The sequence below is a fragment of the Canis lupus genome, chromosome 25 (genome assembly GCF_011100685.1).
Source record: "Canis lupus familiaris isolate Mischka breed German Shepherd chromosome 25, alternate assembly UU_Cfam_GSD_1.0, whole genome shotgun sequence".
In the NCBI taxonomy this organism is placed as follows: Eukaryota; Metazoa; Chordata; class Mammalia; order Carnivora; family Canidae; genus Canis; species Canis lupus.
This window is the reverse complement of record NC_049246.1, coordinates 15,534,604-15,678,782: the sequence shown is the minus strand read 5'-3', so window position 1 is coordinate 15,678,782 and position 144,179 is coordinate 15,534,604. Positions and strand designations below refer to the sequence as shown.

Genomic DNA, 144,179 nt, shown 5'->3' with positions numbered 1-144,179 from the left:
TCTTAGCTTTTTGTCATAAATCAATTGACCATATATGTATGGGTTTATTTCTGGACACTATATTTTGTTTCATTATTTTATGTGTCTGTTTTTATGTCATTACTATATAACTTTGGAGTGTAGTTTGAATTCAAGAACTGTGATATTTCCAGTTTTGTTTTGTTTTGTTTTTTTTATTTCAAGATTGTGCTGGCTACCTGGGGTCTTATCATTTCATACAAATTTTATGATTGTTTTATTTCTATGAAAAATGCCACTGGAATTTTAATAGATATTACATTGAATCTGTATACTCCTTTATGTAATATGGACATTTTACAATATTAATTACTCCAATTCATAAGGATGGAATATCTTTCCATTTCGTTGTGTCTTGTTCAATCTCTTTCACCATTGTCTTATAGTTTTCTGAGTATAGATCTTTCATCTTTTGGTTAACTTTACTCCTAGGTATTTTTTTCCACATAATTATAAATGGGATTGTTTTCTTAATTTTTCTTTCTAATGGTTTATTGTCAGTGTTTGGAAATGCAACTGATTTTTATATATTAATTTTGTATCCTGCAACTTTACAGAATCTTTCTTTCTTTCTTTCTTTCTTTCTTTCTTTCTTTCTTTCTTTCTTTCTTTCTTTTTTTTTTTTTGTCTTTAGGGTTTTCTTTTTTTTTTTAAGATTTTATTTATTTATTCATGAGAGATACAGAGAGAGGGGCAGGCAGAGACATAGGCAAAGGGAGAAGCAGGCTCCATGCAGGGAGTCCGATGCGGGACTCCATCCCTGGACCGTGGGATCACGCCCTGAGCCAAAGGCAGATGTTCAACCGCTGAGCCACCCAGGCGTCCCTCTTTAGGATTTTCTATATCATATCACCAGTAAGTAGAGACAGTTTTATATCTTCCTTTCTTATTTGAATGACTTTAATTTCTTTCTCTTGCCTAATTTCTCTGGTTAGGACTTTCAGCGCTGTTAAACAAAAGTAGTGAGAGTAGCATCATTGTCTGGTTCCTGATCTTACAAGAATGCTTTCAGCTTTTCAGCATTGAGTATGATATAATCTGTTGACTCATCATATAGGGCATTTATTGTTTTGATGTCTATTTTCTCTATACCCAGATACCACTACATACCTATTTTGGCTAAAGTCTGGAACACTGACAATGCCAAATTCTTGGGAGGGTGTAGGGCAAGAACGCTCCTACATTGCTAGCAGGTATGCAAAATGGTGCAGTCACTTAGCTTGCAGTGTCTTGAGACAGTGTTCTTATCATATAATCAGATAATATAATATCATATAATATAGAAGTCATTGCTTGGAATTTGCCCAAAGGAATTGAAAACTATGTCCACACAATAAATCTGCATACACAATATTTGTAGAAGATTTATTCATGATTGCCAAAACCTGGAAGCAGCCAAGATATCCTTCAATAGATGAATGGATAAGTAAATGGCACATCTAGATAATGGAATATTATTTAACTCTAAAGAGAAATGACCTATCAAACCATAAACAACATGTAGGGAATATAAATGTATATTGCTAAGTGAAAGAAGCCAATATTAAAAAGATGGCATACTATATAATTCCACTTATAAGACATTCCAAAAAAGGTGAAACTATGGAGACAGTAAAAAGATCAATGGTTCTCAGGGGTTGAGAAAGAGGGGGAATGAATAGATGGAGCACAGTGGATTTTGGAGGGCAGTGAAAATATCCTGTATGATGCCCTAACAGTGGATACACATGATTATACATTTGTCCAAACCCATGGAAAATACACCACCAAGAGGGAGCCCTAAACAAACTCTGGACTTTTGGTGATGATAATATATCATTCTAGGTTCATCAATTGTAACAAACTAAACCATTTTTGTGGGGGATGTTGATAGAGAAGAGGTATGCATATGTCTAGGTAGGGAACATATGGAAAATCTCATACCTTCCTCTCAGTTTTGCTATGAACCTAGAATTTCTCTAAAAAATAGTCTTTATAAGAATTGAATGTTACCATACAGATGATCTGCTTGAGTTTTCAGTGCATTTCAATAAAATGTACACAAAATGATCTCTCACATTCCATCATTGTGATAAAATTCCTCACATGTATGATAAATGGATTTTTAAATATAATGTCCCCCAACAAAATATAAATTAAGGACATAAAGGGAAGAACAAAATAATAAAAAGTTGAGTATTGGAGGCATCTGGAATATTAGCTAAGCATCAAAAGATTCCTTAAATCCTTAGGTTTCTAGGGTGTGAATGTTCCCTATGGATATTTATTTTCTGCTTTCTCTTTTTCAGCAAGGCCACCAATGAGACATTTACCAAAGGCAAGACTGATTTTGAAGACAATTTGCACATAACTTTCTTTAAGTAGTAAAATAATCAAATTGTACGTCGAGGATCATAAAGAGATTCTATTATTCTATGAGTCACACTTGTAGTAACAAACCAAAAACACCCTGACCAGGGCTGGTCTCTCTTTTTAAAAGTTTTTTTTTTTTTTAATTTATTTTTGTTCTAAGTTTTTATTTAAATTCTAGCCAGTTAACATACAGTACAAATTAGTTTCAGTTGTAGAATTTAGTAATTTGTCACTTATACACAATACCTGGTACTCATCACAAGTGCCCTCCTTAATCTCCATCACCTGTTTAATCCATCTGCCCTCACCCCCCTGCCACCCACTGCCTGTCCAGTAACCATAGGTTTGTTTTCTGTAGTTAAGAATCTATGTCTTGGTTTGCCTATCTTTTTTTCCCCCACCATGTTCATTTGTTTTATTTCTTAAATTCCACATATGAGTGAAACCATATGGTATTTGTCTTTCTCTGACTGATGTATTTTGGTTAGGATGATACTCTTTAGCTCTATCCATGTCCTTGCAAATAGCAATATTTCATTCTTTTTTATGACTGAGTAATATATATATATATATATTTTATGACTGAGTTTTATATATATATATGTTCATCATATATATATATTCATCATATATATATATATATCCATGTTCATCAGGGATATTGGACTGTAGTCCTCTTTTTTAGTGGAATCTTTGTCTGGTTTTGATATCAGGATAATGACCTCAAAAATACAAATATATATATATATATATATATATATATATATATATATATATATATCCATTCATTGGTCAATGGACATTTGGGCTCTTTCCATGATTTGACTATTGTGAATAATGTTGCTACCAACATCAGGGTGCATATGCCCCTTTGAATGAGTATTTTTGTATCCTTTGAGTAAATACCTAGTAGTGTAGTTGCTGGATGGTAGGGAAGTTCCACTTTTAAGTTTCTGAGAGATCTTTATACTGTTTTCCAAAGTGGCTACATCAGTCGGCATTCCCACCAACAGTGTAAGAGGGTTCTCCTTTCTCCACAACCTAGCCAATACCTGTTGTTTCCTGTGTTGTTGATTTTAGCCATACCGATTGATTTAAAGTGATATATCATTGTAGCTTTCATATGTATTTCCCTAATGGGGGGAGTGATGTTGAGCATCTTTTCATGTGGTTATTAGCCATCTGTATGTTTTCTTTGGAAAAGTGTCTATTCACGTCTCCGGTCCATTTTTTAATGAGATTATTTGTTTTTGAGTATTGAGTTTTATAAGTTCCTTATAGATTTTGGATACTAATCCTTTACCAGATATGTAATTTGCAAATATCTTCTCCCATTCTGCATGTTGCCTTATAGTTTTATGGATTGTTTCCTTTGCTGTGCAGAAGCTTTTCATTTTGATATAGTCTCAACAGTTTATTTTTGCTTTTGTTTCCTTTGCCTCAGGAGTCGTACCTAGAAAGGAGTTGCTGCAGCCAGTGTCGAGATGTTATTGCCTATTCTTCTCTAGGACTTTCATGGTTTCAAGCCTTACATTTTAGACTTTAATCCATTTGAGTTTATATTTATATATGGTGTAAGAAAGTGATTCCGTTTCATTTTTTTTGCATGTTTCTGTCCAGTTTTCTGAACAGCATTTGTTAAAAAGACTCTTTTTTCCACTAGATATTCTTTCCTGCTTTGTTGAAGATTAGTTGAGAATAGAGAAAACTCTATTCAACCCAGATTCATTTCTGGGTTTTCTTTTCTTTTTTTTTTTTTTTTTTTCATTTCTGGGTTTTCTATTCTCCATTGATCTTTGTATCTGTTTCTGTGTCAGTACCATACTATCCTGATGACTACAGCTTTGTAATATAACTTGAAGTCTGGAATTGTGATACCTCAGGTTTTGCTGTTCTTTTTCAAGGTTGTTTTGGTTATTCAGGGTCTTTTATGGTCCCATACAAATTTTTGGATTGTTTGTTCTAGCTCTGTGAAAAATGCTGGTAGTATTTTGATAAGTATTGCATTAAATGTTTATATTGCTGTGGGTAGTATAAAATTTTAACAATACTTGTTCTTCCAATCCATGAGTGTGGAATATTTTCCCATTTCTTTGTGTCCTCTTCAATTTCTTTCATTAGTATTCTATAGTTTTCAGAATACAGATCTTTTATCTCTTTGGTTAGGTTTATTCCTAGGTATCTTTTTTTTTTTTTTTTTTTTTTTTTTTTTATTCCTAGGTATCTTATGGGTTTTGGTGCAATTATAAATGGGATTGATTCCTTGATTTCTCTTTCTGCTGCTTCATTATTTGTGTATAGAAATACAATACATTTCTGTATGTTGATTTTTGTGTTCTGGATTTTGCTGAATTCATGTATGGGTTCTAGCAATTTTTTGGTGGAGCCTTTTGGGTTTTCTATGTGGAGTATCCTGTCATCTGCAAATAGTGAAAGTCTGATTTCTTCCCCGAGACTTGGATTTCTTTTATTTCTCTTTGCTGTCTGATTGCTGAGGCTAGGACTTCCAGTACTATGGTAAATAACAGGGGTGAGAGTGGACATCCCTGTCTTGTTTCTAACTGTAGAAGAAAAGGTCTCAATTTTTCCCCATTGAGGGTATTATCTATGGGTTTTTCTTTATTATGTTGAGATATGCTCCCTCTATCCTTACTTTGTTGAGGGTTTTTATCATGAGTTGGTGTTATACTTTGTCAAATGCTTTTTTTGCATCTACTGGAAGGATCATATGGTTCTTATCCTTTCTTTTATTAATGTGGTATATCACTTAGATTGATTCATAAATATTGAACCATTCCTGCAGCCCAGGAATAAATCCAACTTGATCAGTTAAATGATTCTTTTAATATACTGTTGGATTCAATGTGCTAGTATTTTATTGAGAATTTTTGCATCCATGTTCATCAGGGATATTGGACTGTAGTCCTCTTTTTTAGTGGAATCTTTGTCTGGCTTTGATATCAGGATAATGCTTACCTCAAAAATACAACTGGAAAAAAAAATACAACTGGAAATTTTGTACCTATTCATTGTTGTTTTCCTCTCCTGCTGGCTTTAGGTTTCATTTGTTGTTATTTTTCTAGCTCCTTTGGGATTAAGATTAGATTGCTTATTTGAGATTTTTTTTCTTGCTTGTTGAGATAAGTCTGTATTGCTTACTATTGTCCTCTTAGGACCACTTTTGCCAGATCACAAAGGTTTTAGACCAAGGTGTTTTCATTTTCATTTGTTTCTATGTATTTTTTTAATGTCTTCTTTGATTTCCTGGTTATCCATTCATTCTTTAGCAGTATGTTACTTAATCTCCATGTATTTGTGGTCTTTCCAAATTTTTTCTTGTGGTTGACTTCAAGTTTCAACCACAAGTTGTGATCAGAAAATATGCCTCGTATGATATCAATCTTTTTGTACTTGTTGAGGACTAATTTGCGACCTAGTATGTGATCTATTATTCTAAAGAATGTCCCATGTGCACTCGAAAAAAATGTGTATTCTTCTGCATTAGGATGAAATGTTCTGAATACATCTGTTAAGTCCATCTGGTCCAATGTGTCATTCAAAGCCATTGTTTCCTCATTGATTTTCTGCTTAGATGATCTGTTCATTGCTTCAAATGGGGTATTAAAGTCCCTTAGTATTATTATCAGTGAGTTCCTTTATGTTTGTTATTAATTGTTTTATATATTTGGGTACTCTCATGTTGGGGCCATAAGTATTTATAATTGTTACATCTTGTTGGTTGATCCCCTTTATTGTGATATAGTGGCCTTCTTCATCTCTTGTTAGTTTTTTGTTTACAATCTAGTTTATCTGGTATTGCTACCCTGGCTTTCTTTTGATGTCCATTTGCATGATAAATATTTCTCCATCTTACCACTTTCAATCTGTAGGTGTTTTTAGGTCTAAAATGTAGGTGTCTTTAGGTCTAAAATCTCTTATAGACAGCATATAGACGAGTCTTGCTTCTTTTTTCTTTTTAAAGATTTATTTACCTGAGAGAGACAGTAAGAGAGAATATGCCTGGGAGGAGGGACAAATGGAGGGGAACTTCAAGCAGACTTGACACTGAGTGCAGAGCCCAATGCTGGGCTTGACCTCACAACCCATGAGATCATGACCTGATCCAAAACCAAGAGTTGGAGGCTTAACCGACTGAGCCACTTAGGCGCCCAGGGTCTTGTTTTTGTTTTTTTGTTTTTTGTTTTTGTTTTGTTTTGTTTTGTTTTAATCCATCTGACACCCTATGTCTTTTTATTGGAGCATTCAATCCATTTATATTCAGAGTAATTATTGATAGATATGTATTTATTGCCATTGTATTACTTATTTTGTCATTGTTTCTGGTGATGTTCTGTTCCTTTCTAGTCTTTATTGTTTTTGGCCTTTCCTCCCCCCAACCCCCACCCCCCACCCCCGCCCCACTCAAAGAGTCTCCTTCAATATTTCTTGCAGGGCCAGTTTAGTGGTCACAAGATACTTTAGTTTTTGTTTGTCTGGAAAACTTTTTATCTCTTTTTCTACTCTGAATGAATAGCTTTGCTGGATAGAGTATTCTTGGCTGCATATTTTCCCCATTCAGTTCTTTAAATATATCATGATACTCCCTTTTGGCTTGTCAATTTGAGACATCTGCAGCTAGCCTTATAGTCCCTTGTAAGTTAGAGACTTATTTTGTCTTGGTGCTTTTAGGATTATTTCTTTATTGCTATAAATTACAATTTTAATTACAATGTATCTTGGTGTTGGCCTGCTTTTATTGGTTTTGATGGGAGCTCTCTATGCCTCCTGGATTTGGATGTCTTTCCTTCCTCAGAATCAGGGAAGTTTTCTGCTATTATTTCCTCAAATAAATTTTCTGCCCCTTTTTCTCCCTCTTGTTTTTCTGGAACTCCTATGATATGAATGTTAGTATGCTTGATGGAATCACTGAGTCTGTTCTTGTGTTCCATAATTTGTCTGTTCTTGTGTTCCATAATTTGTCTTTCTCTCTTTTGTTCAGCTCCATTATTTTTCATAATTTTATCTTCTATATCACTTATTCATTCCTCTGCTTCTTCCCTCCTTGTGGTCATTACGTCCAGATTGTTTGGAATCTCAGTTATTGTATGTTTCATTTCTGACTATTGGTTTTTAACTCTTTTATCTCTATGGTAAGGGCCTCCCTGAAGTTTCCCATTCTTTTCTCAAGCCTGGTGAGTATCCTTATGGCCGTTGCTCTAAATTCTGGATCAGACATATTATTTCTATGTGTTTTGATTAGATCTCTGGTCATGGCCTTATCTTGTTCTTTTTTGGGGGGGGAGGGGGGGATGAATTCCTCTGTCTTGGCATTTTGTCTAGGTCTCTGTCTCCTGTGTGTTAGAAAAGCCTGGTACATTTCCTTCTCCTGAGAGTAATGGCTTTATTAAAAAGAGGTCATCCAGGGTCCAGGGCCTGGCACTTTAATGAATGTCTCTGAAGTGTGCTACATGTGCTGTGGCTGCTCTATCCTTCAGGACAGTTATCTGCAGAGCCTCTCCTTGCCTGCAGTGGAAAATGTTTGAACCCTGGCTAGAGTGTGGCCACAGGTGTGGTGTGGTCTGCCTGTTAAATGAAACCTGATGCTACTTCCACTAGAACTGAAGCCTTGCAAAACTCTATTCAGTAGAGGATATATGTGCAGGGGCTTGTGCTGGTCTTCAGGGAGAGGGACCCAATGAGCTGGTCCTTAGCATATTTGCTCTATAAAGAAGCAGCTGCAGAGCTCAAGGGGGTGGGACTTGGTTAAGCAACCTGTGTTGGCATTGTGTTGTTTACTGAAGTGATTTAGGCTGAGGGACAGGCAAGGGAAATTGTGCCAGCCACCTCCTTTGACCCTAGAGAGGGAAGTCCGTTCTTGCTGCACTCAGGGGAGCACTTTCAGAAGAGTGAAAAATTTCCCCTGGTGGGTCACAGGTGTTTTTCAGATAGCTGATTTCACACTGTCTGTGTCTGGGTCACTTGCCTGGAGTATTGCAGTGTACTTGGGGCTCTATCTTAGCCAAGCCTGCTGACTGTTCAATTCCAAACTTCAAGGACCTCGTGTGGCAGGAACCTGTGCTGGCCCTCTGGTGGAGGGTCTCACCATGCTGGCATTGATGCAGGTTTGACTGAGAGGGGCAGTTACTCCAGAGTGCAGGGGTATGGATTTGGAATAAGCAGGCTAAAGAGTGGTGTCCAGGTTAGCTGCCCTCAGCCAGTATCTCTGCACCTATGCCAAGGGGTGGGGGAGTATAATGGCACCTGCCAGTTCTTTTGCCCCCTGAGAGGCAATGCCACCTCTTACAGATGCACTCCAAAAATAACAGTCTCTCCCTGTGTACCATAAGCAATCCCCAGATGATGCTATCTGCCCCAGTGGTTGTTTGCCTGCCTTCTCTTCAGGAGTAGGGCAGTGTCCTCAGGTCTCTACCCCAGCCAAGCCTGCCAACCTTTAAACCTCCAGGCTTTGAGCTCCATTGGTTGCAAAAGCTCATGAAAAATGTCCCTTCTCATTTTCCCAGTCAATGGCTTTGGGGAAGTGTTCTTGTACAATCGCCTGCGTGTTTCTCTTTCTTTCACTCTCTCTCTCCTCTCTCTGTGACCAGGGATCCTTCCCCTCCACAGCATTTGTAAAACTTTTCTCCCCCAAACCACATCTGGGCACCTCCTCCCTTCCTCTGTGCAGCCTCTTTCCCCTCCCTGTAGCTGTGCAGTTTGTTCTGTAAGTTCTCAGGTAGGTTGCAGTGGTACGCACAATGATCTGAGAGTTACCTTGCTGTGCTCTAGGGATGAGATGAGCATAGGGTCCTCCTATTATGCTGCCAACTTTATCCAGCAGCTGCTTTCTGACTTTCAGAGACTTCAGCCTTTCAAGACATTCAGGCATTGTTTTGTTTGTTTGTTTTTATGACCCACTCCAAAGGGCAAAAGGAAAGAAATTTCTTCTTCTAAGACAGATAAGGCAAAATTCACAGATAAGAAATTTTGACAGTGTTGCCTGTGGCACAGGCAGCTCAACCCAGGCAAAGACCCCTCTATGTGGGTTTTATGAGAAGATCACACTGCTAAGCAACAGAAAGTCTCAGATTGAATGAGCAATGGCACATAGGTTGTGGATTAAAAGTGGGCACAAAATCACCAAGTGTGCTGAGTTTGACTTCTGTACCATGCCTTGTACACAGACGTTAATGTTGCTCACCACTAGCTAATACATCCTCCAAAGTTGGATGTCTCAGTTAAGCCAAATTTCCTCATAGAAAAGAAACCATGCGAAGTCAAGGAGGAGAAAACAAAATACCCCACTCTTCTTGTATCATGAGGCTAATAAATTGATAGTATCTGTATTTTTTTTAAATTTTTATTTATTTATGATAGTCATACAGAGAGAGAGAGAGAGGCAGAGACATAGGCAGAGGGAGAAGCAGGCTCCATGCACTGGGAGCCCGACGTGGGATTCGATCCCAGGTCTCCAGGATCGCGCCCTGGGCCAAAGGCAGGCGCCAAACCACTGCGCCACCCAGAGATCCCGATAGTATCTGTATTTAATTTAAAAAAAAGTTTAAAATTGAGTGTCAGAAAGCTCTTAACTGACCTTGTGCTCTGAGAGGATCTTCAGGCCCCTTGAACACCAGGTAATTATAATCCATTAGTCTAAGAGCAATAGATTAAAAGGCATAAACAAGGAAAGTATTAACCATAGAGATATGAATATCTGTTTATCTCCAGGTATATCCTTAGCAAACATTTCATAGACACAATCTGTAAGTCTTCACACACAGAAAAAAAAAAAAAAAGTACTCTCCCATACAATAAGCTAAAGACACATCCACTCACTTTTACCTTTCCAGTAGATAATCTGTTGGGGGAATCCCTGGGTGCCTCAGTGGTTTAGCACCTGCCTTCGGCCCAGGGTGTGATCCTGGAGTCCTGGGATAGAGTCCCACATAGGGCTCCCTGCATGGAGCCTGCTTCTCCCTCTGCCTTTGTCTCTGCCTCTCTGCCTGCCTGTCTGTCTGTCTGTCTCTCTCTCTGTCTCTCATGAATAAATAAATAAAATCTTTTAAAAAATAATCTTTGTTGAAATTAATGTATAATAATAGTGTCGGATTCTTATGCCTACATTTATGTTCCACGGGAAAGTCATGGTTAGCTGAAGTTTTTGAAACGGATTCAGAGGACACCAAGTGTGAAGTATCTGTGGAGGTTTTGTATAAAAGGAATAACAAAATAAAAAAAAGAGAATTCACTTTCATGAATAGTTTCATAGGTTCCTAAAAATAATTTTATAAAGTGAGCAAAAATAAAGCTGCCAGATACTTGTTATCACTCTCAGAAAAATGCCATTTGTAAAAGAGAACTGATAATATTCAGTCTTGAAAAAGGAAAATATCAAACAGGGTTTCATGCATGAAAGATAACCCTGCATCAGTGAATCAATTTCAAGCCAAAAAACTGGATTTTAGACAGAACTGCTACTCATGTATAATGTTTGAGAAAATTTCTGGGTGTCAAACTATGATCATTGTTAATCATTAACCAGAGAAAATAATTAAATCATCTCTGGGGATACATTTTCTGAGGTGCAGCTACATTTTTCTTCATGATTTTATGTAAGATATATTACTCCTTGTAAGTTCCATTTACCCAAGTATGAAGGGAGTACCTACTGGAAGCTGCTAAAAGGAATGAGGAAAAACGCAGAGAGTTCTTAACAAGGTCCATGGTAGATGGCAAATAATCACTAACCTTAGATATTGTTTCTTCAAGTCAATCACTAGATAGAAATTTCTCTAAGGCAAGCGTGGGCCAGCATTTTTCATTTTCAATAAGGATAGCACCTTGACAAATGTGTTACCAACAGAAAGAGATGTAAGGATTTAATCCTTGCAAATAAAAATTGTGTCAGATTCTTATTATAATTTTGCAGATTTCCAAACATATTGACTAGAATTTCAGTTTAAATTTGTGTGTGCTTAGTTCAACAAAACCTGGGTTGGACAAATAGATACAATTCAGAGGAATGATTGACTTCTTATTTATTGATGATGTTTCTGAAATGCTCAACTATGTAATCAGGTAGGGATTTAACTAGAACACCCATTCAAGGAGCATACTACACACACAGGACAAAAAAAAAAAAAAAAACAGAATTTTTTTGCCTTCTGTGTTTTTATTACTATCTTTATAGACAATCTTTGAAGAGGAGCAATTGAGTATTGTGGTATAGGAGCACCTGGGTGACTCAGTCGGTTAAGCATCTGCCTTTGGCTCAGGTCATCATTCCAAGGTTGTGCAGTTGAGCCCCAGGTCGGGTTTCTGCTCAGCAGGAATCTGCTTCTCCCTTTGCCCTGCTTGTGCTCTCTCTGTCTTTCTCTTAGATAAACAAATAAAATATTTAAAAAATAAAAATAAATTAAAAAAATAAAGATTGCAGTTTATCTCAGAACTATAAAATTATTGATTTTCAGCTCTGCTTCCTATCTTTTTCCACTTCAGGCATGCATAAGTTTGGTTGAGCTACAAAAGCAATTTTTTTTCCTCTTGTTAAAAGGTGAAAACTCTACAACCCGAGACCCCTTAATTATTAGAAGGTATAAAATGGCTTCATTTTATTTATAACAAAAACACAGTCCAGGCTTTATGCTCTGAACAAAATATAAGAGTCAGAAGGGTTTGAGTACCAGTTGATACAGTCTATCCCAGAGCATGCAGCTTGGCTAGAATAAGGGTTCAGCTAAGATACTATCCAAGCCACTGACTTCCAGCAATTTTGCTAGTCCATTTGATAACTCTCCTTGCTATCACTGGCTCTCCAAGTACCTAGGAATTTCAACTCTAAGAACTGTGGCCTTTACCTGCCTGACTATAGAAAAATACCAGGATCAAATGAGAAACCTTGGAAAAGCAGCTGAAGGAATGTAACTGGCCATTAGAAAGGAACAGAAAAGAGAACTCCTGAGCCTAGACCAGCTGAACTATGGTCATTTGCTAGTAACAGTGTAAGGGAGTGAAGCAGGTGGGCAGGGAGGAAAAGGAGATTTGGGGGCAAATTCTAAGAGTCTAGAAAATCCAGTACAATTGAATGAGAAATGTAATCAATCCCATTTAATGTGTGGGAGTTAATGCTCATGGGAGTGTATATACACCCCAAGGTTACTAAATGTTTAAGGAAAGTTAGTTGAAGCCCTAAGCCATCTGCTTTCTTGTTCCCTTTGACACTTGACATGCCAGAGCCCTTTCTGCCAACTGTACCCAGAACCAGAGATTGGAATTTGGACACATCCTGATATTCATTCTCCTCGAAAAAATTTATATTAAACACTTTGGACGGGATGGAGTACACAACTCTTGATCTTAGGGTCATGAATTCAAGCCCTACAATGGGTGTAACGATTCTTTAAATAAATAAATATTTTTAAAAAACACTTTTGGACAGAGATTTAATATATTATTTTTAAAAGATCTATTCTTTCCCCAGCAGTATACATGACATGGAAAAACCACTTAAGCTTTTTTTTTTTTTTTTCTTTTTCAGAGGTGTGATTGATGTGGTAAATGTCAGGTGGAGTTGAAATGATGGGGTTCAAATATACACTTTAGGTCCAGCATTCAAGTGACAGCAATCAGGAACCAAACCAGGCCTGCACTACGATAAATTTGAAGAAAGGAAATATAGAAATATCTTGTAAATGCTTTCATTTTCATTTATCTCTTTTAAATTCTAAAGAAGAGATTTAATGAGACAATGTACACTTTCAACAGCCACTCTTATGTATTGTCCTAGTAAACAATGTAATCACATTACATCCATTAGAGTCTTGCAGCAATGATGAATATTTACACATTTAAAGCAATTTGAAACAATAGAGTGGAATGTCACATCTTGTTTACACTGTAATGTGTTTCCTTGATGCTCTGTTGATGAGATGAAGATGTTATTTTTGAAAATAATTTTGGACTTGTTTTTGCTCGCATGAAGATACCAGAGTGTTTCATATCTTACATGCTTCTTTCATTTCACTAACCTGGTTCTCACATCAGTCACAAACCTGGATTATTGCAACCCTTCTGCAGATGGCTTCCAGGAAAGCGATAAAGCCATCCATCTCGCATATTGCTATTTGGGGGATGTCACTATTGTTTGGATTTTGGCTGCCTGAAGGGATCCAGAATACACCACTGGGGCATAAGGATCATTTTTGAGAGGAAGACATTTGAGAATCAACAGACACAGAAGAGTTGTGTGTGTGTGTTTCTGAACCTCACTTACCTGCCTAAAGGCAGAATCTTCCAAAAGAACTCAACTGTCATAAATGCCCTCTCCGGGGGGTTTCCCAACGAGGGAAGATGGACTCCTTATCATCAGAGAAGTCAGCACTGGAATTTAATAAATCACTTAAACAGACATTGTCATAAAACTATCATATCTTCCAACCATTCTCCTTAGAGCCCATTTCTCTCACCTGAAAGTCATTTTCTTTCCCTTAAGTGTCCTTTCTCCCTCCTCCCTTCCCCTAAGGTCTAGAAGGCCCCAACTCTAGCTGCCTCTTAGAGTCACATTTTCTGTGAGAGCCCACATATTTATGTGAACGAAGTTTGTCTTTTCTCTCGCTAATCTGTCTTTTATCATTTCAACTTGAGGTTCACCAATTCTGAATCTGAGAAGGTAAAGGAAAAGTCTTTTCCTCCCCAACAACCAGCTCCACAGAGACTTTGGTTATCAAACCCAAATTTCTCCATGATATTAAAGACCGTTTATGATCTGCACCTGCCCTACTCAACCAACCAAATTCATCACTTCGTCCCACGCATAGACTCTTGATTGAATGGAGCCACTCATATTTTTGTATATCAACCTACAGAATTGTAATTTCTGAACATTTGTTAGTGGTAATAGAGTTTACATTCTTCCCTTTCTACTCATCCATTAAAATTATGTGGGACAAGGCACTTTGGTGCCTTAAATAACCCAAGTTTGAACCAGGAAATAGCACTGAACTGTGAATTTCAGCTGCCACTTCATTACTGCAATACCTCAATGGCTGCGTTAGCTCCGATTCCATCAGCGTGACTTACTTGATACTTCTTTTAGGGGAGCTAGTTGATTAAGTGCCACAGAACTCACATATGATAATTTATTAATTATTTGAGAAGTGCTAACTCTGTCTTCCTACATAAACCATATGTGGACGTGAAAAAACTTGCAAAGAAAGGCAAACATTTATTTGGGATTAAAGAATTGCAATTCGGCCAGCATAGATTCGGGTAGATATTCAAATTCTGTTCTCACCTGTAGGGTGAAAGCAATGGGTTTTTAAGGGTAAAAGAAAAGGGGCAGATTATAAGAGTTGAAGAAAAGGGAAAAAAAATAAAAGTGTTTCTGTGAGTGTTAACGAGCTAAGCCACTCTGAGTTAGGTGTTGATTGTCTGCTGACTTTATCTTCAGAAAGTCCACAACTGTGAGTCTTGTGATCAGGTTGTCTGTTCTCCTGCTAACTTCTCAAATAGCTGCTTAAAACAGTTGCTGTTTTATCCAGTCCAAAGGGTACGGCCCAGTTCAAATAAAGCCTGGTAGGGCAGTTTCTCTGCAGTTGGTTGCTCCAACTCTGTTTTAAAAAGGCTCCAGCCATGTCACTATTTCACAGTGGAATACAAAGTAATAATATCTACACTTTTATGAGTCTGTCATGGCACACATCATGAGGTTGAACAAAGACTAGGTGCTTATTACATACTTTTCACTTATGAAATAATCATAAGTGATTATTGGTTGATTGTCGGTTGATGTTAGTAAAATAATCAGAAGAAGCTAGATGACCAGGGTCCAGAGATAAAGATGTCTTCAGCTGCTAATCAGTGATATCCTGCTTATCTATCCTTTCTCTTTGGGAGAATTAGATCATGGCTTTTTAAACTTTCAACTGCAATCTTGAAAAGATTGTTGAACAGCTCTGGTTCATTCATGTGCAGATTTCTATAATACAGTATTCAATGTATTTACTTTTCCTCATGATTTTCTTAATAACATTTTCTTTTCTAGCTTACTTTATTGTAAGAATACAGTATATAGTACATGTAAGATACAAAATATATGTTGATCAACTATTTATGTTATAGGTGAAGCTTCTGGGCAACAGTAGGCTATTTGTAAATAAGTTTAGAGAGAGCCAAAAGTTATACACAGATTTTTGACTGTGTAGGTGTTGTTACCTCAAACTACCACAGTGCTCAAGCATCAACTGTATTTTTTCCACCTACATGTTTTTTTTTTTTAATTATAGACTCCATAAAAATGACCCAAATTCCTTTAACATGTCCTTAGTTCTCTTTCTTTCCTTTTCAAAGGAGGTATTGTTTCTAGAGAAGATGTACTTCCAAAAAAAGATTGCTATCTTTACCTATTCATGGACACATTGCAAATCCAGTGTCCGGATTTGACCTCAAAGGCATTGTATTCCATTGAAAATCATTGATTTTTATCAATCAGATTTAATGTAAATGTTTCTCAGAATGAAATAATATAGTAGATAATTTAAATGCAATATACTTAAACAGGATGTAATGCTCACCTCCAAACAAAGATTACATAGTAATAATATGGTCAATAAATTATAATTACTAACTAAAGCTTTACAGTCAAAGTACCGGAAAACAAATGAGACTATAATTGTCTAAGACTGACAGAATAAGCTTTAATTTTTTAATGTCTTCAGAAGATTTAAATCTAAAAATCAATTATACAGTCTATTTTAAAACAAGCAAATAAGTAGACAGATGGTAATGTCAAATTTACTCTAAGAAATTCAGTCAAGTACATTTGGGAGGCTCTTAGGTAATTGCTCTGAGTTTCTAGAACATAACAGATTCTCTCCATACTTCCCGGGGTGTTTTTGTGCTTTGTTTTTGTTTTCGTTTTTATTTAAATCACTGACAAACAGGACACTGGAGTCATTGTAACCCTTCCTACATTGTTCTAGTAGTTTTTATCTGTTTTGATAAGATCCTTGAGCTCACTGCTTTCTGGGCACAAGTGTTTGAATTAAAAAAAAAAAAGTGTGAGAAGAAATACTTCAGGCTAACATAGGTGCAGAGAATACATAGATTTTTACTTTTTTTTTTTTTAATAGATTTTTTAAACTTCTGCTTAATCTCTAAATTGGTTGCATGACTAGGATGAAGAACAGTTCTTCCCAAGACAAACATGAGAACGTGCTTGAAAATGCTTATGCCAAAAGTCAACTGAGTAGACATTGCTAAGGGATTCCCAAGCTGGAAGCAACACTGACGATGTTAGTCCACCTTACCACCTTACCTGATAGAGGAGGAAAGAGCTGTGGGCTACTGGGGCTCACTGATACCCAAACTGGGATTAACATCCAAATTTCTGGTCCCAGGAGAGTGCTAGTCCCTCTCCCTCTCCATGTAGAGTTAGAGAGGCATTTCTCTTAAAGTATATTATGGAACCCTTTTGTGGGAGTGCTGAATTGGTCATAGAAATTGCTCATTTATTTTCTGAACCACTTCTAAATGGGTGTGAAAAGAATATACAGAAAGAAAAAAACTTAGAAAGCTAGAACTAAAAGGATACTCTTAGTATAATTGCATGTTTAAACAAGTAATACATTTGAATGATTTAAAAGCTCAAAACAAATAAATATAGATTATTAAATCTCTATCTTTTATAGCTTCTGGACTTCATTTTCTTTTAAAGATGTATTTATTTATTTTAGAGAGAGAGTACATGTGCAAGCATGCAGTAGGGGGAGGGCAGAGAGAGAGAACCTCCCCACTGAGTGCAGAGCCTCATGCTGGGCTCTATCTCAGACCCTGAGATCATGCCCTGAGCCAGAACCAAGAGTCAGATGCTTTTTTTTTTTTTTAAGACTTATTTATTTATTCATAAGAGACAGACAAAGAGAGAGAGAGAGAGAGAGAGGCAGAGACACAGGTAGAGGGAAGCAGGCTCCATGCAAGGAGCCTGACATGGGACTCGATCCTGGGACCCCAGCATCACATCCTGGGCTGAAGGCAGGCGCTAAACTTCTGAGCCACCCAGGGATCCCCCAAGAGTCAGATGCTTAACCAAATGAGTCACCCAGGTGCCCCTATAGCTTCTGGACTTTAAATCATAGTAGAAAGGCCTTTCCAGTCCAAGGCATAAATGATTTACTCATGTTTTTTTCTAGTGTTTGAATAATTTCATGTTTTGACATACCCAGCTTGGGATGCCGCTGTCACCACTTTTGAAGTTTCTGGTGTCACAGTTCTGTTTCTGGTCTTTCTCTAGTGCTCCAATGATATCTGTTTATACTTATGGTAGAGCCATTTGGCTTTAATCTTTGAGGCTCAGTATATGTAAATATGTGAGAGATATGGTCCCTCGCAGTTGCTCCCCATTTAGATTTTCTCTAATTTTTGTCACTTTATTTTGTACATGAAACTGAGATATTGATTGTCTAGTTCCAAATAAAAACTTGATATTTTTATTGAAATAATAAATTTCTATACATTTATAAACAACTGACCTTCAGCTTTGGAGAGCTGCTTTCCATGAACATGATGTGTGTTTCCATTTGTTCAAATCTAGTTGGGGTTTATCAAAAAAGATTTCAAGTTTATCTTTTAGTTATCACACATTTCTCATTCATCTCTGTTGCTCTTCAAAATGTAGTTTTCTCTTTAACTATATGGTCTAGTTTGCTATTATTTGTGTATTTGAAGGCTATTGATTTTTATATAGATAATTTATGTACTGCTACCTTAATTGCTACTTAATTTATTGTTTGTAATAATTTTTTAGTTGATGGATTTGGAATTTAGATAATCATATGATCTACAAATAGAGGTAGTTTTACCTCTTCATTCTAATTGTTATATCTCCATAATTCTGTACTTCTAATTTCATTGATGAATACCACCAATATAATGTTAAAATTATATTGGAATTTTATATAATTCCATTTTATATAAAGTTATATTGGAATATACTGGAATAAAATCTACTTGGTTTTTATATATTATTTCTTATGCTATGGAATTATTTTTTGCACTGCTATTCTTTTTTTTAATTTTTATTTATTTATTATAGTCACAGAGAGAGAGAGAGAGAGAGAGAGTCAGAGACACAGGCAGAGGGAGAAGCAGGCTCCATGCACCGGGAGCCTGATGTGGGATTCGATCCCAGGTCTCCAGGATCGCACCCTGGGCCAAAGGCAGGCGCTAAACCACTGCGCCACCCAGGGATCCCTGCACTGCTATTCTTAAATAATACCAATATATAAATTTCCTTATTATATGATCATTATTAGAATTTGGTATCTATATTATGCCCACTTTAAAAAAAATAGCAAGTTTTCCTTTTGTAAAGCTTTAGGACAGTTTTAGAAATTGTGGAATTATCTGCCTTTCAAAGATTTGGTAAAATTACCCTGTGAAAATCTCTTGGCCTTCTTGTAATTTCAAAGTCCAAGGAGTAGTTCCTTGAAAATTTTAATTTAACCTTCTTTGGAAATAAATATATTTCAGTTTTTCATCCTTTATGGAGGCAGGTTTATTATATTATATTTTCCTAGGAAAAGGTTGTATGCAGAGTTTCATTTGTTTTCTTTGAGTTATGAAAACAGTTTCCTGATTTTTAAAAAATTTCCTGTCTCTATGATTATTTATCCTGTGAATTTAATTTTTTGTGAGTTTGAGCTTTCCCCCTTTGTAATGATTTGGTTTGTGAATGGTGTATCAATCTTTATTATTTTTGTGCATCAAAACTCCCAGATTTTCTGCTTATTCATATTTTACTCATTTTTTTGTTCTATTGATTACTTTGTTTTATTTTTCAACAATTCCTTTCTTCTGCTTTTATTTACTTAATTATACTTTTAATGATATATTTATCCAAGTTCTTAGTTTATTTTCCTTTGTTTTCTTAAATTTATATGAATGTTAAAGGCTATGGATTTTCTGTTAGTATTACTTGAATTTTTTCATAGCTTTGGTTACATGCTGCTTTCACTATTGTCCTTTTCTAAAATTTCATTGCTTCTTTTGTATTTTCAATCTTATCCAAGTTCAAGTTATTAGAATATTTTCAAATTTTAGGTGAAAGGCCATTTTTGTTTTGAATTGTGAAATAAAATTATGGTTTTTTTACATTGACATGAAAGAATGCTGTCTGCACTAATTCCACTTTTTAGAATGTATTAGTATATTTTTCTGTCCTAATGTAAGTTCAGTTTTCATGAGTATTAAATATATACTTGAAAATAAATTTTCTTATCAATTATGGTAGAAAGTAAAATATATTTAACTGCCGATCTAATTGCTTGCTTATCTCTTCTATGTCATTACTTTTTCTTAGCTGTTTGATCTTGGATTAAGAATAAGAGTTTATAATTGTTTTGAAAATTAATTATTATTTCATAAACTTCATTATTTTATTTGATGCACTGATATTCAAAACTGTCACATCTTCATTACATGACTTACACATTTCAGCATAATACCTCTTTGTTTCAATTAATACTTTTTACTTGACTTATAAAATAACAACATATACTCACATTTATCGGCTCTCATTTATCTGGGATGCCTATGTACATTCTTTTATGTTTAACCTTTCTGAAGATGTGGTTTTATTTTATTTTTTTAAAAGATGTATTTATTTATTCATGAAAGACACAGAGAGAGAGAGAGAGACAGAGACACAGGCAGAGAGAGAAGCAGGCTCCTCGCCGGGAGCCTGATGCGGGACTCGATCCCAGGACTCCAGGATCAGGGCCTGGGCCGAAGGCAGACACTCAATAACTGAGCCACCCAGGCATCCTGAAGATGTGGTTTTAGATGTGCCTTTTGAAACAGAAAAGAGTTGAGTCTTGCTTTATGATTCAGTCTGAATATCTCTTTATTTTTATAGTTTAGTTAAACCCACTTAAACGTATTGATATGACTGATATGTTTAATCTTGACTCTGTCATATTATTTTATGTTGCATATATTGGTCATTAGTATGCATGCTTTTAGGGGTTTTCATTATGTAAGCTGTTTTCTATGTTTTAGTTCTTTTTAGTCCTAATTCAATACAGTTTGTATTTTTTTCGTTCTTATAGTAACTTTTGTAGTTATAGTTTATAGTCTTAATTCCCCCTTTCATTGGATAGAATGTATTTATTCTCTATAAAGAGCAACTAGAAAATTAGCTGATCATCTTTTTTCCTTCTGCCCAATTAAATAGCATTATGTTTCTCAGAATTTACCTTTGTCCTCTTAAACATGCTGAAATTCTACTACCTGACTGGGTAATTATAGAGGACAGTCTTTGGCTCCCAGCTGTTATGTGTGAGGCACTGTGGGCTTATTCTACTTTCCATCATCTGTCCCTTTCCTCCGTGCTTTATTAGTTGTACTATTTCTGCAACAGGCAGAATACAGAGCATCTCTACTCTAGTTTGTAAAGTTCTGTCACAGTGGGAAATTAACCTGAGTATGCGATCAATCGCTTCCGATACACACCAAGCAGCCTAACACATGGCTGCAAACAGAAAGGATTACAGCTAAAATTAAGTCACTTGAATCCCATGTTTATTTAATCAATGTAACACATGCAAAGAGAAGCAAAGGGAAAGGACCAGTGAGTTCACACACTTGGGAGAGGGTACAAGAAGAAGACCTCACTCCCTAAATCCTGTGTTGTGCCATGTTGCTGACTGTCACTTTGGCTCTTCCTGGTGATGGTGCCATAAGAGCAGGAGTTGAAGACCACCCAACAGGGGCAATTATATCTGGCCAATAGCTAGCCCCTAAGCCGCTGAGCAATGGTTCATTTCTTTCTGCCTGTCTCCGCAGAGGCTCTGCTGGCGTGCAGTGGGTCTGACCAACAGGTGCCAACCCTAAGGCATGAATATTCGATGCCTCATGAATGCTGAGCCAACACTGGATCCTTTCACGCCTTCTTATCTATGTTCAAGGCACATATGCTCTATTTCCTTTACTGATGTTTAACAGAGGCTCAGAAACTTCTTGCATATGTATTATATATACTTTGTCTTGTTTGTTAATGCTCCTGTCACACATTACGTTCTCATCCCACATTTATTTTAGGATTACTACTATCTCTTCATTGGCAATGCCACTGGTCCTCTACTAGATTCCTCAGAAAGTACTGGTGGGCCACAGTGAGATCTCTTTCCAGTCTTTTCCCTTCCTCCAGGGCCCACCTGTTTTTGCTTGTTATTTGGTACAAGGTTCATGGTGGGGTCGGAGACTTCTCAAAATCTTCTGGTGCAGCCTTAATCTTAGGTGCAGGTGTCATGGCCCCCCTTCCGGAGAAAAGACTTGGCATGGCAGTGAACCTTCATCCTGTATTGTGGGTAGACCTTCGAGCCCACCCTACCCTCTAATAACTGGTCAGCATCTCAGTTGCTTGTTCTTAACCCCCCAGAGCCCAGGCAGTCTACCATTGGCTCCCCTGAAGGGAGAGAATGAACATGCTCTGGAGTTCTCATCACTTGCTTACTTGGTGGCCTGGAGACCACTGTGCTCTGATGAGCTTAACAGGACAAAGTTATGATTTTGCAGTTCACCCAGCTTTGTTCATTGTTAAAATGGTAGCTATATTTTTACTGGCTTTCTACACTCAAAGTCTAAGAGCTACCTTTAACCATGGAAGTTTTATCTGTTTGCTAAAAAATACAAACATTTCCTTATGGTTTCTATTCTTTATTTTCTATCCTCTTCCCAATCTTTCCCCAGCCCCTTCCCTCAAATGCACAGTATCAGGAACGAGGCATTCTCATGAGGCATTTTGTCTTGAAACATCTTAGGAAAGTCAGATAACCTGTCATAGATTTCAGCATTCGTACAGAACTATGTGGTGGCAAATGGATATGGTAATAGAAAGTTTTTGACAAAGTAACAGAAATAGAATTGATAATGGCACTGTATCTTAAGGTCTGAACTTTGAGAAATTTCAGATGGACACTAATATTTTTTGCACTTTCCCTGATAGCTTCTATGCAAGGAAATCACTGAACGGTCAGAGTTTGAAAAGTACACTAAAGAGAATTACATAAACAGGTGATTAAACTATACCACTGAATTCTTCATGTGTGTTTCTAAAGTGCAGAGAAATGCTCAAAAATATTCACCATTAATAGCTTTGTTCTGTTGCTTCACAATGTATAATTAATATTTATATAGGTTACCTACATTAATAAGATTTGGAAATGGGTAATTTCTTTATGTTAGGGGAGAAGACTTCCAGAGCATTCATATTTTATGTAAATTTAAATGCTATATAGTTGAGGTTTGATATATAAAAATTATCTTATTCTATGCATAACTTTTGAAATACTAAAAATATTCTAATAGATTATTTCAAAGCCATGGGATTCAGCAAATTATAAACTGTGTTTTGTTTACTACCAGAGAACAGCAGTGTATTCATTGGTAAAAAGATCTTCAGTATTTCTATTGGGAATTCAACTTGAATTAGGATATTTTGAGGATTTTTTTTCATCTATATTCGTAAGTTGTATCAGGCAAAGGTTTTCTTGTGATGTCTTTGTCTGGTTTTGATATCAAGAAAATACTGGCCACAGAATAAATTGAGAAGTCCTCCTTCTATTTTCTTATTGACCTTCTACATAGTAGTTTTATCCATTATTTAAAGTATTAAAGTCTACAACTATTATTGATCAATTTGTTATTTCTGTCTACAATTCTGACAGCTTTTCTTAATGGAGGGGGCTTTTTAAAAAAAGTTTATATATTAGTAATTCTTATGAATGTATTCCTAATTTCCCTGGTATCATTATAAAATGTCTTTCTTTGCTTCTAGTAACAATCTTAGTCTTTTTTTTTTTTTTCAATCTTAGTCTTAAAGTCTATTTTGTCACTCCAGCTCTTTTGGGGTTACTGGCTTATCTTTCCATCAAGCAAAACTTAGTGACAGGTTGATGTATTTTGCTGTAGATTTCCATGCATTTATCCATTTATAGTTTGTTCAGCATCTTGGTTGTGTTAATGTCTTTCACCAAATTTGGAAATTCTGTGATTATGACTATTTCAAATATTCTTTCTTCCCCTTTGTCTCTCTTTTCTCGAATCCTCATTGTGGATATGTCAGAATACTTCCTGGTGTCTCACAGGTCTCTGAAAGTCTGTTCATTTTACTGCAGTCTTGTCTTAAAGTTCCTCACACTGTATAACTCAGTTGACCTAGCATCATGTTCATGTATTCTTTCTTCTGCCAGTTCAAATCTTCTACTGGGCCTCTCTGGTGCATTTTGTTGTCGTTACTATCCTTTTCAACTGTAGAATTTCTATTTGGTTTGTTTCTTAATCATTTCTATCTCTTTATATATATATATATATCTTATGGTGAGCCATAATTCTTATATTTTCCTTTACTTCTTTAGGTATGGTTGTGATTATATTTGAACATATTTACCATAGAAGATATTTTTCTAGTAAGCACAACATCTTGTCTTTCTATAGACAATTTCTTCTACTAACCGTTTTCTTCTTTGTGTCATATTTTCCCATTTCTTTGCATGTTTTATAATTTTTTAAGACTGGATATTTCAAATATTATAAAGTGGAAATTTCAGAAATCATATTCTCTCTAGCATTTAAAATTTTTATTTTCTTGCTGCTTGTATTGTTGTCATTGTTGTTGTTGATGTTACTGTTTTTGTGGGTTTCTTGGTGATTTTCCTGGACTAATTCTGTATAATCTGCATTCTTTGCTATGTGCAGCAACTGATGTCTCTGCTTGATTGTGTAGAAGCCAGCAAAGGACTGACAGATCCCCTGAAATGCGTTAGACCAAAAACCCTTCTATCTTTGCCAAAAGGTTCAGGATGAGTTTGGGCACACACCTTCAATGCTCCAGCATATAGTTTGCAAATTCTCCATTAGCCTTCACTTCCTGTTTGTACACAACCTGTAAGTTATTCAGGGGTGGTTGATTAGGGTACCCTCATGTGTTTCTTGGTCATGCAGAGTCTTGTACCTGCACATGGCTTTCTAGATTCTCAGGAATGTGCTAGAGCTTTTTAAGACCCCTTATAATCATCTCATTCTCCAATTATTCATTTTAAGCTTTTTCAGTGAACATATTAGCCTCAACTCTGATGGTCACCTCAAGTAGCTGTGAAGTTCCATGACTGTCACATCTTTAGGGTAACATGGTAAACACAATCTGAGTCAGGTCAAATAAAGATAAGCCCTGAGAACTGAGCTTTTCAAGGAGTGGCCATATTGATCCGACAGTGACCATTCTCTGAGGTGAGGCTTTCTAAAGAGCTCCAAACACTTCCTTCCCTTCTAGTGCCTGTTAGGTTGCTCATTTTCATAGCTACCTTAGTTGCAAGGTTGTTTTCAGGGATACTACAGGGCAGGGGGCAAAAGGCAGCAATAAAGCAAGAAGTGAAAAATACCACAAAGCTCACAGTTCTTACAGAGCTTCTATCATTTTTCTTGTTTAAATGCTCTTTGGGTTTTTGCCAGTCTTTCATTAATTTCCAGCAATCTGAAAAAGTTGATTTTGGCAATTGTTGCCATTGGTCACATTTCTTCTATGGGGAAGAATTGATTTGGGTAGGTCCTCACCCTGCTATCTTGAAAGTATTTCTCAGTATAAGACAGTTTTACAAAGCAAATTGCATCCTCAGTCATTTTTGTTGTTGTTGTTGTTGTTAAATATTTACAGAAATCTGACATGTGCTAGACATTTGGTAGTGATCAAATAGACTATCTCATGGATCTTATAGTCTAGGGTGGGAGAAAAAAAATTTAACAAATAAACATAAAATACAATGCCATGAATAGTTTATGTTTGCCCATATATCTTGTTTATAAAACTAGTAGCAAAAGTATGATGGAGCATAGAATTTAGGGTCACATAAACCTACACCAGTGGACATTGATTCAAAACAAAAGCACAAGCTGTTCTGAAATCCTAAAGATGAATTACTAGAACCCTAGCCAAGATGGATAGCACATCAAGGATTATCTTGGTAGAAATTTTCCAAAATGAATAACAAGGAATCACTAATTTGAAGAACAGGTTTCTGTGACTAAATAAGGAAATATGTGATAAAAGAGAACAGACAGTACTTTGTACCCTACCTCTCATGTACCATATTCTTAAAAAATTGAGCATTCTTCCTTGTGGTAATTCATGAATACAATTCTCTCTGCTTTGACTATGTATAATCTTAATTCAACTAAATCATAACACTTCCTCTTTAGGAAACTCCTTGAGAATAAGTTTCTTTAAAAAGCCTCCCTGGATTAATACTAATTGAACTTGGTCATCATTCCATTTGGGCCTACCAATTTCAAGATATTTTATATGTCATCATTTCTATCTATGATCAATTATATTATTATATTTAAAAGTTTATTTTTAAAGCATATCCTTCAAAATGTTTGTCACTCTGAACAAAAAAAAAATGAACTTAATGGTTTCACTCTCACATTAAGAAAAATTAACATGTTTTTCAGATATTCTGAGTTTCTTGCTTAGGTCAAAAACTGAACTTATGTTTCCACATTAATAATCTCACATAATATTCAGCAAACTTGCAGATTAGATATTATTTCCTAATTTTATAAATGAGGATTTTGAGATTCAAAGGGACTCAGAGAATTTGCACAACTTCCCATAGCTTCAAAGCTTTAAACTCTTAAAGTTTAAGGGCCAGCTCTCTACCATGAAAACACAATGGGCTGGTCAAACCCTCTATTTTATAGGTCACTCCTAACTCATCATTTGTCTGGCCTGTCCCTTATTATCTTCCAGAAGTCTTGACTGCAGTGCCAAGACCAGTGTGGTTCCACCATCTAATGCTCCCATCACAATAATTTACTTATACATTTCTAATAGTACTTATGGTCGTGGTCTTCTCCTATAATACTTGTCTCTGACCTTATTCCTAGTCAAATCCAGAAACTGTTTGGTCATTCATAATGTCATTTATTTTTAAATCCTCTATAATATCCAATATTTCAGAAAAATTATATAAATTAAATTTATTATTTCACTACATTATTCAATCTCTAATTCAGAAATAATCTAATATTACTCTCTAAAAATAATTTTATTAGAATAAGCAATGACTAAAATTTTTCTATGATATAAATAGGGACAAATATTTATTTTCTACCTAGGTTTATATTTTTTAATCCAAGTGTGAATAAAAATTAGACATATGAGTGCTTTAAGTGAACTGCCAATTACTTCTTTTTTTTTTTTTCCAATTCTTTACCTCTATCATGGGACTCACTAAATGAATGAGGTCTTCTATGGAAATAAAGGCAAATCACAAATATAAACTTAAGGTAACATCATCAGTTAAAGAAGTTGCATTTGTTGTTTTCAGATCTATAGATGTTTCTTGAATCATAGTCAAAATTGTTTTAATTATAAATACCAGCTTTCTTATAATGCTTAAAAGCTTTAATCCATTACACAAATTATAAGACAATGTCCTTATTAAAAGTAAAATAAAGTCTTCTACTTTTAAAAGCCTCAAGGCAAACTAAGGTAACTAAACAAACAAAAAGATGAAAAAAAAAATGTTCTACAATCCTCAAAAAGTTGAAGTAGCCATCATTTGTTCATGTGAAAAGAAAAAGCTTTGCTATTACTAATTGCTATTAGTAATACTAATTGCTATTCATAACAATTAATTTGTATTTATTATTGCTATTGAATACTAATTAAATATATTTATTTGAATTCAGCATCATTATTAAACACCTACTTTGTTCTTGCCACTGATTAGAGCTATAATATACACTGAGATATATGAAGTAAACTTGATAACTCTCTGCTGTAAAACAACTCATTTTCAGTTTGTATTTGTTATTCCATTAGGAATTCATTAACCTTTTCCAACATCTGTTTCCTGGTTAATAAATGATGTTCAGGGATCCCTGGGTGGCGCAGCGGTTTGGCGCCTGCCTTTGGCCCAGGGCGCGATCCTGGAGACCCAGGATCGAATCCCACGTCGGGCTCCCGGTACATGGAGCCTGCTTCTCCCTCTGCCTGTGTCTCTGCCTCATTCTCTCTCTCTCTCTGTGACTATCACAAATAAATAAAAATTAAAAAAAATAGAATAAAATAAAATAAATGATGTTCACATCATGTAGGATTTGTTTATTCACTGACAATAATTCAAACACTAAAGAAAAATGGAACTCTAAGTTGAATGTTAAAAATAAATCTCATTCATTTTCTGAAGGTATGCTCTATTGTGATTATTTCCACTTCAATAAAATTATTGGTTAATTAACAACTTACAGGGTCAAGTATAATCCTGGATATATAGAAAAAAACAAAAAAATTTTTGATCTGTTGAGTTTTATGATTTCAGTACCTAAATTCATAAAGAATTAATTTAGTGGTACACTGAATTTTCCAGGTCAATTGGTATGTTATTCTGCACCAAGACTCTTCTGCTTAATTTAGGTCACTGAAGTCATATATCACTATGCTAATTGAACTACATCTCAATTAGATACCAATGGTTGGGTATACATCAGCCTTCCAGAAGATTGGAAATCTGCAATTATTGGAAAATGAAAAATTCAGGGACTGAGGTAAGGTGTCAGGAAAAGAGGGAGATGGCACTGGTTGAGAGGGGATGGGTAAAATGTTGCCTTTTATCCACTAACCAAGTCCCAGGAATGAAAGGTTAAAGTTCAGTGAGATATTAGTATAAAATCTACAGTATTCCTTTTGAGAAGAAATAGATTCATAGAGGCATAAAGGATGGCAACATGAGTGGCCCAATGAACATGTATATTTCTTTGCTTTCTTTTAAATGCACCAAGAATCATCCTATCTCATATTGGAGCAGAGCTGAAAAATCAGCCCTTAGTTGTGCTGGAAACTCAGTATATATTTTGTGAAATCAATGCTTTAGAAACTGTCAATTTGGGGTGTTTATTTCATATATGAGGAAAAAATATCAAAAAGAAGTTTATTTCCTGTGGTTGAAAATACCATAGATTTTTAAAAGTTTTTGTAGTAATTATCTTTAGATAATTTAGACTATCTCAACATGTGTGTGTTTGTGTGTGTGTGTGTGTGTGTGTGTGTGTGTGTGTGTAGATCTGTATTTACAAATGTAATTTGGGGCAGCCCGGGTGGCTCAGCAGTTTAACGCCTGCCATAGGCCCAGGGCATGATCCTGGAGACCCAGGATCGAGTCCCACGTCGGGCTCCCTGTATAGAGCCTGCTTCTCCTGCTGCCTGTGTCTCTGACCCTCTCTCTCTCTCTGTGTGTGTCTCTCATGAATAAATAAATAAAAATCTTAAAAAACAAAAAAAAAACAAATGTAATTTGTGTCTATCCACATGGTTCTTTATCTTTTGTGTTTTCTATGTAAATGGCTATTAAGTGCTAGGTACTGAAAATACAGAGATGAATAAAATATCATCCTTTTCCTTTTGGAATCTTACTCTCAAACTTCCATGGAAAAGAGTAATCTGGATGAGGAAAAACATTTTTTTCCAAAATTGTTTATTTTGTTCCTTGTTATTAAAGTACCAGTGAAGTTGTTATTGATACACTAATAATTTTATGCCGAGCTAGGATAAATCCCTGATACCTGATAGTAAACATAGAGGTGTTTTTTGCACTATTTTCCATTGTCTATATTTTTCTCTGTAACATGTAATGTAGCATATTACATATGTATTTTATACAGTGTAATGACAAATAACATTTAATGTCTGTTTAATGGTTTGTAGATTATAATCTTTGTGAGGACAAGAAGTGTGCCCCTAATTTGTTTTTATTCTGATAACATTTATATAACATAAAATTTACCATTTTAACTTATGATTTTTAAGTATTCTGTGGCATTAAGTACATTCACAATATCGTGTAGCCAACACCACCAACCACTTCCACTCTTTGTTCCTCCCCAAAAGAAACTCAATAACTATCAAAAAATAACCTTTATTTTATCCCTTACCCCAGCCAATAGTAACCTCTATGCTACTGTCTCTGTTAATGTGTTCATTCTAGACACCTCCTATAAATGAAATGATGCAATATTTGCCCATTTGCAACTATGTTTACTTCACTTAAGCATGTTTTGAAGGTTCATTCTTGTTATAGCAGGTATCAAAATTTCATTCGTTTTAAAGACTGATTGGTATTCTATTGTATATGCAAACCGCATTTTGTTTAAACCATTCATCTGTTGATGGACATGTGAATTGTTTCTACCTTTTACTATTATGAATAGTGCTGTTATGGACATGGGTATACAAGTATTTGTTCAAGTTTCTGCTTCCAGTTCTTTTGCACATAGACCTAGAAATGGAATGGCTGGATCATATGGTAGTTTCTATGCTAAAATTTTGAGGAACCATCAAATTGTTTTCCATGGTAGCTATACTATTTTACATTCCTAACATCAATGCAAAAGAATTCCAATTTCTCCACATCCTTGCCATCTTTTGTCATTTTCCTTTTTTTTTTTTTTTTTGTTTAATAGCAGCATCCTGGTGTATGTGAAGTGGTATCTCAATGTGGTTTTGATTTGTTGTCCCTAATTTAATTTGATGCTCCAGACTTTTTAATGTGCTATTGGACATTTGTATATCTTATTTGGAGAAATAGCTATTTAAGCTCTTTGGCCACTTTAGATTAGATTGTTGGAGGTTTTTTTGTTGAATTGTAGTTCTTTACATTTTCTGGATAATAATCTTTTATTAGATATATGGTTTGAAAATATCTTCTTCCATTCTTCAGTTGTCTTTTCATTCTCTTAATAGTGTCCTTGGATTTATAATAGTTTTCAATTTTCATGATGTCCAATTCATCTATTTGTTCTTTTGTTATCTGTGCTTTTATTGTCATATACAACAATGGAAAGCTACATGCACAAGAATGAAACTGGACCACTTTCTTATACCATACAAAAAATAAACTCAAAATGGATTAAAGACATAAATGTAAGACTTGAAACTATAAAAATCCTAGAAGAGAGCATAGGCAGTAATTCTTCTGACAATGGTCATAGCAATATTTTTCTATATATATTCCCTGAGGCAAGGGAAACAAAAACAAAAATAAACTACTGGGACTATATCAAAATAAAAAACTTTTGCACAACAAAAGAAATAATCAACAAAACTAAAAAACAACCTACTGAATAGAAGATATTTGCAAATGACATATCTGATGAAGGATTAGTATCTAAAATATAGAAAGAACTTATCAAATGCAACACCCAAAAATCAAACAATCTAATTAAAAAATAGGCAAAGACATGAACAGACATTTCTCCAAAGAAGATATACAGATGGTCAACAGATATATATATATTAAGATGCTTAACATCACTCATAATCAGGAAAATGCAAATCAAAACTGCAATGAGATATCACCTCTCATCTGTCAGAATGACTAAAATTAAAACACAAGAAATAACAAGTGTTGGTGATGATATGGAGAAAAAGGAACCCTCATGTTCTGTTGGTGGGAATGCAACCACTATGGAAAACAGTATGGAGGTTCCTCAAAAAATTAAAAATAGAATTACCATATGATCCAATTGCACTACTGAGTATTTAATCAAAGATATGAAAACACCAATTCAAAGGGGTATGCACTCCTATGCCCATTGAAACATTATTTGCAATAGCCAAATTATGGAAGAAACCCAAGTGTCTATCAATAGATGAATGGATAAGGAAGATCATATATATATACATATATATATACATATATATATATATGTATATATATAATGGAATATTATTCAGCCATAAAAAAGAAAGAAATCTTGTCATTTACAACAACATGGATGGAGATGGAGCTACAGATTATAATGCTGAGTGAAACAAGCCAGTTAAAGAAAGACAAATACCATATGATTTCACTCATATGTGGAGTTTAAGAAACAAAACAAAGAAAGAAAGAAAAAAAAGGGAAACCAGAAAAATAGACTTTTAACTATAGAGAGCAAAATGATGGTTACCAGAGGGGAGGTGGATGAGGGGATGGGTGAAATAGGTGCAGGGGATTAAGAGTATACCTTTCATGATGAACACTGAGTAATGTACAGAATTGTTGAATCACTATATTGTACACTTGAAACTAATATAACACTGTATGCTAGTTACACTGGAATTAATTTTTTTTAAAAAAAGAAGTCAGTCTTACATTATAAAACAGAAAGTATCAAAATGCCTTCATAAAGTGGAACAATGTATAAACAATTGGATTTAACAACTGAAAGTGAATCTATTTCTTACAAATGAAAAAGAAAGAAAGAAAAAGAAAGAAAGAAAGAGAAAGAAAGGAAAGAAAGAAAGAAAGAAAGAAAGAAAGAAAGAAAGAAAGAAAGAGAAAGAAAAGAAAGAGAAAAGAAAGAAAGAAAGACGAAAGAAGAAAAAATAAAGAATAAAGAAAACATAAAAGAAGAAAAGCCCCCCCCCTAAGCCCGCCCTCCCTCCCTCCCCCTCAATCCCTGCTCCCTCAGGCTTCCATTCCGCCTTCCTCCTTCCTCCTCTCCTTCCTCCTTCCTCCTTCCGCCCTCCCTCCCTCCCCCTCCTCCCCACGCCCTACCTCCCTCCCTACCAGAAAAAAGACAGACTGACTTTCTTCACTGAATGATCTTGGCAACCTTATTGAAAATCATTGACCAAATAAGTGAGGTTTTATTTCTGGGCTTTCTATTTATTCTATTGGTCTATATTTCAGTTCTTGTGACAGTACCTTACTTTTGATTCCTATAGCTTTTTGGCAAGCTTGAAATCAGAAAGTGTGAGTCCTCCAATTTTGTTCTTTTCAAGATTGTTTTGCCTATTCTGGATCACTTGAGTCTTATGATTGGTTTTTCTATTTCTGTAAAATAAAAAATCACTATTATTTTGCTAGGGATTGCTTTCAACCTAGAGATCACTTTGCACATTATCAGCTTAACAATCTTAAATCTTCCAAACATGACTTCATGATATATTCCCATTTATTTATGCCTTTTTAAATAGAAATCTTTGAATGCAAATCTTTTGCCTCTTCATTTAAATCTTTTACTAAGCATGTTATTATTCTGGATGCTATTGTAAATGGAAAATTTTTACATTTCTTTTTCAGATTGTTCATTGTTAGTGTTTAGAAATGTGGCTGATTTTTGTATGTTGATTTTATAGCCTCTAATTTTAATCATTATATTCCAAGAGTATAGAACGATAAGCAGGTATTGTATAGCTATTGAATAAAGTCGTTAAGAACCTAGAACATTTTCTTATTCGTTAAGTAATTTATAAGGATCAGTCTGAGCGGATGCTAAAATATATTACTACACAGCACTATCATATCAATTAAACTTTTTAATAATACATGTAAAAACAGTGAAATGCCATACTTTACACATATTTTCCAGCTTATGGTGCACAGAAATGCTATTGAACTTTACTTAGTTATCTTGCATATCTTTAGCAAGATTGTTTTAGCTTGTTTGGTTCGATTATTCTGTATATATATATATATATATATATATATAAGTAATAGATATGAAATTATGAAATGTGTTCTCTTATTTTCCTATGTTTATTCTTTTCTATCTTTTCACATTACAATATGTTAACAAAAAAAATGAAAGCATGTAAAATAATAATGGTAATAGTACCAATATTATTTTGTTTCAATTTTGAAAAAAAGAGTTTGTCTTTGGATAAAATTGGCTTTTGGAAACCTATTTTGGAATTAGTGAATGTCAGGGCATGACTTTGCTACAGGGAAGAGAGGTGGTATTCTGTTCTTCCATCAGGAGGTACACAGTATCTTTTAGTGCCCTTTTTTGTGATGGTGGCATATACCAATGATGAGTGACAATGTTTTATAGCAAATAATACTGCAAAATTGTTTTGACTTTATAAAAATTTGAAATGTATATTTAAATTGTTTTATAAGCAAACAAAAATTCAAAGTAGTAATAAAAATGATTCAAAGTAAATGACAGAAAATTTTTTCTATATGAATGACATCTAGAAAATTAAGATAAAGAGCCCCATAGAAATATGAACAAAGAACAAATGAGTCACAGAATTGAAGAATAAAAGAAAAATTAATACATGAAAGGTATTTATTGTCAATAGAAATCAAAGTAATTAAATTAAAATGTAATGCTTCACATATCAAATTGCCAAAGACATTTCCAGCTCATCTTTTGCTGATAGAGTACATAAAGATACATATTTTTTTATCAGCTCTTTGGCTATATGTATCAAAAGTTTCAAAAAGCATTATGTCCCTTGATCTCTATTTCTCATTTGAAGAACTTTCCTAGAATAAAAATATAGAGATACCAAATATAAAGACATAAAAGTAAATAACATTCATACCAGCTTTACTAAAGTGGAGAAAATTAAGAACAATTTGAATTTTCACACTAGAAGATTCTGTTTAAATCCACTACAGTACATTATATGATGAAATATGATTAAAATCATGTTTGAAAGAATATCCAACAAAGTAGGATAAGTATAGGATACAAAGTTAAGCTGTACAAGTCCCAAGTGGGCAACAAATAGTAAATAATTATTCCAATTGTTAATTTAAGTACATGGCCTCTGTAAATTTTCCATGCGTAAGCATGTATACTTATTTCCACCAACAAACATCTGTGATGGTACCTACTAAAGAAGTGACAGTGATAGTGTCTGTGTAGACAGCTTACAGAAGATTTTTTTCCCATTTTACACCATTTTTGTATTTTTAAATTTTCTAAAATGAACACATATTTCTTTCATAATGACACACACACACAAATGTGATTTTTAAAGAGTAGATGTTTGCAAGGCAGAAAAAAAAAAAAAAAAACTAAGACCATACTAAACAGAAATCAAAGTGCAGGCCCAAATATAGAAGCAACAAAGGTCATGATGCTTTCTTCAGACTGTTCTCAGAATGGCAAATTTGAAGCTTTCTACTACTCTTAATGAATTTGGAGACTTTTACTGGGTCTATGATCTATAATGACCCAAACCCTCTAAATAACAGAGAAGATACTAAGCAGTGAGTACTGAGTGTGTTTTGTAGGAGTTCAGAATTGGACTATGTCATAATTTGGTTCTAGCCCATTGTTTTTCTCTTCCCTAAGGAAAATGGCTCTTGAGCAATCAATATCTTTCAAAGTTTTCTCCTATCGCAGAATTTTCAGTTTCCCATTAGAAATGTCCAAAGCATTTCCTTTATAAAAATGTATCTATCACAAGGGAAATTTTAATAGCCTCTGAAGACTTACAAAGGGCCCAATGCCATTTGTTAAGGCCAAAGCAAGAATAGTTTCCGTTAATTTTAGATTGGCAAAAGATAAAAAATATTGTAATTGCTGCTTGTAGGCTCAGTGCACCAGTACACAATGTGCCGCATATGTAACCAGTTAGGAACTATTTGAAATGCAGAAATTGTACAATAATTACAACACTTTGATTTGCAAGATTTCATTGTCCTTGTAGTAGTACAGAAATTACAGTGCCATAAATTGTAGTGATTCCACAGATTGATTTGCCATCACGGAAGTCATAAAAATGTAACCTTTGATTGCTCTGACATACCACTATTCACTGTTCATTAATAAAGAAAGACCTTAAAAATAAATAGCCTTCTTGGCATGAGCATTGGGAGGAGGAAGTAATAAAAAGCATTATACTGTGTCCATAATTTTGTAACTCAGAATATTGCAAATAAACAAATTCTCCCTTGTAAAGGTAAAACTTAGTTAAAATTGAAAGCTCTCTACATCTATATATGGTGTTTCAAACAGTAGCTGGCGCATAGTAACTGTTTGCCAACCAGAGAATGAATCTACTTGTATGTCCTACAGCAACTCCTATTTCTGGTTTTCTATCTTCCTGCAGGACCAAGGTGAAATTTTAATTAAATCACCAGATATGGTAATTATGTCACAAAAATAAGCATCTAAAAGTGTTACATAGGGATCTATTGATCTTGACATTGTATCATTTTCCCCAAGTATTAGCTAATTTGGGCAAAAAGCAAAAAAAGAAAATAATGCTAATTTTCCAATGTACTTAAAGTATTATAATGGTTTTATACCTGATTTTTATGAAATTCAATATTAGAAATCATACAGGGATTGGGTGAGGGGTGAGGAAAAATAGGCAGGAATAGCCTCAGAGTGAGCCTTTTTAGGTCAAGAATTAATTATTTGAACCCCAGATTGGAGTCAACTCTAGATCTGAGTTATAAGTGGTCAATAACCCTTACCCCTTGAGGATCAAGTCAACTTACACATCTTCTCTCCTTAGTCTGGAGCCAGATTTCCCTCTTCTGTGTTCTTCATTTCCATGTAACTTTGCTGAAAATGTGAGTTGCCTGTCTTCAGGTCACCATAATGAGAGCTTGGATTTAACACCTTAATAATGAAAATTCTCTTAGGTAACACTAAATGTGTCACAATTCTACTGATACTTAAAAATTACTTACATATCTCCATTGAAAGTAAGTTAATTTAATTAATTAATTTAATTATTAATTTCAAAATAACGTCAACCATGAACAAATGCAAAAAGAATCAAATACCAAGTGAAAGATTACTTCCTACTAATTTCTAAGTATTTTCAGCCCTTGCTGAATTTCATCATAGGCTCTGTCTCTCTGGCATGAGGAGAAAAAAGATTGCTATAATACTTTTCTATGAGTCAAAATCGTTCTTAAAAGCATTCATTGCTAGAGTTTAATTCTCCAGAAATGGTTATTGCTGAAAGTTCTTTAAATTGGCTTTGATCCACTAACTGAAGAATAACAAAAGGTCATATTTGACTCCAATTCCATGCAACCTTCTTACCAAGTTGGGGGGAGGAAAGAAAGAAAAGGAAAAGACAACTTGTATTGACTACCTTCTATATATTGTAGACATTTTCTTAGATACTTTATTTGTAGAACAAGCTTATTGAATGTACTAGAGCTGATAAAGTACAAACTAGAAATCGCTTTCCTATTTTTTTCCCATTATTCCTTAATATACTTTATCTTTTTCACCATCACTTTTGGATAGGTCTTATCACCCATCAGTTGTTTCTTACCCACTAGAACAGTGTCATTTTCAGAAATGTTAATAGTCCAATTCAGCCTAAAACTTGACCTTAATCTCATACCAAATTCAACTATCTTCCCTGACCAGAGCTCAGGACCCCAACTGTGGTTAAAGAAATAGATATCTACTTTCACCTTGCTCCTTTTTTCCCTCCCCCTTCCATTTTCTGATCCTTTCAGAGTCAGGGCAGAGAAATGGAGATTAGAAAAAGGATGGTGAGGGAGGGATAAAGATCTTACCTCCTAGCTGGTGCTCCTTGTAGTTCTGACTCCGCAGAGAGTTCTGGCCACTGTCTCTCCTATGGCAGTTGTCCAAGGACTGAATCTCTTAGGGAACGTATCTGTGGGTTCTTTGGAATCTCTGAGGGCAGAGATCTCTGTACAGTGCTATTTTCTGACATGGATAGTATGCTCTTTGGCTAATGTCTTGCAACCAACTCTCAGAATCTCTTACTCTTAGAGCAGGTGGCCCTAATAGGTAGGGCCCTTTCAAGATGCCTACCTTCTCATATGGCATCTAATTGACCCATTGAAAATGTAGGTGTCTTTGACAAAACAGAGGAAGTACAACTGACCCCAATGCTGACTCCTCTTCCTTGTTCTGCAATTTGGAACTGTCCTACCCAGAGTGCAGACTTCAAAATGTCCCACATGAAAAGTAACACATCAGAATCTATATATACCTATATTCCCAAATTTGAGAGACAAATAGGTTCTCACAAGAATTTTTTGCCTTGTTCTGCCCACATGGCTGTGTCCAAATAGACCTATAGCTTAGCACACATGTAATTAAATATCTTAGCTTCTTTCAAATACTTTCAATCTCTAGTAGAAGGGTTTTCTTGGAACCCTCTTTCTTGGCTGCCACTCTTCTCCCCTAAAGGAATGGGAGGAGAAAAACCTTAGAACACTGCAATTTCTCCGTTCCTACAAATTCCCCTAAACATTGCCTTTACAATGTCAAATCTTCTCTCTTGGAAGCTGCAGTCAGTTGATGATTGTTGGATCATTTCTGCTGCATTTTAGAAATTCCTCTTGGACATATTAACAACTCTTGTGGCCATTTGAGACAACAGGAAAGGTCCTATCTGACACTTTATCACCAATTCAATATCTCACTTAATCTCTACAATAGTCTTTATTACTATTTTCATTTTATGGAGGAGAATTCCAATATCCTTCGAATGTAAATAATTTCTCCAGGGTCACAGTAAGTGCTCCCAGATTTTGGAATTTTGACATACTTACCTATACATTCCATCATTATCTGTGATACTAGAACTTCAGTGTATATCAGAACAACCTGAAGCACTTTTTAAAAGTATATTGCTTGACATCCCAGTGGGTGTAAGCGAAAAGCTGGAAATTTGAATTTCTGTCAGGTTTTCAAGGTATGCTGATGCTGCTGAACTGAGGATAGCACTTTGAGAAGCTCTGTTGCACCACTCATGAAAAGATGAAAGAGAAATTATGCAAGACTGTTCCTCACCCACAAAGCCATTCTTCTATACTCCATTTTTCCAGTACTTAGTATTTTTTTGGAATTTAACAAAATTTATTTCTCTAATAAAATTTTCCAAAAAAAAAAAAAAACTTTTCCAGTTTTTAATTTTCCAACTGTCGGCCTCCATTATAGATTGACTAACATAACTGCTTTTCTTTTTTATTTTTTTAAATTTTTAAAAGATTTTACTTATTTATTCATGAGAGACACACAGAGAGAGAGGCAGAGACGTTGGCAGAGGGAGAAGCAGGCTCCCTGTGGGAAGCCCAAGGTGGGACTTGATCCTAGGACCCCCGGGGATCACACCCTGAGCTGAAGGCAGACATTCAACCAGTGAGCCATTCAGGTGCCCCATTTTTTTTTTTTTTTTTTTTTTTTTTTTTTTTTTGCCAAACAATAGTGCTTTATTGATAAAAGGTTAGTTTCAGTGAATACAAAATCGTCGTGTAAAGTAAGTTTTCAAAATACATTTCTATAAGTAAAGATGATCTCTTAGTAAAAGCAATTATCAGTAAAAGTATTTATTTAGATTTGGGCAGCAAAACAAAGGGGGATTTAGAAGTGAGACAGTGTGGGTCCACCCACCCCTGCACTACACTTACCAGGTGGCAGCTGGCCCTAGTAGTTTTACTCAAACACACACAGGGCCTTTTACTAGTGTACTTAAAGGCAAAATAACCCAACAACTGGCTTTGTACGGAGGTGCCCTAACGTCAGCGAACACTTCCTCCTGTTAGAACTTTGTACACCTGTGCCTAAGCCTAAGGCTGGTGCAACAGTGAGAAGACGAAGTTCCTGGGACACCTGATTGCTGTCTGTAGCCCACCTCCGTGACAAACGTTTCGACCATGTCACTTTATTTTGTCTGACTCAAACAAAAACCCTTCCCATCCTCGGGGGGAGACAGGGTGTTTTCTGCATCTCTATTCCTCCTGTTAGAGCAAACTGAAAACACCGCCAGCACCTGCTCCCTTCAGCTCTCCTTTCACCCATCACTTTCTGGGGACCAGTTTCCCATTGTCAGTATAAATGCTGAAAATAACAAGCCCTGGGGCCTCAGTGCCCCTTGGACGGAAGGGGAGGGCCAAGGGCACAGAGCACAGAAGACAGGTCTGATGGGTGGCGTCTAAGCAGTTGGACCATGGGGCAGATTTGAAAGGTCTCTTAGTTTCACCTGGCAGATGGGCAGGTTTGTAGGACATATAGGGAAGGACACGACAATGGCTAAAAACGGACAACAGTTTCCATATAAAATGATCGCTATTTGCCTCCTTTCAGAAAACTATTAAAAATTTTAAAGAACCAGTTAAAGGAAAGCCAAATCAGGAAAACCTGGTTGGCATTCAGGCATCATGGGGCCATGAGCCTCAGGCCAGGTCTGGGTTCAGAGGGCTTTCCACCAAGGACCCCGACGCTCACGGCTCAGGAAGATCTCGTACACCTGTAGTTACAGAAAGCACATCAGAGTGCTGTAAAAAAGCATAAAAAAGCTGGTTTCTAAATTTTCCTTAAAAAAGTAATTTTTCATGTTAGTTGAGTAAAAATCATCTATTGGCGCTCTCTGTATGGGTAAGAACGTTGTAACATGAAAACTGGAGTTCACAGACTCTTGCTGTCCACGGCGGAGTATAACCAGCATCAGTGGGGAACGCGACAAAACGTGGTTTGTGGCAGGTTCTCTGCAGAGCAGTTTAAAAAATGACCTAGCATCAGAATCCAGAGACCTCTTAAATTTTGAAGCAAACCGCCTGTTTTTAAAAGAGCTATTTTAGTATACACATATTAGATAATTCTGTTGTTTTACTTGGTAAAAAAAGTAAGTGTGCAGGAGTTAACAGTATTGGATTATAGCAGCAAAACTGGTTTCAGATGTTGTGCTCAAAGCAAAGCAAAGCAAGAGAGAATCTCCATGTTGGTGACCTGGTAAGTAAATGCCCTGCAGATGCCAGCTCACCTCTCTCTATCACTGGGGCCACATCACTAGCACCCAGGCACATGCTGGCTAAATCTGAATGTTCTAGAAATGAAATCAAGAGTGCTCCTCGACAATTATTCAGTTAGGCCAGCCAAATCAAAGAAATTCAATGTTAATTATACATACGGACTGATCCTGGAAATCAGTTCCAACATCAGTGGTTAGTTAAGGTGGAAGAAAAATGAAAATGGAAGGTTCACCTCACAAAATATAAAGTATAACAAAGCAATGAAATAGAAATGTTAAAAGTACTTCATACAAAACACATAGAAAGTTTAAAAAAAACTAAATTCTCAGGCACAGGTACTGTAAAATGTGGATGGGCACCCCCCCTCCAATGATCGCTCAGAAACACGCAGTCGTGATACTCATGCGGAATGTTCTCTGTATCTTCTGTATCTTGCAAAGCGTCTTCGTTATCTTACACGTGGTGCCCGTGGACCCCACCGTCAGCATCCCCACCCTGCATCTGCAGCTGCATCTGAGCCTGCATCCTTGCGATCATCTCTTGCATGCGGCGGAGCTCTGCTTCCTTCTCCAGCAGGATCTGATCTTTATTCATGTCCTCATTTTCTACTTTTCTGCCGCCTCTCTTGAGCCTCTCAGAACGGAAGTTTTCGTAGTGAAGGTCCTGGGTCACCTCCTGGAGATCCTGCATGTGGGTGATGAGCATTGTCCGCAGCTTCAGGAAGTCGTTGTGCTCCGGGTTCTCCACCTCCACAACACCCCACGGGTACAGGCGGCCTCTGACCTTCTTGCCCTTGGCTTCAATCAGCTGATTGGATCCAACCACAGAGAACGGTATACTGGCCTTGAGAAGTCTGGTTTGCTCTTTAAAGTCCTCATCTTCATCTGATTCTGCATCAGGTAAGTGGTAGATTTTGATGTTATGTTCTTCAATTTCATCCAGAATTCTTTTCTTCAAGCGCTCCCGCTCCTTCAGGGTGAGGGTGTCAGCTTTGGCAATGACGGGCACGATGTTCACCTTATTGTGTATTGCTTTCATGAATGCGACGTCTAAGGGCTTAAGTCCATGTCCGAAGGGTGAGATGAAGTAAAAGCAGCAGTGCACCCTGTTATCGATGATGTGCCGCCGGTTCAAACCACTCTCGTCATGCAGGTACCGTTCAAACTGCTCGTCGATGTAGGAGATGATTGTCTTGAAACAGTCCCTGCAGTTGATGGCATCCCCGTAGCCGGGCGTGTCCACCACTGTCAAGCGCAGCTTGACCCCTCGCTCCTCGATCTCCACAGTCGAAGCCTCAATCTGGACAGTTCTTTCAATTTTCTCTGCGGCTCCAGGTATGATTCTTTCTGGGTAGAGATCAGTCAGGAATAGGCTGTTTATGAGAGTTGATTTTCCTAGACCCGATTCACCGACCACCATTAGTGTGAACTCAAAACCTTTTTTCACTGATTTTCGGTGAACTTGATTGGGAAGATTCGCAAATCCGACATAGCCAGGAGTTTCTGGATTTATAAACTGAGTTGGTTGTTGCTTAGACATCTTCAGTGAAGATTTCTCAATCGCCGACCAGACGAGCGGAGACCCCATCTTTTTTATATGTATTTTTTATTTGTTCCTGCTTCCAAAACTTGTGTATATAAACACAGAAGTGAAATTGCTAGATTAAATGGTAATGCTATGTTTAATTTAGTGAGGAAGCATCATACTGTTTTCCAAAGCAGCTACACCATTTTACTTTCCCACAAAGTAATGTGCAAGTGTCCCAATGTCTCCATATCCACTCCAACACTTGCTGCTTTCTGTTTTCTCAAGAAACTACTTTCCTGTAAACCCTCTAAGCTCCTTTCTCTATCCTTCTTCTCCAGGAAACATTTGAAAACAAAGCAAAGTAAGCATTTCTGCACAAAGATAGGCAGTGGTTTTACTTTCCTCTCATTGGTCATTCCCACTTTGGTGAGTATTGGTTTCAAGATCTTTTCTGAATCAAGTTTGAACACATGAACAAGGTAACAGGGAGAGTAGGAAATCCAATAAATAGAATTGGAACAGCCTCTCCATTTTTTTGGTAGAATCTGGCCAACTGCCTCCATGGCCAGAATTCTCTTTCATGAAAATGAGACATAGGAGTGCTATAACCATGTTTCCAGTGTTGCGGTGAAGATTGGATTTATCATCAATAGTGATGGTGAGTATTAGATTCTAGAACATAGGATAAATCTCTAAACTCACTACTGTTTTTATTTTTCCTTTTACTGTTATATTATTACAACATCAAATGACATTAGATTCCTTTCTTCTCTTGGAAGAAAAAAAGACTAATTAATATATCTAAAGAACTACAAAATATATCTAAAAAACTTCATAATGAGTAGCAAACCTTTGTGTATCTTTTCAGTGAGGAAAAAAGAGAAAATTGTGCCATATTTTATATTATTCTTTTCAAATGCTGAATATGGCCTAGTGTACTTTCCCAATTATATATGATTTATGACTATTTCTGCTTAAGCCATCAGGAGGATACTTGTTCAGAAAGACAACATTCAGAGTCTCTTAATTGGCAGATACTTCATAAGGCTGTGTCTTACTGCAAAAGGCATAATTATATTGTTTAGAAATGAAATTTAGAAATTTCATGGTTTACAGACTCTGTTAGGTACAATTTATAAATGTAGATAGGGTAATGGAGTTGTGCCTGAACTTCTAGATATAGACACATGAAGATGAGCAATGAAAATTCCAAATGCCTTGGACAATGATTATTCTCTTCGAGATGCTGCTGACTGGGATGATATGGGCATTTCACAGCTTCCCTTCTTGCCTGGGTAACAAAATCAAAGCTTTGGTTGTTCAGTGTCATTAATCAGGTAGAAATTGCATTGTAGATGCTCTTTGACTTCATACTTCTCAGTTATTTTCTTCATGAAGTAAATATTTTTGTTTTAGGAAATACAACTATTTCCAATTACAAGTTCCCAGAGAAATCTTCCTTCAGGAAGAAGGTTGGGTTGTGCAACTTAATCATTATAGCCTCTGGACTTCCCATTTTATTCTTCTCAGGCACTTTATTTCTCGCTGGGTCTCACACTTTGTGCTCTCTTGTGTTACAGGTTAATCCCTGTTCTCAGAGGGCTTGCTCAACACAATATAAAACTGGCATCTTAGCCACAGCCTAATGCAAGTTTTATCTGACTGTTAGCATTTCCCATAACAGAAAATCAGAAGTGAAATTACAGGGCAGTGCAAGTCACCAAGTAAGAGTCAAAAGAGAGAAACCAACATGTTAATGGTAGGAAAAGCAATTGTGCTGTATCTGAGTGCAAGTATGAGAAATTCTTCACCACATTCCAGTATTAACCCTAGAATTCCCTCTCAAATGTATTTGCACTGTTCTGAAACTTTTTACTGTCTTCCAAAATGTTAACTTCCAGTTGATAACAAATCTTTGACTGAAAATAACAACACTAAATATTGGGAAATGCCACAACATTCTTGGAACAAAAAAAAATGGCTTTTTAAATTTTAAGCAAATAGTGTTGAGTATTAGTAAATGTATTTTAGCAGATCTAGGAGGTCTTAGATTTTCAAGAGATTTCAATACACCAGCTTGGAAAATAATTTCATACTTGGGATAACGTGTATCTAAAAGGTTGTGACATTCACGGGAATAAAAGGCAGTGGAGGAAAAATCAAAACAGTTTTAGCCTCCTAGACATACATCTTTTGCACAGAAAGATCTTTATTATCAATTTGTGGGACTTTGCTTAATTACTTTTTTCAGAAAAACTTCTATAGAGGCCTTGATTAAGACATATTTCCAGCTTCAGAGTCTGTTTTAATCCTCCTGAGGTTTAAACTTTTCTACTTGGTTTGATAAGATTTCTCCTTTCCTCCTTGTTAATTATATTCCTCATAATTGTTTACAATAATAGGGAATTAATGCACTTGTTTTTTTCTTCTTTTGGATAAGAGTTACCAATTAAAGACAAAGCACACATAAAGTGTAACAAAATAATTATGTTTAAATGACTGCCTGTGGTTTTTCTTTTCTTTTTTAAAGATTTTATTTATTTATTTGAGAGAGACAGAGAGAGAAGCAGGGAGGAGCAGCAGATTGTGAGGGAGAAGCAGACTCCCTAGTGAGCAGGGAGCCTGATGTAGAACTCGATCCCAAGAACCCTGGTATCAGGACCTGAGCCAAAAGCAGATGTTTAACCTACTGGGGACCTAGGTGCCCCTACAGCATGTGTTTTTTTGCATTTAAAATATAAATTGGCATTTACTGATTAATTAACTAGAGCATTCCATAGTTAGTGATGACCCTAACTGAAAATAATGTCACATTACCACTCGTCTTGTTTGACTAGGTCTTATACTCTTAAAGGTCGTCAGCTTGGGGCAGCCCAGGTGGCTCAGCAGTTTAGCACCACCTTCGGCCCAGGGCATGATTCTGGAGTCCTGGGATCAGGTCCCATGTCGGGCTCCCTGTGTGGGGCCTGCTTCTCCCTCTGCCTGTGCCTCTGCCTCTCTCTCTGTCTCTTGTGAATAAATAAATAAAATCCAAAAAAAAAAAGAAAAAAGGGTCATGAGGTCCAACCAACCAACTTGTTTAACTTACCAAGCACCTTCAACCAAGGATACCGATCTATCTGCCTAACATCACTCTATAAAATCACTTCTACACATTCTTCATCATGGAAGATTTAGGATCTAGTTGGTAAGTGGTAAGCCTGTGTTTGAAATATAACAGGAATACAGGAGCTGGATCTTAACCTGTCAAGGAAAATGTAAGACACAGAGGACCAGAGGAGAAACCATACAAAATATTGACCATTGTCTTGAAAGGACAGATAACAGATACTTGATAAATTCTTTCAGGTGCTACAATTATGGAAAGATACTGAAAACAATGAGATGATAAATAATGTTCCAGAAATTTCTTTAAAAGTTAGGGAAAATGATCAAATTTTAAAAGGTGGAGGTTAAGAGAAATAAATGCATGTGTTTGGTTTCAAGAAAGTATTGCATAAATACAGGATGGTAAAGTCATGAATTGGAATTGGCAACAGTGCTGGCTGGCACAGACATCCAATGGCCTTCAGGAATTGTCACAAAAAGAAGTGATATTGTGATATCAGAGAGACAAGTGAGTACCAAGCCAATTAGGGCTTCAGGAGACAGAGGAAAGAAAGCTAGCAGCTATAACAAGGCACTGAATAAAATTTGTTTGCAAACACATGTCGATACCTTCTGGAGAAACATGGAAACACTTGAATAAAGGAAATCTTTAGACAATAGGCTGCTCTCATGGCAGATAGGGAAACAACATATCACAGAAGGCAAAAACCTGATGATGTTTATCCAAGAGATGAGAAGGCATGAAATAGAAGAAAGGGTGGCCCTGGGGGAAATTAGTAAGACTAGATCCCTGATGGAAGTGAAATGGAGGTAGATTCCAAGGTTCACTGAGATTCTCTTTAGGCAAGACATTTCTGCAGTGCCTGGATGGCTGAGTGGTTGAGCGTCTGCCTTTGGCTCAGAATGTAATCCCGGGGTCCTCGGATCGAGTCCCCATCAGGCTCCCCGCATGGAGCCTGCTTCTCCCTCTGCCTGTGTCTCTGCCTCTGTGTGTGTGTGTCTCAGGAATAAATAAATAAAATCTTAAAAAAAAAAAAGAGTCTGCCTTTGACTCAGGTCATGATCTCCCCTTGGGGTCCTGAGATTCAGCCCCGCCTCAGGTTCTCTGCTCAATAGGGAGTCGGCTTCCACCTCTTCCTCTCTGCTCTCTCTACCTCTCTCTCAAATAGATAAATACAATCTAAAAAAAAAAAAAAAAGAAAGAAAGAAAGAAAAAGAAATTTTTGAGCCTTACCTGAGATACTTAAAAAAAGATTTCTGAAGAGTCTGACCTATACCTCCGAATATAATATCACATTTCTTAGGTGACCTCTAGAGTGGCACAAACCTTTATTCTGGAATTTTATTGAGGGAAACGCTCTGAGTCAAAGTATTGACACAATTTCCGGATCATTAGCTACGCTTTGTTGAGTACTTACTATGTTCCAGGCACTTTGGTAGTTACTATTTATTTTATCTCTACTCTTCATAAAAGTCCTAAAAATGAAGGCATTATCATCCTTGTTGAGAGAGGAAGAAAGTGAGGAGAGGAGTAAGCTCGAGACCAAAAGCACACAGGTGTTTCTCAAATCAATGCCATTCTTCTTTATTTTACTTTCTAAAGTATTTAACCAGATTACATGGTTGCTGAAAATAATATATGCCATAACTTTGTGAAAGGAGACAGTGGCAAAGCAATTTCAGTAATTAACCTTAAATCCTCAACTATTGTCATGTGGAGGTTTTACACAATCTATGTGATTCAAAACCATTAACTTCCCTGGATATTCTGTTTAGTTTTTCTGCTGGTGATGTTTTACTTTGTGCTTTTAGTTTATTACTCTATTTTATTGTCCTTCGTTTCAACATTTACTTATTTCTTTTCATATGGTATTGAGCTGCAAATTTATTCTTCAGAAAAAAAAAGAACCCAAAATTCGTGCTTCTATAACAAGATTAAAGAGATCTGCTAAAGAAAGATGGGAGACTAAAATGGTAGTAATGGAGGGCCAGGACATGTTCAGGACTTTTGACATTTTCAGGACTTTTGAATTAAACTACTCTGAAGTTTGGTATGCTATCTAGAGAAGATATTTTAGAAGTAGAAGCCTTCAATTTTTGTTTTCCCTCAAAAATGTTTGAGAACCATAAGACTTCATTCAAAATTCCTCTCCCTTAGCCACTGAATCTGGAGGAATGCATCCCTGTGGGGATGATAAATAACTACTGACTTGGTGGGCAATTTGCAGGCAGCTCTTATCGTATTTCTTATTTATTTCACCTCACTAAAGAAGTAGAGATATTACTCTTATCCACTTTTAGCAAATGAGGTAATTGAAGCTTAGGGATTTGAGGAACTTGCCCAAGGTCAATACTCTCAGATGGTGGAGCCGTCATTCTGATACAGCTGACTGCAAAACCCATACTCTTAACTCCTACAGTTATGATGCAATGGACATTAAATATCACAAACATATATAGTGATTATAGATGAGTTGTGGAACACAGATCAGTGATCAAGGATACAAGACATCCATCAACTTAAGACAGAAGTCGGTAAACTTGTGTATATGTAAGCACACACACAAAGAGATTTGTTGTTGATAGTGGTTTTATACAAATGTAGCCAAATACTATACATTTTTCCAAAATTTTTACCCATGCATCAAAGTCCTTTCAACACCAGCACATGTAAATCACATCATTTTTTGGATTGCTACAATTTTCCAGTGTTTCCTCAGTTAATGAAACTTCAAATTATCTGATTAGTTGTTCAATACTGCATTTAATTCATTTCCAATTGATTTTACAAAGCATGTGTATTTATCTACCTTTTCAATCCTGCAAGTACTTCTATAGGATAAATTCTTACAAAAGGTGTTCTTGAAGTATAGGTTTACACATTTAAAATATCAGTAGAAAAAATCATAATAAAATAAAATATCAGTAGATACTGACAAAATTCTGTCTATCCAGAGGTGGATATAAGTTCTCATTTTCACATATGCTTGCCAATCATAAGTTTTTTTTTCCAATATCCTATTCCAATTTATTCCAAGGATTATATTTAATTTTAATTTGCATTTTTTTTTTTTTTTACTAGTGTGGCTAAGTACATTCCATCTGTGAATTTCCTTTACATATTCTTTTTCTCATTTTCTCTTTGGGTTAATTGGTTTGGCTTTTTTATCTGTAGAGCCCTTTATATATAATTTATATAACTGTGTTATATATGTTGTAAATATTTTTTCAGTCTGTCTTTCATCTTTTTAGCATAGAGCATCTTCTGTTCATCAGAAAATCTTACATTAGTTCATCATTATATTTACTATTTTTATATTGATTTCATACCATGTTCAGAAAAGCCTGCTATCTCAAGATCATAGAATATATTTTCCTAAAGTTTTTAATGTTATTGTTAGCTCTTTAATCTACTTGAAATTTATTCTTGTATATGGTGAGAAGTGTGGATATAATGTATTATCCCTCAAATGTATATTCAGCAGTCCCAATATATGTTATGAAAAGTTCTCATAATCTTAGGTCAGATTTCTCAGAAGTAGATTCTTATGCAAGTGACTTATTAAGAAAGTGCTCCTACAAAGAAGCTTTGTGGTTGGTAGGGAGTGGGAAAAGCAGGAAAGGAAGGAATAAGAAGCCCAGGGAAGCCTCAGAAAATAAGTTTCCCATCTAGAGGCACAGGAGCTGGGCTCTCATCCTCATATACCAGTGTCATTAACAGATTGCCTGGAGGGGAAATTAACTGCCAGGCACTTCTGGCTCTTGGGGCATCAAATGAAGCAGATTCAATAACCTAACAATAACCCTCTAAAGAAGCTTGTAGGTATGAACTTTTAATAGTGAAGTACACAGAACCTGGAGAACAGGCACACAGAATCTCTGGAGGGACCCAAGGAATCTGAGTGGAATATGACAGATACTGACCCTTTCTCCTACTGCTCCCTCCTTTCATGCTTCGACCCATTTGCTACTTACATTGAGTACATGCCATCATGTCACAGCTTCTCCAAAATTCTGATTCTTAATAATAATTAGGGGGAAGAAACTTGGTGGGACAATGGATAGGCCATGATTCATATTATGTCTCTTCTCTACCTCCCACTCTAGATGCCCTGTACTCTCATCTAGCATCTCTGCCAGACCAGATGTCTTGAACCGGTAGGTGCCTCAGACTTTCATCCATAAGGGATTTGAGCCTCTGTTAACATGCTCTTACCAGAATGTGGTTGATATAATGATCTCTTCACAGTGGAAATTAGACATGGAACACCAAGTGACTTCCCGATGGATTACATGAGTGATCTTCTCAAAGACTGATTCCTCCTTACTCATATTATGTAGCTGTGACTCTACTTCATAATGAGGACAAAGGTAAACTACCTCTATTAGTAAAGTAACTCCATTATTTGCCTGTTTGCCCAATGTTATAAGGAGTCAAAGATGAGCTGGTGGCAAGTAGCTGTATATCTAATTCAACTCTTTCTGGTTTCTGAGATTAAGGTATCCTTCTTCTAGGAACCCAGACCTCTGGACCCATACAGCCTAAAGTTCTTAGGAAGAAAGCACAAATACTCCCGTGAGTCAATGAGAATAATGAGTTAGCAGAGTCATCCCAACTTCCATTCCTTGGTTTTGAGATCCAGGTATTCTACTATTGATTATATTATTATATAATGGAAGTTATTTTTAATTCTATAACACACTTAAAGGTCAGCATCCCGACATTCTCTTTCTGATGCATCAAAACTCCATTTGCAGTAATAGGTAGATTAACCCAGGTGAAAGGAAGTCCATGCTGTGAATCCACAGCTTTCATCTCTTCCACCATTCCAGCTGTGGGCTCATTGTATAAGCAAGAGAAAGCTGAGGAGAGACCTGCTGACAATCACTACGTAAGTAAGTCATCTTGTCCAACTGGTTATTCTTATCTCCCCTGAAACATGATCTCTGATGGATAAGAATGTGAAATAGAAATCATCTCACTTTGATCTACTCCACACATCAAGCTGTGTGTCTCTACAAATGTCCAGTGTATTTTAGGACTCTTGCCTGAATTGCTTTATTTTTTTTTAAACTGAATTTTTTTACTTACTTACATACATTTAAAGTTATTCTGCCTTTTCATGGCTTGATTGCTCATTTATTTTGATCAGTGAATAATATTCCATTATTGGGTGTGTGTAGTAACATTCCATGGTATTAATGTATCTGTTTTTCCATTCACCCATTGAAGGCCATCTTCATTGCTTCCAGCTTTGGGTTACTATGAATAAAGCTTTATAGATATTTACACATAGTTTTTTTCTGTGTGCATAACTTTTCAAATCAGTTGGGTAAACACTAGGGTGAAATTTCTGGATCATATGATTAGACTCTGCTTAGATTTTTAAGAGCTGCTTTCAAAGGGGTTGTACCATTTTGGGTTCCTACCTGCAATAGATTAGTTGCTATTGTTCTGTACCCTAGCTGATATTTGGTATTGCCAGTTTTCTGGATTTCAGTCATTCTACTTCTTGTTTAGTGATATCTTGTTTAATGTGCAATTCCCCATTAAATAACGATGCTGAGCTCTTTTATTTGTGCCTACTTGCCATTTCTATAACTTCTATGGTGAGATATCTGTTCAGATCCCTTTCTCAACTTTTTAATTGATCTATTTTCTTATACTTGAGTTTTAAGAGCTATTTGTATATTTAGATGCAAGTCCTTTATTAGTCCTTTATTAGTTAGTTATTAGTTGTTTTCCACAGAGCAGGAATTTTTAATTTTAATACAATCCAATTTATCAGGTTTTTTATTTTTTTTTCTTCATGGATAGTGGTTTTGGTTGTTATATTTAATAGCTCATCATAAACCCTTCTAAAAGTTTTATACTTCTGCATTTTACACTTAGGTCTATATGACCCATTTTGAGTTAATTTTTTAAAAGATTTTATTTATTTATTTATTTATTTATTTATTTATTTATTTATTTATTCATGAGAGACACACACAGAGAGAGAGAGAGAGAGAGTCAGAGACATAGGTAGAGGGAAAAGCAGACTCCATGCAGGAAGCCTGATGTGGGACTCCATCCTGGGACTCCGGGATCACGCCCTGAGGCAAACGCAGATGCTCAACTGCTGAGCCACCCAGACATTCCTTGAGTTAATTTTTATAAAAGATGTAATGTCTCTGCCTAGATTCTTTTTCTCTCTTTCATTCTTTTTTTCTTCTCTTTCTTTTTCCTTTTATATATGGAGATTCAATTGTCACAGCAATATTTGTTGAAAAGACTATCCTTCCTCAATTAAATTCCCTTTGTCTATTTATCTAAGATCATTTCCTTTGGTTATAAACCTAGAAGTAGGTAATTCTATTTTTAATTTCTTTTTTGATTGTATGTTTTTATTTTTACCTTCTTGAACCCTCCATACTATTTTCCATAGTGGCCCTACCAGTTTACATTATGACCAACAATGCACAAGAGTTCCCTTCTTTCCACATCTTCATCAGCCTTTTAAAATCTTTTATCTTTATGATAATTGACATCCCAAGAAGTATGAAGGGGTATCTTGTTATGATTTTGATTTGCGTTTCCCTGATGATGAGTAATATTGGGGATCTTTTCATGTATTTGTTGGCCTTCTGTATGTCTTCTTTGGGAAAAGGTCTATTCAGGTTTATATCCATTTTTTAATTATATTCTTGCGGTTTTTATTGCTATTGACTTAAAGGAGTACCTTATATTTTTTTGATATAAACCTTTTATAGAATATATGACTTGCAAATAATTTCACCCATTCGGTAAGTTTCCTTCTCATTTTGTTGATGGTTTTTTTTTTTAAGATTTTATTTATTTATTTATAGAGGTAGAAACAGGCTCCCCACTGAGCAGCGAGCCTGATTGTGGGGCTTGATTCCAGGACCCTGAGATCATGACCTAAGCCAAAGGCAGAAGCTTAACCAGCTGAACCACCCAGGAGCCCCTGATGGCTCTCTTTGCTGTGCAGAGGCTTTTTTAGTTTATCTAGTTCTATTTGTTTATTTTAGCTTTTTTAACCTGTGTTTTTGGTGTTAAATCTAAAAAAAAAAAAAAAAAAATCATTTCCAAGACCAATGTCAAGGCCCATACTCCCTATGTTTTCTATGTTTCTGGTTTCAGGTTTTAGATTCACATTTTTAATCCATTTTGAGTTTGTTTTTTGGGTGTGATGTAAAATAAGATCCAATTTCATTCTTTTGCATGTAGACATCAAGTTGCCCCATCACCATTTATTGAAGAAACTATCCTTGGGTGCCTGGGTGACTCAGTGGTTAAGCGTCTGCTTTCTTCTCAGGTTGCAATCCCAGGGTCCTGGGATTGAATCCCACATCAGGCTCCCTGTGAGGAGCCTGTTTCTACCTCTATGTCTCTGCCTCTTTCTGTCTGTGCCTCTCTTGAATAAATAAATAATCTTAAAAAAAAAAAGAAACCATCCTTTCCCCATTTTATATTCTTGGCTCCTTTGCCAAAAATTAATTGACCATATATGCATGGATTTGTTTCTGGGATGTCAATTTTGTTCTATTGGTCTATGTTTTTATGGCAACATCATATTGTTTTGATTTCTATGCTTTGTACTATAGTTGAAATCAAGCAACATCTGGTAAAGTATGCAATTAAACCCCTTCCAGGAAGAAACTGAAAAATGAGTGTTTTTACCTGCTTTTCTGCACTGAGCTCTGTAGGGACAGCCAAGTGAGTATTATGTGTGTCAACTGCTTCTTTGCGTGCTGTAGTCCTATTGAACCAATACACACAAGCCCTGTTGACTTTCAGAGCTAGGAGATTTGGGGGCCCCATCCCTCAGGTGGTAGCCTTAAAATTTGGCTATGTGGTACAAACCCTTCATTCTCTGAGAGAATCTAAGAGTTGGGAGTTCTGTCCTAATTGTATGCCACCATGCAAGGGGTTGAGTTTAGAGTGAGAGTCTGTTCTAGTTTTTCCTATTCATTTCCATATGGGAATTTTCTCAGTGGTTATGTAGGAGTCACTCACCTGGTGTCTGACTTTCTCTGAGGAGGAACTGTTCTATGTGTAACTGTCCGTCTGATATGTGGATGAGAGGAAACTCCTATATCACCATCTCTGTACAGAGTCTCAATTTCCTTGCCTCACATATTTTGATGTGATGTGCCTCACATATTTTGATGCTTTGCTGTAAGATACATACACATTAAGGATTATTATGTCTTCTTGCTTGAAGAATCGCCTCCTTTATTATTATGTAATGTTCCTCTTTATCACTAGTAATTTTCTTTGTTCTAAAGTTGGTTTTGTCTGAAGTTAACATAATTACTCCAACTTTCTTTTGATTAGGGTTAGCATGGTATATTTTTTCCACCCTCTTACTTTTATTTGTGTCTTTATATTTACAGTGAGTTTGTTACAGTTGGGTCACTCCTTTTTCTCCACTCTGACAATCTCTATTTTTTAATTAGGACAATTATTGATACAGATGGGTTGGCATCTACCATATAGGCAACTGGTTTTCCATTCCCTGCACTTGTTCTTCATTTCTTTTTTCTCCCTTCCCTTCTTTTTATACCATTTCTGATATAAACTGAGCATTTTACATTATTCCATTTTCTCACTTCACTTAGTCTATCACTTATACTTCTTTTAATTTTTTTTCCTTTTTTAAAAAATGCAAAATATACTGTGAATCTAAGTCACTTTTCATATAAAACTATGAAGCTTTCGGGGATAGTGCATATATCTTATAACCAAGCATTCTTAAGTTCTCTTTACCCCTTATAACATTGATATCATTCAATTTACTTATTTTTTCATATGCCATATGTGCCCTATAAATTGCTACATTATTAATTTGAAAATAGAAGCTACCTAATCAGTTAATCAAGAAGAAGTTATTTTATTTACCTTCATTTATTCCTTCTCCACCTTTGTTCCTCTCTTTCTGTAGGTCGAAGTTTCTGCATTGATCTACTCTTCACAAATTCCCTCGATTTTTGTCTGATAGAAACTTTGCTTTTTCTTTACTTCTGAAAAATGATTTCACTGGATAAAGAATTTTAGGTTGGTATTTTCTACGTTAGCACTTTAAGTATTTCAGTACACTTCCTACTTGCATGGTTTTTAATTTGAAGTCTAATGTCATTCTTATCCTTGTTGCCTTATGTTATTTTCCTCTGAATTCTCTCAAGATATTCTTTGTCTCTGCTTTTATGCAGTTTGAATGTGATATGCCTGAGTGTTGACTTTTGGTTTTTATTTTGGTATTCTCTAAGTCTTTTGGATCTGTGGTTTGGTGTCAGCCTTTAATTTTGGAAATTCTTAGCCATTATTGCTTTAAAATTTTCTTCTATTCTTTTCTTTTTTTCTTCCCTAATATTCTAATAACACTTATCTTGCTTCTTTTGTAATTGTCCCATAGTTCTTGGGTATCTTATTAATTTATTACTTTTTTAAAGATCTTATTTATTTATTTATTTGAGAGAAAGAGAAATTGCAAGAAAGAGAGCCCAAGCAGTGGGGAGAGAGAGAAGCAGACTTCCCATTGAGCAGGGAGCCAGATACAGGCTCAATCCCAGGATCCTGGGATCATGAACAGAGCCAAAGGCAGTTGCTTAACCACCTAAGCCACCCATGTACCCCTTATTTTTAATTTTTGTCTTTGCATTTTGGTTTGGTAATTTTCTATTAAAATATCTTCAAATTCACTAATTATTTCCTTGGCTGTATTCAATCACAGGTATTCTTTTCTTTTTCAATGTTTATGATTTCTAGTATTTCCTTTGAATTCTTTCTAGTAATGTTTGTCTCTCTGCTTACATTGCCCATCTGTTCTTGTGTGTTGCCCACTTTTTCCATTAGAACAATTAGGATATTATTCAGAGTTAACTGAAGTTCTGTCTCTGATTATTTCAAAAGCTGTGTCACACCTGAGTCTCATTCTGATCCTTGCTTGCTTTGTCTTTTCAGAGTGTGTTTCTTATCTTTTGGGGTTCTTTCTTTTTTATTTTTGTCTTTTAGCATATCTTGCAATTTTGTTGTTGAAAGACAAACATGATGTATCAGAAAAGTAGGAAACAAGGCAAACAGGATTTTAGCGTGAGATTTTATGTTAATTTGGCTACGATCTGGGGTGTGTTTAATGTTTGCTTTAGCTGCAGGTGCTAGAGGCTTCAGTGTCCTCTAGTATTCTTGTTTCCTTCTCCTCTCTTATGTCTTGGGGTTTTCCTAAGAACTCCTACTTAAGTAGAGTTTGTGTCTTGCAGTTCTTTAAACCATAATCCACTGTAATATACTGGAGCCCTGTTAATCCAGGGTAAGATGTGGCAGAAATGAAGCATTCTCTATCTTTTAATTAAATCTCAGTGTTTTAATGGCCCTGAGTCCCTGGGTTGTGACCTTCAGAAGTGTTTCTCAGCTTTTAAGGTAAAACAGGAAGGCTAGAGGAGGCTAGAGCTGGCTAATCGCCTTCCTCCTGGTCAGATAAGGCTCTCCTAAAGTCTTTTCCCTTGGAGAGTAAGCCTTTATTATGGAGAATGCTCCAGGTCTATTTCAATATGATCACTTTTCATTCTGATCCTGTTGGAACAGGAGGGAATTTTTCTTCCATTTTCATGATGAGAATATGGTTGAGTTCCTGCAAGAAAAACCTATGAATATATAGAGCATCCCTAAACCTATACCACAGGAGCTGCTCATTTTCAAGCTTCAGAGCTAAAGAAAACCAAACAGCAGATTCATAATCATTCAACAAACTTTCTGGTTTTGCTGCTTTGGTTTAAGGCACTGTGGAAACGATAAGAGGTATCAAACATGATACCTATTTTAAGTATTTTAATTGGAGATGAAGGGCTTATATTCAGCAACTACAATACAGATGTTTTCAAGTGTCACCCTCAATTTGAACCTTGAGTTAATCAACTAGATAGGATGAGTACTATACAGTAGATATTTTTTCCTACTTGACTTTTGAAATTGATTTATAAATTGCCCTCCTTTAGGAAGATTCACAACAGAAAGACAGGTGAATAATCAGCCACCTAATCTCCACTATTACTATGAATAGCAGTTTTGCAAGGTATTGGGAATATACCTGATACCCCAAACTCCTTACATGGGTTTCATGCCACTCTGCCCACCCCATCTGTGTATGACAGCTAATCCAAAGCAGGACTCTCTGGGACGAGTCCACCCGGACTGCAGAGGCCCCTCTAACTATGCACCCTTCCCACTAGACAGAGGAATAACCAGTGATCCAGGCCTCTGGAAAATGCTTTGTCTAGTATTAAGAACTTTTTCTCCATCTGTTTTAGAGATGATGCAACCTTGCCATGTGCCCATTGGAAGTTTAAAGTCAAACAGACTTAGTTTTGAGTTGATTCCACTTTTTGACTTTCATGTTAATTTCCCCAAATCTCTACTTTCTCATCTATAGAATGGAGATCCATGCCTATCTCATTGCCTAGTATATGATTAGTGTTCAGTTAAGGCCAATAAATTACCTACGGGAAATATATTTCTCATTTCAGTGCTATTATAAACAGCATCATGTTAAGTAAGAAGAACAAAGAAAAAAAAAGTAAGAACAAAGGCCAAAGGTGGTTGTAGAGCTCTGTAAATGCCAAGGACCAGAGTAGATGATGTGCAGTCCCTGGTCATCATCTATCATCTAGTGGCAAAGTTACAAATAGCACTGTGCACATCTATCCACCCTACATAAGTCATCCTCATACCCTCATACCCTCATATCCTCATATAGGATAACACGAAGACCACTTTCACCACAGAGCATTAAGTTGTTAGGTCAACACATGATTCTTTCTCTCAAATGAAGTGAGGTTAACAGAAAGTCCTATTCTTTCTTAGCTTTGTATTAAAAATAGTGTAATAAATAAATAAATAAATAAATAAATAAATAAAGTGGAATTATACTGCATTAAACATTAGAAAAGCGATCAATATTTATTTTTGAAGTGATAGAAATATTCCAGTGTAGAAATTGTAAAGACAAATTCTCAATGTAGAATTAAGTTTCATTGTATCTTGATGATCTTGCTCCTAGGTCAGAAATAGAAAAGTCACCTAATCCACCACCCCCAGGATATCGTAAGCAGCTCCTCTTCACGATGCTCCCCACAAATTTGACGACTGTGGCCTATTTTCAGGCTGCAGCGTCTGTGCTCACAGCTTCCACAAGCTGTTCTGTTCTGAGCCATGCATAACAAACAGCAGCAACTGTTTGGGGCTTCCCATTGAACATCTGCTGCAAACAGAGAGAGACCATTACAATGCACTGTCCCATTTCCTTCTTCCTCAATTACTCAGGACTATTTTCAGTAGTTTTTCTACCACTGACATGGTTCAGGTAAATTACGCAGAGATGTGGAATTGCAACAGTTCTTTTATGTCCATCCTATTTTCTTTGTTTAAGCTGTAACTAAAAATTAAAAAGTGATAGCAGTAATTATCTCATCATTGACCCAAGCTCCCCCATGCCTTCATTCTATCCCATCCATGTTCCTCCTTCCTCTCTTTTTTCATGATCTCAGTGCTCTTTTAGAGATTTTATTTTTTGACCTATAAAAGTCACCTCATACATTATTACTTTTCCCTGTGTCCTCTAAATCACGGTGCCACATATTTTCATTTCTAGCACATTGACACAGGGCTTCTTTTATACAAATTGTATGTGTTATTGATTGATTTTCTATCTCCTTTCTTTTAATTGATGGACAAAATATAAACTTCTCCTCTGGGGCAGACTGTGCACTAGAGTCTATAAGCACTGGAGATGCTTATACTTACCTGTCTGTACTTTTGCAGCCTCCACTTCTTCCCAAAGCTCCCTCTTTGTGCACATGTGTGTGCATGCATGTGAACAAATGTACACACACACATTCTGTCTTTTGTCTGAAAGGCAGCCTGAAATCAGCTGAAGTTGCTTTCTAAGTCACTCAGCTGTCTTATATATTCTGTTCTTATTTCAATATGATCTCCTTTGTGAAATAATCCCTTCTCTCAGCTTCTGGAACATCATTCCTCTCAGATTTTCTCTTCACCATTCTGGACACCCTTTCTCTCTGGACTTTGCAACTTCTATTTTCCTCTCTCCATCCCCTAAATTCCTTGAGACTTCTTTTGTCTCTCTATGCAGTTACATTCAACCAAGGATGAATTTGAGAATCACAGGTTTCACCACAGTCCAATTAGATCAGAATGCACAAGGGGTGTGTCCTTGACATGGTCTTTGGAAGAAAGCCAGTGTGATTCTGAAAGTGCCCCTGATTGTCAACACCCTTCCTGGGAAGAGTCCTCCATAGAGAGTTCATCCATTCCCAAGGCTGTTGCTGTGAACCAATATGCTCAGGAGCCAAAAATATGTCTTCTCCCTGAACTCTAAACCTACTTTACTTACGCAGTCACAGGTTTTCCACAGGCACCTCCCATTCTGCATCTTCAAATATTAACTAATTTCCTTCCTTACAAAATGATTCTTCCCTCTTTTTCTGACTAGTATCTTCCTTTATATTTCCTTATCTCCTTCTTCATTCTTATCCCCTACATCCAACCTGCCAAGCTTATATGTCCCAGCCCTAAGAGTGACAATTGTCCCCATCTCCTAACAGTGACCATCTCACCTCTCATCTGGTAACAACTCCTCAGACCTGCCCAATGACCTAATTGGTCTCCTGTATCTCCTCTTACTCCCTGACAATCCACAATGCAATAGGAATTGTCTTTCAAAATGGTCCCCATTAAAAAAAATGGTCCCCATTATCAGAAGGTAAAATCCAGGGCAGCCCTGGTGGCTCAGCGGTTTAGCACCTGCCTTTGGCCCGGGGTGTCATCCTGGAGACCCTGGATTGAGTCCCATGTCAGGCTCCCTGCATGGAGCCTGCTTCTTCCTCTGCCTGTGTCTCTGCCTCTCTCTCTCTCTCTATGTCTCTCATGAATAAATAAATAAAATTTTAAAAAATAAAATAAAAAAGAAGGTAAAATCCAAACTCATGAATATAACTACCACTCAAATATATCTGAAACGAACCTGACTGTATTACTTCCAAAGCAAGGGGGAAAAATGAAGAATCTATTCCATTTGAAGGAAATGGGGTGTTCTTGCTCTACTAGGTGTTAAGAAAAGAAATTTAGAGATCAGCTGACTTCCAGCATGAAATTTAGAGATTTATGCACATATGGTTTTCATCAAGGAACATTTTCCTTCTGCCCGAAGAACAGGCTTGAGTTCTCCTAGTACAGATGTGCTGATCATTACTGCTATCAATTTTAAATTTTTCTCTTTATTTGAAATTAACTTTGAAGTACTTTTTCACTAAGCAAAGACTTCTAGGCTGGCAGTTATTTTCTTTAAATATATTATTCTATTGACTTCTGACTTCATTAGTTTTGTTAAGATGACAGCATTTCACAACCCACTTCACACCTTCTAGGATGGAGATAAAAACAAACAGACAGATATAAACAAACAGAAAATGACAAGTATTGGCCACTCATGGAGATATGGAGAAATCAGAACTCCTTATTTCCAATTACATTGCTGGTGAGAAGGTAAATGGTGCAAATGCTTTGGAAAATAGTCTAGTAATTCTTCAAAGCATTAAACATACAGTTACCATTGACCCAACAATTCCACTCTGAGGGATCTACCCAAGATAAACATATGTCCACTCAAAACTTTGCAAACAATTTCATACTCACATTTGCAGTTTCAGAGCAGCATTGTTCATAATAGCTAAAACATAGAAGCAATCCAAATGTCCATTTGCTGATGAATGGATAAACAAAATGTGGCACAGGCATACCTCAAGTTACTTTACTTCATTTTATTGCACTTTGCCAAGTATTGTGTTTCTTACAAATTGAAGATTTGTGGCAACCCTATGTCAAGCAAGTCTATTGACACCATTTTTCCAATAACATGTGCTCACTTCATGTCTCTGCCACATTTTGGTACTGCTTGCAATATTTCCAACTTTTTCATTATTATCATATTTGTCATGGTGTCCTGTGCTCAGTGATATTTGATGTTATTATTGGAATTGTTTTAGAGTGCCACAAACTGTGCCCAAATAAGATGGTAAATTTCATCAATAAATGTGAGTGTTTTGACTGCTCCACCAACTGGCTATTCTTTCATCTCTCTCCCTTTCCTTATCCTCCTATTCCCTGAGAAACAATAGCATTGGCTTTAGGCCAATGAATAACCAACCCTACAATGGCCACTAATTGTAAGGAAAAGTCACATGTCTCTCACTTTAAACAAAAGCTAGAAATGATTAAGCTTAGTGATGAAGGCAGGTCAAAGGCCAAGACAGGCCAAAAGTGAGGTTTCTTGCACCAAACGTTAGCCATGTTGTGAATACAAAGGAAAAGTTCTTGAAGGAAATTAAAAGTACTACTCCAGTGAACACATGAATGATAAGAAAGCAAAACAGCCTTCTTGCTGATATGGAGAGAGTTTGAGTGGTCTGGACAGAAGATCAAACCAGGCACAATGTTCCCTTAAGCCAAAGTCCAATCCAGAGCAAGGCCCTAACTCTCTGTAATTCTGCAAAGGTGGTGATAGGTGAGAAAGCTGAAGAAGCAAAGTATGAAGCTGGCAGAGGTTGAATCCTGAGGCATAAGGAAAGAAGCCAGGTCTATAACATAAATGTGCAAGGTGAAGCAGCAAATTCTGGCATAGAAGCTGAAGCAAGTTATCCAGAAGGTCCAGCTAAGATAATTCATGAGGGTGGCTACACTAACAGATTTTCATCATAGACAAAACAGCCTTCTATTAGAAGAAGATGCCATCAAGGACTTTCAGAGCTAGAGAGAAGTCAATGTCTGGCTTCAAAACATTAAAAGATAAGCTGACTGTCTTGTTAGGGGCTGATGCATTTGGAAAAGTGACGTCAGTGCTCAACCTTTGGGCCCTTAAGAATGATGCTCAATCTGCTCTGCCTGTGTTCTATAAATGGAATAACAAAGCCTGGATGACAGCACATCTGTTTACAACATGGTTTACTGAATATTTAAAACCCACTGTTGAGACCTAATGCTGAGAAACAAAGGATTCCTTTCAAAATGCAGCTGCTCATTGGCAATGCAACTGGTCACCCAAGAGCTCTAATGGAGATGAACAATGAGATGAATGTTGTTTTCATGCCTACTGATACAACATCCATCCTTCAGCCCATGAATCAAGGAGTCATTTCAATTTTCAAGTCTTATTATTGAAGAAATACATTTTGAAAAGCTCTAGCTGCCATTTGAAGGGATTCCTCTGATGGAGCTGAGCAAAGTCAATAGAAAACCTTCTGGAAAGGATTCACCATTCTAGATGCCATTAATAACATTTGTGATTCATGGGAAGAGGTCAACATATCCACATTCACAGGAGTTTGGAAGAAGTTAGTTCCTACCCTTAGGGAGGACTTGGAAGGATTCAGGACATCAGTGGAGGCAGTCACTGCAGAGATGGTAGAAACAGGAAGAGAACTAGAATTAAAAGTGGCGCCTGAAGATGGGACTGCATTGCTGCCATCTCATGATCAAACTCGAATGGATGAAGAGTTACTTGTGAATGAGCAAAGAAATCACTTTCTAAACTAGTGGCAGGGTTTAAGAGAATGGACTTTAAATTTAAAAGAAGTTCTACTGTAGGTGAAATGCTATCAAACAGCACTGCATGGTACATAAAAATCATTCATAAAAGTAAGAGTCACTCAATGCAACAAACTTCACTGTTGACATGTTTTAAGAAACTGCCACAGCCACCCCACCCTGGTCAGTCAACATCAAGGCAAGATCCTTCACCAGCAAAAAAAGATTATAAGTCGCTGAAAGCTCAGATGATGGTTAGCATTTTTAGCAAGGAAGTATTTTTTTAAGGTGTGCACATTGGTTTTTTTTAGATATAATGCTATTGCAATTTAATAGACTGCATTGTGATATAAACATAACTTTTATATGCACTGGGAAATTCAAAAAATATTTGACTCACTTTACTGTGATATTTGCTTTATTGCAGTGGCCTACAACCAAACCCAAGGTATCCCTGCATATACATACAATTGAATATTATTGGGCCACAAAAATAAGTTGAATAATGATACATGCTACACCTGGATGAAGCCTGGAAACATTTTACTAAGTGAAAGAAGCCAGTAGGAGAAGAACACATGTTACCTGATGCCATTTCTATGAAATTTCCGGAATAGGAAAATTGAGACAGAAAGTGGTTGCCTAGGGTTAGAATGGGGAAAGAGAATTGGACTGAAGCTGAAGGCTATAAAGTTTGTTTTTTGGAGTGATGAAAACGTTGTTTGGTTGATAGTTGAAAACCCTGTGTATATAAATTTTCAAAGTATTGAATTACACACTTTAAATGATAAATTATATGGTATGTGAATATATTTTAATAAAGCTGTTACAAAAAAATCAAGTGTATGTTAAAAATCTTGTTACATTGAAAATGTATGTCTTCTTCCATTTGACATTTTATTTTTGTCTTTGTTTTCCTGGAGTTTTATTACGATGTACCAAGATGTCATTCATACTCATTTTGTATTTATCATAGTTAAACTGTTTGTAGTTTTTTAGTCCATGATTGGTTGTCCTTCCGTGTTCCAAAATTCTCAGACACAGTAACTTCAAATATTGCTTCTATTCAATTCTTTCTTTCACTTCTTGAACATATTTTGAACTTCTTCATTGTATTCTACTGTCATTTACTCTGTCTTGGGTATTTCTGTATCATCTATCTATCTATCTATCTATCTATCTATCTATCATCTATCTACTTATCTATCATCTATATCAATTATCAACCTATCTATATTTCTCATCTATTGAAACAGTTCTTAACTGTAAACTGAGTTTTTAATTTATTTTTCAAATGTAAATGTAGAATTGGATTCTACTTTTAAGAGTTTACCATTCTCAGACACAATTTACATGTGCCTCTCCCAGGGACCGGAGTTCTAGCAATGTAGGCTCCCTTATCAGACGTAGTGACCATAAAGGGTGCAGCCCCTTTGAGGACTGCTTTACCCTGTTATTCTTATTTGTAAGAGCAAATGAGAATCTCTATTCAAAAGCCTGGAGGTTTCACCAGTCTCCTGTCATTACATTGGTGGACTCAGGCTTCCAATTTCAGCCTCCCACCTCAGATGGGAGACTGTCTAAAGCACTGTCAGTTTTTCATCTGTACACTTCCATAATTGGCAATCAGCAAATAACCCCCAAGAAACAGTCCCTTTTCTGAATTTCTGTCCTCTCTCAAATTTTGGTAGGTAGTTTTTCAATATATTCTTAGTTCTCTTGTATCTTCAAACAGGACCTCCTACCCCCAAATTGTCTACTTTTCTCAACAAGCTAAGGTATTTTGAATTTTGTAGGGTACCATTATGGAAAGCAGAAATCCCTCCCAACTTCACATCTGCTAAAGGACAAATTGTGCCCACAACCTCTAAATAAATCTTTGATATCTTTCTGGCGTTTCTTTAATGTAGTTCTACCAGTATAATAGGGTTTTCTCTTTTCTATTGCCTAATAGAATAATAAAAGGTAAATTTCTTTCTAAGCAATTTGAAAGCATCTGAGTAGATTTTAGCTAGAAATAGGGAATGAATGTATACTCATCATTGTATCCTGCAATCAGTCTTCTTCCTATGGTCATCCACACTTAGTTTCCATTGTGCATCTCAGAATAGATGATTTTGCTATTTGCCTTATTTGACACTTGGATGTACTGCATTCCTAGGAGTTGTCCTGTACTGATTCAGAGTAAAAAGGAGTATTAAGAAAGCAGAGAGGGAAAATTATCTACTTCCAATATATCACTCACGGCAGGATTTGAATATAAGTCCTATGTCACGGCTAGGGGGATAGAGAGTGAGAAAATACCCATCTGCTTCCTACCCATCTCCTGCTGTTCTTCTTGATACCTTTGTGGCCTAAGACAAGTCACCAAACTGATTTTTTCTGTTTAGTTTGAATGGGTCTAAATGAGTCATAATTCTTTTAAAAGATTAGAGAAGCACCAATTGATGTTCTCAGTGCTATTGAACATCTGCATCTCTTACCTGGTTCCATAGGTGTTTCCATGAGTAAAGTAAATCCATCAGAGCCACCAAGCTAAAAGTACAATCTATAAACCTGATTTTCATTAATTATAAATTTGTTCTTTAACTGAAATAAATGTAGAAAAGTAAAGTTTGTTGTAATATAGAGTATATAATTACACACGAGGGCAGCTAAAAAAAGTTTTTAGCAATCTCTGTTATTGTGCAAGCATGCCTTGCACCTAAATTTCATTCAGTAATCAAATACAAATATCTATAGTCATGTAAACTCTTTCAATCCAAACTCAGTAACTTAATAGATTTGGTAGTGAGAGATATAGATGTGCTTAATCAACCTGGCTATTGTCTTTTTATTTTTAGGTATCCTGTATGTAGCAAATACCAGATACTTTGATAGTTGTTCAATGAATGCTTGATGAATGAATAAGAGAACAGTTAAATTATTTAATTAATTAATCGTTCAATCTATTTATGGCATTTTCTGATTCTTCTTTTTCAGAAACTAATTCTAATTAGGCCATGTGATTACCACTTATATAAACAGATATGAAACACAGATGAAGGCATATACAGGAAGATATTTCAAAATTTTTAGAAGTTCTAGTTACACATTATGAGAGAATTTATCTCATTTCAAAGATCAAAAAGAACAATGTAATGAAATAAATACTATAGACCTCAATGAAATTGAATAAACCACACTGTTTATTAATTTTTGTTAGGTTTTCCGATACAAGGCAAAACAGTGACATGCTACCTCCAGATTCTTTCATTTTCTTTACCTTTTGATGTGATCAACAGCTGGAATTACCAGGCAGTAGAACAGACTTTGACAAATACCTGTGAAGTCTGCATTTGCAAAACTGCAAAGGCTTTCATTCACATATTCAATACTACAAATAGGTCAAAATAATAAAATTAAACTCTATTACTTCTCAGCTTTTTTCTTGCAAAATATTCTATTATAACTTCTGACCAAAAATTCAATGTAGATGAGACTAAATGCATGAAGGATTATTCCTCAATATACAAGTTCCAGGATAATAAAACAGCAAAGAATCATTTGTTTTTAGTTTAGCTTGCTTTGGGGGATAATTGTTCTATTTTAAGAACAAGTTTTTTAATACAGCCAGGAGAAAAGGAAGTGAGGCAAGTGCCTTGTTCTTTTGCAGCCAGAGTTAACTGTAGGACTGTGTTTAATTAAGTTTTATTTCCTTTCAGTTACATGGACAGAAATAATTTGCATTAAATCCTGTCTTAGAGATTATCTATGTTGACCAATTACACATCATCTATACAACTGACCCCCTCCCGTCAGCTCCCCCCACACCCTCAAGTTGTCTAAGACTTAAAATTAGGCTCAAATTTGAGAAGGTGCTAAAACTTATTTGCTCTTAAGAAAAGTCCAGGGAAAATAAAAGATCAGTAAGAGTAACAGAAATCAGAGTTTGGAAACCAGATTAAGTGATACCAAGAAGAACATCTTAAAACATGAGTAAAGAGGGTACACTTCTCAGACCAATCTAATCAGATGGCAGCACTGGGCTTTCATCCTCACCTAGTCAACCATACAAAATCTTTAGCCTTGGAACGACTTAAAAGCACTGAGCAGTTTCTTACATGGATAGGCTTCAAGTCTCCAAGGAAAAATTGAGAGTAGGTCAGTGCTAAAAGGAGAAATCCAAATAAAGTAAGGAGATACTTGCCCCATAAGATATCAAGACTCATAAACTATGGTGAAAACCAAGAAAGATGTCCCACAGACTGGAAAAAGATATGTGCAAAACCCAGGACCAACACAAAATTGTTATACAGAATATATATATATGTGTGTAATATATATATATATATATATATATATATATATATATATATATATATATTTAAACCTCATACAACTGAGGGCAAGAAAAGATAACCCAAATCACACATATTTTCAAAGGACACACCAAGTAATCCACAGAACATGAAACTAAGTTGTCAATAAATAGATGAAAAGATGTTCAGTCCCTGGGATAATTAAAGACTAAAGAGACTACTTTATAATCATCTGATTGATAAGGCCAATTTGAGAGTACCAAATGTTGACAAGAATGTGCAGAAATGGGAATTGTCATATAATTCTGGTGAGTGTTAAAGATGTGACCATCCAATAAAGTTAAAGATGTGACCATCCAATAATTTTTTTTTTTTTTTTTTTTTTTTTTTTTTTTTTTTCCTTTTTTTTTTTTTTTTTTTTTTTTTTTTTTCTTTTTTTTTTTTTTATTGGTGTTCAATTTACTAACATACAGAATAATACCCAGTGCCCGTCACCCATTCACTCCCACCCCCCGCCCTCCTCCCCTTCTACCACCCCTAGTTCGTTTCCCAGAGTTAGCAGTCTTTACGTTCTGTCTCCCTTTCTGATATTTCCCACACATTTCTTCTCCCTTCCCTTATTTTCCCTTTCACTATTATTTATATTCCCCAAATGAATGAGAACATATAATGTTTGTCCTTCTCCGACTGACTTACTTCACTCAGCATAATACCCTCCAGTTCCATCCACGTTGAAGCAAATGGTGGGTATTTGTCATTTCTAATAGCTGAGTAATATTCCATTGTATACATAAACCACATCTTCTTTATCCATTCATCTTTCGTTGGACACCGAGGCTCCTTCCACAGTTTGGCTATAGTGGCCATTGCTGCTAGAAACATCGGGGTGCAGGTGTCCCGGCGTTTCATTGCATTTGTATCTTTGGGGTAAATCCCCAACAGTGCAATTGCTGGGTCGTAGGGCAGGTATATTTTTAACTGTTTGAGGAACCTCCACACAGTTTTCCAGAGTGGCTGCACCAGTTCACATTCCCACCAACAGTGTAAGAGGGTTCCCTTTTCTCCGCATCCTCTCCAACATTTGTTGTTTCCTGCCTTGTTAATTTTCCCCATTCTCACTGGTGTGAGGTGGTATCTCATTGTAGTTTTGATTTGTATTTCCCTGATGGCAAGTGATGCAGAGCATTTTCTCATATGCATGTTGGCCATGTCTATGTCTTCCTCTGTGAGATTTCTGTTCATGTCTTTTGCCCATTTCATGATTGGATTGTTTGTTTCTTTGGTGTTGAGTTTAATAAGTTCTTTATAGATCTTGGAAACTAGCCCTTTATCTGATATGTCATTTGCAAATATCTTCTCCCATTCTGTAGGTTGTCTTTGAGTTTTGTTGACTGTATCCTTTGCTGTACAAAAGCTTCTTATCTTGATGAAGTCCCAATAGTTCATTTTTGCTTTTGTTTCTTTTGCCTTTGTGGATGTATCTTGCAAGAAGTTACTATGGCCGAGTTCAAAAAGGGTGTTGCCTGTGTTCTTCTCTAGGATTTTGATGGAATCTTGTCTCACATTTAGATCTTTCATCCATTTTGAGTTTATCTTTGTGTATGGTGAAAGAGAGTGGTCTAGTTTCATTCTTCTGCATGTGGATGTCCAATTTTCCCAGCACCATTTATTGAAGAGACTGTCTTTCTTCCAATGGATAGTCTTTCCTCCTTTATCGAATATTAGTTGCCCATAAAGTTCAGGGTCCACTTCTGGATTCTCTATTCTGTTCCACTGATCTATGTGTCTGTTTTTGTGCCAGTACCACACTGTCTTGATGACCACAGCTTTGTAGTACAACCTGAAATCTGGCATTGTGATGCCCCCAGATATGGTTTTCTTTTTTAAAATTCCCCTGGCTATTCGGGGTCTTTTCTGATTCCACACAAATCTTAAAATAATTTGTTCTAACTCTCTGAAGAAAGTCCATGGTATTTTGATAGGGATTGCATTAAACGTGTATATTGCCCTGGGTAACATTGACATTTTCACAATATTAATTCTGCCAATCCATGAGCATGGAATATTTTTCCATCTCTTTGTGTCTTCCTCAATTTCTTTCAGAAGTGTTCTATAGTTTTGAGGGTATAGATCCTTTACATCTTTGGTAAGGTTTATTCCTAGGTATCTTATGCTTTTGGGTGCAATTGTAAATGGGATTGACTCCTTAATTTCTCTTTCTTCAGTCTCATTGTTAGTGTATAGAAATGCCACTGACTTCTGGGCATTGATTTTGTATCCTGCCACGCTACCGAATTGCTGTATGAGTTCTAGCAATCTTGGGGTGGAGACTTTTGGGTTTTCTATGTAGAGTATCATGTCATCGGCGAAGAGAGAGAGTTTGACTTCTTCTTTGCCAATTTGAATGCCTTTAATGTCTTTTTGTTGTCTGATTGCTGAGGCTAGGACTTCCAGTACTATGTTGAATAGCAGTGGTGAGAGTGGACATCCCTGTCTTGTTCCTGATCTTAGGGGAAAGGCTCCCAGTGCTTCCCCATTGAGAATGATATTTGCTGTGGGCTTTTCATAGATGGCTTTTAAGATGTCGAGGAATGTTCCCTCTATCCCTACACTCTGAAGAGTTTTAATCAGGAATGGATGCTGTATTTTGTCAAATGCTTTCTCTGCATCCAATGAGAGGATCATATGGTTCTTGGTTTTTCTCTTGCTGATATGATGAATCACATTGATTGTTTTACGGGTGTTGAACCAGCCTTGTGTCCCAGGGATAAATCCTACTTGGTCATGGTGAATAATTTTCTTAATGTACTGTTGGATCCTATTGGCCAGTATCTTGTTGAGAATTTTTGCATCCATGTTCATCAGGGATATTGGTCTGTAATTCTCCTTTTTGGCGGGGTCTTTGTCTGGCTTTGGAATTAAGGTGATGCTGGCTTCATAGAACGAATTTGGAAGTACTCCATCTCTTTCTATCTTTCCAAACAGCTTTAGGAGAATAGGTATGATTTCTTCTTTAAACGTTTGATAAAATTCTCCTGGGAAGCCATCTGGCCCTGGACTCTTGTGTCTTGGGAGGTTTTTGATGACTGCTTCAATTTCCTCCCTGGTTATTGGCCTGTTCAGGTTTTCTATTTCTTCCTGTTCCAGTTTTGGTAGTTTGTGGCTTTCCAGGAATGCGTCCATTTCTTCTAGATTGCCTAATTTATTGGCGTATAGCTGTTCATAATATGTTTTTAAAATCGTTTGTATTTCCTTGGTGTTGGTAGTGATCTCTCCTTTCTCATTCATGATTTTATTAATTTGAGTCTTCTCTCTCTTCTTTTTAATAAGGCTGGCTAATGGTTTATCTATCTTATTAATTCTTTCAAAGAACCAACTCCTGGTTCTGTTGATCTGTTCCACAGTTCTTCTGGTCTCGATTTCGTTGAGTTCTGCTCGAATCTTTATTAACTCCCTTCTTCTCTTGGGTGTAGGATCTATTTGCTGTTTTTTCTCTAGCTCCTTTATGTGTAAGGTTAGCTTTTGTATTTGAGTTCTTTCCAGTTTTTGAATGGATGCTTGTATTGCGATGTATTTCCCCCTTAGGACTGCTTTTGCTGCATCCCAAAGATTTTGAACGGTTGTATCTTCATTCTCATTAGTTTCCATGAATCTTTTTAATTCTTCCTTAATTTCCTGGTTGACCCTTTTATCTTTTAGCAGGATGGTCCTTAACCTCCATGTGTTTGAGGTCCTTCCAAACTTCTTGTTGTGATTTAGTTCTAATTTCAAGGCATTATGGTCCGAGAATATGCAGGGGACAATCCCAATCTTTTGGTATCGGTTCAGACCCGATTTGTGACCCAATATGTGGTCTATTCTGGAGAAAGTTCCGTGTGCGCTTGAGAAGAATGTGTATTCAGTTGAGTTTGGATGTAAAGTTCTGTAGATATCTGTGAAATCCATCTGGTCCAGTGTATCATTTAAAGCTCTCGTTTCTTTGGAGATGTTTTGCTTAGAAGACCTATCGAGTATAGAAAGAGCTAGATTGAAGTCACCAAGTATAAGTGTATTATTATCTAAGTATTTCTTCACTTTGGTTAATAATTGATTTATATATTTGGCAGCTCCCACATTCGGAGCATATATATTGAGGATTGTTAAGTCCTCTTGTTGAATAGATCCTTTAAGTATGATATAGTGTCCCTCTTCATCTCTCACTACAGTCTTTGGGGTAAATTTTAGTTTATCTGATATAAGGATGGCTACCCCTGCTTTCTTTTGAGGACCATTCGAATGGTAAATGGTTCTCCAACCTTTTATTTTCAGGCTGTAGGTGTCCTTCTGTCTAAAATGAGTCTCTTGTAGACAGCAAATAGATGGGTCCTGCTTTTTTATCCAGTCTGAAACCCTGCGCCTTTTGATGGGGTCATTAAGCCCGTTCACATTCAGAGTTACTATTGAGAGATATGAGTTTAGTGTCATCATGATATCTATTCAGTCTTTGTTTTTGTGGACTGTTCCACTGAACTTCTTCTTAAAGGGGAATTTTAAGAGGCCCCCTTAAAATTTCTTGCAGAGCTGGTTTGGAGGTCACATATTCTTTTAGTTGCTGCCTGTCTTGGAAGCTCTTTATCTCTCCTTCCATTTTGAATGAGAGCCTTGCTGGATAAAGTATTCTTGGTTGCATGTTCTTCTCATTTAGGACCCTGAATATATCCTGCCAGCCCTTTCTGGCCTGCCAGGTCTCTGTGGAGAGGTCTGCTGTTACCCTAATACTCCTCCCCATAAAAGTCAGGGATTTCTTGTCTCTTGCTGCTTTAAGGATCTTCTCCTTATCTTTGGAATTTGCAAGCTTCACAATTAAATGTCGAGGTGTTGAACGGTTTTTATTGATTTTAGGGGGGGATCTCTCTATTTCCTGGATCTGAATGCCTGTTTCCCTTCCCAGATTAGGAAAGTTTTCAGCTAGAATTTGTTCAAATACATATTCTGGCCCTCTGTCCCTTTCGGCGCCCTCGGGAACCCCAATTAAACGTAGGTTTTTCTTCCTCAGGCTGTCGTTTATTTCCCTTAATCTATCTTCATGGTCTTTTAATTGTTTGTCTCTTTTTTCCTCAGTTTCCCTCTTTGCTATCAACTTGTCTTCTAGGTCACTCACTCGTTCTTCCACCTCGTTAACCCTCGTCGTTAGGACTTCTAGTTTGGATTGCATCTCATTCAATTGATTTTTAATTTCTGCCTGATTAGCTCTAAATTCTGCAGTCATGAAGTCTCTTGAGTCCTTTATACTTTTTTCTAGAGCCACCAGTAGCTGTATAATAGTGCTTCTGAATTGGCTTTCTGACATTGAATTGTAATCCAGATTTTGTAACTCTGTGGGAGAGAGGACTGTTTCTGATTCTTTCTTTTGAGGTGAAGTTTTCCTTCTAGTCATTTTGCTCAGTGCAGAGTGGCCAAAAGCAAGTTGTATTGGGAAAAAGAGAAAAAGAGAGGAGAGAAAGAAGGAAAGAAAAGAGAAAGAGAAAAAAAAAGGGGAAGAAAAAGAAAAAAAAAAACGAAAAAAAAAAAAAGAAGAAAAAGAGAAAGAAAAAGAAAGGAGAAAAAAAGGGGGTGGGGGAAGGAAACAAATCAAAAAGCAAAACAAAACAAAAACAAAAACAAACAAACAAAAAAAGAACCACCGGGGAGTATCTTCTGATTCTGTGGACTTTAAGTCCCTTGGCTTCTCCTGGAAGTTGTCCGTCTAGCTGGTGTTCTGGGGGAGGGGCCTGTTGTGCTGATTTTCAGGTGTTAGCAGTTGGGGGAGTTGCTGTGCCCCTGCCTGGTGCAGGGCTCGGTGGGGGTTGTTTACCCCGTGAGGCCGCAGGAGGAACAGCCCCAGTGGCGGGGCAGCTCTGGAAACCTGGATTCAGCTCCGGCAGGAACTCCGTCTGCAGGGCCTGGAGGCTCCGGGGCGGGGCCGCTGATCTGCTCAGCTGGGGCAGGAGCGTCCTCGCTGTCCTGGGCCCTCCCGGCCTCTGCCTGTCCCGGGGGAGGCCGGATCCTGGGCTGTGTCCCGGCGCCCTGTGCTCCGGAGCCTGCGCTGTTGGATTCGCGCTCCCGGGCCGCGCAGCCCCCTCCGTGGAGCCGCCGCCCGAGCCCCTCCGAGCTGCTCCTGGAACCGCGCAGGCCCCTCCGCACGGAGCCTCTTCCTCTGCCCGAGCCCCTCCGAGCTGCTCCCGGGGCCGCGCAGCCCCCTCCGCGGAGCCGCCGCCCGAGCCCCTTCAGCTGCTCCGGGTCCCGCCGGGTCCCGCCGTGCGCGCTGCAGCCCTTAGGGAGCTCGGCGCACTCTCCTGGGCGCGCAGTTGCTGTTACTGTCCCCGGGAGCCCGAGGGCATCCCCGCCCTCCTGGGTCCTGCTCCAACTCCCCGCGAGCCCCTTTCCCCCGGGAAGGTCGGTGCAGCTCCTGCTCCTCCGGGACGGGGCTCTCCTGTCCTGGGGACACTCGCCCCGGCCTCAGCCCGGCTCCTCGCGGGGCCCCTCCCCCTTGGAGGCCTTTGTTCCTTTATGTCTTTTTCCCCGTCTTCCTACCTTGATAGAAGCGCGAACTCTTCTCACTGTAGCATTCCAGCTGGTCTCTCTTTAAATCTCAGGCCGAATTCATAGATTTTCAGGATAATTTGAAGGTTTTCTAGGTAGTTTGGTGGAGACAGGTGATTTGGAGACCCTACTCTCCCGCCATCTTGCTCCTCCCCCGACCATCCAATAATTTAACAATTGGAGTCCTAGAAACAACCACACTTATTGAAGTGGAGAAGGTATTAGTATGTTCACCATAGAGTTGGTTGTAGGAGCAGGATGAAAAGCAACAATCCAAATGTCCCTCAGGAGGGAACTGACAAGTCAGTGTGGCTTTTCTGCAGGGGAGACTAATGAAACCATTGAAATAAAAGGTCCAGATTAACTTGCAATAAAAAAAAAAAAGTTGAAAGCATACATTTAAATATACATTTAAAAAGCAATTACTGTTTTAAAATTATACATGTAGACTATACAAATTTTATATGCCTTGTAATCTATAGTTAATATCACCCCTAGAGTACTGTGATTTGGTACACAGCATCCTCTTCATTTTATTGGTTACTAAGAAATGGAAAGAAAGGGATCTGATGGGAATGTGGTGTTAAATTGCATATATACATCTTTATTCTCTTAACTTGAAATGAAAGAATTAAAGCATAGGTAGACAAATTTTAAACCAGATTTGTCAAGTCCAGTTGTTACATAAGTCTCTGATGTTGTTTTTATTTGAAATGTTATATAATTTATCTCAATTTTAATTATTTAACAATAGAGAATAATTGCTATAGAGTTTTAATTCCTCAAAGTATTTGTGGCAGAAGATTTAGCTCATATAACTAAAGGAGGCTTTAGTATAAGGAAGGGCTTCTAAACAGTGCCATTTCCAAAAAGTCATTTACATAGGGCATGGGTTGGTCAAAGATTATGGCTGTCTATTAATTACTTAGCATTCTAATAAATATTTTAATACAGAATAATATAATTCTAAATGTTAATAGAAAAAATAATATCTATTAAGTACCTAGCAAGGTCACACATGATTTCAGAATATATTTATATTTAAGAACACTTTCACGAGTTATATCTTGCTTCCCTTTATAATTTACAGATAGAGAAATAGTTACAGCTGCCTTTGTTCAGATACAAGAAGGAGTTTGAATCCAGGTCTCTAGTAATGAAAGGTCTTATACTTTCCACAGCAAAGTAGTCCCCCATGTTATGGCACAGATAGAAATAGAATAAGAAATTAGATAAGTGGAGTGGATTCAGTAGTTGTCTCCCCATAAAATGCACATGCACCCACAACCTCAGAATATGACCTTAATTTGGAAGCAGAATCTTTGCAGATGCAATTAGTTAACATAAAGTTATACTGGATTATATCGGACCCTAAATCCATGATGGTGTCTTATTAAGAAGAGAAGACAGAGATACAAACACATAGGGAAGAATGCCAGAGTAGGATGATGCAGCTACCAGCCAAGGAATGTCAAGGATTGCCAGGAGCCATCAGAGGCTGGGTAGAGGCAAGGAAAGACCGATCCTTAGAGCTGTGAGAGGGAACACAGCCCTGCCAGTGCCTTGTTTAGTCTCCAGAATTGAGAGAAAATAAAATTGCTGTGGTTTAAGCACCTCAGTTTGTAATACTTGGTGACAGCAGCCCTAGAAAACTGATATCAGGTAAATCTAAGACACTGAATATGTTGAAATCATATTTTATTTTCCTACTATTCCTTTCTGTGACTTCCATCTTTCTTTCAACAGAGAGATGAACATAGTTACCTACTTTTGTTCATGTACAAGGAGAAAATTTGAATTAGGGCTCTAGGAATCAAAAGTTCCTGGGCTTTCTATTGCAAAATAGTTGCCTGTGTTAATGACATAGGTGGAAACACAGTAGAATAAAGAATTGGATAACAATTCCTAATGGGTAATAAAGATGACAGCTATTAGTGAAATTTATAAAAGAAATGTTTTATTTAAGCAGTTTGTCTATGTTCTTTAAGTATTTTGTTTTGCAAAACTCAAGTGACAAGGATTTATTAAATTCATATTTAGTGCCACCATTGTAAAACAGAATCAATCTCATGTGATTGAGTTTTTGACATATATAAATAAGGTTCTCTTTCTAAGATGTTCCTGTTTTTATTTGTGGAAACTTTTGTGGATCATTCAAAATGGAGTGAATGTTTTGCTTTCAGAAACATGAAGATTATAGACTGGTATTTGGCAAATAACTTGTTTTCTCTTAAAACATAGGCAACCGCTATGTTTTAAGTCTTTGCTCAGATTTCATTGACTTCTTCTTGTGGAGAGCCAGTGATGTCCTGCTATTAGCAAGAACTATACATGGTTCATTATGAATTTGGCAAAGCCTGAATTTCTCTGTTACACATTTAGATTGAATTGGCACTAATTGGTCAATAGTCCTTGACAATAATGAGTTGAAACTAGCTTTCCTAGGGAATTATACAGATGCACTATCATTGACTGTGAAAATCCATTAGAGGTGTGATCAGATTATAGTGCTTTTCACTGATAATGTCTCAATGGCACTTCATTAAGGGGCAGAGAAAAGCCAAGGCTTGCTTTTACTAAAGAACCCTGAATTGTCATCAAAAAGTAGATAAAATAGCATATTTGTTAAGAACTTTGGAATAAGCTATACCTGGTACAAATACCAATGCATTCCCTTACAGGCTGTAAGACCTGAAGGGCAATACATTGTGTAAGCCTCAGTTTCCCCATTTTGTTAACTGGGTTAGTGAAAGTACCTACCAATGACTTGTCAACAACAGGGAAGGGGAAATGGTCAAACCCAGGAGGGGTATTTTATTTTTGTCACTGAGATTGTTTAGAAATGCTAGTGTATGTGATAATAAAAAGCAGAATGACTTTTGTCATTCTTTTCAAGATTTCTATGACCATGCACCTTCCTCTTATACTGCCCCCACCACTCATCCCTAGGCAGATAACTACGACTCACTTCAAACTGTTACTATGAGAATGAAATAGGTAATCCAGATCACATTTCCCAGAGTTCCTGTCTGTTGTAAAGGTAGAATTTAAAACATTTTATTGGGCAGCCCCCGTGGCGCAGCAGTTTAGCACTGCCTGCAGCCCACATCAAGCAGAAGATGCCTGCTTCTCCCTCTGCCTGTGTCTCTGCCTCTCTCTCTCTGTCTCTATGAATAAATAAATAAAACGTTTTATTCATCAAGATTCCAGGGTTCCTGAGAAAGACAAGACCAGATAGGCATGATTGTTTTCTGAGGAGAAGCAGGTAACTGAACAAAGCTTCCCAGGGTCTGCATGTGGCCATGAGGGTCATGTACAGAGAGTATTGACTATGGAAGTCAATGCAACGAGTGGGGTCAGCAAACAGGTGGAGGGCTGGTATTACATTCCATGGCACCTGCAAATCTCAATTAAATGCTCCACAAAATGTTTGGTTCTTGCGGCATTTTTTTCATAGAAACCAATAAGGGGATGTAATACTATGACTATGTCATATAATAGGAGCAAGATCAATAGGCAGTCAAGGAAAACCATGAGAGCAAAACCATGAGAAACAAAGGGTAGATAATTGGCTTAAATATTGCGAATACCAAGATACCTCCTGATAAAGATCATATAATATAAAAAGTAATAATTTAATAATAGCACAAACTTAAAATCTAGGTAATAGCAAAGGAAATTAAAAATGTAGGGGGAGGAGAATGGATGTTGTCATGTTACTTTCATTTTTTTATATGGGGAATTGCAAACCATAGATTGATAATTTATGTATATACGTAGATATATGTATGTAGATAATGTGTATGAAAGTATATATCTGAAAGTCACAAAGAAACTGCTAGAATAAAAACCAGGGTGGTTAACTTTTATGTCAGTGGGGAAAAGTGAGAAAATAAGTGTATAATATGGATAAGTAGCAGGAAGCATGAGAAATGAAGTATAAACCAAGAGAAGATAAACTGTTTGGTTGTGACGATAAAGTAATTTGTAAGACAATACACAATTTGAGAGTCATGTTCCTGCAGGGAGGAAGCATGTAAAAATTGTCTACCACTCCATTTCTAGCTCATGAAACAGAGATTACCTAAACTGGTGCTCAGTGATTCCTGAATTGGATGTAAATAAAAAGCCAAATCCTAACAATATTCCATAGAAATTTTTTATTGCATGAATTTCAAGATGTGATTTTCTGATATTTTATGAAGTTTAGGGCACCTATTGAGAGCTAAGCTTGGCCTGGAATTTCCCTTCTTTGTATTATTATTTTCAGCATTTGGTATTAAGGCTATACCAGTCACATAAAATGATAGAGTTGTCTCCTTTTCTATTCTTTGGAAAAGTTTGGATAAGAATGCAATTATTGGGGCATCTGGGTGGCTCAGTTAAGCATCTGCCTTTGGCTCAGGTCATGATCCCAGGGTTCTGGGGTTGGGATCCGCATCAGGCTCCCTGCTCAGTGGAGAGCCTGCTTCTCTCTCTCCCTCTGTCCCTCCCCCTGATCATGCTTTCTCTCTCTGTCAAATAAAAAACAAAATCTTAAAAAAATAAAGAATGCAATTATTAACAGACCTATAAGTACAGAGAACAAATTGATGGTTGCCAGAGGGAAAGGAGGTAGTAGGATGGGCAAAATGGGTGAAGGGGAGTGGGAGGTTCAGGCTTCCAGTAATGGGATGAATAAGTCATGGGCTGAAAGGCACAACACAGGGAACATAGTCAATGGCATTGTAATAACCCTGTATGGGACCAGTCGAGGTACCTACACTTACTTGTTGTAGGTGTATAGACTTGTTGAAGCACATGTTGTACACCTGAAACTAATGTGACATTCAGTGGCAACTATATTTCAATTTTTAAAAAACGCAATTATTTCTTCTGTGAAAGTTTAGTAAAATTCTGTAGTAAGACAATGGGGCTTCATGTTATCTGTGAAGGTAGGTTTTTAACTACTCAATTTATTTAATGGATATAGGTCTTTCTGTACAGGTTTTCTAAAGTTTTTTAAATAAGTTTTTTGTTACGTTTTTCTAGGAAATTGCCAATTTTATCTAACTTAGCCATTAAGTTATTCCTAGTTGTCTTTTACAGTTTTAATCTCCATTACAACTGTAATTATGCCTCCTTTTTCATTTTCAGTATTATTTATTTGTGCTTTTTGAGCAATCACACCAAAGTTTGTGCTTTTTTCCCCCAAAAGAACCAACTTCTGGCTTTACTGTTTCTTTGTAATTAATTATTTGAGTTCTATTGCACTAATTTCTGCTTTTCCTTTTATTATTTATTTTTTCTACTTTATTTTCCTCCAGTTTCTTAAATTGTGTGCTTACCTCATTAATTGTTATTTCCTCTTTTCTGATACAAGCATATAAAACTATAAATTTCCCTTCAAATACTCTTCAGAGATCTCCAAGATGTGCTCTGTAAGGTATTGTGTGAGGTGTGTGAAAGATATTTTAACATAATAGATTTTCCAACTTCAAATTTTTTAAAGATTCCAAGATTCTGTTCTGTTTTCTGATTTAATTGCACTGTGGTCAGAGAACATGGTTAAAATGACACCAGTCCTAAGAAATGTATAGACTGGATTTTTGGACAAAGTGGAGTTCAGCGGTCAATTTTCATAAATGTTTAATGCACATCTGAAAGAGAATGCCCATTTCCTATTAGGTGAAGATTTCTATATAGTTTCATGAGATCAGGCATTTAGGTTTGGCTTTCCAAAGGTTTTGTCTATTGATAAGTTAATTATTTAAAAAGACAAATTAATTAAGGAGATGCGTTAAAATCTCCCACTGTGACTATGTATTTATAGATTTCTCCTTTCTACTCTGTAATTTTTGCTTTGTGCATTTGAAACAATATTATCAGGTTACAAGCTTGGAATTATTATAACTTCTCCTGAATTATACATTTTAAGATCATTATTTAATGACCTTAATACCTAATATTACTTTTTGCTTTGCAGTCTACTTCAAACACTGTTCTTTAAATTTTTTAATTAATTTTTATAAAATATTTATAAAATTAAATGACTTTTACTGTTTTAAAGTGTATTTTTGTAAAAATATATTTTTTTAAGTTAGAAAAAACTTTTGAGAAAAAAATGAAATAGAAATTATATCCTAATATCTGGTATTGTAGTCAGCTCCAGCTGCTATAACAAAATACCATAGAGTGTATGGCTTATCAACAACAGAAATTTATTTTTTTATAGTGTTAGGGTCTAGAAGTCCAATATCAATGTGCCAGCATGGTTGGGGTCAGGTGAGGGCTCTCAAGTGTTGCAGATGGATGATTTTTGTGTCTTCACATGGTAGAAAGAGATGAGAGAGTTCCTTGAAGTCCCTTTTGTAAGAACACTAACCCTATTTGTGAGGGCTCTACCCTCATGATCTAACTACCTCGTAAAGGCCCCACCTCTTAATGTATCACCTTGGGGGTTAAGACTTCAGCATATGAATTCAGGAGAGACACAAGCATTCAGTCCACTGCACCCAGAAATTAAAGTTTAACATATATCCTTCCAAATATTTTTCTATTTGTATAGATTGATATTAAACATGTTTATATATACACTATATTCATTTATAAAATATATATATGTTACATATAATTTTCATAGATTTTATATATAATTTCCTATGTATGTATCATATGGTACTTTACACACAGGTATATAATTTTTAACCACAATGAGATCATACTACACAAAAAAGTTTGCAACTGCCTTTTTTTCACCTGAAAATCTCCATCTTTTCATGTTTGCTTCCATGATTTTCTGGTTCCAAATCAGAAACTAATCCAGGCTCACATACTGTATATCATATTCATCTTAGAAGAGTGACTGAATAAAGTAATTAATATGGTAAATTCTCATGCATCTGTCACACTACATCAAAAAATATATATTTGAAGAAGATTTTAAAATAAGTTTCTAGAGTAAGAGGAAAAACAAATCACAAAACAGTATTTGGGTTCCCAAATTTATTATGAAATTTTTTAAATTCAGAAAACTTCATAGAACTGATTATTATTATGAGCTGAATAAGCTTCCCATACTGTCTAGTCACATCTAAGTTTGTAGCCATAGGGCCGATTGGTTCTACAAACTCCTATTACTGACCTGGGTTTATTTGTCATTGCTCTGTGACATTTCTGAAATCCCCTACCAGCCCAAAATGCATTGTCCAATGTCACTTCACACTCATGTTCTTGTACAATACATCGTATTTGAGATGAAACACTCTTTGTCTTTACATTCTCCAATACTTGGATGTTGAAAAAAATTATTATTCAGAATTGTAATTCACTTTTTGAGATGTTATGAGGCCAGAAGTTGTTTCTACACTATTGAGATGTGCCAAAGACACTGGCCCTCAAAGCCCCTGTTTTGAAGAGATAAGAAGTAAACAGAATCTCAGAAGGAATGGACTGAAGGAAAACCTCTTCTTATCAAAATTCCTCTCTGAAAACCACTTAACTAGCTCAAGAAAATGATACTTTAATCTACCCTTGAATCCCAGCACTTTGCTTTCCAGCTTATGCCCACCACTCTGATTTCATCCCATCTGCTGTTACCCTTTTCTGAAGCACTGCCAGCACCTTCTTCAGAGTCCCCATTCGGCAGAATCAGTCTCTCCTCATCCTCTTTCCTTGCTTTACTGAAACCTGTTTTTAGAAAGACCAGAAAAAGCCACTCTTTCCTTCACTCAGCCTGAATCTGGAACAAACAGGCAAGGTTACAAATGTATTCTTCATGGATACATTCAAGTAGCTATCTCACTGGCTTCCTGCAGGTATTCCTCTGAGAGCAATTCAAGAAATCTTAATAAATAGAGAAGTAGAACATGCTCATTTATTGAGAATCTCAAGTTTGTTAAGAGGACAGTCCTTCCCAAATCGACCTATGGTTCCAGTGTAATAGCTATCAAAATCCCAGCAAGTTCTTTGTAGAGATTGACAAGCTGGTCCTAAAATTTATATGGCAATGCAGAAGACCAAAAATATCCAAAACTCTTTTAAAAAGTAACAATATTGGAGATTTGTTTTCCAAGTTTATGATTTCCAAACTTAATACAAAACTGTGATAACCAAGAGAGATGTGGTATGTATATGCAATGGGATATTATCCATAAAAAATGAAATCTTGCCAGTTGCAATAACATGGATGGAGCTAGAGAAATTATGTTAAGAGAAATAAGTCAAAGAAAGACAAATACCATATGATTTCTCTCATATGTGGAATTTAAGAAGCAAAACAAACAAGCATAGGGAAAAAAAAAGAGAAAGAGAGACAAACCAAAAAACAAGTTCTTAACTGTAGAGAACTGATGGTTACCAGAAGGGAGGTGGTTGGCTGGATGGGTAAAATAGGTGATGGGGATTAAGGAATGCACTTGTGATAAGCACCAGAAGTTGTATGTAAATGTTCAATCATTATATTGTGCACTTGAAATACTATATGGTAACTATCCTGGAATTAAAATTAAAAAGATAATTTTTTTAAAAAAGTGCTGGGGGAAAAAGGGTGTGGAATTAGCATAAGGGTAAACTTGTACATTAAATGAGAAGAGAACTGCTATCCCATAAATAGACCCCCACATAGTTAGAAAAGGAAGAAAGATAGAATCTAATTCCACGATTAGATTCTGCAGAACCAGGGATCCCTGGGTGGCTCAGCGGTTTGGCGCCTGCCTTTGGCCTGGGGCGTGATCCTGGGGTCCTAGGATAGGGTCCCGCGTTGGGCTCCTGCATGGAGCCTGCTTCTCCCTGTGCCTGTGTCTCTGCCTCTCTCTCTGTGTGTGTCTCTCATGAATGAATGAATGGAATCTTTGGAAAAAAAACTAAACAAAACAAAACACTTAAGTGAATACAGCAAAACTATATATTAAAAAAAAAGATTCTGCAGAATCAGTCGTAGTTGGACTCAGTCTTGGACTTCCCAGCTGTGTGAACCAATTAATTCCCTTTTCACAGAAACAATTTCAATTCTAGTTTCTGTCACTAGCAAACAAAAGAGACATGTATACCTGGACATTAAAAACTATGCTGGGACTCCAAATCTAGATCATTTTCTAGACTTTACTACTGATAAATTCACTGTGTCAGCAGGCTCTATTCCTTGCTACCTGTGTGGCTTTCACAGACATGCTGGCCCCCCACCTAGATTTTTCTTTCCTGGAGTATTACTTCCACATCACTCCCAAATGCTACCACTTTTTGAACATCATATGAGATTCCATCTGCATCATTGAACCTTGACTGCATGGAATCATGGATTTCTGTAACTGGATGTTTTCATTTATTTATTTTATTTTATGTTTTGTCTGTTATGAAGGGATTACAGGCACTAGAAAGAAAATTCAGGAAACTAACATAAAAAGAAAAAAGAGAAAATTTGGGGAGATTCTCCACATTCCTTTCAGAATGATGTTTTGAATGAAAAGAGGTATTGAAACCTCTTCTGAAGCTATTCAAGCCTGCTTACTATTGTAATGAGGGAGATAAAGATCCCCACTAGAAGAAAGTAGAGCTAGGATTCAAATTCATTCATAACTGACAACAAATCCCATTTTTTCTTCTCAATGGCACTGTCTTCTCTTGAAGTATTATTTTACATTTTTCCTTATTATTATTATTTTAGAGGGCAATTATTTAACCCCATAGGTTGTTACTTTACATTTTTCCTTATTATTATTATTTTAGAGGTCAATTATTTAACCCCATAGGTTGTAACCATCCTCCTAGCTCTACGAAGTATCCTTCAAATGCCAGAACCTGACCATTCCTCTCCTCTTAAGTGTTAAGATACAGAAGCAAGGAACAGCAGCTGGTGCTCTGTGGACTTTGGGATATCACTGTCAACAATACCACAAGTCAATCCCAGCTTAATCTCAGCCATCACTCACATGTATTTGGAGGACTGACAGAATCTAGCTTAATTTTCCATTCCTACATACCCCAACCCCACATGTTCTTTAATTCTGATATTCTCATTCTAATGTTCTAGAATAAGCTTTCTCAAAGGGCACCATCCTCCCATAAGTGGAGAGGTGATTATTATGAGGTTAATGGGATTGCTGTTGAACCCATCATTCTTCCAAGAAAGACCTTGTGAAGGCAGGTGACAATTGTTGCAGCAGATTTAGATGTTCCTCTGGCAAAGCCTCTGTTTATCTTGATCTGGGTCATGAGAGTGTGTGAGCATTTGATGGTAACTTTAATTAAATTTATTCACCTCCAAGTTCAGTTCCATCAAATAAAATACAGCCAAGACTTCCTAGTTACTACCAGAATTGTGTGCTGAAGAGGAGGCACAGAATGAAGATAAAGGATTGAAGAAGAAACCAAAACTGGGGAGGCTTAGGAGATGAAGCAGCTCATGACCCCAGGTCTGCTAACACATTTCATTTTTCTCAGATTTTTCTCAAAACCCACATATCCTATTCATTGTTGTAATTGGGAGCCTATGAAGTATGACTTCAAGAGGGCCTGCTTATCAGCAACTGAAAAGTTGACAAGATGCTTCATGTTCCCCTTCTATGTTCAACAATGTACTAAAACCCATGAGCCAGATAGACATTGTCTATTCATGTTCACACAAATCTGCCATGAGATGGCTTTGTAGAAGGAAGGAGAGTTCCAGCACAGAAATGCTGAGGACCTATACAGGAGGGAAGGGCTATAATGGAGCAAGAGTTCAGATAGACTTGGCCTACTAGGGTTAGTTAGCCAAGGAAGAGCCTTGCCAGGACCTGAACATTCCTCTCCTCTACTTCCAACAGCTAGCTGCTTGTCTATCCTCACTCTGCCTTTGTTCTTCCTCTCATTGTATACATTCATTTCTTAGTTGCATATGTATCATTTGACAATATGTGGCTATATCATTGAGCATGTACACATGAGATATATTTATATCTAGATCTATGTAGTACTAGACACACTAGGAATATTTTTATTAAGAAAGAAGAGAAGCAAGTGGGAATGAATCAGACCATAGGGTTTATTTCTGCTCCCACAAACTACCCATGAATCCCCACAATTCCAAGAATATGGGATGTTATTTGACCATTTGGTAGTGTGCCTGTGGCCTTCTTCATGGAAGAGGGCAGCATGCATCTGGAGATGTGTCCCAATAAGAAAACTTACTTCTCTACTCAAAAAGGTCACAGAAGTGCTAATACCATTGATTTAAAATTGTTGCTTCCTTTGGACATATATTCCATTCCTTGCTCATTCTCTTATTCTTACAGTTTCCTGTGGTTACAGTTAAAAACAATGATAATTCATTCCCTACTATCCTGAGTTCAATAATCTCATGAAATTTAGAAGGAATATTTTAGACAGCTCTGGGCTATTGATTAACTGATTCCTGGTCTGCACATAAGAACTATGTGTAATCCAAGATTATTCAAATATTAGGCCCATTTAATCTTATTTGGCTCTGTGTATAAAAGAACTCTGATTTTTCCATCAATAAAACGATTTTTAAATTTATGCCATTGACATGGAAGCATTGTGGTTCTTCATTTCTCTTTCTTTTTCTTTTCTTTTCTTTTTTTTTTTTTCTTTTCTTTTCTTTTCTTTTCTTTTCTTTTCTTTTCTTTTCTTTTCTTTTCTTTTCTTTTCTTTTCTTTTCTATTTTTTAATAACCTATTCTTCCCTGAATGGATCAACTTTGAAAGCCTTGCTTTGTCAGGATTACATAATCTATTCTTCTGCCATTATGATATATTGAATTTATCTGTTAACATTGTCAAAACTCAGGGCCACCCTATCATTCTTCTTATAATTATTAAAAAACATCTAAGATATTTATTTTTTAAGGTTTTATTTATTCATTCATGAGAGACACACAGAGAGGGAGAGAGGCAGAGACACAGGCAGAGGGAGAAGCAGGCTCCATGCAAGGAGCCTGATGCGGGACCCAATCCCGGGTCTCCAGGATCACACCCTGGGCCAAAGGCAGGCGCCAAACCACTGAGCCATCCAGGGATCCCAATCTAAGATATTTTATTTCCTAGGTAATGAGAACAATTCTACATAATTAGCTATCCTCTTTAAGATATTCGGCTCATCTCATTATTTTGGAATGTATTATTGAAATCTCTATTAGGTTATTTTGTGTGGCTATTAATGTTGTTTATTGTGGAGCTGTTTCACTCTCATTATACATATGATCACTAGTACTATTTTGAGTATGTTTTCTAGAATTACATTACTTTGAGTAATTCTAGCAGTTCACACACAATGTAATGTGTTTAGGGAACTCTCTAAGCACTACCCCCAGATCACATCAACAGCCTCAGTGCCACTTAAGATATCATTTAAGATGCAGTTCTAGGCCCCACCCCACACCTGAGGAATCAGAAATTCTGGGGTAGAGTTCAGCAGCCTGCCTTTTAGCAAGCCCCCTAACTCTCAAATTTGAAAACCTCTATTTTAAAATATTTGTCTTTTATCACTCTTGGTGCTCACAATACTTGTTGACTCCATGAACAAATAAATAAATCATGAAACATTAGTGCAGAATATGATAAAGCATGCAAAGCACTTATCTATTTTTATAGAAAAAACTCCAGCGGCATCAACCAATTAGGAATTCATAAAGCATTAATTTTAGAGAAAAGCACCCTGCTATGCACTGTGGAAAAAATAAAACACGTCTCCTACCATGAAGGAACCTGAATGTAGTTAAGCAGTGGACACATTTTAGAAGATGAGTGACCAAATGAGGGAGTTTATGATGATACTAAAATTAGTGGTAAAAATGATAGATGTTTTGTCTTTGCCCTGTCAACCTGTTTTAAAATTTAAGTTTAGGAAAACTATCTATTCCATAGGTTACAATAGGAAAACTTTAGGGTGCAGAAAGCAAATATTGCTACCTAGAAGGAAGGGTCCAAACACATAAGGAATGATTACATGTAACAAAACAATCTAAATGAAGGGAGCACCATGTATGAAGTTGCAACAAAAAGCAAACCTGGCTAAGACTATGAAACCATAAACATACCAGTCCAGTTAGATTGGAAGGTTTGCAGAATGGAAAAAATTATAAAATGCCACATTAAATGGGGGTGACATTAGAAAGACCCCTGAATTAATGGCTAAAGAGCTCATACACGATCCTTCAGGTACAAAGAAAAGCATCAACGATTTGGAAAATGAAGATAGCCCCCCTCCCCATATATCCTCATGTGGCATAAAGAGGGTTAGAGAGCTCTCTGGACTTCCTTTCATAAGGCACCAATTTCACCCCCACGCATGACTTAATCATCTCCCAGAGGTCCCAGGTCCCAGCAATGTCACATTGCGGGGTTAGGATTTCAGTTTATGAATTTAGGGGGCAGGGGCACATTCAGTCCACAACATTCTGAAATGGTGAAGGAAGCTGAAACTGTTTTGTAAATATCCATAAGGATTTGTGAAAGTAACTGCTGACACTGGCAGTGAAAACAATAATAACTGCATGGCTACAGATCTGCACCCCCGTGGTCATCAATGCCAGTTCATACTCTGGAAGTGTCACTTAGAAATGATTTTAAGAGCTAGTATGTATATATCATATACATGAGATATATTATTTATAATTATATTAATATAGTATAAATTATTTCATAAAATACATCTATTATATAATTATATATATTATATTATTATATAATACATGTTAGGCACTTACCCTATGCCAGGCTCTACATTAAAAAAATTGCAAATATGTCCTCTTTTTGTCCTTGCCAGAACCTTATGAGCTATAGTCTGCGATCACTCAAAGAGGAAGCTAAAGTATGCAAGAGTAGGTGGCACCAAGGTGATACAGCAAATGACAGAGCTAGGACTTGGCCCAGTTCTGTTAGTCACTCAAGTGTATGTCTTTAACCTCTCTCCTGGCATAGAACAAACAACTTCCTGAAAAATTATATCCATTCACTTATTTGAATTCTTCTATTTTACCTCAAAAAACAGTTGTAGCATACCACTACAGATAGTCTTTAGATTTCAAACAATTTGTTCATAATATTAACTAAAGAAAATCATTGTACAAGAAATTCTTTTCTAATTCTAACACTTGCATGTTGTCCCAGAACAGGCAGTGAAGATGAAGCTTTTGGAGAGCACTGTCTTCATTCAAGCCAAACACGAGCCATAGTTCTGGTCAACATCCAAATTGATGACACTCCAATCTAGAAATATCTGTTCCAACTGCTAACTAAGCTACTTACTAGTGATACATAAATTAAAAGTGAAATTTATAAAAAAAATTGAAACTGACAAAATTAGTAGGGTATTAAATTTTTTACTTACTTGAAAAGATTATGATAAATATCCCCATCAAAAGAGTAGCAAACCAAAATTCAAGTTTATTTTCTTGTCAAGTTATCTTTATGTTTAATTTATTTCAAATGTCTTTACTTCATACATTCTTATCCCTGCATTAGATACATGTCTAAAATCTAGGAGCATGTTTTAACCTTTTTAAAACTTACCTATAATTTAATTTTCTACTTTCTCTGAATCAAAAGCTAATTATTTTATTTCTTTGACTCAGAGACGTTGAGAAATTGTCTTTTGCTTGAGGGTAGATGTCTACTAATAAAAGCCATGTAATGACCCTAAAATAAATTTGTTAAATGTTATCATGATTAATAGTAATTTTCAACTGAGTATAAATAAAAGTATTGTGCAAAGTGACAAAAGCTCCTCAGAAACAAAGGAAATTGTGGGGGAGGGTCTGTCTTCATGGGATATTTTCACCTGGGAAATTCATATTTTGAGAGGAAAAATTAAAATTGTGGAAACATTTATTCCAAAATTTTTATTCTAAAAATTACTTTTTGCATCGTCAAATAAAAGTACAAAGCTTAAACTTTTTGCTTTTTCTTATTATTGAGTGGAGAATTCAAATTTCTGAAGTGTCCTATGTCAGATTTAATTATACCCTTTTGAGAAAACTGTCAGAGAAACTCAGCATATAATTTAGGTTAAAAAATATTTAATTGCTTTTAATGTTGAATGTTTCAATTCTCTTGCTGAATAGGCCTATATATATTATTTTTGAAAATTGTTCATACAGGTAGTCAGATTTAATGCTTTCTACCTCATATAAACTAGTCATTTAATTTTTTTAAGTATTTTTAAGGAAGAATTAATATATTTGATATAAAATAATAGAAATAAAACTTACTTTTTCAAATGCTATTGAGTACTTGCTCTTGGGCAGATACTATGTAAGAATTTATGTACAACCTTAAAACTATCTATTATTAGAAAAATCACTGGATTTATTTATTTATATTTACATTTATTTTTTAAAAGATTTTATTTATTTATTCATGAGAGACACAGAGAGAGAGAGACGCAGAGACACAGGCAGAGGGGGAAGCAGGCTCCATGCAGGGAGCTGGATGTGGGACTCGATCCCAGGATCCTAGCACCACGTCCTGGACCGAAGGCAGGCGCTAAACCACTGAGCCACCCAGGGATCCCCTCGATTTATTTTTATTAGTTTTTTTTCTTTTTTTTTCAGATTAAAAAAGTAATTCATGTTACTCTTGGGTAATTTGAAAAATACGGATAAAATATGGAAATGATGTTCAATATCATTAGCCATTAGGGAAATGAAAATTAAATCCCCAATAAGATACAAGATACATGGAGCAAAATCTGGCAAACTGATGAGAGAAATGGACAATTCAGCAATAATAACGGGAGACTTCAATATCACACTTGCAATAATGAATAGAGCAACTAGACTGAATACCAAATAGGAAGTAGAACACTTCAACAACACTACAAGCCAACTCATTTGAACATGGAACAGTCCCCCAGACCAAACAGTAGAACACATGTTCTTCTCAAGGGCACATGGAACATTCTCCAGGACCCACCATATGCTGTGAAGATGCCTCAGGCCCTCCCGCCAACCTAGTAGTCTTTAAGCATTAGCAAGCACTCTTAGCCCATGTGAGTGAAGAACTAAACCTTTCTTTGTATAACTATAGATCATGCATGCTTTCCTAGAGAGAATAGAGAACTTCTGCACATCACCATGCTTTCTTGTACAACCTCCCCCAGGTACCAAGAAACTAGAACTTTTTATGTGATGACTTATGAGCTCTAAGATAACTGCAGCTGGCGTCATGGAGTCTGCATATAATCAAGACAGGCCACAAACCACTGCATTCTCTTAACTGATTAAACCCCTTTAAAAGGCTCAGGCCAGACAGAAACTGTAGTGGAGCTGGCCTTTGGATAAGAGTCAGCCTTCCTGGGATCCCTGGGTGGCGCAGCGGTTTGGCGCCTGCCTTTGGCCCAGGGCGCGATCCTGGGGACCCGGGATCGAATCCCATGTCAGGCTCCCGGTGCATGGAGCCTGCTTCTCCCTCTGCCTATGTCTCTGCCTCTCTCTCTCACTGTGTGCCTATCATAAATAAAAAAAAAAAAAAAAAAAAAAAAAAAAAAAAAAAAAAAAAAAAAAAAAAAAAAACTTTAAAAAAAAAAAAAAAAAAAAAGAGTCAGCCTTCCTGAATAAAGCTCATTCTCCTTTCAAATCCAAATTTGCCTCTTGAGAATTGGCCTTTGGAGTGACAGGCAGCTGAACTTGGGTTTTGGTAACAAACTTAGCAAGCCGGCCAAATAAGCTAGCGCTTCCATGCTTGGACAAAGTGGTCAGCTGTCATTCTGATGGTCGTGGAAGACAAGCTGCTCCATGCTAGTTGACCTTGGAAGGGAGCCTGGGGATACGACCCATCCTGCAGTTTTTCTGAGACCTGTTTTGTCTCAGGGAACTCCCTGTTGATTCCAGACTGACACCAACTGCCAGTTTTACTTTTTGGTTTGAGCAGTAAGGAAAGGAGCATTTGGGGAAAATGATGAGCTTCTGGACCTAGTAAGTCCATTGGAGTGAATGCCAATGCAAATATCTCATTTATGAAGCACTGGATGCTTTTATTTTGTTGTTCTAGCTTTTTCCCATGAGAAAGGCCTGGCTCTAGGGAGAATCTAAAAGGGACTTAAGTAATGGGCACTGTACTTGGAATCTGGAACAGATCTGTCTTGGTGTGGGGGGGGATTGTGTTGTGTTAAATTTGTGTACAATGGGAGGTTCTATCTCTGTCTCACCAAACAGCCAAAGGGCTATATTTTGAATAAATGGAAAGGATACAGCCAGAAGCCCATGTCTAAGAAAAGGATGCTTTTTTTAAATTATTTTTATTGTAAAACCACTTGGCCTACATATATCAGTGAAGCCCCTTAACTTTTTCGGAATAACAAATGCTAACAGCTTCTTCTTGTCATAATTTTGTTTCTTCTGTGTTCTTTCTGAATATTTGGCAGGAGGATGGAGAATACTCCTTCTGTTCCCAAAGAAAGCCCATTAGGACCTATTTTAAATAAATGGTGAAAAGAGCTAAAAAGCCATCAGAGAAAAAGCCTGTTTTGCATCAGGGAGAGGCAGGAGACACAGATAAAAGAATGGTAGTCCAAACTTTAAATCTACCTCCAGCCTTGCTGGGAGCACCCCTGCCACCTCTCCCACCCCTCCCCTTCCTTCTGTTTCTCCAACAACACGGGCTCTCATAACCAGCTCCTATACTATCCTCAGTGGGTGCTTTAGGTACCACAAGCTCCTGCTCCTCGTCTGGTCACTATGAAGGAGCTTTAGCACCTCAAGCTGTTAGGCCACCTCTTTATGAGGTTCAAACTGAAGCACCTTCCAAATCAGCCTGAAGGGCCCAGCAGCTCCCCTTCAGATTCCCCCATGGGAGCCCCAGGGAAAAATGACCAAGAGAACAAATTGATTGACTTTTAGTGGACGCAAATGCAACATATTCAGTACTAGAGCTAATTTCAGTATGTTGGTTTTATTAAAATACATATGTTTTTAGAATTACTCACATAAAGTATAAAACTTTTATACTAAGGTTTATTAAAGGTCAAATAAGCCCGTATTATTTCTGTTGTAATTTGTCAGCACAAAGATGGCTTAAAATGCTTGTTAATCTTGTCTGTCTCATAAAGTTCTCATGGGTAATTGCTAAGACCTCTTTCAAAATCTTTGGTGATCTGAAACTTTAAAAAGTTGTGCTAAGTTAAATGATAAATTGGGTTGAATTCATCAAATACCTATGTCTTCTTTTTATTTTTTGGATTTTATTTTTAAGTAATCTCTATACCCAGATTGGCCTCAAACCTAAAACTTCAAGGTTAAGTGTTTCATGTGAGCTCTACACACTGAGCCCGTAGGTCTTTTTCAAATGAGATAGAATACTCAAATATTGATAACTGAACATAGCCTTTTCTGCATTGGCTTCTCACTGCAAAAATACTGAGGATACCTAGGTCTGTTGGTAAACATGCTTTATGATTTATTAAAAGGCTATACTATGGAAAAGCACGTTTCTAAAAATTATGAAATGTATTCATAAATTTGCCAATCCAAAGAATTCTGGTATAGCAGACAGTTCACAATGGTTACTACTTAATTTTCACTGGAGACTATGGTTTCTAGAAGTTAAAATTCCATTAAATGAAATTAAGCTTGATAGAGATGATAAGGAAAGCAACTCTGTATATAGGAAAGTAGGAGATGCATAAGAAAGATATAAGAAAGGATACATTTTTGTTGAGGTAAAAGAAAGCAAATTTGTCCTAAAGTGAGATTGGTTATTTAGAGAGAGAAAGTTTAAGACCAAATCCAAATGAAAAAGAAAGTTGTAGAAGATGCGTGAAGGGAAAGCTTGGGAATAAAATTGTGTGTGTGGTCAGGACTGACCAAGATTAAAACAAATGGATGTTAAAAATATACTGTCATTGAGACACCTGAGTGGCTTAGCAGTTGAGTGGCTGCCTTTGGCCCAGGGCATGACCCTGGAGTCCCAGGATCGAGTCCCACATCGGGCTCCCTGCATGGAGCCTGCTTCTCCCTCTGCCTGTGTCTCTGCCTCTGTGTGTGTGTGTGTGTGTGTGTGTGTGTGTGTGTCTCATGAATAAATAAAATAAAATCTTTTAAAAAATTAAAAATTAAAAAAAATACACTGGCATAATATTAACATTCTGTTTTATTCTCTGTCAAAAGACATTTTTCTTGGATTATTGGTCTGCTCTTGATAAGAAATTATAAACAAAGGGGTTTTTTTGTTTTTTTTTTTAAACAAAGTTTTTGTATAAAATATCCCCTTGTGAAAAAGTTGAAACATTTGGCTTTCTCTCCACCAAGCCCTCCAAAGTTCTGAAACTCTCAGTGACTAAAATTGGACTTACTTTTTACAAAGGAACTAGTCTCAATTTGGTGATCTTTGGAAATGAGGGTAATTTTAGAGAAAAACATTATGTACCGATAACACACCTTTGTGGATGTTAAATTCTAGTTCTGATTAGTTGTCTTTGAATGTTCATTGTTTGCCTAAGCTAGATAAGTTGAGGTAAACTTCAGAGAAACTGACACGACAGCTCATATTATAGACAATCTATGTGCCTGTTACTCTGTGGAGGAAATAACAGGACTCTATGAGCATATGATTATTTGGATAGCTGAACAATATGATGGAATCCCTGAAAATTGTGTACTCAACTATGATCTTGACCCTTTCTATGAGGATGACAAAATAACTCCTTAAAAGCCAGAACATACCTCACTCCATGGGGTTAGCTATGGGCTTGTGGAAAAAGTAGATGGCTCCACTTTCCTTATGATTGGATAGAGGACCCACTTGAATGCCCACATCCCCAGACAGGTCTTCTCCCACTTGCCAGTCATTCCTCAGAATCAGGATATTGTTAGGGCTAGATATCAGGCACAGAAGCCTTCTTGCTGGATTTATCCCTTCACCATATTCGTGAACCATCTCTCTTGATGTAAAGTTGCAAGAGGCTTTAGCCCAGCATACAGCAGCCACCTGTAACCAAACCCAACACACAATCACCCAAAAATTTGAAAAGTGGCCCTCCAAAACCAAATGGCCCTCGATGTCCTGAGTGCAGCTCAAGAAGGTACCTGTATTCTTATTAGAACAGTGTTGTGGGATCCCTGGGTGGCGCAGCGGTTTGGCGCCTGCCTTTGGACCAGGGTGCGATCCTGGAGACCCGGGATCGAATCCCACGTCGGGCTCCCGGTGCATGGAGCCTGCTTCTCCTTCTGCCTATGTCTCTGCCTCTCTCTCTCTCTCTCTCTCTCTCTCTGTGACTATCATAAATAAATAAAAATTAAAAAAAAAAAAAAGAACAGTGTTGTATCTATACCCCAAATTACTGGGAAAATGTAACTGAATTTATGAAAGATTTAGGTAAATACACCACAGCTATAGATGTCCTAGCTATAAATCCTTTTAGCAATTGGTTAAATTCTATACCATCCACATATAAATATACCTTATTAAGCATTGCTATATTTCTTGTTCTTCTTGGTTGTTTGTCTTTTTGCATCTGTCAAGCCGGAGCTAGCTTTATTTTATTTTTAAAAAAAATTTTTTTCAGAGCTAACTTTATTCATACTAGCTTGGAGACACCTCTACTGTCTCCTTCATCGGAAATGCCAGAAACAAGATTATCTCACTGCATGAGGGTCTTCCATTCCAAAATCCCTTTATGGTCCCTGATCAGCAGGAAGGAGTTACGTAGGATGATGCATGTTCACTCTTAATCTCATAGATATGGAATGAGACTGATTGTGGGAAATTGAACCTCTGCCTTGGCCCTTCTGCCAACCTAGTACTCTTTAAGCTTTAGCAAACACTCTAAGCCCAATGTGATTGGTGAACTAAACCTTTCTTTGTTTATCCAAAGGTCATGCATTCTTTCCTAAAGAGAGAAAAACACTTCTGTAAGTCACCAGGCTCTCTCGCCCAACCTCCCCTGGGTACCAAGGAACCAGATCTTCTTGCACGACCTCTCATGAGTACCAAGGAACCACACCTTCTTGCACAACTCCTCCCCCACCCCAGGCACCAAAGAACTAGCACTTCTTGCATAACCTGGAGCAGAGTTAACTCTGTAGCTGGCATCATCAAGTTTGTACATAATCAAGAAATGTCACAAACCACTGCACTCCCTTAATTGATTAAACCCCTTAAAAACTCTGGGCCAGGCAAAAATGGCTTTTGGACATTAGTCTGCCTTCTTCCCAAGTGGGTGGGCTCATGAACGAAGCTTATATTCCTTTCTTTTTTCTTTCTTTTTTTTTTTTTTATATTCCTTTCCAATCAAAACTTCTCTCTTGACTCTTGGTCTTTCACGCAACAGGCAGCCTAACTTGTGTTCAGTAATAGATGGACCATAAAACAAGCCCCAGTACATGTACAAGGATTAAAATTATGGAAATAAACCACAATGGTATATTTACATATCTACGAAATATCCAGAATGGGAAAATCCAGGAAGATAGAAAGTAAATTAATGGTATCCAGGAGCTGGAACCAGAGGGGAGTAGGAATGGCATTTCTTTTGTGGGTACTGAAAATATCTGGATTAGATAGTGGTTATGGTCGCACAACTAAAACCACTAAGGCCAGATTGACCATCACCTGAATACTCCAAGTGACCCCAAATCATCCCATGTAGATGAGAATAGTCACCAAAGCCCTCTCTGAATTTATGACTCTCAAAATCATTAAATGTAGTGGTATGATTAATACCCTATTAATCCATTAAATTTTGGGGTAGTCCATTACACAATAGTAGATTCTGGGATATAATTTAGTATCTGTAAACAGAGTGTCACCATAAAACATCAAGACTGTATGGTAATATCTTGGGGCCAGGCAGTAGACAAAAGCCCAAAGGATCATAAGGGGATGGTGGAGGAAAATTTGAAGGGAAGAGTTATGGAAAGCTTTAAAAAAGGGACCCAAATTATATACTGGCAGAACAAGAATATGCTTCATATTATCAATTTGGCTTTTCAAGATGTCTTCTAAGAATCTTAAATTTATTGTTCCAAATTAATACCATATGCAGCTGAATATAAATAAGGTCCTTTCTCATAAGGAAATTTGGCTACGTGTTTTGTCAGATGGAGTATATTATACAATGCACAGGAAGCCCTCAAAATCTTTAAAAAAAATACAGAGACATTAGTAAGCTATTTATAATAGCCAAGAGGCGTAAAGAACTCAAATGTCCATGAATAGAAAAATGGACAGATTGTCATATATACTTACAAAGAAATATTATTCAGACACAAAAAGGAATGAAGTACTGATATATGTAATAATGTGGATGAATCCCAAAACCACTACGTTAAATAGGAAGAAACCAGATACTAAAAGTAAAATATTATATAATTCCTTTATTTAAAATGTCCAGAATAGATAAATCCAAAAAGACACAAAGCAAAAGGGTGGAGGTTCTGGTTCAAGATGGTGACATGGGAAGATCCTAAACTCCCCTCCTCCCATGGACAGGGAGCTGGGTCTACAGTTACATATGGGATAATTTACCATAAAAGAAAACTAAAGGCCAACTGAGCAATGACTATACTTTGGAGAAACTGGAAGTAAACCGCATCAAAATGAGTAGGAGAGGCTGGGACACAATCTCTCCACATAGACCCCACCCTTGACATGGCAACCCACATTGGGAGGGAATTCAAAATCTGGACTTTCCCCTAAGAAGTGAAGGGTTCAAACCCCACACTGGGCAACTTTTAAGACTTGCACCCAGAGGTGAACCCCCAAAAACTTTTAGCTTTGAAAATCAGCAGGGTCATGTCCTCCCACATCTACAACACTGTAGCCATCTGAGCAGTGGCTCTTTATTTTTTTCTTAAAGATTTTATTATTTATTCATGAGAGATACAGAGAGACAAAGACAGAGACAGAGGGAGAAGCAGGGTCCCTGTGGGGAGCCCTATGCAGGACTCAATCCAAGGACCCTTGGATCACTACCTGAGCCAAAGGCAGATAGATGTTCACCCACTGAACCACCCAGGTGCCCACCCCTGAGCAATGTTTCTTAAAAAGCTCTGCATGCTCATACTCTCCTGCTTTAGTCCCAACTCAGAGGCAACTGATTTGACTCAGACTTTAAGGGGAAGAGGTTCATTTGAGTATAATAAAGAATTGGGGGCAGCCCGGGTGGCTTCAGCAGTTTAGCGCCAACTTCAGCCCAGGGCATGATCCTGGAGATCCCGAGTCCCACGTCAGGCTCCCTGCGTGGAGCCTGCTTCTCCCTCTGCCTGTGTCTCTGCCCCCCCACCTCTCAGTTTAACACACACATCTAAGAGCCTGCTGGAACATTCTTTTGGGACAGAGACTGGTGGGTGCCATCTTTGCCCTTTGATTCTGCCTTGCAGAAGGGGCCATCTTTTTGTTCTTTTCTTTTTTCCCCATAGACATCATCTTTAGGTTCCCCCTCTGCCTTGCTACGGCTAGCGGGCACCCTCTTCACACTTTCCCCTTGCTGTGCTCCAGAGTACAGTGCCTCCTGGAAGGGGGCTTTTACATCTTTGATGTCCTAATTTTTGCAGCTACTGCTGATGGGATGACCCTTTTTTCCCTGACTCAGATGCCAGAGTTGCTGTGTTCCTGGGTCCCATGGGACTGTAACACACTGAGAGACAAGTCCAGGCAAGCTACCACTCCCAAGACGTTGCACTGCACAGCCAGCAGACTGAAATACACCCAAGTCTTTCTGTGGAAGACGCCTTGTCATTTGTGCAGGGCTTTGGCCTGAGGGCCTGGCTTCTGGTTTGACAGGCATCTAGTAGTCTAAGGAAGTGCTTTCAAGTAACAGAGACCAGTGGACAAAATTTTTGTGCTCTTCCTCTAACTCACTCCCACTTACTGGTCAGGGAGCTGGTATTGAAAGCAGGTGGAACGGGGACCTGAGTATGTACTGCAAGAATGATGTGCTGAACGATCACTCACCACACAATGTAGAAAAAGGAAAGGGTACCAGTGAACCCATGAATCTGGGCTTCCAAAATCCCACTGCAATCAATTAAATATAAAGTAAGATGAAATGTGGGGAAGGGCTGGGAGGCAGATCAATCTCCCACATAATATAGACGTGGAAATTGCCCCATCTGTGAGTCCCTGCCTCTTCACACCCACTGCTGCAGCCATGCAAAGAAGGAAGACAAATGTTCTCTAACAAGCCCAGGACAACTCTGAAATTTGAAAATCAGTAATTGGATCCACTGGAGGCAAACACCAAGAGCTATAGCAGGAGAACCTGGTTGTGCCATGTGTCTCCAAGTTTCACTTCATAGCACCAGGTTATTCTTTGAAATGTTACACTATTTTTAAAAATACTATTTTGATACTATATTTTTAAAAATAGTATCAAAAGAAAATATAAGAGTATTTTAGTATAGAAAAAAAGGGGGGGATCCCTGGGTGGCGTAGCAGTTTAGCACCTGCCTTTGGCCCAGGGTGCGATCCTGGAGACCCGGGATCAAATCCCACGTTGGGCTCCCGGTGCGTGGAGCCTGCTTCTCCCTCAGCCTGTGTCTCTGCCTCTCTCTCTCTCTCTCTCTCTCTCTCTCTGTGTGACTATCATAAATAAATAAAAATTAAAAAAAAAAGAAAAAAAGGGGGAACATAGAGGCATAATCATCGTTGATTAAGAAGAATCTTTCTGACACCAAGGCCAGATTCCACAAAGGAAATGATTGATAAAACTAACCTTTATAAAAACTTGGATGTCTATTTGGCAAACAATCTCATGGGGAAGCTAAGACAAATGGAACTCTGAAGAAAGGCTTGCGATACATATAACAAAGGGATAATACATTTGAATTGTAAATTCTTCTTACAAATCAATAAGAAAAGTATGAACACCCTAAAGAAAAATAGGAAAATAGACATCTATTGTCAATCGTCATTAGACAAAGATATTCAAGTTAAAATAATAAGGGGATGTGGGATCCCTGGGTGGCGCAGCGGTTTGGCGCCTGCCTTTGGCCCAGGGCGCGATCCTAGAGACCCGGGATCGAATCCCACGTCGGCTCCCGGGCTCCCGGTGCACGGAGCCTGCTTCTCCCTCTGCCTCTGCCTGTATCTCTGCCTCTCTCTCTCTCTCTCTCTCTCTCTCTCTCTCTCTCTGTCATGAATAGATAAATAAATAAAAATAAAAATAAAATAATAATAAGGGGATGTAATTTATACATCTAAGAGCACCGAATATTTAGAGATCAAGAATACCTTTAGTGGATGTGCTTGGGGAACTGTGGGCTGAATTCATATATATTTATGGAAATGTAAATGGCTATAATCTCTCTTAGGAGGAAAGAGGCAATCTAAATGTCACATGCATATCCTTTGCCCAGATTGGGGATTTTTCCTTAAGCAATAGTTGGATAATGCATAAAAATATACATTAAAGTATAGATGATAAAAAAAATGTTTATAATAGCATCAAATCGAAAAGCCTCCATGGCTCTCTAAGTATATCTGTGTGTGAGACAGAGATACTAAAATGGTACTGATCTTGTGACTTTGGAAATATGGAACAGGGTAAAGGGGAGAGAGAGACTGGTGGTGGGGGAGGGAAGCGTAGTTAATACAAGGGTTAAAATTGCCTGTCATTTTCTATTCTCTACTTCAGCGTTCTTTGGACTATTTACAACAAGATTCTTTACTTCCTATCGTGAAAATAAAGGCATTCCTTAAAAGAATGATAAATTGGGAACAAAGCTCTTCTTAGGCTGATTCTTTCTTTATGTAGAATATCAATAATGCCTGGCTTTATACCACTTTTAAGTCCTAAGGAGCTGGTAAAAGCACAAGTCCAGATTGTAAAAACCAATGTTTGCAATAAACACTTAAAGAAATTTACATCTCATCTTGATAGTATAACAAATGAAACTATCAAAATAATTGGCTCCAAAGAAAAACACATATTTTATGTAATTTTAAATAGTGCTTATGAGCTAGTTTTGCATATCTTTTTTTTAATATTTTATTTATTTATTCATGAGAGACACAGAGAGAGAGGCAGAGACACAGGCAGAGGGAGAAGCAGGCTCCCTGCAGGGAACCTGATGCAGGACTCCATCCTGGGACTCCAGGATCACACCCTGGGCCAAGGGCAGGCACTAACTAAACCGCTGAGCCACCCAGGGATCCCCTAGTTTTGCATATCTTATAGACAGTTTAAAATATTTAAGCTATATTTTACTTATTTTATTATGGTAATTATATATATATATATATATAAAACAACTGGTTATATATATGTATTTGAAATTCTATAGCCAGTAAAAAAAGAAATTCTCCATTACCCCTTCCCACAGGCCCCTGACAGCTACCATTCTACCTTCTGTTTCCATGAATTTGACTATTTCAGATATCTTCCATAACCAGAATCATGCAGTATTTGTATTTTTGTTGTTGGCTTATTTCACTTCCATAATGTACTCAAAGTTCATCCCTGTTGTAGAATGTGTGAGAATTCCCTTCCTTTGTTACCCTTCCACATAAGGGTAAATGATATTTTACTGTGTGGATGTACTACTTACTAGATAATAAAAGGAATGAAATATATGAATATGCAAAAGCTTTAATCAAAGACAGTATGTTGTAGAAATAAAAATATTCCACAGACATTGAGAGACAGGGGCTTTAACTAAATAGATGAATTTAGTTTTTGGTTTTCAATATTTAGCCTACCAGTTACAATATATAATGACATCTTTCCATACTTCCCAAGTTTTTCTTAGAAAAGTTTAATCTTCCCCTAGTTTTAAGAAAAGCTAATATTCATAAAGATTGTTTAAGAATACCAGTATGTAGAAATTACTAGTGTAACTCAGACTTTAAATATAAAATGCTGCAGGGGTACCTGAGTGGCTCAGTTTTCTGACTCTGGATTTCACCTCAGGTCATGATCTCAAGGTCAGGAGCTCAAACCCCTCATCTGGCTCTGCCTTAGACATGGAACCCGCTCAAGATTCTCTCTCTCCCTCTCCCTCCATATGACTCACCCCCACTCCTCCCAATTGTGCTCTTGCTCTCTTTCTCTCTAAAACACCAAAATAGAATAAAATGAAGTAAAACAAAATAAAAAAAATAAATGTAAGATGTAACATTTCAAGTAAATATTCCAAGGATAGACCATAAAATAAAAGGCTAAGCCAGCAAGAATATAAACATGAATATAAAAAGAAATGAAATTTCTTCTTTCCAGATAGTTTTCCAACAGTAATTCATATAGCAGATAAAATACTTACATGTTTCTTGGGTAAATGTTATCAGATATTTACATATGGTTTCTATATTTTTCTTGTAAACAAGTATATTTTACATTTCGCCAGTATTTTCATTATACTTTTACATCTCTTCTCTCACTTTGTCTACTTCAGCCCCAAAGACTCTAGGATACTTATTATCATTACCATTTTGCCCAAGAAAATATTTATGTACATATTGGTTAGGTTATACTCAGTAATTCATGTGTTCATAAATTCATCCAAAAATATTTAATTTAGCATCCATTATTGGCCCATTATTATTTTGGTGGGCACTGAGAATACAAATTTGAATGGGAGAGTCTTATTTACAGCACATTATTCATGCTGAGGTTCACTTTAGTTGGTATACTTAACCCTTACACTCATGCTGAGGTTCACTTTAGTTGGTATACTTAACCCTTACACTCAACCATATATTCAACACTAATTAACACTAATGTTGGGCTTATCAGATTAAACCATTCATGATATATTTATATAGCCAGGTGCTGTAACAGGCATGCCAAAATCAGTGATCAGGAGACAGACATTGACCCTACCCAAAGTGAATTTTCAGTATAATAAAGAACACAATTATTAAACAAGTCTAATAGTTGTAATATATATTATACTATTATATACGTTATATTTTTATGTATCATATATTGAAGGGGAAGTTATATAAATTATGTATCATATATGTTTACATGCATTATATATCATGAAAGGGGAGTACAAGTATTATCTGAAACTTTCAAAACAATTATAGATTTCAAGAAGGCCCCAGGAGTAAATAATGTGTTAGCTAAGACTAGTCAGTAGTTAGCTGAGTGAAGAGTAAGAAGGATTGAAAGGTGGAGAGTATTCTAGGGAGAGGGAGGAAAGAGTGTGAAATAACTAGAAAATACAACATGGCCAGAGGGTATGAAGAGGAAGGGGTGCCTTCAGGAAGCAGAAGAGGAAAGCAGACATAGTTTACAAAAAGGGTCCAGGATTTCAAGGGAAATGGGAAGACTTTCAGGGATAACAGTGAAATAATATAATCATATTTTCATTCTTAGCAAGGTCACTCTGACTGATGAATGGAAGAGAATTTAGACAACCAATATTTAAGCATGAGTACTTTTAGAATGGTATGACTTTGGGTCCCAAATGCTCAATTATGATTTTGACCAAGTTATTTGCTCTCCTTCAATCCCAGTTTTTTCATCTGGAAACTCCAGATAGTGCTTACCTTACATGGTGTTTCTGAGATCTCATGAATTAATACGTGGAAAGGCCTTCTAGCGCAGAACATGACAATAGTGAGCACTCAATGTTACCTCTTATTTCTAAATTACTGGGCACCAAAAATAAATGATTATTCTCTCAAATCCCCAAATCCTCTAGTGTAGTCACTGGTTACCTTAGAAATCTGGCCTATGAGTTCTTTTCTTTTTTCTTAATTCTTTGTTTAAATTCAATTTAGTTAATATACACTATATTATCGTTTCTGGGGTAGAATTTAGTGATTCACCAGTTGCGCATAACACCCAGTGCTCATTAATACCCTCCTTAATACCCATCACCCTTTTTGAACTTGGTCACAGTAACTTCTTCCAAGATACATCCATGAAGGCAAGAGAAACAAAAGCAAAAATGAATTATTGGGACTTCATCAAGATAAGAAGCTTTTAAACAGCAAAAGAAACAGTCAACAAAACTAAAAGACAACCTACAGAATGGGAGACGATATTTGCAAATGACATATCAGATAAAGGGCTAGTATCCAAGATCTATAAAGAACTTATGAAACTCAACAGCAAAGAAACAAACAATTCAATTATGAAATGGGCAAAAGACATAAACAGAAATCTCACAGAGGAAGACCTAGACATGGCCAACAAGCACATGAGAAAAATGCTTCCCATCATTGGCCATCAGGGAAATACAAATCAAAACCACAATGAGATACCACCTCACACCAGTGAGAATGGTGAAAATTAATAAGGCGGGAAACCACAAATGTTGGAGAGGATGTGGAGAAAGGGGAACCCTTCTGCACTGTTGCTGGGAATGTGAACTGGTGCAGCCACTCTGGAAAACTGTGTGGAGGTTCCTCAAAGAGTTAAAAATAGATCTGCCCTACGACCCAGCAATTGCACCCCAAAGATACAGATGCAGTGAAACGCCGGGACACCTGCACCCCAATGTTTATAGCAGCAATGGCCACAATAGCCAAACTGTGGAAGGAGCCTCAGTGTCCATCGAAAGATGAATGGATGAAGAAGCTGTGGTCTATGTATACAATGGAATATTACTCAGCTATTAGAAATGACAAATACCCACCATTTGCTTCAACATGGATGGACCTGGAGAGTATTATGCTGAGTGAAATAAGTCAATCAGAGAAGGACAAACATTATATGTTCTCATTCATTTGGGAAATATAAAAAATAGTGAAAGAGAATAAAGGGGAAAGGAGAGAAAATGAGTGGGAAATATCAGAGAGGGAGACAGAACATGAGAGACTCCTAACTCTGGGAAACGAACAAGGGGTGGTAGAAGGGGAGGTGGGTGGGGGGTGAGGGTGACTGGGTGACAGGCACTGAGGGGGGCACTTGATGGGATGAGCACTGGGTGTTATTCTATATGTTGGCAAATTGAACTCCAATAAAAAAAAAAATACCCATCACCCAGTTACTTCATCCTCCTCTCCAGCAACCCTCAGTTTGTTTCCTAGAGTTCAGCATCTCTTATGGTTTGCCTCCCTTTCTATTTTCATCTTATTTTATTTTTCCTTCCCTTCCCCTACACTCATCTGCTTTGTTTTTTAAATTCCACATGAGTGAAATGATATGGTATTTGTCTTTCTCTGAATTATTTCACTTAGCATAATACCCTCTAGTTTATCCATGTCATTGCAAATGGCAAGATTTTTCTTTTTGATGGCTGAGTAATATTCCATTGTATATGTATGTATATATTATATTCATACATGTATATAATACATATATATGTATATAACACATCTTATTTATCCATTCATCTGTCGATGGACATCTATGGTCTTATGAGTTCTTACAAATAACCTAACTCTGAATTTTTTTTTGGATCAAAACACATTGATTTTTAAAAGTATACTTTTAAATTTGGCTAAACTCACAAATTTTAAGTTAATAACTGAAATAGTGGTGCTTTAAAAACCATGCTTAATTACACTGGCATAGTTGTGGAGTTATGGGTGACACCTAAACAGGGACATGTAACTGAGAAACCCTCAGTCACACTCTCCCATCAGCCTGAGGAAAAGAGGATGGAAGAGGCAAGCAGTGTTTACTCAGGATTAAAGAGTTATTATTTAGGGAGCATGAGTTCACTTACATACCCAAATAGTGTTCCCACTTACAGGGTGAAAGCAAGGGGTTTTAATGAGGAAAAACATAAAGGGCAATTATATGAGTGAAATAAAAGAAAAAAAAGTTTTTCTATGGGTGTTAACAAGCTAAACTACTATGGGTTACGCATTGATGGTCTTCTGATTTTATGTGCAAAAATTTCAGAACTTTGGATCTTGTAATCGGGATGTTTGTCCTCCTGCTAATTTTTCAAATAACTGCTTTACACAATTGCTGTTTTGCCCAACCCACGGATTTTGGCTCCTTTCAGACCAAGGCAAGAAGGATAGTTTCTCTGCACTGCCTGCAGCAGGTCTATTTTAAAATGGCTGTGGTCATGTCAGTTTTTCACAATACTAAATAAAACAGCGGACTATCCTAAACTCCTTCTAAATTCATGCCTTATTAAAATACACTAGATTAGACAAAATCATGAATGCTATACAGCTTCAAGTGTTTTTAGAAGAAATCTCAACCTTGATTTTCAGATGGAATAATAACACATTTTGTTTGTGGGTTTTTTTACTGAATTCTCAACAATATAACTTATGCTGTACTCAGACATTAGCGTTATGATACTGCTTTGATAATGTTTTCCTTTTTCAGTCTTTGGAATCTACTTGATCTCTAATAGCTATCTTAAAAGGTTAAAATTAATAAATCATTAATGAATAAAATTATAGATAATGTTTTATAAGTATACTCAAATAATGTCAGTATTAGTCTGTTTTCTCAGAGCAAGAAAAAAGAAATTTACAGATTCATTAGTCTATGCAATCCATCATGGAATCCTCATCCTTTCCCTGTGCCCATGTGATTCCTAACAGTGCTAACAGACCTTATGTACAAGTAAGGGATCGTTAAACATTTTAAATCAATAGAGTGGCCTTTTCAAAAAGCATGTTTAATCCCTGAGTTTCCTTTAGTTTAAACATCCTGTAGAAGTTTCAATCTTCCAAAAAGCTGGGTACAATCGGTAGAATCTTCTTAGTGACAAAGAGGTAACATAATAGTACCAGGTGATCACACTAACACAAACACACAAATAAATGTCTTGTTTTAACAACTTTTACCTTCTTGGGAGAGCCCCTTTAAGATCTATAAATGTGCTTGGGGCACCTGCATGGCTCAATGGACTTAGCCTCTCACTCTTGATTTCAGCTCAGGTCATGATCTCAGGTCTTGAGATCAAAACTCCTGTTGGGTTCCACACTGGGCATGGAGCCTGCTTAAGATTTTCTCTCGCTGGCTCTCTCCACCCCTTCACATGTACTCTTTCTCTCCCTCTCTTAAATAAATAAATAAATAAATAAATAAATAAATAAATAAGATCTTCAAATGTGCTAAAGACAGCTAAATTTTTAGCTCCAATTCTCATTTAAGAAATGTGGTTTTAATATTTAGTTACATGGTAACAAGCTGATACATTGGTATAAATACTGAAATCTGCCTAGACTAAAGGAGATGTGCAAAATTTCAGAAATAAAATGGAGCCCATCAACTTCATACTAAAGTGGAAAGGATCAAGTGGTTTTCCGGATTCTCCTGCTAAACTCATCATTTTATGTGCAGTGCCATTTGTTAGTTTTTTTCCAAATGAACGGCGGAGACATAAAAAAAAATAAAACAACAACAACAACAACAACAAAAACAGCAGAACCAGGTAGTAGGTTTGAGAGTGCTTTAATGGGGAGCCCTCCCCGGGGAGGTTCCATGACTCGGAGAGGTGGCCCAAGTCAGGGAAGTCGCACCCAGGTGGGGGAGTGTGGGGGTTTTTAAGCCTTATTGGTTCCGGGTCTGGATCCAGGTGGATCCCTTGCCAAATTAGGCAAAGGAACACCATGTCCCTAGGTAATGGGGGGTGGTCCCTGGCTGGAAAGTCCCGGGGGGAAAGTTTCGGTTTCCTGCCTAGGTTTGGATTTACTGAAGGTGACATGGTGGTCACGGCTGCCTTGGCGGGAAGATCAGCCATTTTGACCCAATTTGAGATGCCCGCCATTTGGGGTGTCCCTGTCTCTCAGCCAGCCCAACACCATTAAAGATTTGGATGTGCTGACTTTGGGAAAAGGCATGAGGGTTGCCTTGAAAACACATTGTCACTCCACTATCATCCATACACTAGACATGAGAATTCAACCCAATCCCCTGGTATGGATGCTGAGTTTAGTTTCCAAAGAGAAGGAGGACATATTTCCTCAAAATGATACATTTTAAAAGCTTTGATTTTGATGTAAGATGTGATTAACACAATTAAAGTAGAGCCTCCGCACCCCACATCATCTCTTTGTATTAGAGATAAGGAAACAATGGCCATAACTTCACTTCTTCTGAATAAATTAGTGGCAAAAGCAAAGCTATTAACTATTATAAGTAGCCACTAATCTTTCACAACAGCGCTTAGCTGACTCACATTGAGTTGTCCCAGAAGAGCCCCTTAACAATTTTTCCTGGAAACCAGGACTTCTCTTAACACTTGAACAAAAATGATGGCAATTCCAAACACTGTGACAGGATCAAACGGGACCTACTTGCATACAAATGGTTTGACTAGCTGCAGCAGAAGAATAGCCTACACAACGCCCCGCACTTAACACCTGCGATGGAGATAATTGCATGGTTTTTAATACATATTTTCAAGTTCTGGCGAAGCTCACTGTCCTTTGAAATAAAGGCTTAGGAAAAGAGCAGATACTTGGTTCTATATCAATGAAGTCATTTTTCAGCTTTAACTGTCAAATTAGATTTTTGCTTGAGTTGTCGGCAGGGCAATTGAGTTGCAAACCAGGCTTTGTCAAAAGAGGAATTGTTAAATTACTTTACCATTTAAAGAATGCATGCCTACAGCAATCTGGTCAGAGAGTTTCTCCAAATATATAAAGAAGATACTTCTTTCTCCTATGAAGTCTACACTATGAAGTTGCTGCCCACGGCTAAGAGAAAGGATTTCAGGAGAAAAAAAAATTCATAGCCTGATGACTTAATCCTAAGAGATCGTGGAGAGGGGAGATAGAGATGGAAATGGAGGGAGGCAGGTATCGAGAATACCACCCTCTCCTTGTCAGATACTACCTCTGTGGTAGGAAAGAAGCTATTAGAAAAGCATAAAATATCAAGGTCAATGGCCTGTTTCGCTTGTCAGACTGAAGGGAGGGCTAAACACCATGAGAAGGAGCCTTGCACCCAGCCACTTCCAACTCCACGTGCAGTGACAGCTCACAGAGACAGCTAAGGGAAACAGAGAGATACACTGACAAGATGAGCACTGGGTATTATACTATATGTTGGCAAATTGAACTCCAATAAAAAATATATAAATATATATATGACATACATATATATATTTGAAAAAAAAAAAAAAGAAACTGAGAGATAACAATGTGAGTAAGTGTGCCTTGTCCCCGGAGCCCACATGCCACAGTCAGGAGACCCTGCAGGGAACTCTGCAGGAACTTCACGCAGGAGATCTTATTAAGATTTCTGGGGTACCCTCAGAGGCAGAGCAAAGGAAAGAAGTCAATTTTCTATGTGGTTTGCAAGACAAAACCCAAGTATATGCTGTGTACAAAAGAAGACCTAATACAAAGCAATTCCACATGTTAAAAGCAGACAGACAAACGGATCCCAGGCATAGAGAGACAATAAGAAAATAGAAGTAGCAATCCAGATATCAGACAAGTAGAATTTAAGCCAAAAGCACTAAATGTGATGAAGAAAGGCACCTTTTAATGCTAAGAGCTTTAATTCACAATAGTGATATGACACTTAGAAATTCGTATCCTCAGTAATATAGCAATCATCCTCTGATGCAAAAAGTACAAGAGATTCAAAGAGACATAGAAACATAACACACTAGGGGCACCTGGGTGCCTCAGTTGGTTAAGCGACTGCCTTCGGCTCAGGTCATGATCCCGGGGTCCTGGGATCCAGCCCCACATCAGGCTCCTTGCTCATCAGGCAGCCTGCTTCTCCCTCTCCCTCTGCCTACTGCTCAGCCAACTTGTGGGTGTTCTCTCTCTCTCTCTCTCTCTCTCTCTCTTTCTGTCAAATAAATAAATAAAATCTTACACACACACATACTAAGAGGAGACATTCACATACTACTCTCAGCAAGACAGGAATACATAAGCAATACAATCAATTAGGAGACTTCATATATACACATTGAAATTTAAGAGAGTTACATACTCATGAAAAATTCACAAAAATGGATCATCTGCTAGGCTACAAGGAAAACATTAGTGAAGTTGCATAATATAGAAATATTACAAGAAATGGTTCTCATTGCAATGCAATAAATTCAGAAAGTATTAGTAAAAACCAAAATAAAAATGGTACTTTACCCTGTATGTTAAAAACCTATTAAATAACTCTTAGGCAACAGAAAAAATAAGATGAAATAACAAAATTTCTGTTAATAATAATAATAATAATCCATGATCAGGGGAAACACAATAGTACTAAACAGTTATCAGTAAAAATGAAAGAATGAAAAAAATATATTAAATGCTCATTTCAAAAAAGGGAATAACAAAACCAACAAAGAAATTCTAAAGAAAAAACAAGGAAAGAAATGGTGAAAATAAATGAAGGAATAAATTAATGAGGTGGAATATATAAAAATAGTATATTTAATTAATAAATTGAATTCCTGGCTTGAGGAAGAAACCTAACAAGAATAGACAAAACACTTGCTTAAGGAAGCCTTGTTATGTCCCCCTGTCTCCAACCTCTCCTACTTTCTTGCTATAATTCACACCATCCCTGAATAATAAGCTTTGTGCCCTAGACTTCATGGCCAAAGGGCTCTATAGGAAGAACAGATTGGAGGGGAGACCTAGATTACCAAAATTAAAAAATGCTAGAGTAATGATTTAAGAAATATTATCTCCTTTTCATCAAAGGACAGCCTCAGCTTCAAACTGTGACACAGACTGACGATCTGAGGTATGGAAAAGACAGAAAGACACACACATAAGAGAGGGCCATGCTGTGTGGACTTGAGAAGTGTACAGACTCCCTAGAAGTAAAGGCCAGGTGTGAAAAACCAGCATACCCACCAAATTTGACTGCAGTGACTGCATCCAGGGCGTAGAAGGATCTTGGGAGCAACAGTTTCACAAAACAGAGTATTACTGCAGAACTACCAAAAGAGAAGACAGCTGACACACTGTGGGTATTATGGTTATAGCATAAAGCATGCATATTATAAAAAGTATTATCAGTTTTGCATAACATAATAAAAATAGGAATTTGGGAGAAAAATAAGTAGGTAGCTTATATATCAGGAGGATATATAAAAGGGCTGATTATCTTCATAGGATGGAACCAATCAATATAGTAAAATTGAAAGCTATTATTAAAGATAATACAGTTGACTCTTGAACAATATAGGGGTTAGGGACGCCAAGCCTCTGAGCAGTCAAAAATCTGCATATAACTTTGGACTGTTGACCAGAAGCCTTGGTGATAAATACACAGTCAATTGATGATTTTGAATGTAATGTTTTACATACTTTATCCCTACAACAAAAAAGTTAGAGAATAGAAAATATTATTAAAATCATAAGGAAGAGAAAATACATTTATAGTACAGTACTATTTTAAAAAATGCATGTGTAAATGGACCCACAAAGTTCAAACTTACATTGTTCAAGGGTCAACTGTAATTCTAAAAATTAACTTTTTCCATGACCTTTTTTCCTATTTGTAAAGGGATCTCATAAGAACTAAAATTCCCTAATGCAAATGAAAATTTATCTAAAGCTCAACATATGTCATATTTTCACTTTAGTTTCCTGTCCTTTGAATTTGAATAAAAATGAATTTAATGCTTTTTAGACTTAAAAGAGTTTTATATTATTCTTGTAAATTACTTCTCTGTTTCACATGTATATGAATATATGCAGAGAGAGATCAAGCCTTTTCCCCAAGATGCTAATGATGGCTAATTTGAATAGAATTTTAGAGTTTTAAAAATTGTATTTTTAAATGCTTTATAATAAGCAAGAATAATTTTTGGCAAAATTAAAAGGGTACATTGTATTAAGTAAAGTTTTTAAAAGCAATAATATTACAGTTAAAATACTGTTTAATTGTACATCCCCCAAAGTAAAAACTTTGGCTCTACCAAAAATTATAAAGAGATTAAGAAAACAAGTTACAAGAGTGGTAGAAATAATATTTACAAACCATCTATCTGACAAAACTTGTATCTAAAATCTAAAATACATAAAGTACTCTCAAAACTCAACAGTAAAAGAAAAGGTCCACTAAGAAAATCAGCAAAACAAATAGTTCACCAAAGAAGAAGGCAACCAACCTATAGGAAAAGATGTCCAATATCCTAAGCCATTAGCCTTAGCCTTCCCATTAGGGAAATGGGAAACTAAAATAAGGTATCTATCAGAACAGTATAAATAAAACATAGTGACAACACCAAACGCTGCTGAGAATGCAGAGGAGCTGGATAACTAACCCATCTGTTGCTGGTGGGAATATAACATGGTATAGCCACTTGGGGAAAAATATTAAAACACTAAACTATCATATGAGTGAATAATTACACTCCAGGCATTTGTCACAGACAAATGAAGACTTGTGTTCACACAAAAACCTATCTATGAGTGTTTATATCAGCTTTATTCTTGAAAACCCAAATTAGAAATTACCCAAATGTGCTTCAAAAAACGATTAAACAATTCATGGTACATTCATACCATGGAATACTACTCAACAATAAAAATGAATGAGCTGCTGATACAGTGCAGATGGGTTCCAGAGAAATCATGCTGAATGAAAAAAAAAAGAAAAAAGAAAGCCAATCTCAGAAGTCTCCATGCTGTAGAGTTCTATTTATGTAAAATTCTCAAAGTATTCAATTATAGAAATGGAGAACAGTGGCTGCCAATGATTAGGAAGAAAATGTGCCTGGCTATGAAGGAATAGCACAGAGAGCCTCATGGAGGTAGAACAGCTCTTTATCCTGATTGTGGTGATGATTATAGGAATCCACACAGAAGATACACATGCTTGTACATGTAAAATCTGAATGAGCTCTGTGGGTTGTACCAATGCCAATTCCCTCATTTTGATATTGTATAATAGCTATGCAAGATTTTACCACCGGGGAATTGGGTAAAAAGCACCTGAGACATCTTTGTACATTTTTTTGTGACTTCCTGTGAATCTGTAGTTATTTCAAAATCAATTGTTTAAAAATATACAATTCAAGACACAATCAAGTGAATCCATGTATTTTGAACATATAAATGGTGCAATATTTGAAGAAGTCAAGATAGTTTTAACAATTCCTGCAGCAGATAGAATGGATGATTTCAAATTAATGCAAAGCAAGGCCTGTTAGAAATGTCAGAAGAAATTGATAAATCATTAAGGAAAACGTGAACATGTATATTAGACAGTAAAAATTCCAGTATAAAACAATTGTCAGGATGCTTGGGCGGCTCAGTTGGTTAAGCATCTGACTCTTGGTTTTGGCTCAGGTCATTTGGGTCATAAGATTGAGCTTCCCATGAGTCTCCTTACTGAGCATGGAGCTGGCTTGAGATTCTCTCCTGCCCCTATGTCACACCCACTTCTGCTCTCTCTCTCAAAAAAAAAAAAAAAAAAAAAAATCAGAATTCAAAGCATTTGCATCATGTAACTAATTAGGTTGATTTAATAGACACACATTTTCCCAGGGCACCAGGGTCACTCAATCAGGTAAGTGGTTGACTCCTGATTTTGGCTCAGGTCATGCCCTCAGGCTTCTGAGATCTAGCCCCATGTTGGGTTCCACAGTCAGTTCAGCCAGAGTCAGCCTGAGATTCTCCCTCTACCTCTCTCTCTGCCCCCCTCAATTCATGCACACTTTCTCTCTCTAAAATGAATAAATAAAATCTTGAAAAAAAATTGACTTGCATTTTCCTAATTGTTGTTCTTTTGTATGCTGTCATGAGAAATGTAAATAGTTTCCTGGTCAGGAAGGTGTGGAAAATTCTGTATACTTCCATTTTCCTTTTGGAGAAAAATATACATTTCTGTGAGACACAAATCCCTTTATAAAGAGTGAATAAGTAATATTGAAATAGACCTCAAAGCTTTATTCCTGGTAATAATTGTTGGGATGCCTTTAAAATGCATCAGGTAGAGAGGTTATGGAACAAGCCACAGATACACATTAAAGTTCAGTGTCACTAGATGCTGTATGGAAGTGTTGAATCGCTAAATTGTACACCTGAAACTAATATTACACTGTATGTTAACAGAAATGTAAATAAAAACATAAAATTACAGTGTCGTACACTTGTATCCAAGTGAGATTTAAGACCGTTTAAGGCATTTGAGATCTTCTGTGTTTGAAAGCATGAGGTGAAGAGGTCTCCATTCACATCTCATCTCATTTTAAATTCATGACAAATACAGTTTGATCACTATTCCTTTTAATTTTGGTAGTAGTTTCAGGGAAACAATTGACAGCTCAGATGGGGAGCCTACTACATTAATAAACACAATTATAATCGACAAATGAATTATAATTGGCAAATCTATAATGAGAAATACAAAATACTTCTCTTAGAAAAGCTACAAAAGGTAAAAGTAGTCAAAAGTATTAAAAAATAAGTAAGAAATTAGGCAAGGTTACACTTTTTAAATGTAAGATGTTTATGAGCTATGACTCTTTTTTTAAAAGATTTTATTTATTTATTTATTTGAGATAGAAACGGGGATGGTGAGAGAGAAATGAGCAGAGGGTAGAGAGAGAAGCAGGCTCCCCACTGAGCAGGGAGCCCCCAGTGGGGCTCAATCCCAGGACTCTAAGATCAAGACCTGAGCCGAAAGCAGATACTAGCCAACTGAACCACCCAGGCATCCCTGTTATTTTTTGAAAACTTGAAAATTAAAAATCAAAATGTCCTTTAAGTTTTCTTATGCATTGCATGTAATAAAGTCCTCTCTCAATTTAACTATAATCTAGCTAAAAACAGAAACAAAAACTCAACTTTGTTATAAAAGTTATGATTTTGGTAGATTCTCATTAAAGACAATTTTTTGAAACACAATTTATATTCACTGTGTGCTAACATTTTTCCTATAACTGTTTTAAGGTTCTCTCACTCTATGATGTCTGGAGTTTAGCTATGCTACTTCTTGGTACTGCTACCTGGTCATCTGTTCTTCAGCCTGTAGGAATCTTAAACTGACCCTAGCCCCTCATGCAAGCTCATGCCCCCAGCAGCAGCCCACAGAGTCACGAGTAAATATAAGTTCCTGACATGACTTCTCCAACAGTTCTTGGAATAAACAGTATCCCTGCTTCCCAGGCCTTTCATCTTGTACACTCCTTAAAGAAGACTTCTGTGGAGTTTATCAAACACCCAGCTCTTTTGGTGTGAATTAACCAATCCAGGCTTAGCCTGTGAACCCCAAAGTACTCCATCCTAAAAAAGGCAAATGTCCCAGGTCCTGCCTCTCTCTCTTTGTTCTCACCCTGCCTTGATCTTCCCCAATGGCTCCAGTAGGTGCCAGCCACTTCCCTCAGGTCCTGTATTAAACCTCTCTCTCAATTTTCCTGTGTTTTGTGTTGAACCACATGTGACCATTCACCATGGGGCATGCTGTGCTTTACTTTACAAGTATTAATTTGACAGATTCATAACATGTGTGATAACTGAGTAAAACTCTTTGAAACTGTCAAATCTGAATATTAATTACAGATTTTTTTTTAAGATAAAGCATAAGGAGGGTAGGGATAGAGGGAAGAGAGAAAGAGAGAGAGAGAACCTTAACAGGCTCCACACCCAGCTCAGAGCTCAATGCAGAGCTTGATCTAATAACCTTAAGATCATGACCTGAGCCAAAATCAAGAGTTGGATGTTTAACTTGCTGAGCCACCCAGGTGCCCCTAATTACAAAATTTTTATAGAACATGTACAGAAAAGTAATTTGTTTTATACAAATTTTAGGAAAACCTATAGATTTGGATTTATCATGTTTTTGTATATATGTTCTACTCCCTTGAATTACCAAATTATTACTCAAGACATAGAAACTGATTCATGGCCACTCTTTCAAAAGGCACTCAGAGAGCTCTATGCTTCCCCTTCATTTGTCTTATCACCTCTGGAATTCTTTCCACTTGCCTTTAGCTCCAAAACCCTGGAAATGTTTCGGGGCCTAAATAATTGGGTTCCTTTGATTTTTTTTTTTTTTTTTTGAAATTTGCTCAGCATGACAGGATCCAGGTCTCCTCAAGGCAGCCAGACTACTGATTGTAAGAGAGAAACTCCAGGTTGGAACACAGATTCTGCACTGAGATTACCTTCAAAATAATTCCAGCTCCTCCATTTATCAGTCTTAGGAAAACCATTCTCTGACCCTGCGTCCTCAAGGTGAAATGCAGACAATAAGTTAATAAGAACACCCTTAACCCTCCTCCTTACTAACTACATCATAATTAATATCCTTAATTAAGTACATTGGAAGCCCTTATAGTACCTAGTACATTGTAAATTCTCAACAAACATGAGAGACGGGACAGTACAAAGTTGGTAGCATTACCTTAAGATTTAAGATCAACTTCTTCTTTATTTCATCACTGATAATTTAATTTCAGTTTTCTTAAAGATTACTAATCCATTAGAAAATTCAGCCTACATGTCAAAATATTATCCTATAGAATCAAGAGGTCATCCTACATATATTTAAAATTCACAAATGCTCAAGTTTATAAGTGTAGAAGACAAAATCATAGAATTTTACAGGCAAATCAGACAATTTTTATTATCTTTCCATGATTCCATGTTGGTTCTAAGCTTTAATTTAGTTCAATTAAGCAGTTTTTAAGGATACACAATGTATCTTTATCCCTAAATCACTCCATTAATTGTATTGCAAATAGCCATCTTCTACACTGGCATTGCAAGCTGAGGGGAAAATGTAGTCTGCAAACCCCTGCTTCTGGTGACCAAAGTCCTAGCCTGTGAAGTAGCGGACCTGGATTTGAGCTAAATACATATACAATTTTCCACATGCTTTCTTGTCCATGGCATCATGAGTGCTAGAAGACAACATTCTGCAGACACCAAATCAAGATTGGTCTTGTTCCTCGAAGCCAGGTGCAGTCTCAGCTTTTTCCCACCACCCATCCCATGAGAGTTACTTTGTCATGGGCACAAAATCTAAAGAGTACAGGCTTTATAGCATCCTTCTCCCAGGAGAAGCCCGCGGTTCTTGCTTATCCATGAATAGCCAAGCACCTGGCTCATATGGAGTATGGGTAAGGGTGCATGGCTGCCAGCCTGCCCTGCCATGGCTGCACACCTAAACAATCCCCAGTGGTATTCGGTGATGGCCACTCCTTCCTGACATGTATATGTCTATGTGTTCAATATGAGAGACTATAGCAAATGTAGCAGTAGCCACCAACCTCAAGCAAATACTTCTATTTATTCATTTAAAAATTACATCTATCATTCACTAAGCCCTTGGGACGCAGCAGTGAAAAACTAGACATGTGTCCTTTGTCATGGAGCATACATTCTAGAAGGAGTAAATAAACAAATATTTAATATGTCAGGTAGTGTCACAGAGTGTAAGGAAATCAACGTGGTAAGAGAGGCACGGGCAGATTGGGTTGGGATGGGATTCTCAAGGAAGGTGGCATTCCAGCAGAGGTTGGAATCAGGTAACAGAGCAAGCCATGTGAATGTCGGGGAGGAGGAGTACGGGCCAGGCAGAGGGAAAGAAAACGCAAAATCCTGGAGGCTGTAGTCTGCTTAGGTTGTTTAAGGAAAACCAGTGAGGCCAACATAGCTGGAGTGGGTTGTATAAAGAGCAGAGGGAGATGAGGACACATTGTATTGGCCATCACAGGCCAATGTGAGAACTCTAGCTTTTACTTGAAGTGAGATAGTAAGTGCCTAGTACCAGATTTTGAACAGAGAAGTGACATGATCAGATTTAAGTTTTAAAAGAATCTTTTTAGCTGCTATATGAAGAATAAATTATTAGAGGCTGAGGGCACAAGTAAGGACACGTGGTTCATTACATTTGCATCTCCCATAGCCTTCTGGGTTAGGTGTGTATAAATGCATTCATCTACTTACATGTGCCTCATTAGTCACATTTATGGAATGCTTGTGTGCCAGGCATCACGCTGCACACTGGGGCCAGAAAGGTGATTCAGCACAGTTCCTGCTATTTACAGACTTATTTAAGGGATGACACTGATTTAAAAATATAACATGCAGAGTATAGGTGCTAGAATCGAAGGTTGTACCAAAAATTATTAGAGGAATAATCATTTCTGTTATTATTCCCCTCTATTCAAATCATTCCAATCACTCCTTTAAGGTAAAGAAGAAAACCAGGGCTGTGCACCAGAAGTGCCAATAAGAAACAGAAGGGAAGAGAAGATTCCAGCAAGCCTCCAAGTGCACATGGAATGTAGCCATGCAAACTTCGTCTGAACAGATCTGTCCACATTTGGAAGTTAATCCCTAGTGAAACACAATATAGACATGATGGAAAAAATAAAGAAGAACAAAGGAAAGAAAGCACAATGCCAGTGGCCCTGAGGTACAGCCCCGCTTTCCTGCAGAAGCCTGAGAAAGGTTTTAGAAAATGATTATGTTCTAAATGGTCCTGGAAGACCTCTGTGAAGTAGGAGCAAGCCCCACTGAAAATACAGGCTGAGATGAACAGTCAACAGATAGGTTTTCCTACATTATATCTTACCAGTTTAAAAGAGTAAATGGATCTTTGCAAGACTTCATTAAAGGGCTCTGCAAAGATCAGAGACAACGAGGGATAAGTAAAGTGGGGCCCGCGGCAGCACTAAGGCAGCAGATGTGTTTCTGACATGGAAAACTGGTAACAGACAAAGACGTGCCAGGTCACTATTATAAAAATGAAAATTGGCTTGAGGAAAAAAAATGGATATTTGATAAAAATTGAAAAAAGGCCAAGTATTAAGTGTGATGAGGACAAATGTTTTATATTGATAAAAAAAAATACACTTTGCAGAGATGTTGAAAAATGTTAATGACTGAGCACAGCGTTGAAATATATAAGGCAAATATCTTTAAAAATACAAAGAGAAACTGGCAAACCATGACCAAGGAGGAAGAAAAAAATCTCTCTCAGAAAATGGCAAGTAAGCTGGAAAAAAACTGACCATATAAAGATTCAAATATCACAAATATCTCTCTTGCTGTGATAGATATATATAGAAATGTGTACCAAACAAATTGAAAATACATTCTCTTCAAACACCACGGAATACTGGCAATAATTAGCCAGATGTTAGGTTACAAAAAAATTCTAAAGAAAAAAGTGCTTAAAGCAGAAATTACACAGCCCAATTCTGATTACAATGTCACAAAACCAGACAGTAAATAACCAAAGGCTAGCCCCGAAGAAACTTTCCACTCAGAAATGTTAAACCATTCTTCTAAATAACTCCAGATGAAGAAAAACTCCAAATTAAAATTAACAACCATTCAGAAGTGAGAATAACATACCATATATTGAAACACAGAATTTGAACAAAGCATTAATCAAGGAAACTTCAACTATGAAGGCATTTATTTGATATTAAGAAAATGAGGAAATAAGTGAGTAGAAGAGTCAATTCAATAGAGAAGAAAAAAGAGCAATAGTCTAAACCTAAAATAAACTGCATTAGCTGGGGGTGAAGGGAGGAAGCTCTGGCGCCAGGTTGCCTGGGATAGAATCCTGCCTCCACTGCTCCCCAGCTTGGTCCTCCATGGAGTTTGCTGATCTCTCCATGCCTCAGGCTTCTCATCAGTGAACCAAAGGCTCTCCTAGTTTTGTTAAAGGATTAAGTGAGATAGTACAAGCCAATTTCTTAGCAGAGTGTCTGACATATAGTAAGCATCAAATAAATATATGCTTTTTTTTTTAAAGAGGAAGACAACAATGTAATTCAATTAGTCAAGGACTCATTTTCTAGTGGTGCACATGGAGCAAGAGTGGGTTCTATTTTCTGTAGATGAATCACCCTTTACTGAGATCTTATATCCTCCAAGTATGCTGCAGTGGAGTGCACATTGATAGCAGAGCAGTCCAGAAAGTTCAGTGATGTCTACCAAACATTTAGTGAGACAGTCATGCTAATCCTCTACAGACTCTTTCAGAGGCTAGGGAATGAACATACACACTCCAGCAGTTCAATTTATGAAAGGAACAAAACCTTGATTGCAAAGTCTAAACAGTCTTATTTTTTTATAAGACAAAAAATAGACTGATCCCCTGTATGAACATAGATGCAAAACTCTCAAAGTATCTGCAAACCAAATCCATTTATATATGAGAAGATTGTATGAGTGACCAAGTTGAAGATGCAATACTGTAAAATTCTCCCCAAATTGATTTATAGATCCAATGAATTATCATCAAAATCCCAATAGGTTCCTTTGTGAAATTGTCAGCGGATTCTAAAATTTATATGGGAATGTGAAGGACCAAGAATAGCTAAAAGAGAAGAAAAAGGTGATGGGATTTGCTCTAATGGACATCAAGATTTATTTTTACACTGCAATAAGTAAGCGTATGACACTGGGTGCAGAGTTAGGCAGACCTGAGACAGAGGTGAGAACCCCCAGATAAACCCACACACAGAGACACTTGATTTTAGACAAAGACGGTACGGTAAAGCACTACATATGGTCTTCTGGATAAACAGGGCTGGGAAATTCTGTGTGTACATATTGAAAAACAAGAAATAACCTCTAATTCACATCTGATTATTTGATCTAACAATGTAGGAGGTATTCCTTACTTTATCAAAAGCAGTTCTCACTGCAGAATGGGCAGAGTGCCCGGGGAACAGTGATCAGCAGCAGCCCAAAGATGAGCGGGATGGTTGCACTAGCAGCCACAGCTGCCACCACCCAGATGATCTTCCTTGGTGCCCACAGTGCCAAGTGTTGCAGCAGGCACCGCCATCGTCAGAACCATGGCTATGATAACTGGCACCACCACCCTCCTGGCTATACTCTGTAGTTTATATATGTGCCAGTTATGGCCAGCAACCCAGCCACTCAAACACTGGTGACTGCAGCTGCCCAGGTGGGGACTTCCATCTCTTCCACTGCCAACACATCCACCCACCTCATCATCTTGGCACCCAAGTCAGAGAATGTGATGATGGCTCAGCAAGCCCAGGTGATGGCCATGGTTGTGGGTGGTATCACCAAGACCATGGGTGAAGAGCCCCATTTCTATTGCAGAAGGCAATGCTTTGATTTCCAATCTGGGCAAAGTGATGGTGGGTGTCCAGACCAAATTGCCCCTGTCAGCTGGAACCTTCCTGAAGCTGGTTCCCTCAGCAGATGGCAAACCCACCACTATCATCAGTTCCATATAGACCAGTGTGGCTGGGACTAAGCCTGCCTTACTGGACATTCAAAGCATGTCCCCCCAGCACTGTTAAGTCCAGCACAACCTCCATCATCAAGACCATCCCCAAGTTGGCCACAGGTGTGACAGCAGTCCTGGCATCAAGTGCCCCATCACCACTATCACCACCAAGGTGGTGACTTCAGGAAGTGGAACACCCCTCCCAAAACCAACATTGCCATCTCCCAAATTGCCACTGGCCATGGGAAGTAAGGTGGTGACGCAGGTGGTGCTAAAGGTGGATACCATGTCCACTGAGGTGTATTCGCCTGGTCACCCCGGTCACTGTATCCACTATGAAGCCCACCATCACCATGTCGATTGTGAAGAACACCATAGGCTTCACAACCCTCAGCAGAGTGACAGGCACCATTCCCCCCAGCCTTGCCAGAACTGTGGGCCACAGCACCAGAGCCTCCCTGGCCAAACCCATCACCACCTTGGGCACTATTGCCATCTCCTGAAGCCAGGTGATCAGCCCCATTGTCATTCTATGCTGGCTGCACAGACCACACTGACAAGGGCTGGTGGGCTCACCACCCCCACCCCCACCATGCAGCCTGTCACCCAGCCTACCCAGGTACCTCTGATCACAGTCTCCATGGGATTAAGTCCCAGCCTGTTTATGACCTCCCTAGGTCTGTTCTAGCCTCACCTACTATAGAACAGCCCTTGACCAGTCACTATCACTGACTTGGTCGAGGATGACAGCCCAGCACGGTGGCATGCAGCCTGGCATGATGCTGGTGTGTTACAACCCACCCTGTGAGACCCATGAGATAAGTACCATCTATATACCCACCACTATCACCACCCCCATCGGGAGTGTGGGCAAGCTTGAGGGTAGGCAGCAGCCCTCTGCCTGCCACTCCTATGAGATGCCCTAGAGCACCTCCACTGGTACTACCAAGTCAGTGAGCATTAGTACCCTGCTTCTCAACACTATCCTCTCCCATGGGACCCTGGAATCCAGCTTGGATGTAGCAGCAGCCCTTACTATCACTCCCTAGGCCAGCTTCATTGATAGCTCCTTTCCTGACACAGAGGGTATGCCCCAATCCTCCTGTGAGACACATGAGATAAGCTCATGCACATGGCCATGCTTGTCACCTGTAGCATATGTCCCCATGTTGAGGGTTGCAGGAAACCAGGAAAGCCAGGTCTGGGGCCAAGCTAGCCAGCAAGCCACACCCTTCCTTTCCAAAAATAAAAACCATTGCAAAGAACTCGAAGGCCATCGAAAGGCAGCTCCCCCTTACCTAGATTCATCTCCAGAACTCCTTCAGTTCAGGGACACCAGCCCCCAGGCCCAAGCAGCCCCCACACCCATGCACCTATTGCCCACTCAGGATCACTAGCCATCCTCCATGCTCCCTTCCTACTTCTGTTTTTTTGTTTTGTTTTGTTTTGTTTTCTATTTTTTAAAAAATTCAATTTAATTAACATATAGGTTAATTAGTATATTATTAGTTTCAGAGGTAGAATTTAGTGATTCATTAGTTGCATATATCACCCAGTGCTCATTCCATCAAGTGCTCTCCTTAATGCCCATCACCCAGTTACCCCATCCCCCCATCCACCTCCCCTCCAGCAGTCCTTAGTTTGTTTCCTAGTTTTAAGAGTCCCTTATGGTTTGCCTCCCTCTCTGTTTTCCTCTTATCTCGTTCCATATTTTGGCTACTGTGGACATTGTTGCTATAAGCATTGGGGTACATGTGCCCCTTAGAATCACTATATTTGTATACTTTTTTTTTGGTTTTTGTTTGTTTGTATACTTTGGAAAAATATCTAATAACGCAACTGCTGGGTCATAGGGTAACTCTATTTTTAACTTTTTAGCAACCTCCATACTGTTTTCCAGAGTGACTGCACCAGTTTGCATTCCTACTAACAGTATAAGAGGGTTTCCTTTCCTCCACATCCTTGCCAACACTTTTTTCTTGTATTTTTTTTTATTTCAGCCATTCTGGCAGGTGTAAGATGGTATCTCATTGTGGTTTTGATTTGCATTTCTCTGATAATGAGTGATGTTGAGCATGTTTTCAAGTGTCTGTTACCCATTTGTACATCTTCTTTGGAGAAATGTCTTTTCATGTCTCCTGCCCATTTCTTGACTGAATTTTTTGGCTTTTGGATGTCGAGTTTGATAATTCATTATAGATTTTGGATACTAGCTCTTTATAGGATAACACATTTGCAAATAGCTTTGTTAGTTGGGCATCCGACTCTTGATTTCAGTTTATCTTGATCTCAGGGTCATGAATTCAAGCCCCATATTGGCCAGTAGAGAGTCTACTTCAAAAACAAACAAAACCACACAATACCACGTAGTTCCCATTTTATTATGGCAGCATTCTGCTTTAAGGTACCCATTTCTGTATACATTCAATTAATCCTAGCTACCATAATAAATGCCAAAATCTCAGTGAGTTAAAACTATGAAGTGTTTTTTTGCTTAGGTAACAGTACTGAGTTTTTCTGGTTGGTATGCACTGCCAGAAAATTCAGACACTCAGACTCCATTCAGGGAGTGGCTCTGCCATCTATAAAATGAGGGCTCTCAAGGTCACGCTTATGGTTGTTGCTACTTCGCCTAGCAAGAGGAGAAAAGAAAATAGAAGAACCTCCCAAATATGCACCATGCCTGAAACTGACATGTGTCACTTGTGCTCATCATCCACTCATAAAACTCTGTCACGTTTACAAGGTTTACAAGAAGCTACAAAAATGTAGGCTAATTTCTACAGGATGAAGAAAAGGATTTGTACATAAGGTAATAGTCTCTGTCACACTGGCATATGTACTTTGGGAAAGTAAGAACTATGAGTGAGACCTGCCCTTTCACCTACAGACATTTAAACAGCAAGGCATGTGAAGAGATATATCCGTAGACAGGATAATCATCTAATTTATTGTCCCAACTGGGATACTTTTAAAAGTGAAAAAGTATCTAAAAAGAATTCAAATTATATAACTTTTGAAATATATATTGACCAACAGACGGGGTTATTATGTTGGTGGCCATATAGAAGAATTCTATTAACAAACTTTAAAAAATATTTTCAAACAATTTAAAATTATTTTAAATAATAAATTTCCCTCTAAAGATGAGAATATTTATTTTAAAGAAAATGTTTTTTCAAACATTTTTATATTGATTGAGCCATAAAAAATAACAAGCAGAAAAATTACTTTTGCTACATATTCACATACCTTAGTTTCTTAATGATATCAGCACCTATTATGGTATTTTTCTCGAAGAATGCGTTCTTTTTTTTTTTTTTTTTTACTTTTTTTTTTTTTTACATTTTTATTTATTTATGATAGTCACAGAGAGAGAGAGAGAGAGACAGAGACACAGGCAGAGGGAGAAGCAGGCTCCATGCACCGGGAGCCTGACGTGGGATTCGATCCCGAATCTCCAGGATCGCGCCCTGGGCCAAAGGCAGGCGCCAAACCGCTGCGCCACCCAGGGATCCCAGAATGCGTTCTTTTCAATATGACCTCGTTTTTAATATTTTCATAAAATTTCCAGTACCCTCCTTTAAAGTTTTTAGCAAACATCTTTAAAATTGTAGCCTTTTTAATGGACTCTTCTACATAGACCATATTTTTAAATGAGAAAATAGTATCTTTAAGTGCCGAGGTACCTGTTAAATTCACAGCAAATTCTGTTAAGTAGAGAATATTCTCAATTCTACTTTTTATATTGAAATAGGTAAATACTTCAGCTCACTTTTTTTTTTTGCTTATACTGCCTTGTTTGCCTTCATTCAGAATGTCTTTTCCCAACAACTGTATTTTACAAGGCAAATCGTATGTAATTTATCACTACTTATGATTCTTTTAAGAGTTTTTCAAATTTAGATGCTGTAAAACCTCAATTTCATTCCACTCCTGTAAAAAATGTAATTTATCCAATTAGAATAAGAGTTCCAATAGAACATTCATTGCTTGAGGAGAAAAATGCTGTTGTAGAACTTTAAAATTATGTCTTTTGTAACTTTAGATTCTTCGTTTAATTTATTCATTTTCTCCTTTCTTTTTAGGTATAAAATGCAATATGTTCCTGTTTGTTTGTTTTGTTTTTAGTAATTACAGTTGGTTTATACATCCAAAGTATTTCAGTATTCAATATTTTGAATAAATATTCTCAACTGATTTTGAAGAAAATATAATTAACATTTGACATCATGCTGTTCCAGGTTGCTCTTAAGGCTTACCCAGACAAGGAATGGACATTCCATAGATGAATCTACTCCTCTTCTCACTCTGCCCAAGGCCCCTTGTGCAAAGATCATTCTCACTCATGGCAGTGTGTGCAAAGCTAGGGTATTACCAGCATCAAAGAGATCACTCCAAAAATGGAGAGATAATTTCCTAAAGTGTCCAAAAGGAGACATAGTTGGAAGATGTATTATTCTATGTGCAAACCCTAAAATTCCAAATGGTAAATTTATGTGATGAGAAAATATACTATCAATTACAGTTTCCTTCATATTCTGAGATGTGTTTGTATTTGTGTACTCAAGCATGGTAAACAACTTTGAGACACTTGTGGGAGTCCACATTCAGGGCAGTGGCATCATAGATGGTGCAGCACCATGATAATGATATGACCAGCATTAAATGAATAGAATTAGGGAACTGTGGTGGAAGGGAAGTCTTTTTCAGTTAGAGCCTTCAAATGAGACTACAGTCCCAAATGCCATCTTGATCTCAGCTTTGAGAGACCCTGAGCAGAGGACTCAGCTGAACTCTGATTCCTCCTGACTCACAGACTATGAGATAATATATGTATGTTGTTTCAAGTTGCTACTTATGGTCATGTCTTATAGAGTAATAGAAACTAGGAAACTGGGAGTTATCCCATACTATTCTCTCTTCATCCCTATACTCTTCCCTTAATAATTGCACTAAAATTTAATATTTCAAATTTTATTAATCCACTTCTATCTCTGTTATTTTTATCTTAACCGACACCATCACCACCTGACAGCTATACACCTGATCCCTATAAAGTTATTCTAATTGATCTTACCACATTTAGTCTTGTTCTCTATAAATCCATTCCTATTCTGAAGAACAACTAATATTAAAAATCTGATCACGTCATTCTTCACTTAAAATCTTTCGATTTCTGGGGTGCCTGGGTGGCACAGTTGGTTAAGCATCTGAGTTTGACTCAGATCATGATCTCGGGGTTCTGAGATTAAGCACTACATCAGGCTCCACAGGCAGTAGGAAATCTGCTTATCCCTTTGCCCCTCCTTCTGATCATGCTTGCTCTCTCTCATTCTTTCTCCTCCTCTCTCAAATAATGTTTTTTAAAAATCTACTAAAGTTACTCTTTAGTGAAAATATGTGCTAAGAGCACTGGGACAAAACTTTTATGAATAGAATTAGAATTAACCATGACAATTCCAGGAGGTAGGTACTATTATCATCTTAAATTTTTAAGGTGTTTTTGTTGTTATTGATTCTAAAAGTAAGCTCTATGCCCAAAGTGGGGCTTAAACTCACAATCCCAAGATCAAGAGTCACACACTCTGCTGACAGAGCTAGGCAGGCACCCTATGATTATCTTGATTCTTAAATGGAACGTATTGAAGCTTATAGAAACTAGGCCCTGAGGCTTATAGAAACTAGGTAATTTCACCCAGGGCTACACAGTTGTTAAAGGTAAGCCAACCCTGACATCCTTCAGTTTCTTGAACACATACACCTTCTCTCACTTGCCAGACTTTAAACTTTTATTTATGTATTTTTTTACAGATTTTATTTATTTATTCATGAGAGACACAGAGAGAGAGAGAAAGAGGCAGAGACACAGGCAGAGGGAGAAGCAGGCTCCACGCAGGGAGCCCAACGTGGGACTCGATCCCAGGACTCCGGGATCACGCCCTGGGCTGAAGGCAGACGCTGAACCACTGAGCCACCCAGGCATCCCTCTCACTTGCCAGAATATTCACTTTGGCCAAAAAAACCTCAGCCAGCTGCTCTCGCCCTTCCCTCTTTTTATCTTATAGCACTCAGATTAAAGTTTATTTCTCCAGAATGCCTTCCCCGAAGTTATGGAGTACATTAGCTCTCCCTGCTGTGTACTTGTAATTTCCTTTCTAAACTACCTCTGTGTAGTTTTATGATCAAGTGATCTCAAAGTCCCTGCAAGCTCTAAAAATGACTGTGATTTCACCAAGTTTGGAACAGTTTCTTATTATAAGAAGCTGGAAATAGATTGCTTTGTATTTTAAAAAATCTTCCATAAACTCTTTGATAATTCAGTGAAGCTTATCATTTTATTTATTCTTGAGGATGCTGCCTATGTAATTGTATTCTGAAATAGTTCATCATAATAATGATATGATGAAACATCTGGAAATACAAATAAAAGCATCTTTTGGGTATTCTGCTCAGAAAAGAATAATAAACTGCCTGTCTGGCAACAACAACATGTCACTTCCTCAAGCTGAAATGTAGTCTCATTTTTCCTGACCCAAATAGACTCAACTAATGTTCTCATAAGAAAGTTACACAGCCTAAGAGCCCTTGCCTCAGCGCTATTAGGTACACCATTATTCCACTTTAATAGATGTGTTGTCTCACATACTCTAGAACCGTTTGGGAGCCATTAAAAAGACAAAATGATAAAGATTAGAAGTTATTACAGTTACTTGCTAGAGCTGTAGTTAGACTAATGCGTCTTTAGTAGGACAGTTCACACATCAAAAACAGTCTTAGAATAATCTGTTAACTTTTTCATAGAGAAAATTACTAAGGAGGAAAATAAAGGATTATAGGCACAATCTTTACAAACATTGATATTTATCTGGCAAAAATATGGGTTAGGAAGAGGATAGAAGAACGTGAAGGGTGTGAAAGTATAGACACAGGCTATAGTATGTTTGGGGTGTATATACATTACTTTTTGTCAAATATCTGTTTTAACAACACAACCCCAGGCAACTTTTTGATGGCATGCTATAGAATGGTTATATTGGTTTAGTGGTTACTCTGTATCAGAGTAAACACAAACAAACAAAAGCATTAAAAAATTTATTTGGCTGTACCTATTTAAAATGAGAAGAAAATAAACAATGTAGATTTAGAACACATAGCAATGCAATATAATACTTAAAATCATAAAGTTCAAGTTGCTATTAGGGTTTGGGATATTTTTTAGTTCAATGAAAATTACATTAGTTAAGCCTGTTTGGGATACAAATAAAATCCCAGATTTAACTAATTTAACTATGAAAGTTTTCTTGAACACCATGAATAAAAATGCATATGCGACCCATCTAAAGAGCTCAAGGGGCACCAGGCACCATTAAGACCATGTTTTTGTATCTCTCATGTCTGCTTCTGTTAGCATGTCAACTTCATTCTTTTCTTGCTTAAGGATCGCCTTCTACACATGGTGAAAACACAAACTCTAATAACTACAAAGTTTTATGTCTTATGACCTCAGTCACCTGAGAGACATTTCCTTCACACTGCCTCTGGTCCCAAGAATGAAAGTTACCAGGAAATATGCTCAATGATGGAGTTTGGGTTGAGAGCCACACAATCAATTGTGATCACATTTAAAAAATGGAAGCTCCTGAGAATAAAAGATGTATAGAATAGGGGGTGGTGATTCACAGAACCCTGATTCAGGTCAGTTCACATTATGGATATCTACTTTACTAATACAGGTGAAAGGTATAGCAGTTTATGACACTAGTGAAAGAATTTCCTAGCAATAAAAAAGCTTTAAAATAGAAAGTAAGGTCAACAAAATGGAATAGGAAGTCCCAGCCCTACTTTCCCTACAAAAACACTGATTTAACAAGATATGTGGACCAAAATGTAGGCATTTAGATAATCCCCTAATCCAGTTAAGAAGTTTCAGTATACCAGGAGAGCACAAAGCTAAAAACAACTGCACTGAAATGGATTGAAGATCAATTTCACTCTACCTGATTCAGCTCCTCTCTCAAGCTGGCACAGCACAGCACTGGAAAAAACAACCCTACTAGCTACTCTTCCCTCAGGGAGAAAGAGAAGAGTAGGGCATTCATGCATTCAACATTCTGGCTTTTCAGAGGGCTACCTGAGGGCCTAATTTATGCCTCATTTCATTTGGAACACTAATGGAACTAGCTTAGTTTATATGGCTAGGAGCTACTGTAAATAAAGAAGGATGGGGAGTGTCTTGCTGTAGCTGGCACAGCTTGGCATAAGTGGGAAAAGATACACAAGTCAAAGCCTCTTCCTTAGGAAGGAGGAAAAGAAGTAGAATATGTGCCCAGAGTTCCACATTTTCTGATTGCTACTTGAGGAACTAGTAACTCTTTGCCTGTCTTAGGGCACTGATGGGAAGGCAGCACATTGTCCATGCCTGGTAGCAGGTGAGAACAAGAGATTAGGTAATTACTGCTATAGAATCAGAGAACTTTCAGTGCCACCCATAGACACCACATAAAGCAAGAGTTTAGAGGCTCCTGAAAAAAAAAAAAAAAAAAAAACAGAAAACAAAAAACAAAACAAAACAAAACAAAAAAAAATGGCTATGCCTCTCTAATTGGTAAATTGCTTCCTCAGCGTAGAGAAGCTACACCTTCCCTGACAAGTTTTTAGGTGCCCCTAAAATCTCTAGTTAGGCTGCTTAATGAACATCTTCCCCTATATGAAATCATAAGGACTGAGACAGGCAACTGGTTTTATAAATGGGCATATTCCAAGTTATAAAACAATAAAGAAACAAAGAAAATGCCCCCCTAAAAAGAACAAATAAACTCCAAAAATTTATCCTAAAGTTACCTGAAGAGAAATATAAATTACCTGAAGAATGCAAAATCATCATTATAAAGGTGCTCTGTGAGCTCAAGAAAATAGCACATGAATAAAACAAGAATATCAATAAAGAGATAGAAAATATTTTTAAAAAAAGAACCAAACAAATTCTGGAGAGAAGGAATACAATAATATCCTTCAAAAGGAAGGATAATTGAACTTTTCCATAAAAAATAAAGGCTAAGGGAGTTCATCACCAGTAGACCTGTCTTACAAGATATGATAAAAGGAGTTCTTCAAGTTGAAAAGCAAGAATATTAAACAGCAACATGAAAGTATAAAACTCTCTGGTAAAGTATAAACAAATATGGAAATCAAAGAGAAGACATTACAACTGATACCACAGAAATTTAAATATTGTAATAGACTACTTTGAGCAATTATATGCCAATAAATTGGATAACCAAAAAGAAATGGGCAAGTCTCTAGACAGCTACAACATACCAAAATGGAATTATGAAGAAATAAAAAATGTAAACAGACCTGTAACTAGTAAGGAGATTAAATTAATAACAACAAAAAAAAAGTCATGCAACAAAGTAAAGCTCAGAACTAGATAACTTCACTAGTTCATACTATAAACATTTGAGGAAGAATTATCACCAATTCTTGCCAAATTTTTCAAAAATTGAAGAGGAAGGAACCCTTCCAAATACATTTTATGAGACAAGCATTGACTTGATAGCAAAGATAGAAAACGACTACAAGAAAACTACAGGCAAATATCCCTAAACATAGATGCAAAAATTCTCCACAAACTATTAGCAAACCAAATTCAACAACCCATTAAGAGAATTATACACCATGACCAATGAGAATTATCTCTGGGATACAAGGATGGTTCAACATACAAAAAGCAATTACTATGATTCACCACATAATCAGAACAAAGGATAAAAACTGTATGATCATCCCAATAGACCAACAAGGCTACATATGATGAGCCCACAACTAACATCACACTCAATGGTGAAGAACTAAAAACTTTTCTACTAAGATCAGGAGAAGACAAGAATGTCAATTCTCTTCACTTTTATTTACATAGTACTGGAAGTCCTAGCTGGAGCAATTAGGCAAGAAAAAGAGGTAAAGGTATTCAAAAGAAAAGAAGTAAAAACTCTGTTTGCAGATGACATGATCTGCAAATACAGAGAGCCCTAAAGATTGCAGGAAAAAAAATTGCTGGAAATAAAAAATTTGTAAAGTTGCAGATTACAGAAACCAACATGCAGAAATCAGTTGCAGTACTATACACAAAATAATCAATAATCTGATAAGGAAATTAAGAGAGCAGTCCCATTTACAATAGCAGGAAAAAGAATAAAATAGGACTAAATTCGACCATGGAGGTGAATGACTTGTACACTGAAAACTATAACACATTACTGAAAAGAAATTAAAGATGATACAAATAAATTACAGATATCTTATGTTCATGAATTAGAATACTTTTTACTCTTAAACTGCCCATACTACCTAAAGTCATCTACAGACTGAATGCAATTCTTATCAAATTCACAACAGAAATTTTCATAGAACTAGAAAGATAATTATACAATTTATATGGAACTACAAAGGACTCTGCATACCCAAAAACAATATTGAAGAAGAACAAATATGGGGGCCTCACACTTCCTGTTTTCAAAATATATTATAAAGCTACAGTATTTAAAACAGTATGGTACTGGCATAAAAATCGACATCAAGAACAATGGACCAGAATAGAGAATGCAGCAGTAAACTTATGTGTATATAGTCAAATGATCTTTCATAAGTATGATAAAACTACACAGTGAGGAAAGGATGTTTTTTTCAACACATGGTGTTGGGAAAACTGGATACCCACATGCAAAAGAATAAAATTGGAAACATTTATTAACAACACACACACAAAATGATATCGTAAGCAATTAAATACTTGAAAATATAAAACTCCCAGAAGAAAGCAAAGGGGAAAATCTTCATAACATTGGTCTGGCAATGATTTTTTTTAGCTGTGACACCAAAAGCATAGGCAACAAAAGCAAAAATAGACCAATGGGACTACATCAAACTAAAAAGCTTCTGAACAGCAAAGAAAACAATCCACAGTGTGAAAAGGCAACCTATGAAATGAGGGAAAATATTTGCAAATCATATATCTGACAAGGGATTAATCTCCAAAATATGTATTTTTTAAACTCCTACAATTCAATAACAAGAAAAATAACCTGATTTTTAAAATAGGTGAAGGTATTGATTAAACACTTGTCCAAGGAAGATATGCAAATGGCCCACAAGTATATGAAAAGATTCTCAACATCGCTAAGCTCAGGGCCTGCAAATCAAAATCACAATAAGTTATCACCTCACACTTTCTAAGATGGCTGTTACCAAAGATAAGAGATAACAAGGTTTAGGGTGGATGTGGAGAAATCAGAACCCTTATACGCTGTTGGTGGGATATGAAATAGCACAGACATGGTAGAAAACAGAATGGAGGTTCCTCAAAAAATTTACAAAAGAACCTCCATGAGATCTAGCAATTCCATTTCTGGGTATATACTCAGAAGAACTAAAAGTATGATCTTGAAGAGATATTTGAAATCTGGTGTTTATTGCAGCATTATTCTTAATAGTCAAGGGGTGGGAAAACCTAAACGTCCATTGATGGATGAATAGATAAAGAAAATGTGGTAAATGCATACAGTGGAATATTACAGAGCCAAAAAAAAATTAAGGAAATCCGGTCATATGCCACAACATGAAGGAACCTTGAGGATATTATGCTGAGTGAAGTAAGCTAGTTACAAAAAGAGAAGTATTGTATGATTCCACCCATGTTTGGCCTCTAAAGTAGAAACTCATAGATACAGAAAATAGAATGGCAGTTGCCAGGAGCCAGGAAGAGAAATAAGGAATTGGTGTTCAATGAGTAAAGGTTTCCTAATCACATCAGATGAAAAAGTTCTAAAGATCTAATGTATGACACCATACTTACAGTTAACAATCGTGTTAAATTACAGTTAAATCGTGTACAGCTAAATTTTGGTTAGGAGGGTAGATCTGTGCGTTTTTTTCACTACCATAAAAAAACTTTAAATATTAGGTCATCTTTTGTGTTAAAAAATAAAACAATGAAACCATGTATATCAAAGTGCCCTATCAATACTGTGTGCTGAGAAAATAGAAATATACCCGCCACAGGGATCCCTGGGTGGCGCAGCGGTTTGGCGCCTGCCTTTGGCCCAGGGCGCAATCCTGGAGACCCGGGATCGAATCCCACGTCGGGCTCCCGGTGCATGGAGCCTGCTTCTCCCTCTGCCTGTGTCTCTGCCTCATTCTCTCTCTCTCTCTGTGACTATTACAAATAAATAAAAATTAAAAAAAAATTAGAAATATACCCGCCACAATTCCTTGCATTTTTATGTATTGGTCATCTACATTTTACTAAAGACTCTTTCATCTCAATAAATACAAGAAACTCTATTGGAAATTTAGAAAAGATTTAACTAAGGTGTATTTTAATAATAAGGAAATTGAGGCTTAAATGAGTGACAGAAATTTCCCAAGAATGTGTAACCTGTTACAGGCAGAGCACAGACTCAAACACTATTTGCTTGATTCCCAATTCTGAATACTCAAAAACAAAGCACAGAGAGTGTAGAGCCAGATCTTTAAAGACATAAACTCTAAAAAGAAGCTTTGATTTTTAACCTACCACATATGAATATTTTTTACAACAATAAAAGTTAGTAGCAATTCTCCTCTTCATTATTAGCAAGATAATATCTCCACTGATTTAGTTTGATTTATATTTTCTCGGAATAAATTCCTTTTCCTCTCCCATATGTTGTGATACATTACTCCAAGCAGTCTTTGCATAAACACATCAGGAGCCAATTTGGCTGGTGTGGGAAAGTGTTAGGGCTGATAGGAGCAGAAACACCTGCCACAGGTCTCTTTAATGGGCCCTAAATTAAGACTGTCGGAATCTTGCCTCAGGTGAAATCAGACCCGAGAAATGTTCCAACAAATCCAATGGGGAAGACTGTCAACCGGTAATAGGTGAAAATTGTATCTTGCTTGGAGAGGAGTTGGACATCTTAATGAAGTACTCACAAGCGCTTTCCCCAGGGCACTATGACTGTGTCAGTGTGCCCTCCGAACATATGGTTGACATCCTATAGCTTCATGGGCCCGTGGTTAATATAGTGAAAGATGTATATGTTTCTATCAAGAAAGGATTCAATTTCATTCCAGATTTCCAGTATTGAAAACTTCTCAGGCAAAATAAATAAGTACTTCACAAAATCACATTTAATCTATTCTCCTGACTTTAAAAAGAGTGTCAAAATTGCCAAATTAGTAAAGGAGATAACTGGATAGCAAATTCTTTTTCTAAGAATTTTTATTTCAAGAGGATTCATACATCAGTGTAATTCTTTTACAGTGCCTATAGATTTGAATCCAAGAAACACACAAAAAATCTTTAATCTAAATAATTTGATATTTAGGGTGGCTTAAAAAATATGTGTTTAATAATCAAAAATTCAAGAAATACGGCTTTACAGTTGTTTAAAAGGTCACCCTCCTAGAACCTCTTCTGAAAAGGCATTTTATACCTTAATATTCAAATGGACAGCAAACTAGAAACAAGATCATACCAAGTGGCTAAGATGATGTCAGAAGGGATAAGAATATAAGCAACATGGGATACCTGGGTGGGTCAGTTGACTAAGCCTCTGACTTTGGTTTAGCTCGTGATCTCAGGGTCCTGGGATCTGGGTCTACACTCTGTGGGGAGTCTGCTTCTCCCTCTCCTTCTGCCCCGCCCCCCACTGCTCCAGTGTGTTCTCTCTCTCTCTTTCCCTCTCTCTCTCCCAAATAAATAAATAAAATATTTGAGAAAAAAGCATATTAGCGACATTATAAGAAATTCACATAAGAACATTGAAGTCAAAATATAATTCAGGTGATCTCTTCTTCTCTTGGCACAGTGATTTCACATAATAATTTTATTTTTGTTTTCAGTGCATGCCATACTTGAATCTACATATAATGCCTAGTAAATTTTAAAATGCAATGAAATCAAATTATTATCCTGGGAAATGTTAGGGACAATTAGTAAAAACTTGTTATTCTAAGTTTTAAGGGTAAAATCTTCACTTTTGTTGGGACTTTATGGGAAAATAGGAAAGTGATACTCATTTGTTTTATCTTCAACCTGAACAAACCACTAAAATACACAAAAAAAGAGTCAAAAAGAAAAGAGAGCACCATCGATACTGAAAATAGGATGTGATCCTAACTCCATAGCTCAAAAGCAGAACATTTGCCAAATACTGCACAATTTGGATGAAAATGACACAGGAAACTTAGAGTCAACATTCACGTTCTCTACTTATGAGCACAGAGCAGTGGGCAGGAGACTGAATAGTTCTAAAGCAGTAAAGCAGAACTAATTGGGAAGATAAAAGAAAGAGGAAGATTTATGGGTTTTTTTTTTTCTTGTGGCCATTTAGATTTTCTTTCTTTTTCCTTTTTAAACTTTATGGTACTATCACACAGACACACACACACACACACACACACACACATATCTGACCCATTCTAAGTGAACAGTTTGATGAATGTGACAAACGTATGCATCTATGTAACCACCAACACAGTCAAGATACAGAACATTTGCATAACCCCAGAAGTCTTCTTTAGACAAATTAGCACTGGTTCCCTCCCACCTTATTCCTACTGATCTGCTTTCTGTGACATGGATTGTAGTGCATTTTTCTAGAATCTCATATGAATGAAATGACGTATTATGGACCTTAGTGTGCCTTCTTTTACTCAATGTAATTTTTTTGGTTCATTTACATCATTGGATATGTTACTCAATTCCTTTTATCACTGAGTTCTTTTTCTCTGTATAGATAACCACATTTTTAAAATCTATTTACCACCTGATACATATTTTGAGTTTTTTCCAGATTTTAACTATTACAAATAAAGTTTCTACGAATATTTACATGCAAACCTTTATGTATTGTATTATATTGTTACTTTTACTTAATAAATACCTAATAGTGGAATTGCTGGGTCATATGGTAAGTGTATGTTCAACTTTATGAGAAATTCCCAATATATTTTCCAAATCAGTTATACCGTTATGTATTTCACAGCAATTTCCCACATGTAATTCAAAGTTCTTAATATCCACATTTTAAATTTTACCCATTCTAGTAAATGTGTGGCAGCATTTTTAGATATTTCATTGATGACTAGTGACACTGAACATCTTTCATATGTCTTCTTTGTGTAAGATCTATTCAAATCTTTTGTCAGTTTTTAAATTAGTGTTTTTCCTATAATTGAGTTGTGAAACTATTTTTTATATTCTGAATATGAGTGCTTTGTCAGATTAAGTATAATATTTACCTTTATTGCTGTAACAAATTACCATAAACCTAGAGGCAACACGAAGTTCTTCTTGTCGAATTGAACTTTTTGTCTCTTTCAAATGTTACTGTTTATTGCCTGGCAATATTTCTTGCTGTAGATTATACTTTTTCACATCATAATGCAGCCACTCCTGTTTTCTTGTGATTTGTGTTTGCATGATATATCTTAATCAGTCTTCTTGGCTTTCACCTATCCATTTCTTAAAGCAGGATTTTAAAAAATATATTGTAGACATACATGTTGGAGTATTTAAAACTTTTATGTACACACATTCCCACACCCACACAAATACTTGGGTTTAAATCTACCTTATTTTTTGTTTTCTATTTGCCTTATCTTTTTTTATTGTTGCTTCTTTTTTCTTGCATTTCTTTGGACTGAAATTTTTACAATTTTGTTCAACGTTTACTATTGGCTTCGTATACCTCTTGGTTTTATTTTCCATTGGTTGCTGTAAGGATTACAGTCTGAATCTCTAACTTATTTGGTCTTTTAATAGTATTTTATCAGTGTGAATAATGTAAGAACTGCACATTAGTATGCTTTTTCCCATATCGGGCCTTTGTACTACTGTCATCCTCTTTATTTCCACGTAACAAATTCCACTATGTATTCTTATCATTTTTATTTAAAAATAGCTATCTTCTGAAGACATTTTTTAATGAGAGAGAAATATCTTTTACATTTATCTACATTAGTACTCTTCATTTCTTTGTGTACATACAAGTTTCCATATTGTATTATTTCCTTTCAATCTAAAGAAACTCCTTTAACATTTCTTGCAACACAGATCTGCTGGCAATAATTCCGTTTTTGATTATATGAGAAAATCCTTATGTTATTTTCATTCTTAAGTTTTTATTTAAATTTCAGTAAGTTAACATACAGTGTGATATTAATTTCATGTGTATGATACAGTGATTCAACAGTTCCATACATACAATACCTGATGCTTATTACAGCAAGCTCACTCCTTAATTCTCATCACTTATTTCCCACACACTCTCATAGTCTTCTCCTCTGGTAATCATGTTTGTTCTCTGTGGTTAAGAGTCGGTTTCTTGGTTTGCCTCTCTCTCCCTCTCTGTTTTTTCCCTTTGCCCATTTGTTTTGTTTCTTAAATTCCACATGAGTGAGATCATATGGTATTTGTCTTTCTCTGACTTATTTCATTTAGCATAATACTCTATAGCTCCATCCACATCCTTGAAAATCTTTCTTTTTGTTGCCTTCATTCTTGAAAAATATTTTCACTAGGTATAAAATTTGAGTTTGGCTTTCTTTCTTTCTTTTAGCATGTTATAAATGTTTTACTATCTTCGGCCTAGCATAGTATCTGGCAAAGAGTTTCTCATCTTTCTTAGCTTTGTTCTTCTGTATGTGATATGGCCTTTTTACATGTGGCTGTGAAGATTTTTTCCCCTTTATCCCTGGTTTTCAGCAACCTAATTATGCTATATGACAGTATAGTTTTCTTTTTTCTTTTTTTTTCTTTTTCTCTTTCTTTATATGGGTTGATGCATATTAAGTTTCCTGGATCTACAGATCTATGGTATTTGTCCAATTTGTAAAATACATTGGCCATTATTTCTTTAATTATTTTTCCCTTCCTTTCTTAAGGGCTTTGATTAAATGAATGTTAGATTGCTTTATGTTGTCCCACAGGTCACTGAAACTGATTTTTCTTAATTATTTTGTTTTATTTTCTTATCCCTTTGCTTCAGTTTGGACAAATATTTTGTTTGTTTGTTTTTGAGTTGATAAGTTTTTCTTCCATTTTTATTTCAGGTATTGTTTTTTCAATTCTAGAGTTTCATGTTCTTTTTATATATTTTATTTCTTTTGATATAATATTCATATTTTCCTTTAATTTAGGCATACTTTTAATAACTAATTTAAAGACCTTGTAACAATGCTATTATTTATTTCTGGATTTGTTTCTATTGCCTATTTCTCTCCTGTTTATAGGTCACATGTGCCTATTCTTGCAGTGTCTAATAGTCTTTTTTGGAAAGTAGACATTTTATCTATTACCTATTGAATGCTGGATTTTTTTTATTTCTTTAGAATGTTGGATTTCATTATGTCAAGTAATTATATTACATATACAATAAGTTAACCCCATGACACTTACAAGCTTTTAAAGGCAGGTTGAGGGTATCATTCTAGTATCTCCCCTGAGCACTCTGGGTGTTCACTCTGACTTTTTTTTTTTAAGATTTTATTTATTCTTGAGAGGTGGGGGGCAGAGACACAGGCAGAGGGAGAAGCAGGCTCCATGCAGGAAGCCCGATAATGGTACTTGATCCTGGGTCTCCAGGATCAGGCCCTGGGCCGAAGGCGGCGCTAAACTGCTAAGCCACCCGGGCTCCCTTACTCTGACATTTTATAAATGAAAGATATTCCCATCTTGTGTAAACTTGAGGAATTACTCATATTACAGCTCCCTGAGCTTCACCTGGAGCTTCACCCTACATGTGCATGGCTTAGTATTCGGTAACAGGATTCAAAATACAGGATGTATGGTTGAAAAATCCAGTTTTCTTTTATCCAGAAGAGAATTTATTAGTGGATATAAATGGTCCACAGAGCTATTGGGAGGACTGAAGAAACAGACTCTAGGGTGAGCTTCCAGGAATAAGTCCTTAAAATGCCCTTGGGCTGCCCTCCCCATCAAAAGGACAATTCCTCAAACCTGAACCATTCAATCTGGAACATGCATTGTTTTTTAATTTTTTTTTTTTATTTATTTATGATAGTCACACAGAGAGAGAGAGGCAGAGACACAGGCAGAGGGAGAAGCAGGCTCCATGCACCAGGAGCCCGATGTGGGACTCGATCCCGGGTCTCCAGGATCGTGCCCTGGGCCAAAGGCAGGCGCCAAACAGCTGCGCCACCCAGGGATCCCTGGAACATGCATTTTTAATTGGGTGACATCATTTTCAAAGAGGTAAAAATTGGTTCTTGTGGGGATGGAGCAAAACAAACTTATATATTACAATGTTTGTAGTTCTGCAAAGCTCACATCTACCCTACAAATCTTATCCCTTTGTATTAATTTGTCTTAACTCAATTTTTCTCCATAGGAGGTGATAGAAAGGGGAGGGAGAGTTGCAAAAATGGACTTAGAATGAATGCTGTCTGTGCTATGGTGTTTTGTATTGTTTCATAAGATGGTGAGTCAGAGGTAGCCACAGGAAGGTGTTAGAAGCCACAAGAAGACACAGGAAAACAAAATTTATTATACACAGAGGTCCTCAGTAATACAGTTTAATGCATAGCTAAAATAACTGTTTGCTGCAAGAAGTAGGTTAGAAACATGGTCTTCAGTAAATGCAAGTGCATATGAGTATGAACTCTAGGATTGGTTTTGGGGAATGGAATAATAAATAGAATAACATAAAGAATAAGAAAAAATATGTAAAATACTTTAGCCTTTAGATAAGTTTTAATAGATTTTTTTCTGTGTATTTACCAAAAGAGAAAAGAATATGCTGCAGAAATTTACAAGTCCAGCAATTAGCACACTCCATATGACATGTTCTAGTAACCAAAAGAAGACATAGCAAGGGGTAAGGGCAAAAAGGCCTCTCAGTATAAGACTGGGGAGATAAGCAGAGGCCACATTATAAAGGATATTATAGGCCATGTTAAAAATGTTTATCTCTATCATAAAAGCAATGGGAACACATTGAGAAGCTTTAAGTAGATGAGTGGTACATTATATTTGCATATTTTAGAAGTTCCTTCTGACTAACCTTGGAGAATCAATCAGAGAGTGACAAGAGTAAATGCTAGAGGATTGTTCTGAGGTTATTTAAATAAGAAATGATAAAAACTCATTTGAAGGTGGTGAAAGTAGAGGCAACAGAAATGAGCATTTATAAATTTAGTGAAAAGACTGCTTCTTGGAATACACTGGATGGGACGCCTGGGTGGCTCAGCGATTGAGCACCTCTGCCTTCAACCCAGGGCATGATCCTGGAGTCCCAGGATCAAGTCCCACATCAGGCTCCCTGCATGGAGCCTGCTTCTCTCTCTGCCTGTGTCTCTGACTGTCTGGGTTTCTCATGAATTAAAAAAAAAAAAAAAAAAAAGGAATACAGCGGTGAACTCCAATCATATGTCAGAGGTCACCAAAGTCACAGGAACAGATGACATCGTTAGCGTGAACAGTTTGGAGCCTAGGGCAAGCCTCCACTAACAGAGCAATAAAGGTGATAGGAGGCATGGTGGGGACCCAGGCAGAAAGCTAGGTGGGTGCCATGTCCTGTTTGCTAAGGAAAAGTTTGTAGAGCAGTTGGTAGTCAGAATGCTATGGATAAAACAGCAGAAGAAACCTAAAGCTTAATTCTTCTGTTTTTTCTTTTTTCATTTTTCTTATTGAACAGTGAAAATAGTTAAAGCCATACATTTCCATTGAAGTCCTGTGTTTGTTTTATCCTATAAAGTTTTACATGCAGTATTCTCTTTTAATTTTATAAACCATCAATGATGATAGTTGCTTCCTCTCTACCAAACCGTTATCTTAGAGAATGTTATTTTAATTTTCAAGTGATCATATTTTTGTTTCAGTGGCCATCATTGTACAGAAAAAGGACTTGTAGAATCCTTTTGAGGACCCTTGATTATTTGGTTAGTTTTCCTTTCCTCTGGCATTGGGCTTTTGTTTTGTTTTTGTTTTTTTATGATTTTATTTATTTATTTATGAGAGTCACAGAGAGGCAGAGACAGGCAGAGGGAGAAGCTGGCTCCCTGTGGGAAGCCTGATGCAGGACTCAGTCCCCTGACCAGGGATCATGCCCTGAGCCAAAGGCAGACGCTCAACGACTGAGCAACCCAGGTGCCCCCCTTCCCATGGCATTGTGAATTGGGTTGACTTTTATTTTACACTGACCCCATCTAAATCTCAAGTTGAAGAAATTTGACAAAATACCAATGTCAAGTGTCCCCTCTCTCTAGTTTCCAGCACTAATATGGGAGTTTCTTTATTTTCAAACTCCTTTCATTATTTCAGGAATCTGGAAATAGTTAGGTGTATGCTCAGAGTATATTACCTGGTTCAGAAGCCAATCACAGATACTGGTTGAGTTGCCTGATGTTACAGCTCTGTTCTCTTCCACTGTAAACTACTGTATTAATTTTATTCTCTTTATTCTCTCCAATACAAAGTGTTTTTGTGACTAGAACAATGTCAATGTCAGGGACATTTTATTTATTTATTTATTTATTTACTTATTTACTTATTTATTTATTTTTAAAGATTTATTTATTTGAGAAAGAGAGAGTAGGTAGGAGGGACAGAGGGAGAGAGAGAGTCTCAAGCAGATTCTGAGCTGGGCATGGAGATCCACATGGGGCTCAATCTCAGGACACCAAAATCATGACTCTCAGAAGCCAAAACCAGGAGTCGGAGGCTCAAGCAACAGCACCACACAGGCGCCCCATCAAGGACATTTTAAATTCCTTTTGAAACCACTGTCTGCTTAGAATTTAAGTTGATAACCAACAGCAAATTTCCATTTGATTGAGCCATGATTTTTTTCTACATAATGTGATTACAGCACCCTCTGGCAACAATAACTCAAGGGTAACTGGAGGCTAAGTCTATGTAATTGCTTTACACCCAGAGTCACATGGTTGATAGTAACACTGCAAGAGATGTGAGAGAGTTTCTCATTAGTATACCCCCTTGTTTTGTAGATGTGGAAAATGCATCATGGCTAATACTTTGCACCTGTTATTTAGTGGAAATTTTGCATTCATATTTGACACAAAGAGTGATGTCTGACATAATAGAAAACTACAACATAGTATGGTTTGTGGAAATATAATTTTTAAATGGGCTATCCATAACCTCAGACTCCTTAGATTCTAGGTAGAATAGAAATGTCTTTCTTGTCAGCCTTTTAAAATAGCTATTAATTTACTATTCTAAATGAGTAGAATAGGTAAGTTACTCAACAAAGTAGAGCATGAAATGCACCCAAAAGATATTAAAATTTTTATGGTTGCAATTTTGTATTTCAAACCCATAAGGACTTCTTGACTATGAAGACATGTGATATTTGTAAAATATCTACTTGTCATTTAAAGGCAGACATATCTTGACTTATTGTGTGTATTAATGTAGTCTCCACATAAATAATTATCATTACCGTGGTTTCACTCATTTTTGCTGTGATTCCTGGTCACTCCGTTCTTCATCTTTCTTCCAAAATTTAGACGTAGGGTTTCACTTGTGAGCCTAAAGCCAGCCTGGTAATAATGCTAATACAAATGCTCATACTATTTTCAATTTCATCTTAATTCCAATTTTAATTCTAATACTAATACCAGCTAAAGCTTATTGAGTGCTTACTAGATATCAAGCTCTCTCCTAAAAGCTTTGCATCTCTTTTAACACAAATAATAACTTACTACAATTATTTCTACTTTACAGATTAGGAAACTAAAGCACAGGGTGTTAAGTAACATATCAAAGGTGCAGCACTGATATCTACCATCTACTGTCTACCAGGCAGTCTGGTTCCAGAGCCTAGAGTCTGGTTTTAAACACAGCTTAAATTCTACTGTTCCATCCAGAAGCTCATGTGGGTATTCAGGTCATGTCCAGGTAAAAAGGGGAATTCAGAGACTATAGCTACAAATGGTCAGTGATCATGGAACTTGTCTCTCTTGTATAAACTATAGGTAACCTGCTCACAGTTGCTACAGCAGCCTGATGATAGCCACACACACGAGCAGAAGAGAGAAATGTGCTGCATAAGTCATACCCTACCATTCATTTCTGAGAAGGAGAAAAAGACCCAGAAGGAAAAGCAGACTGTTTGGATGTTTTACAAACATTTAACTAGTGCTATAACCCAGTGATGAAGGATAGAACCAAACCCACACATGTTTTTTGCAGATGGCTATTTCTCAAAGGAAACCGATGGATCGTATTTGGAAATACTTTCTTCTTGATCTCATAACCTTCTTTTACCTTTAAGCCAGCAATTTTGGATGGTTATTCCCACTGGTGTCAGATAAAGACTGAAAAAGTTCATTGAACTTAACAACTAGAAGGTTATGAATGGGGATAATTTCAGCGATTTACCGAAGGCTGAAGCAGGTGTCAGTGGACTCAGGAAAGAAAACTCGTTTAGACTCCCATTTTGTAGGAGATGGAGGAAAATAGCTCTTACCTAACTTTGATAGCTAAATAAGGAATTAGATTAGAGACAAAAACAATAGATGTTTTTAAATTCCTAAATATAATTAAACAATAAGGTGGCAAAGGATGTAAAGAGAAAGAAAAGAAAAGAATCAAGAGTGCAGGTTTAAAGGAATAAGGGCACATGGACAGGACAGGGAGAAGCCATTTCACCCACTGATGTTGATGGGAAGGGGATGCCAGGGGATAGATAACTCGGGTAAGAGGCTGAGATAAGATCCACCCATCACCTTTATTTTTGCTGTGAAATCTACAGGGCCTGGGTGGTATTCACTCATTTCAGTGGTGTTAATTGGTAGTTGAAATACTATTTTGAATTTCAAATGAGATATCCTAAAATAAATACTAGAGTACATAGAACAAAACTAGCCAAGACTTTGTCCAGAGCAGGAAAGGACAGAAAAGTTAGAAAGGAAAAGGCAGTAAAATGGGTAAAATAGCCCCACTTAAGATAATTTATATTTAATACTTCCTTAGGAAAAACACAATTTGAAAATTTCAGAGTAAAATTACTAAGTTGCTTCATATCTTCCACATATGCTATCAGCCATCTAGAAGTCATTTTTGCTGTCTTTTTACTTTGGTAAACTCAGATGAAAAAAGAAACATCCTTTCAGTTCCAGTGTACTCCAGTCTGGTGATGAGTTTAAAGTGCATACTGAAGATAAAAGAATACCAAAATCTACAATGAAGGAAAAAGGAAGGGGGGGAGAAGAAATTTAAAAGCAGCATTCCTTAAAAGAGTAAACCTAGAAGTGTATCAGTATTTTTAAAAAGATTTTATTTATTTTGAAGTAGGTAGAAAGACAGAGGGAGAGGCAGAGAATCTTAAGAAGACTCCATCATGAGTATGGAGCTGGACGTGGGACTCGATCTCACAACCCTGAGCTCATGACATGATTTGAATCCAAGAGTTGGCACCTAACAGACTGAGCCAACTGAGCACCTCTCAATATTTTTGATATCAATATTTTTGCCTCGTGGCATTTAAAACTTTTGACAGATGAGAATAACAGTTTTTTAAAGATTTATTTGTTTTAGAAACAGAGAGACTGAGCAAGTAGGGGGAGAGGCAGAGGGAGGGAAGCTTCAAGCAGGCTCCCCGCTGAGCACAGAGCCCAACTTTGTGCTGGATCTTACAACCCCAAGACCACGACCAGAGTCAAAACCAAGTGTTGGACACTTAACTGATGGAGCCACTCAGGCACCCCTGAAAATAACATTTTTAAATGACAGAGTGTATTTTTTTCAAACATCAAAAGCAGCTGAATTTAATGGTGAAGCATGTACTAACTGAGGCTATAAGATCATTTTCGCTTTCAACTCTCAAACTAAGCCTGTAACCTAAGCCAGAACAGCTGCTTTGATGAGAGTAATTCCAAAACTCTTACTTTTTAGGATCATCAGACAGAGGAGTCTTAATCATGCAAAGAAACCATAACGGCAACTCTGACATGTTCATTTCAAAATACTCACAATGAAGTCCCTCTAAGTGAAGGGCAATATACAGATTTTGCTTGACTTGAATGAAATCTTATTCATGACACACTCTTGTTTTGCTGAGTAACTTCTCAGAGTATAAAAAGTTTTCAAATATGCAAACTCAACCAAATCTAACACACATTTATAGCCTAAAATAGATGTAAATTTTTTATACCCGTAAGCAAATGTTTTAACTAATAATAAATACAGTCTCTTTTCAGTTGTTTTTTTTTTTTTTTGCAGTCTGTATGCAGTTTTTTTCACACACAATTCCAAGAGTCTTTGAAATTACAATGTCCTAACAACCATCAGCTTTATCAACCCTTACACCATATCTGTTTGAACAGATCCAATTTCTACTGAGCCTTCCTGCTTACTCATTTCACTCTACTATAAACAGTAAGACTCATACCCTTTCTCAGCCCCGGTTTATACCACGATGTGAAATTACAGAGCTTCCTGCCCAATGATGATAAAGATGAAGCTGTCTATTCAAAAGAGAAAAAAACCAGCAGCATTTACTGTATGATTATGTGCCAAGAACTGAGCCAACTTTTTTTACATAGATTTCCAATCCTTACAACAACCATTAATTGTATCTCCATTCTACAGATTAGGAAATTGAGATGCAGTAAAGTTACCGGCTTCCTGAGAGACACTCCTAGGAAGGCTGTATCCCCTCCCATACCTGATGATCTCACTGAGGAAATGAAGCCAACGAATCACAAACTGTTCCTGCCCTGCCCTTCATCTGTGCACAAATGTTCAGGACTCCTCATGATACCACGAGAAAAGTTTCACTGATCCTTTTGGAAACCCAGTCTTTCCACTTAATCACTGGATCCTACTACCCTCCCTCCCTTTCTTGTGAAATATATGCATCCTTGAAGTTATTTCTTTTCTGCATCCTTTTTGACTGGATTGTTCCCATCAGCATACAGAACTGCTGCCTTACCTCCCAAATTTGAAGAAAATTTCCTTGACCAATTATTCCCCACTGATTACATCATCCCATACTTCTTTTCTTCCCTATACCAAATTCTCAAGTGAATTGTCTATATTGAACACCTCAATTTCCCCTTTTCATTGACTTTTTAACCCACTCCAATCTGGCTTATTGGCTTGCTGCTCCTCAGACTTGCTTAGCTATAGTCTCCATGTAGCCCAGGTGCAGTGGGTGTCTCCTCACCTCAATTTACTTGGCCTTTGGACCGTCCTAGAAGCTAATCAACAGCAGGGTCCTAGAGGATTCTGTGTTCCCCAGAAAGATCTCTAGATCATGTGTAGTGGCTATGAACATAAAAATGAAATCCTTCCACATGGAATATATTCTATAATTCTGTCTAATCATAGATCCTGGGGTGTTTTCTTTTCAGCTTTTATAAAATCCTCAATCCAAAACTTACAAACCCAAGAACTATGTACCCAAGAGATCCTTTCTTTTAAGTCTCTGTCAAAGACACTCAACATGTTGAATGCATTCAATCTGAAAATTATGATCATGTTAAATTTTGTTAATCCTCTTCCCCTAAAAGCCACTATGTTTTTTACACCTAGAAATGAATTGGGGGGTTATATATACATTCTGCAATCAAATATCACTTGGGTAACTACCCAGTAGTTAAATTGTTGGGTCATATGGCATTTCTATATTTAATTTCTTCAAAGAATCTCCACACTGTTTTCCACAGTGGCTGCACCAATGTACATTCCTACCAATAGTACACGGGAGTTCCTTTTTCTTTACAATCTCATCAACACTTGTTATTTCTTGTCTTTTAATTTTTAGCCATTCTGATTGGTGTAAAATGATATCTCATTGTGGTTTTGATGATGAGTGATGTTGATCATCTTTTCATGTGTCTGTTGGCCATTTGTACATCTTCTTTAGAAAAATGTCTTCTAAGAAAAAAAGAAAAATGTCTTCTTAGGTACTCTGCCCATTTTTTAATCAGATTGTTCATGTTTTGGTGTTGAGTTGTATAAGTTCTTTATGTATTTTGGGTACTAACCCCATATTGTCTTGAATGGTCCTGGGGATAAAAAGTACAACATAGGAATATAGTCAATGATACTATGATAGCATTGTATGGGAACAGATGGTAGCTACACTTGTGGTGAGCATAGTATAATGTATGCAGAAGTCGAATCACTATATTGTACACCTGGAACCAATGTAACCTGTACCAACTATATTCAAATTTAAAAACTTTAAAAAAATCTCACTCAGGACA

At 36.9% G+C, this 144,179-nt stretch overlaps 1 protein-coding gene and 1 pseudogene across 1 annotated transcript; one reads left to right on the top strand and one right to left on the bottom strand.

The window, feature by feature from the left end:
- Nucleotides 1-38,464: 38,464 nt before the first annotated feature.
- LOC119868838 (septin-2) lies at nucleotides 38,465-41,477 on the bottom strand. Its single transcript, XM_038573484.1, has one exon. It carries the CDS (start codon nucleotides 41,439-41,441, stop codon nucleotides 40,356-40,358), a length of 1,086 nt encoding a protein of 361 aa, XP_038429412.1. The 5' UTR covers nucleotides 41,442-41,477; the 3' UTR covers nucleotides 38,465-40,355.
- Nucleotides 41,478-42,629: 1,152 nt separating this feature from the next.
- LOC102156276 lies at nucleotides 42,630-118,664 on the top strand (annotated as a pseudogene).
- The last annotated feature ends 25,515 nt before the right edge of the window (nucleotides 118,665-144,179 follow it).

Excerpts from the sequence above, each read along its gene's own strand:
- LOC119868838 (XM_038573484.1), bottom strand. The coding sequence starts at position 41,441 with ATGTCTAAGCAACAACCAACTCAGTTTATAAATCCAGAAACTCCTGGC.